At 48.7% G+C, this 144,179-nt stretch overlaps 1 long non-coding RNA gene across 1 annotated transcript; it reads right to left on the bottom strand.

Annotated features, from left to right (window-relative positions):
- Positions 1-41,979: 41,979 nt before the first annotated feature.
- On the bottom strand, positions 41,980-81,777 carry LOC137334453 (uncharacterized). Its single transcript, XR_010966157.1, has 5 exons — positions 81,641-81,777; positions 78,063-78,122; positions 72,776-72,846; positions 60,029-60,142; positions 41,980-42,059 (listed from the first exon to the last, which is right to left on the bottom strand). It is a non-coding gene; the product is annotated as an uncharacterized lncRNA (long non-coding RNA).
- Positions 81,778-144,179: the final 62,402 nt, after the last annotated feature.

Raw genomic sequence — 144,179 nt, forward strand, 5'->3', positions numbered from 1 at the left:
ATCAGGTCTTGAAAGGTGAGTACAGTTGCTGATTCACCCACATCCTGTGATGCACATTACCCCCTGACTCTGTCTTGTCAAGCCTAATCCATCACATCATTCCTCACACCCACTTAAGTTTCAAGAGCACCCATCATTCACCTTCTATGCATTTCCTCACCTCCACATTTATCCATCGACCACTGCGACTCACCTCAATCCTTATGCAATATGGGCATGTTGGAGGTGGGTTGGGGTCGGGATTCCCCCTCCCCCGCTAATCCTGGGGGGTTAAAATTAGCCCCAAAGAATCCTAACTAAAGAGCAAAGAGGGGCTTAAGTGTAAGGGAGATGGAAATGGTCCAAATGAATGGCTGACAAGATGTTTGAATCACATCTTCTTATCCTTAAGCTGAGATCCTTATGTTAATCCTCACCCACCCCCCACACCCCCTGCCACTCCTCCCCTCCTCCTCATCCCCACACTTCTCATGGATAATTAGAATACCGGAGCTGATGGTGGAATAAAATCAGAAAATGCTGGAAGTACACAGCAGGTCAGTCAACAGCAGAAGGGAAAAAAACAGGTTAACATTTCAGTTGGGACCCTTCATCAAGAATAAAATGTTAACTAATCTCTTCTCTTTCAGACGCTGACTGTCGGAAACATAGGACAACCATACAACTGTCCTCGGTACTTCCAGCGTTTTCTAATTTTAGTCCAGTCTCCAAGCATTCATGGTTTTTGCTTTTATTTCTATGATATGCTAACATGTCTCTTACATTTCTCATAGCATGTAGTATTGCTGGGTATAACAGTATTTAGCAGCAGGCGGCTGGTAGCATCTTTTTTTTTTACGCTTTCATGGGATGTGGGTGTCGCTGGCAAGGCCAGCATTTATTGCCCATCGCTAATTGCCCTTGAGAAGATGGTGGTGAGCTGCCTTCTTGAACCGCTGCAATCCGTGTGGTGAAGATTCTCCCACAGTGCTGTTAGGAAGGGAGTTCCAGGATTTTGACCCAGCGGCAATGAACGAATGGTGATATATTTCCAAGTCGGGATGGTGTGTGACTTGGAGGGGAACGTGCAGGTGGTGTTGTTCCCATGCGCCTGCTGCCCTTATCCTTCTAGTTAGTAGAGATCATGGGTTTGGGAGGTGCTGTCAAAGAAGCCTTGGCAAGTTACTGCAGTGCATCCTGTGGATGGTACACACTGCAGCCACTGTGCGCCGGTGGTGAAGGGAGTGAATGTTTAGGTTGGTGGATGGGGTGCCAATCAAACGGGCTGCTTTGTCCTGGATGGTGTTGAGCTTCTTGAGTGTTGTTGGAGCTGCACTCATAGAGTCATAGAGTCATAGAGTTATACAGCACGGATAGAGGCCCTTCGGCCCATCGTGTCCGCGCCGGCCATCAGCCCTGTCTACTCTAATCCCATATTCCAGCATTTGGTCCGTAGCCTTGTATGCTATGGCATTTCAAGTGCTCATCCAAATGCTTCTTGAATGTTGTGAGGGTTCCTGCCTTCACAACCCTTTCAGGCAGTGAGTTCCAGACTCCAACCACCCTCTGGGTGAAAAAGTTCTTTCTCAAATCCCCTCTAAACCTCCCGCCTTTTACCTTGAATCTATGTCCCCTTGTTATAGAACCCTCAACGAAGGGAAAAAGCTCCTTAGTATCCATCCTATCTGTGCCCCTCATAATTTTGTACACCACAATCATGTCCCCCCTCAGCCTCCTCTGCTCCAAGGAAAACAAACCCAATCTTCCCAGTCTCTCTTCATAGCTGAAGCGCTCCAGCCCTGGTAACATCCTGGTGAATCTCCTCTGCACCCTCTCCAAAGCGATCACATCCTTCCTGTAGTGTGGCGACCAGAACTGCACACAGTACTCCAGCTGTGGCCTAACCAGTGTTTTATACAGCTCCATCATAACCTCCTTGCTCTTATATTCTATGCCTCGACTAATAAAGGCAAGTATCCCATATGCCTTCTTTACCACCTTATCTACCTGTTCCGCCGCCTTCAGGGATCTGTGAACTTGCACACCAAGATCCCTCTGACCCTCTGTCTTGCCTAGGGTCCTCCCATTCATTGTGTATTCCTAAAAAACATTTCTTTTTTTTTGTAGGGACTAACAAGGCAAGTGGAGAGTATTCCATCATACTCCTGACTTGTGCCTTGTAGATGGTGGAAAGGCTTTGGGGAGTCAGGAGGTGAGTCACTCGCCACAGAATACCCAGCCTCTGACTTGCTCTTGTAGCCACAGTATTTATGTGGCTGGTCCAGTTAAGTTTCTGGTCAATGGTGACCCCCAGGATGTTGATGGTGGGGGATTCGGTGATGGTAATGCTGTTGAATGTCAAGGGGAGGTGGTTAGACTCTCTCTTGTTGGAGATGGTCATTGTCTGGCTCTTGTCTGGTGCGAATGTTACTTGCCACTTATGAGCCCAAGCCTGGATGTTGTCCAGGTCTTGCTGCATGCGGGCACGGACTGCTTCGTTATTTGAGGGGTTGTGAATGGAACTGAACACTGTGCAATCATCAGCGACCATCCCCATTTCTGACCTTATGATGGAGGGAAGGTCATTGATGAAGCAGCTGAAGATGATTGGGCCTAGGACACTGCCCTGAGGAACTCCTGCAGCAATGCCCTGGGACTGAGATGATTGGCCTCCAACAACCACTACCATCTTTCTTTGTGCTAGGTATGACTCCAGCCACTGGAGAGTGTCCCCACTGATTCCCATTGAATTCAATTTTAATAGGGCTCCTTGGTGCCACACTCGGTGAAATGCTGCCTTGATGTCAAGGGCAGTCACTCTCACCTCACCTCTGAAATTCAGCTCTTTTGTCCATGTTTGGACCAAGGCTGTAATGAGGTCTGGAGCCGAGTGGTCCTGGCGGAACCCAAACTGAGCATCGGTGAGCAGGTTATTGGTGAGTAAGTGCCACTTGATAGCACTGTCGACGACACCTTTCATCACTTTGCTGATGATTGAGAGTAGACTGATGGGGCGGTAATTGGCCGGATTGGATTTGTCCTGCTTTTTGTGGACAGGACATACCTGGGCAATTTTCCACATTGTCGGGTAGATGCCAGTGTTGTAACTGTACTGGAACAGCATGGCTAGAGGCGCAGCTAGTTCTGAAGAACAAGTCTTCAGCACTACAGCCGGGATGTTGTCGGGGCCCATAGCCTTTGCTGTATCCAGTGCACTCAGCCGTTTCTTGACATCACGTGGAGTGAATCGAATTGGCTGAAGACTGGCTTCTGTTAAGGATGGGGATATCGGGAGGAGGCCGAGATGGATCATCCACTCGACACTTCCGGCTGAAGATGGTTGCAAACGCTTCAGCCTTGTCTTTTGCACTCATGGTTGGTCTGGCCTGCCAGTGGGACAGGACATACCCAGGGATGGTAATGCAAGAATCAGGGACGTTGGCTGAAAGGTATGATTCTGTGTGTGTGGCTATGTCAGGCTGTTGCTTGACTAGTCTGTGGGACAGCTCTCCCAATTTTGGCACAAGCCCCCAGATGATAGTGAGGAGGACTTTGCAGGGTCGACTGGGCTTGGTTTGCTCTTGTCGTGTCCGGTGCCTAGTGGTCCATCCGGTTTTATTCTTATTATGACTTTTTGTAGTGAGATTACACAACTGAGTGGCTTGCTAGGCCATTACAGGGGGTGATTAAGAATCAACCACATTGCTGTGGGTCTGGAGTCACATATTGGCCAGACCGGGTAAGGACGGCAAGTTTCCTTCCCTAAAGGACATTAGTGAACCAGGTGGGTTTTTACAACAATCCAGTCGTTTCATGGCCACCATTACTGATGCTAGTTTTTTTTAAATTCCAGATTTTATTTAATTAATTGAATTTAAATTTCCCAGCTGCCGTGGCGGGATTTGAACTCATGATTCTGGATTATTAGTCCGGGCCTAACACAACCACTATGCTACCGTACCCTGATAATAACCCATCAGGTTTAAAATTGGCAGGGTAACATGAGTGTCACTCCATTTGTTTTGAGGCAAAGCATTTTTACTTCTGTTGTTTTTATTGGTGTAGGATAAATGTACAGCACCTGGAGTTGGAATAAATAAATTCACCTGATGTGTTTTCATTACACATTTTGGTGTCTGTATATGATAAACAATGGGGCAAAAATCACTCACAAAATAATGGTGAGCTCAACAGCGCTCTCCGTTATTAGTGGCGAAATGGAGGAGCAGGTTTGCACATGTGCAGTGAAACACGGAAATCCGGAACTTGCTCCTACTGATTCACCAGCGATAGGAAAGCTTTGAATTAAAGGGACATCGCACGCTCTAATGATTGCAACCATTGAAAAATCGCAAATTTGCTTATCTGCCCAGCTGGAAAGTAACTAATATTGCCATAAAACAGTACTGTCATACAACTAAAAATTAACTTTAAAAAATGTGGAGTCTCATTACTCCTTATTTTAATAGTTTTTGGTCATTAAAAAATTATTTTTAAATCTAAAAATTATTTTTTTTACTTTTCCCTTCTGCCTTTTTTTATTTATTTCAATTGTTTCTTACCCTCTCTTTTCTTCACTCTCTATAACTGTTTTTACCTTGAATTTATTGTTGTTCCTTTCACTTCCCGGTTTAAGGCTCCAAACCTGCAGAGACAGTGGGCCCGATTTTAGCACCCGCTACCGGGTGCGTTCTCGGCGGGGGGGCCCCGAAAATCCAGAAATCCCGGAGCGGGACCGGATCGCGCCTCGATCCCGCCCACGTCCGGGTTCCGCGCTGACGTGCGGGGGTGCGTGCGCAGCCCCCGCTGGTGGGAATCCCGCAGGCAATTAAAGCCAACGGGATGCCACTTGAGTGTATTTACTTTGGTAGCTCAGGTCATTAACTGACCTGATTAAGGGACTGTGTGTGATTTTGGATAAACATGGGACTGTTTCACACACTGGGGGAAACAGTCCCAGTTGAAATGGACGTGTTGCAGCCGTCAGCCTGTGGCAGCTGCAAAGGTCCATTTGACAGGTGGGGTGGAGGGAGACCCTCAGCCATTGCAGGCGGCCGCTCTGTCACTTGGGACAAAGTTTGGCCTCCACCTCCCTCCTCCTGATGGTTGAAGTCAACAACCTGCACACTTACGCCGGGGTCCGGAGACATGTACCTACCTTGCGGACCCCCTCAGATGTACATCTTGCGGATGGGGGCCGCCGTAGCTGCAGTCATGACCCCCTCGGAGGGCGAACAGCATCACCAGCCTCGCCATCCACGCCGTCCACCTCAGACACGTGGAGCTCCACAACAGAGTGCTGTGACACATCCACCTGTACAGCAGGAGGGAGGGCTACCGCAGAGAGAGACGCGTCGCAGAGGGCACTACCCTCGCCACAGGGTCCACAGACCGAGGCGCAGCTCCCCGGACCTCTCCGAGCAGCAGTGCACACGGAGGCGCAGATTCACTCGACATGTAGTCGTGGACATCTGCAGCCTCTTTCATGCCGAGCTGCTCCTGGCTGGCCCCAGCACCAACTGCTTCCCTGTCGCTGCCAAAGTCACCACTGCCCTCCACAACTTCTCCTCCGCATCCTTCCAGGGTGCAGCCGGGTACACCGCCGATGTCTCTCAGTCGTCTGCGCGGAAGAGCCCTGCAAATACACCTGCACCTACTCTGCAGTGGCACAATGGGTGGCATCAGTGGTGGGTCCTCATAGGGATACCCAGGAGCGGGCATTATTGCACAAAACAGACAGGATTCGCGGAGACGTGGCAGTGGTGGTGCCAATATAATGTGTGATGTGAGTTGTTCTGAGATTCAATATAGGTAACACCCATGACAAACCCTCAAACACCCTTGTGCATCCCCTTCATGCTCACGACACGTTTGCCTTACGCTGCCTACTGCACATATGTGATACATGCCCTGTGGCTGCAGCACAGGTGGTGGCAGGTTGAGTGAGGCTGGCCGTGAGAGAGATGCACGAGAGGGTGAGTATGGGATAGAGCCATGAGATTGTATGAGGATAGGGTTGCGTGGTAGTGGCGGGGTGAGTACTCGCGAGGTGAGTAGGTGCAGGTAAGTTGAGGATGAGGTTTGAGTGGGTATGAGGGGTCATGTGACAGAGTAGTGTTGGCAGTGCCGAAGGAGATGTGGGGTGGGGGCAGTGTTGTGGCAGGCGGAGTGTAGGGGAAAGACTACGTGTTCTCACTGTGGCTGACCTACTGCGGTCATTGCAGCGCCTCCTGCACTGTATGCAGGTGGGCGATATGTTGGTGGCGCAGGTGACCTCCTCTGCCACCTCGAGCCAGGCCTTCTTGGTGGCAGAGGCAGGCCGCTTCCTCCCGCCCGCCGGGGGGAAGATCTCTGTCCTCCCCCTCCTCCTCACCCCATCTAATGATACCTGGGGTGAGGCATCATTAAACTAGGAGCAGCCTTCCCCCTGGGCTGCTCCATGCTGTAATTTTTGCTGTTTGTGGCAGCATCTGTCAGTGGAGGACTGCCCCTTTAAATAGAGCGCCTCCAGCTGACAGATCTTACTGCGCATGCGCAGCCCGCCCGACGCGCAGATCAGCATCGGGGAACCCGGAGGAGCAGGTAAGTGGATCCAATTAGTGGATTGCCTGCTACGATCGCGCGGGCAACACACTAATTTCACCGGGCGCGTTGAAAACGCGCCCGCTGGCCTACCCGCCGAGAACCCGCACCCCTGGTAAAATCGGGCCCAGTGTGTCAAAAATGCTGCGATCTGATTGATCAAGGGGAGAGCTCGATTCGCTTGAACTAACGCTGGGCTCTTCTCTGGTTCCTATTCGAGGGAGTGGCTGACGAAAAGTCAGTGAGTTATATAAATCTATGGTACGGCGAGCTGTGTTGGTTCGCTGCTCCGAACAATTTCTGCCCCTTTTGGTTTAAAATGTCAAAAGAAACGAAAGGTTTGTGCATACACAAGATGTCCCAAAGTGCTTTGCAGCCAATGAATTACTTTTGAAGTGCAGTCAGTATTGTTATGTGGACAAATCGAGCATCCAGTTTGCACACAGAAAGATAGAAGAAGCAGCAATGAGATAAATGAACAGTTATGGTGGTGTTGGTTGAGGGATGAATGTTGGCCAGGACACTGGGAGAATTTACTGCTTTTCTTCAAATGGTGCCATGGGAGCTTTTACATTATCTGAACAAACAGAATTTGATGATATCCAACATCTTATTCAGTTTTAATTTTGTGGTGATGGTACACAAGGACACTATGGAGATCGTATTGGAGCTTTACATGTTAGGAATGAACAAATTTATTCTTTCCTTTTTAAATTTGAAAATCTGTTACCATTGGGGTGAAATCAAGCTGTGCAATATTAACATATGAATGCATTAACGCCTTCACATAAAATTTATCTTCCTGCTATTTTAACAAAGGCACTAACCTGTTTAAGATAAAGGGGTTAACTCCTTTGTTATAACAGTGTAAATTCACCCCATAAATATATTCCTTTGAACTAAATTGCTGTTTGCAACAATGTAAATGATTTGTTCATTTGTTTGTTGCTGCTTTGATAGTCTCATCATCCAATGCTTTACCATTGCATTTTAACTAAATATTTTAATAATATCAGAGATCAGTGGTTTACATCACAATTTAACGATTTTGCTGTGAAAAACATAAATTAAGATAGTCCTTTAACACTATTTAGTGTTTTCAGTTTTGCTGAGACCCAATAAAAATTAACATCTAAAGACATTTATTATATATCTTTATTTAATAATACATCTGTTGGTAGATTTCCTGGTAACCAACTGCAAATTCTTACCTCAGTAAACTTACAGTAGTTGTTCACACTCATTAATTATTTAGTGCGACCGTCACCATGCATCAACCAACGGAAGACATGGCATCTGTACTAACAACTACTCCTGCACAAAACAGGCCCCAAACTAATTAAACTCATGGCATTAGATTAGCTCTAATAAAAACACAGATATCCTGGAGGGATTTCAAGACACTAATTTAAAATCAAGGTTCAATGACAGTTCTAAACAGTTTGCATTTCTGTTCTCATGGATTATGACATTGTCTGAATGCTGAGAATTCAATTACTCCCTTGTATTCATTGCCAGGGAACTTTATTTTTGCCAATTGCCTCCACTTTCCTTTCTCTTTCGGAAGCTCTGAGGTTTGCTAGGGCTCGATGAACACACGCGACACTGGAGTACTTTGCCCAATTAGCCATTTTAGATGAGTGTCCGCTGGCTATTTTACCATGGAGGATCTCACAGCCAACCCCAATCCTGTCTGTGGCCAATGCCCACGCCTTCCAGCAGGTGTCACTGGAGAGTGGTGGGAGCCCTGGTTGATTTTTCCCCATTCTCGGCCAAGGGAGCTGAGACCAAGTGCCATTCAGGTTGAGATCAGATAACTCAACAAAGATTGGTGTGAGAAAAAATAAAGGATTTCTGTCTATTTTTGGCTTGGTATTGGCTCATTTAATTCAGTCATGGTACATAAGGGGTTAAGAACCAGCTGCGCTCAGAGAAATCATGTTCCAGGCTAACCCTGTGTAATGTTGCGAGAACTTATTCGCTGAGCACTTTACTTGAGGAGGGAGCCAAGCTGTACAATTCAAACACAAACATGCTGTGTGATCTATTCAGATGTGTGTATGATTGGTAACTCTTGAACTGAACAAGCAGTCGTGTAAGTTCTCCCAGGCTCCAGTTAATGTTTTATCAGTTTGTTTCTTTTCAAATCTTTGCATCAATCTAGGGCTTTTGTACAGGTTCAATGACACTTAGTAATCTTCAAAGTGAATCTACTTGAAACTTTCAAAGTGTTAGCTAACCAGATACTTCCATCGTTGGTGCGAATATAAAAAGAACAACTGTGCATATTAAAGTGAATTATGATATATAGCTTAATGTCAAGATTGTGACCCATTTATCATTTTCCTTATATGAGGAGTAGCATACTCTAATGACTGCTGTCTTCTTGAAGACATGTAGGATCCTGGAGGAATGAGGTAGAACCAGTACCTAAAGCAATCTAAAGAAAGGCTTTCTATTTGTTATCCTTGGTATATAATGACATTCACCTAGATATGAAGGCAAATATAAACACTCTTGAGAATGCAGGGAGCATGGGCTCACTAATGCAATAATCTGAAACACAGTTGCCAAAAATATATCTAGAGTAAAACAGGTACAAAGACCTAAAATGCAGCAACTGGGAAAACCAAGACCTCTGGCCCAAATAGCTCAGTGACACATTGTGCAATGTCACCTGCTGTGACATTGGTGGAGCTCACTCCTAGGTATATATTATGCTATCCATAAATTAAGTGCAAGGCAGCACATTACACTCTTTATCGGACTCGCGTCAGGTTTAAAACCAATATTAGAGCCTGAAGTAAACACGGAGAGAACACAAACTCTGATTGAAACTGAGAACACTGAAGCACTCATTGAGGATGCAATGGAAGACAATTAGGCCATGCTGTGAGAGTAAGCAATGGCATCAGCAAATGACAGTCCAAAAATGAGCAGTGAAATTGCAACCAACACAAAGCAGTATTTCCTCTGTAAAACAAGCAGAAGAGTAGTAGAGGAAGTCCCTATCACTAGCGTGTTTCATACCTGAAGAGTGGTAGGTAGCAAACTTCTTTACCTCAAAAGTGACAACTCAGGGTACTGGAGATTATTATAATCTAACTTGTAAAACTAATTAAGCTTGGATACTCTCTCAACAGCTCACATTGATACATACTCCTCACATAGAGTCATGTTTCAGATTGTTTTACAAGATCACAAAATAATTACAGATGAGAAACACCATTTGGCCCCTCTTTATCCATTCACTCAGAAAGATCCTAAGGCCCCTGATATTTCAGAATCCAACTGTTCCTTAAAATATTCCAGTGTTTTTGCCTCCAGTACTCTTCCCGAAAGCCGATTCTATATCTTGACTACTCTTTGTGTAAAGAATTTCCTGACGTTAATCCTACATTTAAGTTTTACTAGTTTGAATCTATGTGTCCTTGTTCTACTCTCACTATTTAGTTAAGGTGATATTCTAGGTTTATTTTTTCCATTCCCTTAACTATCTTATATACCTCTATAAGATCACCTCTCTGATGCTTCCTTTCCAGGCTGAAAATGTTCAAGTTTCTCCAGGCTTTTCCTCTTTACTCAGACTTTGGACCCAAGGGATCAGCCTTTTGGCTCTTTGCATTGACTCCAGCATTTGACTACTTCCTTTGTGTCTCGGCACCGGGGTGTGGCACTCAAGAGGGGGGAGATGGACACTGAGCAGCATGTGAGGAAAATTGAAGTCAGGAGACTGAAAATTACAATTAAATGAGACATGATTATAGGAGGCTTTTGAAATCAGAGAGATATACTTAGCAAGGTGAAGTGGGTTTGGGAGGAGGATTTCAGAGAACAACCATGTAGAGGCTGAAAAATGGTGAAGTGAAGGAATTCCATACATATTACAATAAGGAAATGGACTGTTATTCCCATCCAGTCCATGTTGGTGTTTATCCTACATACAAGCAGTAGTCCTAATCTCATGTGCCTGCTCTGTTCACATATCCCTTTATCCCCCGTTCCTTTAACCATCTTAACATTCTTAAATATTGACATGGTCTCTGCTTAACTCACTAATTCTGATTGTCCATTCCACAGCCTCACAACCCTCTGTGTAAAAAGGTTCCTCCTGCTCTCTGTCCTAAAGCTGTTACATTTAATTAAGATGTGGAGATGCCGGTGATGGACTGGGGTTGACAATTGTAAACAATTTTACAACACCAAGTTATAGTCCAACGATTTTATTTTAAATTCCACAAGCTTTCGGAGGCTTCCTCCTTCCTCCGAAGCCTCCTTCCTCCGGAAGCCTCCGAAAGCTTGTGGAATTTAAAATAAATTTGTTGGACTATAACTTGGTGTTGTAAAATTGTTTACAAACATTTAATTAAGTCTTTCTTCATATGTGAACCTGTGAACCTGTGCTGTACCCTCTCTATTGCCTCAACATCCATCCTATTGCGTGGAGCCCAAAACTGTAGTACTCCAACTGTGATCTTACTAAGGTTTTATATAGATTCATCATTACATCTCAACTTTTATGTTCTATATCTCTTGCCAGAAAATCCAATATTCCACCAGGTTTTTTACGGCCTTATCCACTTGAGGAACTGCCTTTAATGTTTTGTGAACCTAAAGCCTGAAATCCCTCTGCTATTCCATATCACCCAACCTGTATCCCATCCTTGAGGTTAGCTAACCTCAAATACTTTCCTTTTATTTATAATGACATCTCTCATCTCGCTTTTAACTAATTCAGGATTTACGTCCTCCCCGATATCCTTTCCTTAAGTAAACACTGGTGCAGAATACCTGTTAAGTATCTCCACTAAGTGAAGTAATCCAGAGTTGGCAGAATGAAGGGTGCAAGCTAGAACATGTGGCTGGAAGAAGATTTCCCAGAGAGAGGGGTACAAAGATGAGCAGGAATCTGAAAACCAGGATGAGGATCTTGAAATTGATTCACTGAGGTGCAGGGAGCCAATGAAGCTTGGCAAAGATGAAAAGGGTGATTGACTGCCCCCTCCGCGACACTCTGGTCCACTCTTCCATCACCCCCAAGACCAGCTCCCCTCCCCACGGCACCTTCTCGAGCGAGCACAGGAGATGCAACACCTGCCCCTTCACCTCCTCCCTTCCCACCGTCCAGGGTCCCAAACACTCCTTTCAGGTGAAACAGTGGTTTACTTGTACTTTTTTCAATTTAGTATACTGTATTCACTGCTCACAATACAGGTCTCCTCTACATTGAGGTCTCCTCTACATTGAGGAGACCAAACGCAGACTGGATGATCGCTTTGCTGAACACCTCCGCCCTGTCCGCAAGCGTGACCCTGACCTGCCAGTCGCTTTCCATTTTAATTCCCCTTCCCACTCCCACTCTGACCTCTCTGTCCTTGGTCTCCGACACTGTTCCAATGAAGCTCAACGTAAGCTCGAGAAACAGCATCTCATCTTTTGTTTAGGCACTTTACAACCTTCCGGACTCAACACTGATTTCAATAACTTCAGATCATAACCACTGCTCCCATTTTTTCAGTCAGCCACTGCTGGTAATGGTTCTGCTGCTGCCATTTACAGCTACTCCTGATCAATTTTTTGTTTCTTAACCTGTCCCATTATCACCTTCCTTGCCTTGCACCATCATCCCTTTTGTCATTTAATCACTCGTGCCCTCTACCCTATCAGAGACCTTCCCTTTAGTTCTTTCCTCCCTCCCCCCCCTTTCCCTGGCTCTGTACTTGCTCAAAAACTTTAACTCTTTTAACATCTTCCAGTTCTGATGAAAGGTCTTCGACCTGAAACATTAACTCTGTTTCTTTCTCCACAGAAGCTGCCTGACTTGCTGAGCTTCTCCAGCATTTTCTGTTTTTATTTCAGATTTCCAGCATCCGCAGTATTTTGCTTTTGACAGATATTTGTGATTTAGTATGGGAGATGTCAGGCTGCAGAGTTCTGGATTAAATCCCATTTAGGAAGGATGAAGGTGGGAAAGGCAATGAAATCAGCATTTCAAACATCAGTGCTGGAGGGGATGAAGGCGTGCATAAGGGTTTCAGCAGCAGTGGTGGGACTGAGAAAGGAAAGAAAGACGGTAGGATTTGCATTTATATAGCACCTCATCACTTCTCTCAGAAACACATTAATGTCCTTTCACATACGATTAATTAATTGGAGATGCAGTGATAGTTGCTGTTAGGCAAATACCAGGTGAGGTAGGGGGGTGAGCGAGCACTGTACTGGATGTGATGGACAAGGTGTGGGGTTTAAAAATCAGCTCAGGGCTGAACATCTCTCCAATGGCATTTGTAACTGTAAAACAAGAGCTGCACAAAAATAAATCCCACATAAATACAGGCCATCTGGAAATAAATATTTATGAGAATGGGAAAGGGCACCATTCATAAGAAAGTCTTGGAGAGAAACAGCAAAAATTAAACCTTGGAGAGTATCTAGAAACAAGATACCTGATGAAAAGTTCGCCTAATTTAAATGATGTGGAAGCCGTCTGTAAGCAATGTTTCTGAAGCCAATATTGACTTGAGGCACTAGCAGACAGCAGTGGTAAATGTCCACTGGCAGACCATTTGCAAACAGTCAGCAATCTCTGACGTCCTCACCTTCACTGTTACTCAATCCCTCAGAGGATAATGTATGAGATAAACTACAAGCTAATGATAGCTATGGTCCAGCCCCAACAATCTAGAGCCCTGCAAAGCTGTGAGGAGCTTGAGAAAACCTAAGGGAAAAGTTTCAACAGCGCCAAGGAGAGTGGTTTTGAAAAGTTAACAAAGCTTTTAATAACACTTGTCTGAGGTCATTGAATCATAGAAAGGTTACAGCATGGAAGGAGGCCATTCAGCCCATCGAGTCCACGCTGGTTCGATGCAAGAGCAATCCAGCTAGTCCCACTCCCCCGCCCTATCCCCGTAGCCCTGCAAATTTTCGATATTTTAGATAGTTTACTACAAAACATGAATGCCTCACAAAGTCTAAAATCCATGTCACACAGTTTGGTTGCATTAGAGCAGGTCGAGTTCCAAAATGGGGACCTCAATTCCTGACCAATTCTGCTAATACTGAACTAGGTAGATCAAAAACGTGAAGACAACAGGAAATATCCCCCTAGTGAAACAATTAAATAAAGAACTATAAGCTAGAGTTGAAAATGTACCTGGCAGCGGAACCAAAATGAGAAATCATTGATTACTAGAAGTAAACCATTACCAAACTAACATGTGGGTCACCCTATTCACTGTGAGGGGAAAATCAGCTGTCCCAGGTACAAGTAGTTAAACTAACTGTTCGAAGGAGCTTTAATAAAACTGAAACCCATTCTAACGCCAAATCAACAGTCTTGTTAAAATCTCCTGAACTAAGTATTTTATTGTCATTTGCAGTCATCATTGCAAATGATTTCAAAACAAGTTATTTGGCAAAAGAACCAGAGGCGTCATGAGGAACATTTTTTTTATGCAGCGAGTTGTTATGATCTGGAATGCACTGCCTGAAAGGGTGGTGGAAGCAGATTCAAGTAGTAACTTACAAAAGGGAATTGGATAAATACTTGAAGAGAACAAATTTACAGGGCTATGGGGAAAGAGCAAGGGAGTGGGACTAATTGTCTGTCAAAGAGCTAGCACAAAGCATCTTGGGCCGAATGGCCTCCTCCTGTGCTGTACCATACTATGATGCTAAGGTGCAGCATGAACTTTAGAACTTCTTTTCAGATAAGCTTTGACAGGAAAACCATTCACAAGATTTATTTGATCTTAGGCTGAGCTTCTTACCCCATATCCTTTCCACAACAAAGACCACCTACCTTTACCTCCATAACATCATCCATTTCTGCCCCTACTTGAGCCTATCTGCTGTTGAAATCCTCATCCATGCCTTTTTCACCTCCTATTCACCTGACTATTTCAATGCTCTCCTGGCTGGCCTCCCATCCTCCACCTTCCATAAACTTCAGCTCATCCAAATCTCTGCTGCCTGCATCCTATCCTGCTCACCTATCACCCCCGTCCTCACTGACCTACAATGGCTCCTAATCCTCCAACATTTCAAATTTTAAATGATCATCCTTTTCTTTAAACCCCTTCATGGCCTTATCCCTCCCTATCTCTGTAACCTCCTCCAGCCCTACAACCTGCAGCACCCCCCACCACTCATGCCCCTGCCACAAACAATCCATACCATTGACTTTAATTTCCTGTGCATCCTCTCCCTCTCCTTGCTCCACCACTGGTGGCTGTGCCTTCAGCCACCTAAGTCCCACACTCTGGAATTCCCTACCTAAACCCCTCTGTTATTTCTCATTCCTCTCCTCCTTTAAGAATCTCTTCAAAACCCAACTCTTTGACCAAGCTTTTAGTAGCCCTTCCTCATCTTTTCTTTCTTGGCTCGGGTTCTCTTTCTCCTCATACCTCTGTGAAGCGTCTTGGGACGCTTTTCTATGTTAAAGGTAAATATAAATTGTTGTTGTTGGTTTAATGTCTTATCTGAAGGTGTTTTCCAACAGTGCAGCATTCCCTCAATAATACACTAAAGTAACAGTCTAGATTGTGCGTTCGAGTCCTGGAGTGGGGCTTGAACCCACAACTTTCAAAACTCAAAGTGTATTATATACTTTGATCTTATTGTCTCCTCATTTACTTCACTTTGATTTTGAACTGTTGTAATTGTAGTTTCAAGTCACAGATAATTGAACCACTTGTGAGATTTCTTTTGGCTTTTCCATTGTTTTTCCATTGTGTTCAGACTTAATCTCATCTGGAGACCAGGCCAAAAGCTGGCTCTATAAATTATGCAGTTAATATGGAACAGCGAGCAAAATGGCTGAAGTGGAAAACAGGCAGTCTGCCAGCCTTGAATAATACCACACTTAACTAATGGTTCCTTCCTGCTTTTCTCGGCTCCTGAAATTTTTAATTGTATGCTTAAAGTTTATTACTTCAGTGTCGTTTCTAAATAATTAAAATACATAATTCATATTTAAACCCAGGCCCCGATGTTCTTACTTCCATGTTCTATATACAGTCCAGTTTATTTTTACCATATGACTTGAAGCCGATAGGGAAATTTGTGTGCATTGTTTCCATTTAAACAGTGCCAGAATACAATCTCACTATAAATGTCCCCAATGCTGGTATTATGCTGGGTCGTAAGGAAGGAATAGTCGCACACTACCTCACTGCTAAAAAGGGGCCAAATTCCCCCTCCCACTTATAACTGAAATAGTTTATTTTAATGCAGCGTTGTTAATAAGATGAATGTCATTTAGGACCTCTTGCCCCCATTTAAGGATTCCGTTCTTGTTTGTGTCTTGGTAGCCAAATAGAGCACTGTGCCTTTTTGTCACCTCAAGGATGCCATTATCAGCATGCAACGCTACACCAAAAGTATAATTGGAATAACTTGCCATGCCACTTTCCACCCCCAGTTTTGTCCCCTCCTCTCCTGAAGGCACTGATTCATGTTCGGGTAGAGTTGCGTGGATGTTAATAACCCTCCAATACATCACCCGCTTGGCCACTCTTCAAGTGTGGGCCAAGAGAGTGAGTGTTGACAGATTATTCGACTGTGGAGGGTACTAGAGCTGAGCCCAGTGTTATAAAACAATGCATACACACTTTCCAATGGACAATCAGGACTGGGAACCCTGGCTGATTCTTGTTCCCCCATCCCTAGCCCTGGGATGCTTAGACAAATTGAAGCACTCCTGCCATCACCCTGATTGATAACAGGCAAGTCGTCACAGACTAGGGATCAAACTGGGCTCGTTCCTGACCTGTACAGTTCAGTACAACACTGGGCAGTGCATTCACCCACTAAACTATCAGATGAAATGACTATGCTGTATTAGAGGGAGTTTACCTGTCCCTGCCTCTTCCACAGCAGTGAAGTATAAACATCAAGTGACAGTCACTAATGGCTAGGGGAATAAAATGCATCCCTGTTGCCATGTGGCACTGAATGATCCCAGCATTAAATGGCAGTATATCCGGAATAATTCTCCCCACTCTTGACCCTCTCTTGTGTGCTACTGAGCTGCATGGCTATTGCCTTACAGTTCTACTGGTCAATTATCTCACTGATGTTTATGGAAACTTGCTGTGCACAGCTTGATTGCCTTATATATCCATATAACAGCAGTAACTGTTCAATGTAATTCCTTCCATGTGAAATGCTTTGGGATGCTTCTGAGAGACATGTTGGTCACATGTCCTAATATCTCCTTATGTGGCTTGGTGTCAAATTTTGTTTGATAACGCTTCTGTGAAGTGCCTTGGGATGTCTTACTACGTTAATGGTGCTATATAAATGCAAGTTTTTTTAAAAATTCATTCATGGGATGTGGGCATCGCTGGCAAGGCCAGCATTTATTGCTCTTCCCTAATTGCCTTTGAGAAGGTGGTGATGAGCCGCCTTCTTGAACTGAGTGGTTTGCTAGGCCATTTCAGAGGGCAGTTAAGAATCAACCACATTGCTGTGGATCTGGAGTCATATACAGACCAGACCGGGTAAGGACGGCAGGTTTCCTTCCCTAAAGGACATTAGTGAACCAGATGGTCACCATTACTGGTACTAGCTTTTTATTCCAGATGTTATTTAATTAACTAAATTTCAATTCCCCAGCTGCCATGGCAGGATTTGAACTCTTGTCTCACGGATTATTAGTCTCGGGCTCATAGGATTACTAGTCCAGTAACATAACCACTGCGCTACAGTACCCTAAACCATTATTGCTATTGTTGAGAGACATGATACGGTACTGTATAGATAGAAGGTCTTACTTCCTGTACTGAACAGTTTTTATGAGGTAATACTGACTGTGTTAATAAGCATCTAAAATAACTGTCAGCAGACTGTTTACGGGATATGGATCTGATTGACATTGGCATTTATCTTCTGATATCACCATTTTCAGAAATCTATCCATCATGGTGGTGACAGTGGTGCTGGGAATCGCAGGTTGATGTTTTCCCCCAGAGATGCAATCACGTATAAAGAGTTGATACAGGGGCAATATTGGGAGTAATTCTGTGATTTGGGGGATGTAACCTAGAATCATAGAAAGGTTACAGCACGGAAGGAGGAACCTCTGTTAAAAAAATTGGGAATGGGGGAGGGGACACCTCCCCCTCATCCCTCCCCCCTTTCAGTGGTTGCACCTGTGCATGTCTCGGTCAACAACACGTGGAGGTAACCTATAGATTGGCAAAGGATATTTTGAACTGAAATGAAAATATAAAACTTACCCGAGGAAGGAAATGTTCATCGGGTCTGAGTCCGCGGTCAACAACACCGGCACTTTCCAAATAAAGAAAGTAATTTGGGCAGATTGACCAAAATCATTGCCATGAATTAGCGTCATGAATATAATTCCTATCAGTGTCAATGAGGTATGGATTTGATAAACAAGGAATGGGAGTTATAAATGCTCTGGAAAAATGATTTCTGAGAAGAGTTCACATTTTCAATATCACAAGTTTGGTTAAAATAGTATTAAGATAATCTGCTATTGGTTATTGGCTATTATGACCACAAGGTGGCAGCATTACACCAAGATGAGTATATCCAGTAAATGAAACACTCCTACAATGGAATCACTCAGAGGGAAGTGGTAGGTTAGGTGTGACACATCTGAAACAAAGCACAAGCACCAAGGGGCAGCGCCATGCAAACTCACGCTGCCAACCTTCACACGTAACACAATAGAGGAAATAAACGTTTTCTTTTTTTATTCATTCATAAGAAGTGGGCATTGCTAGCAAGGCTGGCATTCATTGCCCATCCCTAGTTATCCTTACACTAAGTGGCTTGTTACACCACTTCAGAAGCCAGTTAAAAGTCACAGGTTTGATTTGAACATTGTGTTGAATATTTATTGATCATTGGTTTCATCTGTTATTCAAAATGTGCCTTCAGCTGCTTAGGCCCTAAGCTCTGGAATTCCCTGCCTAAACCTCTTTGTCTCTCTACCTCTCTCTCTTCCTTTAAGATGCTCCTTAAAACCTACCTCATTGACCAAGCTTTTGGTCACCTGTCCTAATACCTCCTGCAGGTGCAGTGTATCATTATTTCCCCGACATTGAAATCTTCCTTTTTCCAGAGTTTGTGCTATTTTCTGAGTTGAGATTAACATGATTCCCCGAGGATAGATCAGCTGCTTCACAGATGGTGAGAATTGCACTGAATTTGTCAGAAATGAGCACTAACCGAGCATGGAGATTCTTCTCTCACCTTTGTTTCTATAGAAACTTAAAAACGTAACCTCATTTTACAGAATATTATATGGGGGGAAGAAAATCTAATTATCGAACAGCTCAATTTTTAGCTCCCATATTTTTCATCTGTAGTTCGGTAAACATATATTGTGCTGCAGCAGTTTGAATGTGACCCATGTTATAGCATCTCAGAATTAAATCAGAAAAAATACACTGTACACCAATAAGGTGCCTTCTGTCAATAAACCACCACCGTCCCATTCTAATTCACTTCCCCCTTCTGCCTTGTCATTGAGCATTCCCTGGAGATTATCACAGATAGATGGTTCCTTGTTTTTCCTCAGCAATATTCTCCCCTCCCTCCTCTCCTGAAAGTGTTCACTCCTCACTGAGGTCCCATTCCATAGACGCTAAGCAACCCTCCCTCTTGTATTTCATCTAAGTGGCCATTATTCATGCGATGGACTTGAAACTATGAGTGTCTGCAGGCCATTTGACTGAGAGGTGGGGAAGAGAGACTGGCAGGGAACATCCAGGGAAATATTAAAGGATTTTATAGACGTATAAAAGGTAAAAGAATAGTTAAAGGAAACAATCACCTCATGGAAGATGAAGGAACGTCAGAAATATTAAATGAGTATTTTGTCAGTTTTTACAAAAGAGATTGATAATTGGAATGAAATTATAACGAGAGAAGGAGGTGGAGCATCTTGATATAATTACTATCTGTAAGGAAGTAATAGTGAAACAGTTGATGGAACTCAAAGTGAAAAAGGCATCGGGCTTTGATGGCATGCATTCTGGAATGCTGAGGGAGGTCAGAGAGGAAATGCCACAATCTTTCAAAGATCCCTGGATATGGAAGTTGTGTCAGAGCTGTGGGTGGCTGCCAAAGTAATACCCAATTTACAAAGGCAGGAAGGGATAAGCTCGGTAACTATAGGTTAGTCAGCCTAACATCAGAAGTGGGTAAGTTTTTAGAGCCATAAGATAGGATGAAATGAATGCTCACTTAGAAAGACATGGGTTAATTAAGGACAGCCAACATGGGCTGTGAAACACAAGTCATATCAGGCATATTTAATAGAGTTCTTTAAGGAAATAACAGAATGTTTTGATAAAGGAAATACAGTGGATTTTGTATTTATGGATTTACAAAAGGCACTGGTTGATGCGGTTAAGGTGTAGCCCACTGTATTAAAAGGAATGTAACAGCATGGATTCAATTATATGGAGTGTGGTTAGCGGTGAAAACACCTGTAAGCAGCTCCAGGAGCACAGTACTAATATGTAAATGGCATAGACTTGGGTATATGGAGTACAATTTCAAAGTTTGCGGATGATACAAAACTTGGCAACGTAGTGAATAGTGAGCAGGATAGTAGCAGACTGCAGGAGGATATAGACAGACTGGTGAAATGGGCAGACACATGACAGATGCAGTTTAATGTGGATAAGTGTGAAGTGATGCACTTTGGGAGGAACAACATGGAGAGGCAGTATAATCTAAATGGTACTATTTTGAGGGGGGTGCAAGAGCAGAGGGACCTGGAGGTGCATATTCACAAATCTTTGAAGGTGGCACGGCAAGTTGATGAAGTGGTTAATAAAGTGTATGGGATAATGGCTTTGTAAATAGGAGCATTGAATACAAAAACAAGGAAGTCATGCTAAACCTTTACAAAACACAGGTTAGGCCTCAGCTGGAGTATTGTGTACAGTTCTGGGCACCATACTTTAGGAAGGATGTCAACATAAGAACATAAGAAATAGGAGCAGGACTAGGCCATATGGCCCCTCGAGCCTGCTCCACCATTCAATCAGATCATGGCTGATCTTAAACCGCAACTCCACTTTCCTGCCCAATCCCCATATCCTTTCATTCCTCTAGAGTTCAAAAATCTACCCATCTCAGCCTTGAATATATTCAATGACTCAGTATCCACAGCCCTCTGGAGTAGAGAATTCCAAAGATTCACAACCCTCTGAGTAAACAAATTCCTCCTCATCTCAGTTCCACATGGCCGTCCCCTCATCCTACGACTATGCCCCCTAGTTCTAGACTCTCCAGCCAGGGGAAGCAACCTCTCAGCATCTACCCTGTCAGGCCGTCTCAGAATCTTATATGTTTCAATGAGATCACCTCTCATTCTTCTAAACTCCAGAGAGTATAGGTTCATTCTGCTCAGTCTCTTCTCATTGGACAACCCTCTCATCCCAGGAATCAATCTAGTGAACCTTCGTTGCACCCACTCTAAGGCAAGTATATCCTTCCTTAGATAAGGAGACCAAAACTGTACACAGTACTCCAGGTGAGGTCTCACCAAAGCCCTGTACAATTGTAGTAAGTCTTCCTTACTCTTGTACTCGAATCCCCTTGCAATAAAGGCCAACATGCCATTTGCTTTCCTAATTGCTTGCTGTAACTGCACGCTAACTTTTTGTGTTCCTTGTACCACGACACCCAAATCTCCCTGAACATAAACATGTAACAGTTTCTCATCATTTAAAAAATATTCAGTTTTTTCCATTCTTCCTTCCAAAGTGAATAACCTCACATTTCCCCACATTATACTCCATCTGCCACCTTCTTGCCCACTCATTTAATCTGTCTATATCCCTTTGCAGACTCTTTGTGTCCTCCTCACAGCTTATTTTCCCACCTAGCTTCGTATTGTCAGTAAACTTGGATATATTACACTCGGTCCCTTCATCTAAGTCATTAATATAGATTGTAAATAGCTGAGGCCCAAGCACCAAGCATCAAGGCCTGGAGAAAGTACTGATGAGGTTTACCAGGATGATACCAGAGATGAGGGACTTCAGTTATGTGGAGAGATTGGAGAAGCTCGGATTTTTCTCCTTAGAGTGGAGAAGGTTAAGGGGAGATATTCAAAATTATGAGGGGTTTTGATAGAGCAAGTAGGGAGAAACTGTTTCCTCTGGCAAGTGGGTCAATAATCCGAGATCATAGATTTAAAATAATTCACAAACGAACTAGAGAGGAAATGAGGAGAATTTTTTCACACAGAGGGTTATTAAGATCTGGAATGCACTACCTGAAAGGGTGGTGGAATCAGATTCCATAGGAACTTTCAAAAGGCCACCTCCATAAAGGGTTTTGCGCGTTTGCACCTAACGACCACGTAGAGTAGGGGGATTATGACGTAAATCAGTGTGCAACGCTTTTGTAGGGGGTGGTGGTGGACAGGCTGCGCTGGTTCTAGTCATAGGTCTGTGTTGAGTGGGGCAGATGGGGTTAAAACACCAGTGGCGGTGGCTACCTTCCCTGGGTCATTTAATAAAGCTCGGATCGCAGCTACGACTGAGTCTAACGGGGAGAGGTCGGGGTTTCGGTTCTTGGGGCAGGAGCTGGGGAGTTCTTTCCTATGTTATCCTACCACAGATTCCCACAGTCCTTTCTCCAATGCCCATTCTTCCCGCACCCGAAGCAGTTACGCTTCGTGTCGGAAGTGCTACCCCCTTCCTGGTGTCACTCTTTCTTATTACTAGGTTTCACTTCATGCACTTTTCCTTTTGGTGGATGCTCTTCTGTCCCTTTACTGTTCCGGTAAGCCAGGGTCAGTTGTCTGACCACTGTCTCCTCGGTGACCCGGGGGTCTTTCGGGTCAAACCACAGCTCAGCCTTGGCTCTGATCTGTGGCAAGCTGTTTGCCACCAGGCTTCGGAGCCAGTGGGTCAACTCGTCCCGAGTCAGGTGAGCCCGGTCGAGAACCCCATTACACAGGCCACAGTCGGTCCGCGAAAGCCTGTGGGGTCTCCCCTGCTACCTGTGTTGTCCTCTCCACCCGGGAGAAGGGACTACCATCATTCATACCCATGGCCTCCAGAACTTCCTCCCGGGTGGCAGCGTATCCGCCCTGCCCTTTTTTACTCTCCGCAGAGAGGGACTGGTAGAGTTTGCTATCCAGGGAGAAAAGGAGCATTTTTGCCATCTCGGAGTCATCGCAGTCGTTTAATTTAGATAAATGTGAGGTGATGCATTTTGGTAGATCGAATCGGGCCAGGACCTACTCCGTTAATGGTAGGGCGTTGGGGAGAGTTATAGAACAAAGAGATCTAGGAGTACAGATTCATAGCTCCTTGAAAGTGGAGTCACAGGTGGATAGGGTGGTGAAGAAGGCATTCAGCATGCTTGGTTTCATTGGTCAGAACATTGAATGCAGGAGTTGGGATGTCTTGTTGAAGTTGTACAGGGCATTGGTGAGGCCACACTTGGAGTACTGTGTACAGTTCTGGTCACCCTATTATAGAAAGGATATTATTAAACTAGAAAGAGTGCAGAAAAGATTTACTAGGATGCTACCGGGACTTGATGGTTTGACTTACAGGGAGAGGTTAGACAGACTGGGACTTTATTCCCTGGAGAGTAGGAGGTTAAGGGGTGATCTTATAGAAGTCTATAAAATAATGAGGGGCATAGATAAGGTCGATAGTCAAAATCTTTTCCCAAAGGTAGGGGAGTCTATAACGAGGGGGCACAGATTTAAGGTGAGAGGGGAGAGATACAAAAGGATCCAGAGGGGCAATTTTTTCACTCAAAGGGTGGTGAGTGTCTGGAACGAGCTGCCAGAGGCAGTAGTAGAGGCGGGTACAATTTTGTCTTTTAAAAAGCATTTGGACAGTTACATGGGGAAGATGGGTATCGAGGGATATGGGCCAAGTGCAGGCAATTGGGACTAGCTTAGTGGTATAAACTGGGCGACATGGACATGTTGGGCCGAAGGGCCTGTTTCCATGTTGTAACTTCTATGATTCTATGATTCTATGATTCTATGCCTGTTCCACTTCCATGAAGTGGACCGAGGGGTCCCCTTTTTGGGTGAGCTTTCTCAGGTGGCTTATCATAGCCCTAAGCTGTTGGGTGCCACGGGGAGCCACGAATTGGCTTTCAAGGGCTCCTTGACCCCCACCACCGCCGGGCGGGCCAAACTTTTGCTGCCGGACCGGGCACATCGGCCCCGGCTCCGACCTTTCCTGCATTGGTTCACCCACCCCTCCCTGCTGCCAAACCGAGTTAAAACCCGGCGCCACGGGTGGTGGTGGTGTGCACTCCCTGCCGGCCTCACACATCGTCCGTCCCTCCTGCTGCCAAACCGGGTCGTATCTCGGTGCCACAGGTGGCGTCCGAACAGTTTCTCCTTTCTCTTCCAGGTCCACCTGGGCCACGCCCGGGCTTATTAGGCATACCGTGCCTTTTGCCCTGGACAGAACAAGGTTCAAACTCTCGATTTGTTTCTGGCAGGGGCCGTGATCTCCCGCCTCATACCCCCTAGTGCTTGCTATCTTGTAAGCTGCCTTGGCGTCTCTCAACCTCCTGCTCTCCTACTTGCTTGGCAAGGCGGGCGTTCTCTTCCCGCAACACCAGTTCACTGGTTTTAGCTTCGGTGACCTGACACCGAAAGTATTCCCCTCTGTTTCTATGTTTCTCTACTACTTGCATTTTTTCCTGAGTTTGGGCAGTTGGTTCTGCCAATAATCTTTCCCCTGCTATAGCCCTTGCGTGAGACAGTTGAGATGATCCCCGCAGCTCTTCTGCCAGTGCCTCAACGCGTTTGTCTAAAAGCTGGATCTGTCGCTGGGAGCATACCAACCAGATAGCTTTCTCCACAGATTTCTGTGGTCCTTGTTCTCAGTCCACTTGGCTGCAGCGTCCATGGGACGCTCAGCGCGCAACAGGCTGAGTACCCATTTCTTTGTTATATTTACTCTCCTGAACACAGAAGAGGAAATCCTCTCTTCCATCTTGGTTCTCTCCTCAAAAACAGTGTCCGCTGCATCACATTGCTTTTGCCAAGGTCCTGCCGTGGTCACCATTATGTTGGGGGTGGTGGCATGTGTCAGCTTCACCTCTGACTTCTGAGCGGTCCGAATCGCTCCCACTCCCTTGGTTCTAGACCTTGGACTTATTTGGGGGTTGTGACAAAAGTGCAGCAGACAACCGGTTTAGGTGCAAGAAACTTTGATCTTTATTCATGAGAAAAAATACAACACAACAATCTTAACACTCTAATAAAATGGGGAACACTTCGGTACACACGAGGGAAATTACAGTAGAAAGATACCACACCCCTCCCAATCCCACTTTACTAGCTAAGTTGGGCTCTAAAGGACCAGGGATAATGCTCACCAAACGAATCCTTGACAGTTGAGCTGGTTTGCGATTTCGGGGTTCGTTGTATGTGTTGGTTGGTGTCTGCCGTACCCCGGACGTGGTAGAGGACTTCAGCTGCTCAGTCTTCACGAGTCCGCTGATGCGGTAGGGTGTGTATTGGATCTGTCGGGTGAGTACCCACTTTTCTTCGTAAAGGGGTAGGATTTAGAGTCTTTTGAGTAGAAAACTTACCCAGGGGTAAGTCAGGAATAGATTGTAGAATGGAAACTTTGCGGATCTTCGGTTTTCTCCCGAGTTGGTTTTCTTTGGTCGCGGTGGCCCAATATTACCCGGTTGGTTGGTAGTAATATTCAGTTGGTTGTTTCGTAAGGCCCTTGTTGCCGCGAGGTGTCTGGTGGTCACTGAGGCTTTTGCTCTGGTTTCTTCTTGTGTGTCGGCTTGCTTCTAGAGCTGCTGACCTTCTCTGTTGAACTTCTTTCTGTTGCCCCCTCATTTTGTTGAACTGTCGTCTTCCGAGTTGTCGAACTCCTGGCTGAACTGCCTTTCTTGAGAAAACGGGCCTTCAATTATACTAATTGAAGCCTCCTTATCTGCGTGCCAAATCTGACCCGGTTTATTGTAAGATTTTGGCGGGCTCGTTAAGAGTAACTTGTTTATGAAATGTGTGAAGTGGTTTCGGGATGGTTTCATGAGTTGTTGAGCTCTTGCTTGATTTTAGTCGTTGTGCTCAGGTTTCGAGTTTCCTGACTGGGCCTGAAATTTCTATGGAGTGGGGTGATTGGTTTTGTTCATGCATGTTTTGGATGGGTCCTGTAATTTGGGTGGGGACTGCTTTTCCGTGGGTCTATTGTCTGAATGTAAATGTCTGATAGGGGCTGAGTGAGGTCACACAGTTCCCCAGACAGTTTGATTAACTCCAATATTCAAACTGTCTATTACAGAGGTTGATCCCAACTCCTGTTGTAGCCTTTTCCTTTACAGGCCCAAACATGCCTTTTTTTTAAAAATACCAAATCTTGGTTTTTGACCTTGAATCAGCCTCTGTTAGTCCCAATACATTTCATCACTCTGAAATGGTTGGAGAAGAGTCCAAAGTCCTTTTCTTTAGGTTTTCTCTCCGAGTTTTGGGGGATCTGTGAATTTTGAGAATCTTACACATTTGAAGAAGCCGGCGACATTTTGGAACTCCACGCTCCAGCCAACGCACTGTCCTAACCTGACGCAGCTGAACAGGACTTAAATGGCATGAAGGACCCCCCCCGCCCCACCAGCTATTTAAAGGGATCAGGCAGGAGTTACAGGTTAGTTGTTGGATTAGTTATTCTGGCTGCTGGTACAATTGTGGGTGTTTGTGGAAGTTTCCTATACTTGGAGAAAGTTGCAATATTATATAGAGAGTGGTCTGGGTGGTCGTTCAGTACTGTTAGTGGCATTTAAAATAGTGTGCTCAAAAAAGTTGCTTCCAGATATGGGTGGCCTGCTGGGGCTTCCTCTGGGGATTGAACATGACTGGGAGCATGCAGAGACGCCACGCAAAGCAGGACAAGCTGCTAGAAGAGGGAAGAAGAGGAGGAGGAGCAGGGCACTCAGCAGGAGGCCATATCCAAGGAGGGTCTTCAGGGGCCAATTCTCTTACCTCAACTTCAGCGACGATCAGTGCATCCGACGGCTGCAGTTCACTAAAGAGGTTTTGACTGAAATTTGACAATTGCTGCAGTCACAACTGCAGCCTCAGAGCAGGGCAAGGACAGCATTGCCCGTGGCTGTCAAGGTAACCGTGGCGCTTAATTTTTACAGTTCTGGCACCTTTCAGGATGCTGCTGGTGATATAAGCAGCACAAGAGGCAGAGGAAGAAGAGGAAAAGGCGGAGGAAGAGGAGAAAGAGACGGAGGAGGAAGTGGAGAAGGAGGAGGAGGAAGTGCAGCGGGAAGTGGAGGAAGAGGCAGGGAGGCTATAAGGTAGCCAGGCCCTGTCTGCCAGGGCTCTGTGTGATCAGATGATTAATGACCGATACCAGTAACCTCAACGACACCTCCCCATTCACCAACAGTCCCACACTCCTTACCTTTCCTCTCCCACATGAGAATCAAATCGTCCTCCTTGTGATTACACATTGCTTTCTCCCTCAGCTCATCGTACCAATAAATACCACCAACAAATGCCAATTCAAATCCACATTTATAAATTAATACATGAAATGATGCAAACAAAATGCAATCACCCTTCTGCTGAATTCTTGGGAACTCTGTACCCCAAAGGATGTTGAGTCATTGAACGTGTTCAAGGCTGAGATCGATAGATTTTTGAACTCTAGGGGAATCAAGGGATATGGGGATCGGGCAGGAAAGTGGAGTTGAGGTTGAAGATCAGCCATGATCTTATCGAATGGTGGAGCAGGCTCGAGGGGCCGTATGGCCTACTCCTGCTCCTATTTCTTATGTTCTTATGTGCATTCCCTCAGTGCCTGTCGATCGTGTGCCTTTTCCTTTCCTAGTGCTCCTATGAGGTGCGTCCCCAGTGGCTGGAGCATGAGTGGTGGAAGGCTGCTGACTGTCAATGGAGGAGAGTGTCGAAACTTAACACTATACCAATGCACTAACACACTCAGACCAGTGTCACAAAGGGAAAAGTTTTACTTTAATTGATTTGTATACAAGGGAAGCTATATTCTGAACAATGGTCAGAACAACCTCTTCACTGAACAAGGGAAACAGTTCACATTTATACAGTTTAATTAGCAATGTCCACCTGTCGTAGAATATGGGCGTACATGTACATTTTTTATTGGTTCAGGTAGTTGGTCAATCAAGTAGTGAGCCTGCTCCCTCTGGACGTCCATAGCTCATTCCTGTTTTGGCACGTAGGCCTCATAGGCCCGAGCACATTATCCTCCCTACATTCTAAAGCTCGTTATCAGTAGGGCTGAAGTCAGTCTCAAGGCCACATGGCCTCTCAAGAAACTGTATTCTCATTATATTTTATAGTCAATACCCTTATCTGCTTGGGGGGGGGGGGTGGGGGGGGGGTGGGTGGCAGACAGTACTAAGCACCTGCACAGCCAACTTAATTATCAACATACCAAGGCTTAAACGTAATTACACAATTGTGTCTTTCTGTGTGTGTGTGTGCTGTAGCTACCCCATTATGTGAGCCAAAGAGCTAACATGGTCAAATATCTATCATGCATTTCTTCTTTACTATGGTCAAGTAACTGTTCATGCATTTCTACATTAACATGGTCAAGTATCTGTTCATGCATTTCTACAAGAGTGCAAATGGCCTTGGAGGAAAACCTCGAGCAGCTCTGGGCAGTGAGGCCCCGGCTTCAGACTGCACCATCTCGGCCTAGGCTGCAGCAGTCTGGCCTGGCTGGCTGATAGGCAACAGCAAGGGCATTGGCGGCGTGGCAGGGTTGGGAGCAGAAATGCTGTCATCCTGAGAGAGGACAGCAGGCTTGTCTTCCATGGTGACACTGCCACTTTACTGGGGCGGAGCCTCAGCAGTCCTGGTGATCAGCTGGAGAACAGATTGCTGGACTGCTGTGATGCTCTGGAAGCCCCTTTCTACAGTGGTACCCAGAGCCACGATAGCAGCAGTCTGAGCCTGTATTGTAGCAGTCTGAGCTTCCAAGGCAGCAGTCTGAGCTCCAATGAAGCATGCAGATCTTGGCTGGCAGATATTTGTGCTGCAATGGAACCTGTGATATCGGTCATCAGACTACGAACATATAAATTAAGAGCAGGAGTAGGCCATTCGGCCCCTCGAGCCTGCTCTGCCATTTGATAAGATCATGGCTGATCAGATTGTGACCTCAACCCTACTTTCCTGTCTACCTACTATAACCTTTGACTCCCTTTTAATCAGGAATCTATCTAACTCAGCCTTAAAAATATTCAATGACCCTGCCTCCACCGCTTTCTGGGGAAGGGAGTTCCACAGACTCATGACCCTCTGAGAGAAAAAATTTCTCCACATCTCCGTCTTAAATGGGAGACCCCTTATTTTTAAACTGTGGCCCCTAGTTCTACTCTCTCCCTAAAAGGGGAAACATTTTCTCAGCATCTACCCCTTCTAGTCCCCTCAGGACCTTGTATGTTTCAATAAGGTCACCTCTCATTCTTCTAAATTCCTGTGTATACAGGCCCAACTTGTCCAACCTTTCCTCATAAGATAACCCCCCATCCCAGGAATCAGTCGAGTGAACCTTCTCTGAACCGCCTCTAAAGCAATTATATCCTTTCTTAAATAAAGAGACCAAAACTGCAAACAGTATTTTAGATGTGGTCTCACCAATGACCTGTACAACTGTAGCAAAACATCTCTACTTTTATATTCCATTCCCCTTGCAATAAATGACAACATTCCATTTGCCTTCCTATCACTTGCTGTACCTGCATCGTAACTTTTTGTGATTCATGTACTAGGACACTCAGATCCCTCTACCTCAGAGTTCTGCAATCTCTCTCCATTTAAATAATATACTGATTTTCTATTCCTCCTGCCTAAGTAGACAAGTTCACATTTTCCCACATTATACTCCATCTGTCAAATTTTTGCCCACTCACTTAACCTCTCTATATCCCTTTACAGACTCCTTATGTCCTCTTCACAACTTACTTTCCTACCTACCTTTGTGTCATCAGCAAATTTAGCAACCATACATTCGGTCCCTTCATCCAAATCATTGATATAGATTGTAAATAGTTGAGGCCCAAGCACTGACCCCTGTGGCACTCCACTCATTACATCTTGCCCACCTGAATATGACCCATTTATGCCTACTCTCTGTTTCCTGTTAGCTAACCAATCATTTATCCATGCTAATATGTTACCCCCTACATCATGAGCTCTTATTTTGTGTAGTAGCCTTTGATGTGGCACCTTGTCAAAAACCCTCTGGAAATCCAAGTACACCACATCCACAGGAGCCCCTTTATCCACGTTGCTTGTTATTTCCTCAAAGAACATTAATAAATTAGTCAAACATGATTTCCCTTTCACAAAGCCGTGTTGACTCTGCCTGATTTCATTGAAATTTTCTAAGTGCTCTGCTTCAACCTCCTAATAGATTCTAGCATTTTCCCTATCACAGATGTTAAGCTAACTGGCCTGTAGTTTCCTGCTTTCTGACTCCCTCCTTCCTTGAATAGAGGAGTTACATTCGCTATTTTCCAATCTTTGGGACCCTTCCAGAATCTAGGAAATTTTGGAAATTAATACCAATGCATCTATTATCTCTGCAGCCACTTCTTCTAAGTCCCTAGGATGAAGTCTGTCTGGACCTGGGGACTTGTCAGCTTTTAGTTCTAATATTTTTTTCAGAACCCTTTCCCTGGTGATTGTAAATGTTTTAAGTTCCTCCCTCCCTTTCGCCTCTTGATTCACAATTATTTCTGACATGTTATTCGTATCCTCTACAGTGAAGACGGATGCAAAATATCTGTTCAATTCATCCGCCATTTCCTTATTCTCCATTATTAATTCCCCAGACTCACTCTCTCTAGAGGACCAACGTTCACTTTACTTGCTCATTTCCGTTTTAAATACCCGTAGAAACTCGTACTATCTGTTTTTATATTTCTAGCTAGCTTTCTCTCGTACTCTAATTTCTCCCTCCTTATTATTCTTTTAGTCATTCTTTGCTGTGTTTTATATTCTGTCCAATCTTCTGACCGGCCACTAATCTTCACGTAATTGTATGCTTTTTCTTTCAATTTGATACTATGTTTAACTTCCTTAGTTAGCCACCGATAGTACGTCCTTCCTCTGGAGTCTTTCTTTCTCACTGGAATGTGTCTTTGCTGAGTGTTATGAAATATCTCATTAAATGTCTGCCACTGCATCTCTACTGACCTATCCCTTAACCGAAGTTCCCAGTTCACTTTAGCCAGCGCTGTCTTCATGCCCTCATAATTGCCCTTAATTAAGTTTAAAACACTAGTCTTAGACTTACTCTTCTCTCCCTCAAACTGAATGTGAAATTCAATCATATTGTGATCACTGATACCGAGAGGCTCCTTTACAATGAGGTCATTTATTAATCCTGTCTCATTACACATTACCAGATCTAGAATAGCCTGCTCTCTGGTTGGTTCTAGAACGCGCTGCTCCAAGAAACTGTCCCGAAAGCACTCTATGAACTCATCTTCCGTTACTTTGGCCAATCAGATTCTTCCAATCTATATGGAGATTAAAATCACCCATGATTACCGCTGTTCCTTTCTCACAAGCCCCCATTATTTCTTCCTGTATACCCTGTCCTACAGTGTGGTTATTGTTAGGGGGCCTATAAACTACTCCCACAAGTGCCTTCTTGCTTTTATTATTTCTCATCTCTACCTAAACTGATTCTATATCTTGGTCTTTAGAACTAAGGTCATTTCTCTCTATTATACTCAGGTCATCCTTAATTAACAGAGCTACCCCTCTACCTTTTCCTAGCTTCCTGTCCTTCCAAAATGCCAAGTACCCTTGAATATTCAGGTTCCAGCCTTTGTCATCTTGCAGCCATGTCTCTGTAATGGCGATCAGATCGTACATATTTATTTGTATTTGAGCTGTCAATTCATCCATTTTGTTACGCATGCAATGTGCATTCAGATCCAAAGCCTTTAGTGCTGTCTTTTTACTATTTTTGCAACATCTAGCCTTATCTGCTGGCGCACTCTTAAGTTTGTATGCTCTGTCCCTTCCTGCAACTCTCTGATTATCATTTCCCTTATTGCTACCTTGCTCTCTTGCCTTGTCTTCTTTCTTTAATTTATCACATCTTCCCTTGCTTGATCCCTCGCCCCCACTATTTAGTTTAAAGCCCTCTCTACCACCCTAGTTATACGGTTTGCCAGAACACTGGCCCCAGCATGGTTCAGATGAAGCCCGTCCCAACGGTACAGCTCCCACTTTCCCCAGTACTGGTGCCAGTGCCCCATGAATCGAAACCCATTTCTCCCACACCAATCTTTGAGCCACGAATTTAACTCTCTAATCTTATTTACCTGTGCCAATTTGCTCGTGGCTCAGGTAATAATCCAGAGATTATTACCTTTGAGGTTCTGATTTTTAATTTTTTTTTATTCGTTCATGGGATGTGGGCGTTGCTGGCGAGGCCAGCATTTATTGCCCACCCCTAATTGCCCTTGAGAAGGTGGTGTTGAGACTCCTTCTTGAACCGCTACAGTCCCTAGCTGCTCATACTCCCTAAGCAGAACCTTATTCCTCGACCTACCTATGTAGTTGGTACCTACATGGACCACAACAACTGGATCCTCCCCCTCCCACTGCAAGTTCCTCTCCAGCCCAGAGCAGATGTCCTGAACCCTGGCACCGGGCAGGCAACACAGCATTCTGGACTCTCGTTCTCGGCTGCAGAGAACTGTATCTATCCCTCTAATTATACTGTCCCCTACTACCACTACATTCTTACTAACTCCCCCTGCTTGAATGGCTTCCTGTACCATGGTGCCATGGTCAGTTTGCTCATCCACCCTGCAGCCTCTGCTTTCATCCATACATGTTGCATGCACCTCAAACCTGTTGGACAATTGCAAAGGCTGAGGCTCCTCCACTTCTACCTTCTTGATCCCCTCACTCGCAGTCACACCCTCCTGTCCCTGACCACTGACCAACTTAGACAGCCTTATCCTAAGGGGTGTGACCGCCTCCTGGAAGCGAATGTCCAGGTATTTCTCCCCCTCCCTGATGTTTTGCAGGGTCTGCAGCTCGGCCTCCAGCTCTGAGCCGAAGCTCCTCAAGCCTCAGACGCTTACTGCAGACGTGTTTACCCTGGATCACGCTGGTGTCCAGGAGCTCCCACATTCTGCAATTGCTACACATCACCTGCCCTGCCATCTTTATTATGCGTTAATTAATTTATTATTCTTCTTATTTAAATTTATAATCTATAATCCCTACTACTCCCAATAAGCTTTACAACTGCTAGTAAACTTTCTACTACTACTAAAACCTTACAATTACTAAGTTGGACTTGTTTTGAACGTTAAATGAGTCAATTACTCACCAAACAATCACCTACATGTTTCCCTGTGACGTCACACTTGGGTTTTTCTCAGACCATGGTGGATGGGTTCAGACTGGCAACGACTGAACTCCCGCTTTCTCTGCGCTGTTTATATCCCCGTTCTGCTCTCGATCTTTCTCACTGCTTGTGGACTGAACTCCCGTTTTCTCCGTGCTGCTTATATCCCCACTCTGCTCTCGATCTTTCCCACCGCTCACTGACTGAACTCTCGTTTTCTCCGTGTTGCTTATATCCCCACTCTGCTCTCGATCTTTCCCACCGCTCACTGACTGAACACCCACTTTCTCCGCGCTGTTTATATCCCCGTTCTGCTCTCGATCTTTCTCACTGCTTGTGGACTGAACTCCTGTTTAGTCCGCGCTGTTTATATCCCCGTTCTGCTCTCAATCTTTCTCACTGCTTGTGGACTGAACTCCTGTTTTCTCCGCGCTGTTTATATCCCCGCTCTGCTCTCGATCTTTCTCACTGCTTGTGGACTGAACTCCTGTTTTCTCCGCGCTGTTTATATCCCCGCTCTGCTCTCGATCTTTCCCACCGCTCGCTGACTGACGCTGTATCATGGTGGATTCCGCAGGTGTGCTGATGGAGGTGACCAGCCATTCCATGTGGGAAAAGATGGGCTCCAAGCTCTGGGCAAAGCCCTGTGTCAAGTTGGAGCTAGTCTCCTCCATGTCCCTTGACATTGTGCGCAGGCTTTCTGGAAGGCTTTCCAGTGCACCAAGTATTGGTTGTGTACGCCCATAAGCCTTTGTCTGTAGCCTGACCCATCAAAGTCATCGTCTGACTCCTCTGCAGCGGAACTAGTGAGTGACCTCGCCCTCTGGCTAGCTGGCACCTGTGGTATCAATTCCCCCCACCCTGGCTCCTGCGCACTTGTGCCTGGTATCTCACTACGTGCAGAACCCTCCTCTCTCCTAGCCTCTAAACTACGCGCAGTGTCAGTATCTGAGCTGATGGCTGCGAGTGTAAGATCGAGTGATGGTGTGTCTTCATCATCACTATCAGCTTCCTCTGCCTCCTCTGACTGGACAGATTCCAGTTGGGTTTCTGAAATGACAAAGGCACACAGGGTGAGTTGTAGTGCGAGGAGAGGAGACAGTAAGACGTGCGTGCTCATACCATCTGCAGCATGTGAGTCAGAAAAGATTGTGGGATGAGGGAGAAACTGAAGGAGGATTAGGTATGCAGAGACCCTCATCATCAATACCTCCAGCACCACCAGTGGCCACGACCTCAACGATGGTCCTTCCAATGATGGAACTGTCTCCTCCATGAGAGTTAGGACATGTAAAGCTTGTCCTCCTCCAGTTCTTTCTTGCTGCCTCCTGTTATGCACTACCTTCCTCCTGCAAGAAAGTGGGAAGTGTTGGTGAGTGTCCTGCAAGATGTTTGGGTGATGCAGCTGTCATGGTTGAATAGCTGCCAGTGTGTGTGACCTGTGAGTTGTGGGTGTGTGGGTTGCAACAGTGGCAATGTGTGAGGGTGAGAGGAAGCATCTGATTTGAAGAGTTGAGCACTGGTTGAAAGAGTTTATTGATAGATGGGTGATGGGGGGTGTAGTGTGTGGAGCACTGGATGCAGCTATTAGTGCAGTTGGTAGGAGATGCCACTTGACAGTTGACCTCACTCACCTTGACCACTCATGTCAAATCATTGAACTTCTACCTGCATTGCATCCCTGTTCTTGGCACTATGCTCCTGGCATTGACCTCATCCGATATGTCCTCCTATTGCCTCTTCAGCATTTGTCTGGAGGGCCTCCTGCCCCCTGCAGATATAGGATGCCCCTCCTTCTATCCACCTCTTCCACCTAGGCCTCTAGTGCATCATTCAAGTACCTTGGTGCACGCTCTCTCGCAGGCACAGCCATTTGTCAATATATGGCAGCACAGATTCACTTTACCATTGACTTCCACCACTTCCTGCAGCTACAGTGCACCTCCCCTTTAAGAGGTGCAGGCTGCCTTTAAGTAGTCCTAGCCGCTCCCGATATCGGGGCCCCCTGCTGATGTGTGCAGCCATTCAACAGTGCAGGTAGCACTGGCTGCACGCAGCAATCATTGAACTCATCAGGCAGCACCAAATGTTACGTGCTGCGTGCATCACAACGACCGGGCATGGGTTAATCGTGCACCATAATCCCAGCGCCCACTTTTGGGGGTTATCCAATATAACCCTCATAAACTTCTCTAGCAAGGTTCTACAGATAACAGTCAGAACTCTAGCCGATTTTGCTCTCTCTAACTCCCTCTACCGCCACCTGGGCTTGACTCAGTGCCATCTGGGGATCAAACCTGGTATCCTACTCATTTCTAAGGCTCAAATACTCCATAAATTCATCTTCCAGGTCTGATGAAAGGTCATCGACTTGAAACGTTAGCTCTGTTTCTCTCTCCACAGATGCTGCCTGACCTGCTGAGTGTTTTCCAGCAGTTTCTGTTTTTATATTCAATAAATAAACTTGCTGAGCCACACGGGAGCTCAGTAAGTTGTCTCTTAACTGTTTTTCTGTACATTTTTCCATTTGTGCATGAAGATACATGTGACACCTCCCCGGAGAGTACCAAGGTTCAATTAAGCCTTTACATTTCCTGGCTTCAGGGTGTTTACAATGCTGTACAGTCTTGTGTAAATAGAAGTTTTGAAGGAACATTAATGTCAGAAGAATCTATCAGGAGGACCAAGGGACTGAGTAACAGAAAATACATTGTACACAGTGCTGATTCATTGTTTCAGGGTGTATTTGGTTTATTTGGGAGGAAGCTGTTAAACTATATTGTACTGGATTTTGTTCACAAAAAGCTTACAGCTTAATGGATATTTTAAGTGCAGACAATGCCTTTGGTTGGATGCAAGGAAATGAAAGCAAAATCTTAGCGTTTGGCAAGTGGCAGCATTACGAACATACGAATATACGAATTATGAGCAGGAGTAAGCCATTCGGCCCCTCGAGCCTGCTCTGCCATTTGATAAGATCATGGCTGATCTGATTGTGACCTTAACCCTACTTTCCCGTCTACCTACTATTACCTTTGACTCCCTTCTAATCAGGAATCTATCTAACTCAGCCTTAACAATATTCAATGACCCTGCCTCCATCGCTCTCTGGGAAAGGGAGTTCCACAGACTCACGACCCTCAGAGAAAAAATTTCTCCTCATCTCCATCTTAAATGGGAGACCCCTTATTTTTAAACTGTGGCCCCTAGTTCTAGTCTCCCACAAGGGGAAACATCCTCTCAGCATCTACCCCTTCAAGTCCCCTCAGGATCTTATATGTTTCAATAAGATCACCTCTCATTCTTCTAAACTCCAGTGTATACAGGCCCAACTTGTCCAACCTTTCCTCATAAGATAACCCCCTCATCCCAGGAATCAGTCGAGTGAACCTTCTCTGAACCGCCTCTAAAGCAATTATGTCCTTTTAGACAACACAACAAAGGTTTATCATACAGGCTTGTCATGGAATTATAGGAGTCAAATATCTGTGATACAAGTCCTGATATAAGTGTTTCATGAAATATCGAAAAATAAATTCTGCATCTTCCAAAGCTGCAGGTTGCCAAATCATGACATTTTCTATTTTTTTTCTTCATATTTATATTTTTTATACCAATTACCCTGGTTTTCCCTCTCAGCTGTTCTTTATGTTACCTTTCTTGGCAGAGCCAATGAGTTAGAGGCCTGCTTCTAGGCCTCTGAATCTCTGCTGTCATTCAAATGCCCAGGCTGACACTGGAGGAATGGAGACTTGGGTGAGTTGCAAGCTCAGCATGAGTCACCGCCATCCAGAGAGGACCGGATGGAAGACAGTCAAAACCTCAGCCTTTCAGACCACATGCAGAGCTGCAGAATCGTTATTTATTGATTTGACCAAAAATAGCAATCGTATGGCGGGAATAGGTCTGGTACGACCAAATTATTTCATTAAATAGCACCTTTGGAAAGAGAGAGAGGGCAATAGCTGCAATATATCGACCAGATTTTCTCATAATTTTTCAAAACATTGACGAAAACAGCTATAACATTAAACAGTTACGGCCCCCAATTCATGAGCTGTGGTGAGTGGTGACATTTCTGGTGCAATCGGGGCATACGGGCCAGAATTTGGGGTGGGCCTGTTCCTGCTGGATCTCCACTCCTTTTATTTTGTGATGCCAAATTCTGCTGGAAGTGGGGACAGGCACTTCATGCATCATTGCCCCCCAGAACAGATGCCACTGAAAGAGGCGGGACTGATGGGATGATGTCATCACTGGGAATCCCGCCTGTTATCCTGACGCTAGGTACATCTGCGTGATGCGGGCCTACTAGCATGCCAGGATCACACCTTAGCAGAATGGAGCTTATAATTGTACTGGTTTCTCAATGGCAATCATTCGCAGCGTGATTGACCACATCGGTAAAGCGGCAACTTTCAATGATTGAAAAATGTTCACAGTTCCGGGCATCTCCACTCATGGCTGATCTGATTGTGACCTTAACCCTACTTTCCGGTTTTTCCCTACTCAAGAAGGGGAGTAGGGAAAAACCGGGGAACTACAGGCCAGTGAGCCTAACATCAGTGGTAGGAAAATTATTGGAAAAAATTCTGAAGGACAAAATTAGTCTCCACTTGGAGAAGCAAGGATTAATCAGGGATAGTCAACATGGCTTTGTCAAGGGAAGATCATGTCTGACTAATTTGATTGAATTTTTTGAGGGGGTGACTAGGCGTGTGGATGAGGGTAACGCAGTGGATGTGGTATACATGGATTTCAGTAAGGCCTTCGATAAAGTCCCCCACAGGAGACTGGTCAAGAAGGTACGAGCCCATGGAATCCAGGGTGCCTTGGCACTTTGGATACAAAACTGGCTTAGTGGCAGAAGGCAGAGGGTGATGGTCGAAGGTTGTTTTTGTGACTGGAAGCCTGTGGCCAGTGGGGTACCACAGGGATCAGTGCTGGGTCCCTTGCTGTTTGTGGTCTACATTAATGACTTGGATATGAATGTAAAAGGTATGATCAGTAAGTTCGCTGATGATACAAAAATTGGTAGGGTGGTAAATAGTGAGGAGGATAGCCTCAGTCTGCAGGACGATATAGATGGGTTGGTCAGATGGGCGGAACAGTGGCAAATGGAATTTAACCCGGAAAAGTGCGAGGTGATGCACTTTGGAGGGACTAACAAGGCAAGGGAATACACAATGAATGGGAGGACCCTAGGCAAGACAGAGGGTCAGAGGGATCTTGGTGTGCAAGTTCACAGATCCCTGAAGGCGGCGGAACAGGTAGATAAGGTGGTAAAGAAGGCATATGGGATACTTGCCTTTATTAGCCGAGGCATAGAATATAAGAGCAAGGAGGTTATGATGGAGCTGTATAAAACACTGGTTAGGCCACAGCTGGAGTACTGTGTGCAGTTCTGGTCGCCACACTACAGGAAGGATGTGATCGCTTTGGAGAGGGTGCAGAGGAGATTCACCAGGATGTTACCAGGGCTGGAGCGCTTCAGCTATGAAGAGAGACTGGGAAGATTGGGTTTGTTTTCCTTGGAGCAGAGGAGGCTGAGGGGGGACATGATTGAGGTGTACAAAATTATGAGGGGCACAGATAGGATGGATATTAAGGAGCTTTTTCCCTTCGTTGAGGGTTCTATAACAAGGGGACATAGATTCAAGGTAAAAGGCGGGAGGTTTAGAGGGGATTTGAGAAAGAACTTTTTCACCCAGAGGGTGGTTGGAGTCTGGAACTCACTGCCTGAAAGGGTTGTGGAGGCAGGAACCCTCACAACATTCAAGAAGCATTTGGATGAGCACTTGAAATGCCATAGCATACAAGGCTACGGACCAAATGCTGGAATATGGGATTAGAGTAGACAGGGCTGATGGCCGGCGCGGACACGATGGGCCGAAGGGCCTCTATCCGTGCTGTATAACTCTATGACTCTATGACTCTATGACTCTATCTTCTCATGTCAGCACAGTTGAGCCCTTAAACATTGCGACAAGTCGTTGCTCCAACATTGCTTCCCCCACCCATATGCAGAAGCCCCTGTGCCCGGGTTTTGGATGGAGTTAGGGCGCAGCAGACTGGCAGCCAGAAGTCGTGCCCCACAGCCAGTCCCCACGAATGTTGGGCTCTTCCTGGCTATTTTAAAAATAAGTTGTGACCATTTGGAGCAGGCCAAACTGTCTGAATGAGGCTGCTATAAGGATTAAACCAATGGAATGAAAGGATTAACTAACCATTGGACTGAAAGTGTTAACAATGAAGTAAAAGGTTTAACCAATGATGTGAAAGGTTCAATCAATGGAGTGAAAACATTAACATATGGAGGGAAATAATTAAATGATGGAGTGAAAGGATCGTGCTGTGTTAAGCATGATAGACAGTTTAATGCAGGCGTAGTGTATAATTATTTCTCAAAGTAAACTGCAATCTTCCACTTGACACGTTTTATTCTATTCCTGAAGTGATGTTAGTGTGACTCCCTAAGGTTAGATCAGCTACTTCACAGTACCTGATAATCACACCACATTTCTCGGAAATGAGCACTACACTTGGAATATGAAATGGGTATGAAGGTGAGGGCCATTGAATTCTACAAATATGAAATGAATGACTAAAACCAAATCGGATTAGCTCACCTCATGAATACCAAATAAAAATCTATCAATCTCAGTATTCCAAATTTCAGTTGACCCAACATCCATACCCTTTTGGTGGAGAGAGAGTTTTTTTAAAATCATCAGGGTTCCAGGCCATGACCCAGGATCCTTAATATGATGTTTTAGTTCACTTGCATGATTAAATTACAGTCTCCTTTCATGTTAAAGTTCTCACACTGCCTTTAATATTCCCTTTGAAAAACTGAAAGCTAATAACAAGGAAAAGGAAAGGTTTGGAGGCTATTTCAGATCACTTAAATTATTTCCTCTTCATACAAAATTTCTTGCAAGTCCAGGCCGCATCAGGCAACAGGTGGACAATTACCAGACAACAAGGTGTTAACACATAATGAGGAAGAGGCAATGGGGATCCTAAGGAGTAACTCCTCAAAAACAATAGGAGATGAAGAAGTTGGAAGCCATCCCCATTAGGTTTGTGTAGACCAGCTGATTGCTTGGGAATTAAAGAAACCTTCATAAGTACTATTCCTGTAGATATAATTGTGTGCGGCCCCTAATGAAGCAGAAAAGGAATTGCTAACACTCACCTCATATATCTAAAGATTTTTGTTATTATTTTTAACTCTATTAAGCAAGAATACAACATTGATAGGAAGATGGCCCAAAAGGAAAGATTCCAGGACCATCATCACTGGGAAGTGCCACTGGAAATTCCCTCCCTCCATCATTCACCTCATCACTAGCATTCACCAGCCCAGAAGCAGATACTCTGAATGAAATACATAATGTAGATCAAGAATGGTCACTGGGTGAGTCACGGAACAAAAGGAAGAGGATTTGGGAGTAGAAGAGGAACCTGATGTTCCTCAGTGGGGACAAAGGAAAAGTCAGTCCCTGCCTCTCCAGTGACTGGGTGATAATTTCAGGGGTCCTGCCATGAACAACATGGTGTTAACACATAATGAGGAAGATATATAAAGGGTATATATAAACTTGCATTTATATATACCCTTTAACATAGTAAGACATCCCAAGGCACTTCACAGGAGTGTTATCAAACAAAATTTGACGCCGAGCAACATAAGGCGGTATTAGGACAGGTGACAAAGAGGTAGGATTTTAGGAGTGTCTTAAAGGAGGAGAGAGAAGTAAAGAGGCGGAGAGGTTTAGGGAGGGAATTCCAGAACTAAGGCAGCTGAAGGCATGACCACCAAAGGCGGAGCGATGAAAATCGGGGATGTGCAAGAGGCCAGAATTGGAGGAGCGCAGAGATCTCAGAGGGTTGAAGAGAGGGATGATAGCAGAGCATCACTTATAGAGGCTTTGAGTACTTGCTCACATGATGTGCGGCAGATGGCTGTGACAGTGGCTATCCTCTGTGGTACCATCAAAGAGGGATAGTCATCGCTGCAGTTCATCCTGGACTGAGTGGCTGCTGCAGGAACATTTGCATACACCCCTCTCCCCAAACACGGGGGATTCCAGCCCACTGAGTGCCTACTACATGGAACCATTACTAATGGTCTACAGGCTTTGGGAAACCAAATGGAGAGATGAATGGCTGTTGATTCAGATTTCTTCAGAGCAGCAGCTCAGAGGACTTGGAAGACATTAGGTACACTCGCTCTCAGGGGTTTAGGCTTATTAGTGATTTGAATGAGGTCATGTTTCCTGCAGATCAGTGGTCCAGTATCCTGACCTCACATTCAGTGGGAGAGCAAGACAGTGCTTGGTGCAGCCTGCTCACCCTCATGACAGCAACACAGGAGCGCTTTCAGAACAGTCCCCTCGGATGCCTTCACAAGTGGGGGTTGGACTGCGTACCTGGGTTGCTGAGTATCCCAGTCCAGAGAAGCAGCTTACCGTGGGTCGGTTCCAAGACTTGGCGGCCCTGAGAGGAAGGTCACATCCACCCCAAGAGGCTCAATCTAAAATTCTTCAGGAGCCTTTCAAATCTCAGACCCCAGGCCGTCAAGTGGCACTGGAAGAGATATAAGAATAAAGCACAAGAGGTTATAAAAGCACAACGGTGATTCTTGGTTTATTGTTATGAAATTGCTTCAAGACCCATTAATTTCATCTGTTTGTATTTCTTCATTCCAATCTAAACTGGAACTAAAGTTCCAAAGATGGATTTATGGATTTTATTATTTCAGTGAATCCTAGGGGCTGATACACAGCAAAATATTCCATTTCCCCACTGTTAGTGTGCTCTCTAATCTTATTTTTGAGCTCTAGGCTACAGATTCTTACCCTAAAATAACAAGATGGTTTATCTCAAATAATAATCCACAAAAGAACTACAAATCAATTTTATTCATCTGTAGCGTTATCTTCTTATTCTGAAGGTAGACTCAACTACTCCATTCATTCCATCCCCGATCATTTAATTGCTCTTAATGGGGATGAAGTGGATCTTGATATTAAGCTACTTGTGCCACAAGGCCAACGTGATTACATCGGGTTTTGATGGTAATTCAAAGTAAAGGAATTCCAGGCAGAGACACTGTATAAATGAAACAAAGATGGTTGAAAAAAGAAGCCACAAATTAATGAGTAATCCGCACATGCCCTTGATTTGTTAGTGTGTTTTGTCAGAGGAAATTACTTCAGGTTAGCAGGAAATTATATTAGTACCGACTTGGCTTTGCCTTGGCTGCATTAAAGCAATCTTACTGGCAGTGAAATTCTAACTTTTATTTTGGAATAGGTTAATTTATTAAATGAAAACCATTTTGACTCATTGTTCCAGGAACTCTCTTTCTGCTAATGGAATGAAGTGCAGTGCTCACAAGTACCGTTCTGCTGCCTTATGCCCTGTTTAACAGTGCTTGAGGAACTGAAGAGAAATGAATGTCAACTGAACCAAGCTATAATGCTTGATAATGCACAACCAATTAAATAATTAACTATAATAAGGAAGCAAAAGATTCACATACATTACTTAATTCTTAACCAATCAAGCAATTTATATGGAGAAGCTGAAAGTCTGTAATGTACATCAGGATCAAGATGTTTTGGGCAATGATCACAAGATCACCAAAAACAACATTTTTCCTTGGAAAGATACTGAAGAGATACAGTGATTTGATCATTGCATTGTGAGAGACCTGGAGACTGTGACCATTGTGATCTGAATGAAGTTAATAAACACAGAGTGGAATCATCAGCAAAAGATTGAATGGGTTTTATAATTACATAGAATTTTACAGCACAGACACAGGCCATTTGGCCCAACAGGTCTATGCCGGTGTTTATACTCCACACAAGCCTCCTCCCACCATATTTCATCTCATCCTATCAACATATCATCCTATTCCTTTCTCCTTCATGCATTTATCTAGCTTCCCCTTAAATGCATCTATGCTATTCACCTCAATTACTCCATGTGATAGCAAGTTCCACATTCTCACCACTCTCTGAGTAAAGAAGTTTCTCCCAAATTCCTTATTAGACTGATTAGTGACTATCTTATAATTATGGCCCTTAATTTTGGACTCCCCCATAAGTGGAATCATCCTCTCTATATCTACCCTATCAAACCCCTTCCTAATTTTAAATTCCTGTATCAGGTCACCCCTCAGTCTTCCCTTTTTTAGAGAAAAGAGACCGGGCCTGTTCAGTTTTTCATGATATATAATGATTGGAGGAGGTTACTTGGTATGAATAAAGAGCAAAGTGGGAGAAAGGATAGCATTCAGGGGAACTCCTGAGTTAATGGAGAAAGTGTCAAGGGATGAGCCTTCAATTACATTTCAGCTAGGGGCATTGAAGAAGATGCCAGATAGCCATAGACTCAAGGTCACGTGATGGTAACTTCTTCACTGGGACATAGTGCCAGAACCTATCAAAGGCTTTGGAGATATCCAAGGGAATGACAGATGATCCACCAAATTGCTCCAGAACAGAATTTCATTGGCACCAAGATCACCAGTGGACCTGCCAAAGTAAAATCCATACTGACAAACATGGAATAGACCAGAACTTTCAAGATGATGAATAGTTTGAAAGCTAACTAGAAAATATTGATGTGAGAATTTAGAATGTCATCTAGAGATGAGTTATCTGATACAGTTGATCCGAGGCAGCAGAACCTTTGTACACCTTATGGCGTGGTGTTAGCTATTAAAACTTCTGGTGCAGTCAACACACCATGGGGGTAATTTTGACTTTGTGCGATAGTGTAAAACAGGTGATGGCAAATCAGCAGCCCATTTTACATTTCTCCTGACTTTTATCTCCAGTGACTTCAATGGAAATAAAAATCGGGACAGATGCATAAAACGGCTGCAGACCCATTTTACACTATCGCACAAAGTCAAAATTCCCCCCCTTGTGGCATAATCACTTTAAACTGATGGTGAGTACAAATTCAATGCAATCTAGCAAAAAGCTATTGCCATCATGCTGAGAGTCTGACCCTAATGACCAAGCAACCCTGTTTAGGGATGGACTTCTTGCCCCAATTTAGGGATGGCCCTAGAAAAGGTGGGCTAAAGTTCCTCTTGCTCTTTGATGGTTCATGTTTAATGCTGCTTCAGAAACAGTAGTTTCATATGTCAGAAGCAGGGAAAATAACTTTTATGTGGCCTTTATAGGTTTTACCAAGGCTGGTCAGTAGAAAAAGCCTTTTCCAACTGCTGGAGAGAGTTGGTTATCCCCCAATCCTTCTCAGTCTAATTCAATCCTCCTGTGATGGTATGAAACCTCCAATCCAGTACGATGTTAATCAATCTGACAGCTTTGAAATCCGCGGTGGTGTCAAACAGGCTTATGTTTTGGCACCAACACTCTTTTGGTATATTTTTCTCCCTGCTAGTGCTGAAGGTGTATTGCTCCATACAAGATCAGTATGGAAAACTCAATAATATTACACACCTAAGAGCAAAAAGCAATATCAAACACCTGTAGATAAGAGAACTACTTTTCGCCAATGATGCAGTGCTCGTCTCACACAGTGAAGTGGAATTTAAACAACTTTGTATTAGCTTTTCACTAGCTTGCGATGAATTTGGACCAACCATCAGTCCAAAGAAGAAGGTGATCACAGCACAAGGGGGGTAATATTGCCAAACAAAGTTGTTGCCAAAACACAAAAGACCAAGGAAGGTGTCTCCAATTTATGGCGAATCTCTACGAAACTATTTTCCACCGCCCCTGAATACTGATGCAGCATGCAACACACTCAGAACTAATATCCATCTATCTGCAACTTTAGCTTATGAATAAAAAGACTGTATAAGATACGGACTGGTTTGTATCATACTCTGAGGAAATGGTTTCAGTCACTGAAGCAAAATTCACTGCCTATCTCCACCACAGAATAAATCCCTCTCCTGAGACATGTACTAATCTCAGAGCGGCCAAGAGCAAATTGCAATGAACAGCAAGAAAATGCGCTCAATTATATTGGCAGATTTGTGTGAGAAGATACAAACCTTTGAAAATGGAGACATAAGAGAAATGTATGATGAAATAAAGAAAGCAATAGATCCTTCAGTCAAGAAGATTGCACCACTCAAATCGCTCATTGGAGACATCAACCCCAATATTAGCGGGGAGGTGGGATGAAAGCGGGGGGGGGGGGGGCGCGATTGGGCGCGTGGGTAACCCGCCCAATTGGATCAATTAGAGCCACTTAACGTAGCTTCCGGGTTTGGCGTTCGAAACCTGCATGGTGGGCGGACTGCGCACCCGCATCACAGGCTGTCAGCTGGAGGAGCTCTACTTAAAGGGGCAGTCCTTCAATGGCTGCTCCTGGAGCAAACACCCACACAGAACAATGGAGCAGCACAGGGGCAAGGCTGCTCCTAGATTCAATGATGCCTCACTCCAAGTGCTACTGGCCGGGGTGAGGAGGAGGAGGGATGTGTTCTACCCGGCGGACGGGAGGAAGTGGCCTACCTCTGCCACCAAGAAGGCCTGGCTCGAGGTGGCAGAGGGAGTCACCAGCAGCAGCAACATATCCCGCACCTGGATCCAGTGCAGGAAGCATTCCAATGACCTAACTAGGTCAGCAAAAGTGAGTACACTTACTGATTCTCCTACATTCTGTCTTCCACATCACCGCCCCCACTCCCCAACTCATTCTGCATTGCCAACACTGCTCTATCACATCACTCCTCACACCCACTCAAAGCTCACCCTCAACTTACCTGCGCTTCCTCACCTCCCCGTTATTCACCCCACCACTACCACTCAACCCAATCCTCATACAATGTCATGGCTCTGTCTCATACTCACCATCTGATGCATCTCTTTCACGGTCAGCCTCACCCAAACCAATGCATTCATCGGTTGGCCATGTCACCATCACTCACTCACGTGTCTGTACTTTCTCCCCTTATAGGAGAAGAGAGCCCAGAATGCACGGGAGAGGGCGAGGACCGGAGGGGGGCCGCAACAGATCGTCATGCTCACAGATGCGGAGCAGGAGGCGCTGGAGCTGAGCCGCACTCTCGAGTGCCTGTCCGTCGGGGACGTGAGACTGGCACCCGACAAACGTCTGGTGACAGAACTTTAACATTCAGCACACACAATATGAATTGATGTTACCGTGCCTTGCCATCTTCAGCACCTCATCATCTGTGATCATGCATAATATTGCTTTCTGTTCTCTTACAGGGCCTTCAGCGACCGCTGTGATGGTGGAGGGCGATTTCTCAGAGGACCTGCTGGCCTCTGAGGGTGCACCGTCACATCTGAGCGAGCCATCCACCAACGCAGATACACACACCTCGGTGGGTCCCAGTCCGCAGTTAATTGAGGTGAGCACGAGCAGACACTGGCGGCAGGGACAGCTGTGGAGAGTCCGCATCAGTGGGAGCACTCCTCTCCAGGCTCTGTTCAGCTGGACACAGATGCTGAACCATGGGGGCTATCCTTTAAAAGGAGAATGATCGAGGGGCAGCAGCAAATTTGCGAGATGCTGGAACAGGTGCCGCACGCACTCTCCACAATCGCGCAAAGGATGGAGGAGTCCAACTCCTGCATGAATGGAATGGTAGCACAGGTAAGGGAGGGAATCTCTGAGATACTGTCACAGGGATGTGTGGGCATCTCTGAGATACTGTCACAGGGATGTGACGGCATCACTGAGATAATGCCGCGAGTAAGTGCGGGAATGTCTGCGGTGGAGGGAAGGCTAGCCTCCATTGAGCTTCAAGTACAGCTCACAAATGAGTCCATTTAGGTCCTGACAACGGCTGTTCGGACTCAGGGTGAAAAACATTCTGCTACCTTAAACAGGTAGGCAGAAACACTAGCACTGGCCTTGCAAGCATTCACACTTGTCCTCCAAACTGTCGTCCAGCAGAGTGATAGGAGTGATGTGGGCCTGGCCCTGGAGAGGGATGATTACAAAAGGGGACGTGGAAGTGGGGACGCCACTCAAAGCGCCCCCGCATCTCACCCGTTGCCCCCTCTCAACCAGTACCCACAATGTTGCCTCCTCTCCAGGTGGCTGAGTCTGCCCCTGCACAGGTGCAGGTGGAGCAGTCTTTGGAGGGGCCCTCACGGGCACTGAAACCCAGAAGGGTAGGCCCAAAGCATCTAATCGGTCAGGGCATGAACATGAGCAACCTGCCACTACCTCTGCTGCAGCCACAGGGGATGCACCACGTAGAAGTAGTCGGAAGTGAATGGCGAAGGTTTTGTGAGCACAAAGGGGATGCACAAGGGTGTTTGACGGTTTGTCATGTTTTCGATTTATATTTGCTTTTTGTTAAACGCACATTAAATATTATTATTGTCACCACTACTGTCACGTCTTGGCCATGCTTGACTGGCTTCTGTAATAAGGCCCTTTCATGAGGTTCACTATGAATGCCCACATTTGATGCCACCCATTGGGTCACTCTACAGTGGTCGTATGTGTAATTGCAGGAATGTTTTGTGCAGGGAGGGGAGGTGCTGGTGTAGCCACTGCTCTTTCCAGGTGGTGAGGACTGGAATCTTCACACTGTCTGATGTTAGGAGAGCCATTCACATATCAGTGACTCCCTGGCCTCACGAGCAGCCAGGTGAGCTGCTGTTCTGCCCATGGGTTGCTCGTCCTCCTCTTCCTCCTCCTCCTCCTCAATGTGGATGGCAGATGTGGATGGGGCCTCCTCAAGCGGCACCCCTCTCTTTTGTGCCATGTTGTGCTGGGCACAACACACGACTATAATGCGTCCCTCTCTGTCTGATGCATGTTGAAGCGCTCCCCCAGAATGATCAAGGCACCTGGAACGCATCTTGAGCAGCCCTATAGCATGCTCAATTGTAGACCTGGTAGCGATGTGGCTGTCCTTATATCGATGCTGTTGCTCCATTGTTGGATTCTTCAGGGGTGTCATGAGCCACATGTGCAGGGGGTATCCCTTGTCCCCGAGGAGGCAGCCCTTAAGGGTGTTCGGTACGTGGAAGAGGGGCGCGATGTTGGATTCCTGGAGGATGAAGGAATCATGGCAGCTGCCAGGGTATCTGGCGCACACGTGAAGGAATCTCTTGCAGTTGTCACAAACGAGCTGAGTGTTGATGGAGTGATAGCCCTTCCTGTTGATGAATAGTCCTGGCTCGTGTGGAAGTGCTCATATTGCTATATAATCGATTACACCCTGCACCCATGGGAAGCCAGTCACAGAGTGGAATCCCACTGCCCTCTCCGTCTGGCTGAGGTCGTCCACGGGGAAGTTGACGTAGTGCGAGGCCCTGCGAAACAAGCCATCGGTGACCTGCCTTATGCACTTGTGTGCAGACAACTGAGAGACCCCGGCGATGTCCCTGGTGCCACCCTGGAATGATCTGGAGGCGAAGAAGTTGAGGGCAGTGGTGACTTTGACGGCGACAGGTAAGGAGATGCTGCTCGGCCCAGCCGGGAGCAGCTCGGCGTGAAGGAGGCTGCAGATGTCCGCGACTACCTGGCGACTGACTCTGAGCCTCCGTATGCACTGTTCCTCAGAGAGGTCCAGGAAGCTGAGCCTCGGTCTGTAGATCCTGTTGCGAGGGTAGTGCCTCCTGCGACGTTGTTCTCTCTGTTGTTGCCCTCCGTGCACTTGTGCAGGTGCCTGTGGCGCAACATTGTGTTGTGGAGCTCCACGGGGCGGAGGTGGACGGCGTGCCTGATGAGGCTGGTGATGTTGCTCGTCCTCAGATGTAGTGGTGAATGCAGCCATGACGCCCCCCCCCCATCCTGACGGTGTGAGTTTGAGGGGGTCCACAAAGTAGGTAAATATGTTTGCACAGTAGAGTTTTGGGTGGAAAGTAAGAATTTTGATTGGAAACACAAAGGTCTTTCAGCCAAAACTTTGTCTGAAGTGACGGAGTGCCCTGCTGCAATAAATGACGTTTTCTCCCCACCTGTCAAAGTAGCATTTGCATCTCCCACTGGCTGCTGACTGAAACACGTCTGCTCCAACAGGGAGTGTTTCCCACAGCACGGGAAACACGCTGAAAATGCTTCAAAATTGCACCCCTGCCAAAATGTCTATTCAATCAGATATCTCAAGTACTTTAACTATCTGGCAAAGTATGTAAGTGATCATCCCGCTGGCTTTAATTGCTGGTGGGACTCCCGCATTCGGGAGGCGCGCACCTGAACGCGTCACTGGGGATCATGGAAGTCAGCGGGTTGGAGCCGGGCTCCGAACCCGTTCCCGATTTCTACGATTTTAGAAGCCCCCCCGCCCCCAACGCACCCTCTCCGTCATCCGAAAATCGACCCCATCATCACTGACAGAGACAAGCAGATGTAACACTGGGTAGATTAAAATCCCAGACTATTATTCTATGATATATATATATATATATATATTCCTTCAAAAGATTGTGCTTTTCTAAAAAATACAAATTTTACACAAAAATATTGCAGAATATCGCTGGGCCCATATGAAAATGACTGACAGAAAAAGTCCAGGTGGTCCATCAAACCTGTCCGATACAGTCACGGTGTAACTCAGCATCATGATCCCCAATTTCCTCAATCACCAGCAGCCACATAATCTCCAGAAAACGTATCTCCGTAGAGATAAGAAGGAAAGAACTTACATTTCCTACATTACAACAGTGACTACACTTCAAAAAGTACTTCATTGGATGTAAATCGCTTTGGGACATCCTGAGGTCATGAAAGGCGCTTTATAAATGCAAGTCTTTCTTTCATTTATATAGTGTTTTTCACGTCTTCAGAACGTCTCAAAGTGCTTCGTAGCCAATGAAGTACTTTTGACGTGTAGTCACTGTTGTAATGTAAGGAAACGCCTCAGCAGAAACGTGACAGACAAAGCGGAAGGTATAACTGCAAGGAGTTTCGGCATATTCCAATCCAGGGATTTATTTTATCTTTCTTCTTTGTAACTTCCTGTTTCCTGTTTTTGTTCCTTTCAGTGGGAAACGACAGTGATTTTTATAAATTGAAAGCAGGTGTGAAAGGAGTTAGCGTTCAGTTTGAGCAATAGCTTCTTGTGGCACAATGTTTAGCAACAAGGTTATGGTGCTTGCACAGGTCGGAAACATGGAAATGATTGGTTAAAAGTAGGGTTGGGTAAAAATTCCGGCCAGCAAGAATTTGGGTGTTCCGAAATTCTCTGCCTCCTCACTCGTAACATGCACTGTGCAATATTACATACCTGGTTCTGTAAGAGCTTCACTAGTGATTGGAAATCCAGTAAATGAGGACATTGTGGTTCAGCTCAAATCCAGTAAATGAGGACATTATGTATCCTGCAGAGTTCCCAGCCTTTTTAAGTGGGCATTAAAGGCCAGTCACGTTCTCCCTGTCAGGAAGGCACCTCTTAATAGGGCACCATTTTTTTTCAACTTTAATTTTGGAATGAGATACGGGGTCTGCTTCTAAAGTCACTCATCATAGGCAATCATGCAAGAGGGTGGAGGTCAAAGAAAGCATGCAAGGGAGATCAGCAGGCACCAGAAATGGACAGCCCCTACCCTCCATTATACCTTACCTGCAGACTGAGGTATGGTATCTGGCAGTGACCAAGGGGAATTGCTATGTGTTGTAGCCAACCGCCATAGGGACAGTACTGCCAGTGGTATTCACGGTTATCTCCCCCTCAACTTTCCTGCCTCTGCTTTATTTTAGACCAGCATCGGAATCACCTGCAGGACAAGGCAATGTGCTGCCCACAGATGTATCAAAAACACTCATTCTCTTAATCAGTTAAAGATGCCTTACTTGTTGACTCAATAAAAATAGCATTTGCTTTTAATAGCCCATACATGCATGTTGAATTGCTTATTTATTAAAATGTTACGTTTCAGTGTAGTGCTGAGGGAGTGCTGCACTGTTGGAGGTGCCACCTTTTAGATGAGACCTTAAACCAGTGTCCTGTCCGACCTCTCCAGTAGACGTAAAAGATTCCATGGCACCTTTTGAAGAAGAGCAGGTGTGTTCTCCAAATGTATGACCAACATTTATCCCTCAACTAACATCACTAAAACAGGTTATCTGGTCAATAATCTCATCACAACAGTGACAGCATTTCAAAAGTACTTAATTGGCTGTAAAGGGCTTTGGGATGATTTGAGGCCATGAAAAGCGCTATATAGATGCAAATTCTTTCTCTCTTTCTTGAACTGCATACATTCAAAGAACTTTTGGCGCAGAAGGAGACCGTTGTGCCTATGCTAACAGCTCCACTAGAGCTATCTACTCTAACCTCATTTTCCTACTTATGCAAAAAATTAACAGCAAGCCCCAGATTAGAAGCAATCAATTCAATGAAAAAAGGTTGAGTAACGCTGCTTTTATGTTGCCCTTTAAATTTGGATTGCGTGCCTGATATCCGTGAGCTGGCTCTCGGTGTTTCTGCTGTTAAATTCCCAATGTCCGAAAGCAGGCTCACAGATCTTATTTCATCTGAGTTTAGAGTAAATGTCCCCCCCCCCCTTCTAGAATCTGAAGCTGAAGAATGTTACAAGTCAGGAGATTTGCAACAAGTATAAATGTTTGGAAGCGAATACAGTGAAAAATAATCTATCCTCCAAGACTGCTGTGTGCATGGACCAAATCAGAGGGTGTCGTCTGCAGGAGCATCTTTATCCTTATGTGAGTTGAATGAACCCTCGCAATGTAATGTAAGCGTCACCTTGGCTCAGATGATAGGACCCTTGCCTCGGAGTCAGAAAGGTTGTGGTTTCATACTTCACTCCAGGGCTTGAGTACATAATCGGTAGTGAGGGATGTTGCATTGTCAGTGGTGTTGTCTTTTGGATGATTTACTAAACCAAAGCCCCATCTGCTTGTTCAAGTAGATATAAAAGATCCCATGACACTACTAAAGGTGAGCAGAGAGTTTTCCTATTGTCCTGGCCAACATTCTTCCTTCAACTAACACTACTAAAAACAGACTCAATGGTCACTCATCTCATCGCAGTTTGTGGGACCTTGCATGTGCTAATTTGCTGCTGCATTTGCCTACATAACAACACTTCAAAAGGTATTCATTGTGAAGTGCTTTGGGACATCCTAAGAATGTGAAAGGTGCTATATGATAACAACTTCTTTCTTCTTTAAGTTTCGCTGCAGCTTAACATAACATTTGTATCCAAATATTCCTTACTAATAATCGAAATACTGCATTGGCTCTTGTAAGTCTGTTAACAAAGCACTGCTGACGATGTTACATGCTACTAACTTTAGGGATGGGCAATAAATGCCGGCCTTGCCAGCGACGCCCACATCCCGTGAACGAATAAAAAAAAAAATTAAGGAGGACACTTTATCACATGCATATAAATACGTCTTAGATAATAAAGTTAGTGATGACTCCTTTTTATTACTGATATGGGGGACAATGAGTCTCCCTATGATTGCTAGCATGTACCTGTGCCTGGCCATTAATCCAGCTTATGTGTAATTTATTGGTCTAATGTGCAATTCCCAGTAAAATTGTGAAACTGAAATACAAATTATATGAACCACTGGAGGAAGCTATTAAAATGCATGAATCTGGACAAACTCGAGATGTGTAAAACCAACCAACATCAGATTTTATGTCCAGTGCATTAGCAATCTGAATCCTGCATTCTGCTCAACGTTAGTATAAATGTTCAGTTCCTTAAAGCATCATTATTCTTTTTATGGTTAAGTTTTAGACGCACAAATCAAATTGCTTATTTCAACAAGTCATGTTGCATCCCGATTGAATACAATGTGTTATGTAACTGTCCCTGTGAACTATAGGGGTTATTCTTCATGGGTGAACCTAGACAGTGAGTGTGAGCAGAATATTCAACTATAGGTGATGCGCTCACCTGCTGTTCACACACACTCACTTTTCAGCGCAGGTCAGGAGTGGGAACCCTGGCTAATTTTTCCTCATTCTAGCCCAGGAACATTAGGGTCATCTGCAGTACATGTACTGAAGTAATCCCTGATATCAACTAATGAAGCACAGACTACAAATTGAATCTGGGACCTTTTGGCCTAATGGCTCAGTAACATCAGCATTGTTATTCTGTGGGGAGGTACCTACGTCATATAGGAGTGCACTTTGCAAACTACTAGCATAGAATTTCAAGGTGATTGGAATAGATATGACTAAGATTGCAGTTCTACCCAGTTGTGGATAAGAATGAGCAGTAAACAGTTTCATTCATTGTTGAATCATGATGAATAAATGAGGTCACCTTTTGCCTCATCGCACTGACTTTAAGACCTGTTCTGGCTGGAGTACGGCAGAAGTCAAGTCAACTGCAAGTGGTTTTAGGCTGTTCCCGCTGGCATCAGCGTCAGACTGTGCCTAATCCCTTCGCTAATGACATTCACTCTAATCACTGTAAGACTTCCCGAATAACAGGTCTGCGAGCCAATGCAATTTTCTGTCCTGGCACTTTCCAGAAGCCAATTTATATCCGTTGCTGATGATAGCATCTGAACTCAGAAGACATTCAGCTTGCAGTCCTTTAAACTGCACTCCGCAGCGAGGGGAGGTGGGGCAGCCCCAGAGCAAGCTGGAAAATAGACTGTACGCTCACTGCTTTGGTTCGCCCCAGGATGAGGAGGCCTTGTTAAATGAACGCTGCAATTTATTTTTAAGCTGCTGCACCATCTTGCAGATCATCGCCACAGTCCTGTTCTGTTCCACGATCATTCATTTAATAAATATCCACCGATATTTTAAATAGTAATAAACGGCAGAATGAGGCTGCACTGAGCAGATTTGCAAGGCACTCTTGCATGGTTCAATCTGTCTGTACGTCATTTAACTTCTAGTCATTGCATATTACAGACCATGCTTTGAACCTGTCCCGTTTCTGCTTGGTTGCCTTTTCTTCTGACAATGATCATGGTAACAGTACTGTTCTGATAATGTAATAAATCACACCCATAACATTGGCTAGCCATCCCTGAGTGCTGTAATGCACTAGCTGTGAAATATCACGTTCTAAAGAAAGAACTTGCATTTCTATAGCACTTTTCACAACCCAGGATGTCCCAAAGCATTTTACAGTCAATAAAGTACTTTGGAGTGTAGTCACTGTTGTAATGTGGGCAAATGCATCAGCCAATTTGCACACAGCAAGGTCCCACAAACAGCAATTAGATAAATGACCAGATAATAAGTTTTAGTGATGTTGGGTTGAGTGATAAATATTGGCCAGAGCACTGAAACAACTCCCCTGCTTTCTTTGAATAAGGCAATGGGATCTTTTATATCTACCTAAGTAGGCAGACAGGGCCTTGGTTTAACGTCTCATCCACAAGACAAAACCTCTGTCAATGCAGTACTCTTTCAGTATTGTACTGAAGTGTCAGCCTAGATTTTGTGATCAAGTCCTGGAGTGGGACTTGAATCCACAACCTCCTGTTGTAGGTTGTGTCATGCCTCAAAGTATTAAAATTATTAATAACAAAAATAAATTGCATTTATAGAGCACCTTCTCACATCTGTTAGAAATCTCCCAAAGTGCTACACAGAGGATAACTTATTAATCTTTGAAGAAGAGCAGAGAGTTGTACATGTGTGCTGGACAGCATTGCTCCCTCAAGCAACACCACAAAAAACAGATTAACTAGTCATTCATCACATTTACTGTTTGTAGGATCTTGCTGTGTGAAAAACAGCTGGCACATTTGCCTACAGTGAATTCATTTCAAAAGGGAATGAATTGGTTATGAAGCACTTTGGTAAGTCCCAAGAATGCAATAAGGCGTCCTATCAAACCCAAAAATGTTTTATAAATACATAAAGAGCAAGAGGATAACTAAGGAGCAAGTAGGGCCTATTAGGGACCAAAAAGGTAACCTATGTGTGGAGGCGGAAGATGTGGGTATGATTCTTAATGAATATTTTGCGTCTGTCTTCACAAAAGAGGGGGACAAGGCAGAGTTTGTAGTTAAGGAGGAGGAGTGTGAAATATTGAATGGGATAAATATAGTGAGAAAGGAAGTATTAAGGAGTTTAGTATCTTTGAAAGTGGATAAATCGCCAGGCCCGGATGAAATGTATCCCATACTGCTAAGAGAAGCCAGGGAGGAAATAGCGGAGGCTCTAACCATCATTTTCCAATCCTCCCTGACTACAGGCGTGGTGCCGGAGGATTGGAGGACTACTAAAGTTGTACCATTGTTTAAAAAGGGAGAAAGAGATAGACCGAGTAATTGTAGGCCAGTCAGTCTACCCTCGATGGTGGGCTAATTGTTGGAATCAATTCTGAGGGACATGATAAATCGTCATTTAGGAAGGCACGGGTTAATCAAGGACAGTCAGCATGGATTTGTTAAGGGAAGGTTGTGTCTGACTAACTTGATTGAGGTTGGGTGGCTGTTTGAAGGCGAGTAGTGGAGGCGTGGGGATGGCCTTAGCGAGGTGTTCGCCGTCATCGATGACATGTTGAAGGCTGCGGAGAACATGGCGTAGTTTCTCCGCTCCGGGGAAGTACTGGACGACGAAGGGTACTCTGTTGGTTGCGTCCCGTGTTTGTCTTCTGAGGAGGTCTATGCGATTCTTCGCTGTGGCCCGTCGGAACTGTCGATCGACAAGTCGAGCGTCATATCCCGTTCTTAGGAGGATATCCCCATCCCCATGCCTCCACTACTTGCCTTCAAACAGCCACCCAACCTCAAACAGACCATCGTTCGCAGCAAATTACCCAGCTTTCAGGAGAACAGTGTCCACGACACCACACAACCCTGCCACGGTTACCTCTGCAAGACATGCCAGATCATCGACACAGATACCACCATCACACGAGAGGACACCACCCACCAGGTACATGGTTCATACTCCTGCGACTCGGCCAACGTTGTCTACCTCATACGTTGCAGGAAAGGATGCCCCGGAGCATGGTACATTGGCGAGACCATACAGACACTGCGACAACAGATGAATGGACACCGCGCAACAATCACCAGACAGGAGGGTTCCCTCCCAGTCGGGGAACACTTTAGCAGTCAAGGACATTCAGCCACCGATCTTCGGGTAAGCATTCTCCAAGGCAGCCTTCGAGACACACGACAACGCAAAATCGTCGAGCAGAAATTGATAGCCAAGTTCCGCACCCATGAGGACGGCCTCAACCGGGATCTTGGGTTCATGTCACGCTACACGTAACCCCACTAGCAGGGAAAAAAAAGTTATCTGTTTTTAATACTACTGGACATTCTCTCTCTCTCTCTCTGCCTTTCGGGTCTCTTTCTCTCTTTGTCTGTGTAATCTGACCCATTGTGTATTCAGTATACTGGGACGTACTGTTTTCCGTGGCTAACCTGTCTGAACACCAACGACGCCTTTGGTGTGATCGTGTCCAGCCTAATATAAGATATGCGATTTGAGAACCTCTCATTCACTCACTCACCTGACGAAGGAGATAATCTCCGCAAGCTTGTGATTTTCAAATAAAACTGTTGGACTATAACCTAGTGTTGTAAGATTCCTTACATTTGTCCACCCCAGTCCATCACCAGCATCTCCACATCATAATTTGATTAGAAACATAGAAAATAGGAGCAGGAGTATTGATTGAATTTTTTGAGCAGGTAACAAGGAAGTTGATGAGGGTAACACATTTGATTTAGTGTACATAGATTTTAGTAAGGCTTTTGACAAGGTCCCACATGGAAGACTAGTCAAAAAAGTAAAAGCTCATGGGATCCAAGGGAAATGGCTATTTGGATCCAAAATTGGCTCAGTAGTAGGAAGCAAAGGGTAATGGTCGACAGGTGTTTTTGTGACTGGAAGGCTGTTTCCAGTCGGGTCCCGCAAGGCTCAGTACTAGGTCCCTTGCTTTTTGTGGTGTATATTAATAACTTGGACTTGAATGTGGGGGCTTGATCAAGAAGTTTGCAGATGATTTGAGTGGGCGGAGATTTGGCAGATGCAATATAATATTGGAAAATGTGAGGTTATGCACTTTGGCAGGAAAAATCAGAGAGCAAGTTATTTTCTTAATGGCGAGAGACTGGAAAGTACTGCAGTACAAAGGGATCTGGGGGTCCTAGTGCAAGAAAATCAAAAAGTTGGTATGCAGGTGCAGCAGGTGATCAAGAAAGCCAACGGAATGTTGGCTTTTATTGCTAGGGGGATAGAATATAAAAACAAGGAGGTATTGCTGCAGTTATATAAGGTATTGGTGAGACCGCACCTGGAATACTGCATACAGTTTTGGTCTCCATACTTAAGAAAAGACATACTTGCTCTCGAGGCAGTACAAAGAAGGTTCACTCGGTTAATCCCGGGGATGAGGGGGCGGACATATGAGGAGAGGTTGAGTAGATTGGGACTCTACTCATTGGAGTTCAGAAGAATGAGAGGCGATCTTATTGAAACATATAAGATTGTGAAGGGGCTTGATCGGGTGGATGCAGTAAGGATGTTCCCAAAGATGGGTGAAACTAGAACTAGGGGGCATAATCTTAGAATAAGGGGCTGCTCTTTCAAAACTGAGATGAGGAGAAACTTCTTCACTCAGAGGGTGGTAGGTCTGTGGAATTTGCTGCCCCAGGAAGCTGTGGAAGCTACATCATTAGATAAATTTAAAACAGAAATAGACAGTTTCCTAGAAGTAAAGGGAATTAGGGGTTATGGGGAGCGGGCAGGAAATTGGACATGAAGCTGAGTTCGGATCGGTCAATGCCCTGTGGGTGGCGGAGAGGACCCAGGGGCTATGTGGCCGGGTCCTGCTCCGACTTCTTGTGTTCTTTAGATTTGTGGTTGGGATCAGATCAGCCATGATCTTATTGAATGGCGGAGCAGGCTCGAGGGGCCGATTGGCCTACTCCTGCTCCAATTTCTTATGTTCTTATGTTCTTATGATACAAAAATTGGCCATGTGGTTAATAGTGAGGAGGAAAGCTGTAGACTGCAGGAAGATATCAATGGACTGGTCAGGTGGGCAGAAAAGTGGCAAATGGAATTCAATCCAGAGAAGTGTGAGGTAATGCATTTGGGGAGGGCAAACAAGGCAAGGGAGTACACAATAAATGGGAGGATACTGAGAGGTGTAGACGAACAAAGGGACCTTGGAATGCATGTCCACAGATCCCTGAAGGTAGCAGGGCAGGTAGATAAGGTGGTTAAAAGGCATACAAGATACTTTCCTTTATTAGCTAAGGCGTAGAATATAAGAGCAGGGAGGTTATGCTAGAACTGTATAAAACATTGGTTAGGCCACATTTTGAGTACTCTGTACAGTTCTGGTCACCACATTACAGGAAAGATGTGATTGTATTAGAGAGGGTACAGAGGAGATTTATGAGGATGTTGCCAGGGCTGGAGAATTTTAGCTATGAGAAGAGATTGGATAGGCTGGGGTTGTTTTCTTTGGAACAAAGGAGGCTGAGGGGAGATTTAATTGAGGTATATAAAATTATGACGGGACTAGATAGAGTGGATAGGGAGGATCTATTTCCCTTAGCAGAGGGCTCAGTGACCAGGGGCATAGATTTAAAATAATTGGTAGAAGGATTAGACAGGAGCTGAGGAGAAATTTTTTCACCCAGAGTGTGGTGGAGGTCTGGAACTCACTGCCTGAGAGGGTGGTAGAGGCAGAAACCCTCAACTCATTTAAAGACTACTTGGATGTGCAGTTGAAGTGCTGTAACCTACAGGTCGACAGACCAAGTGCTGGAAAGTGGGATTAAGCTGGATAGCTCCTTTTCAGCCGGCACGGACACAATGGGCTGAATGGCCTCCTTCTGTGCCGTAACTTTCTGTGATTCTATGATTTTATAATCAAGGCAACTTCTTTCTTTCAAGTGTAGTGCTTGATGTGATGTAGACACACAGAAAAATTACACAGACAGCAATAAGATGTATAACCACTGAATCAGGTTTTGGTTGAGGGAATAATGTTGGCCCCTAAGCCCGGAGAACTGCCTCCTCTTCTTTCATTCTTCTGCCATAGAGTCTTTAACATCCACCTGAAAAGGCCTCAGTTTAATATCTGATCCAAAGAACAGCCTCTCTAATACAGCAATATTCCTTCAGTACTGCATTAAAGTGTCAGCCTAGATTATGTTCTCAACTCCCGGAATGATGCTTGAACCTTCTGACTCAGAGGCCAGCTGAATCAAGCTGCTACTTGATTTTTTTTTTAAAAGGCAAAATTTGTATGGTTCTTAAAAACGTAATGTACGTTGTGATGAGACATGATAAACAAGATAGTTGCTTGGCAGCAATACTAACTTACCCCCTACTTGGGTTTACATTTCTGAACTTCCAAACTTATCCCACTTTTGAGGTAGATTTTGAACAAATACGAGATTAGAGTGTGCAGCGCAGTATTGTTGACATTGAAATCAATCCAGGACGAACCTGACAGTTCAAGTGGGATCCACTTGACCCAGTCCAGATATAGGTTTAAACTCTGCAGCGTCCATACAGCAGGCTTTAGTGGCGCATCTTTTAAACCAAATACCATGATTAAAGACTTGCATTTATATAGCGCCTTTCACGACCTCAGGATGTCCCAAAGTGCTTTACAGCCAATGAAGTACTTTTGAAGTGTTGTAAAATAGGGAGATGGTGCTGTGACCTCAAGTTAGTGCTGGTTATCTGGAGATGGAGGAATATTTTTGGAATTTTTTTTTGCTTTTTAAAAAAGGAAAGCACTCTCCTTCCTGGAGAGTGCTTTCCTGGTCTTTAATTTTTTAAAAATCTATAATCTGATTCATTCCTAATTTTGGTTCCTCCTATCAACTTTCAGTTTGTCTGAAGAGTCAAAAATGTCTGTCAGTGTACCAAGTGCTGTCTGGGAAATGGGTTCAGCTTACAGACAGATGGGAATGTGCCCAGTTTGAAATAACAGCTCTGGGGTGTACCTGGAGATACTCATCTCAAAATCAAGCTATTAACAAAATTCACCATTATTTCAATTGACAAATTGATGTTAATAGAATCACATTATTAGCCACTCAGTAGCTAACAAACTGCTCCATTGAAAGCAGATGTTATGCAGCATGTAAAAAAGCAGGAGAGCATGCAGCATCTGGTTTGATGGTTCTTAATTCTGCCACTAGGTGGAGCATCTCACCTGAGGCAGGAACCGTGGCTCCTCGTGGGAACATGCTTCTCATTCCAGCCGAGCCACAAAGGGACACAAATACCAGCCAAGAGGAAGCACTGTACAGCTGTTTGCCGCTGGAGGCTGTGAAGAAGGCGACAAGACCATAGATGGGGAGAAAAAAAAAGAGAAAAATTAAACAGAATGAAAAATGAATGTGCCAGTTATAAGAATGATGATGGCAAAACTTCTGATTGGCAGAGTTCATGTACTACATTCCAGTGTGTGTTATTTTTATGACAAGTTAATGTCTGTGTAAAAATAGCGTACTCAGGAATGTAGCAGGAACACATTAAATATTGGTAGTACAACTTGACTGATCGCAGGTTCTACTCTGTGTTGGTTAATATGGAATTTTTCACATTTTAGTTTAGAAATTCCTCTGTTTGCTGTTATTAATCCATTTATTTTATTTTAAATGGTTTAAATAGGAGTTTTATCCAAATACATTAACCAATGTGTTATCAGCATCACAGAATGCAATTTTGTGTTGAATCTCTGAACCCATTTATAATAATATCAAGAATTCTGTTGCAATTGAGTGGACATTACTGTGCTCCCCCATAGCTTAATGAGTAAATGTATATTATATTGTGGTACTGAGCCAGAGAAACCAGAGGGTTTCAGGTTCTATCATTGGTCTGTGTTGAATTAGTTGATGTCAACTCAGAGGGAGCAGTGCATATCGTTAAGGCACTAGGGCCTAGAAATTCGATGACACGTACCAGTTTTTTGGGCGCTAAATGGGCACCTAAGCCTCTAATACGGCGGCCAAGAAGCTCACGATCATTACGAGCAGGAAGTGCGCCACCCGCCATGTTGGTATAGGCAATAAAATAGGCGTCCAGGGCCCATGCCTGAAACATATGCAAATAAGGGGCATATTTCCTGTTTGAGGCTCCCTCTGCAATATTGCATTGCCCTGAACGCAGCCGGTCGCCACCAAAAAGGTAAGATTTTAAAGTATATTTACATGAATGTGGAGCTGGAAGGAGCAGGAGTGCTCCTCCCGACTCCACATTCAAACCACGTGGGCAGCTGCCACCCCCTCTCCCTGATGTGGAGATGCCGGTGATGGACTGGGGTGGACAAATGTAAGGAGTCTTACAACACCAGGTTATAGTCTGTTGGACTATAACCTGGTGTTGTAAGATTCCTTACATTTGTCCACCCCCTCTCCCGATAGCCTTTAAGAACTTACCTGAGGGTCACTGCCAGCAACACAGCGGCCCAATCTTCGAGGCCTCTTCTCCGGTGAGCTGCCTGAGGTTTCCCATTAGGTGTCCGCAGCTTGCCGGTTTGATGATGATGAGGCCAGAGGCCCAATATTAGGAATGCCTAGGGCCTATCCATTCAGGTTCAGGGAATGATCCCTGTGCACCCATTTTTGGGCGGAAACAAATGTTGCCCCCATCATATTTGAGGGAGTGTGGCAAAAAGAATAGGAAGTTGGTTAAAGGATAGAAAGCAGAGCGTATTGATTAATGGATATTTTTTCTGACTGGAAGGGATGTAAACAGTGGTGTTAGCATTAGGACCATTGTTCTGCTCAAAACATAGAAATGTCCTGGACTTGGGTATAGGAGGCACAATATCAATATTTGCAAACAACACAATAAGGAGCTTGGTTAACTGTGAAGAGGACTGTAAGTGACTGCAGAAGACCATAGACAGGTCAGTAAATTGGGCAGATTGATATGAGATGAAAGTTAATGAAGGGAAATATGAGGTAATACATTTTAGGAGGGAAAGTAAGGAGAGAAAATATACACTAAATGGTAAAACTTTAAAAGGAATAGAAGAGAAGAGTGACTTTGGGGTCCAGATACACGAAGCTGTAAAAGTGGGAGGACAACTTGATAATAAAGGAGTTACTGAAGTACATGGGATCCAAGGTTTATAAATTGGATCATAGAGTGGAAAAGCACCATATATATAATTAGTTAGGCTACAGTTACTGGTTTGGCCATAGTTAGAATGTCTAGTTTTGGGTGTTTTACTTTAGGAAAGTTGGCAAGGCCGTGAAGAGGGGACACTAAGATGATACCAGGGATGAGAAGCTTTAGTTATGGGGAGGGGGGAGGCTAGACTAAGTGGGGCTTGTTTAACTAGAACAGAGAATGCTAAGAAGAAATCAGATAGAGGCAATCTAAATGATAAGAGGTTTTGATAAGATAAATTGGGAAAAACAATTTCCAATGATCAGTGAGTCAGTAACTGGAGGGGATAAATTGAAGACCTTCACCAAAACAGCGAAGGAAGATATTAGAAGATTTTTAAAATATAGATATTAGGACATGGAATGCCATACCAGAATCAATGGAGGAACCAAAATCCATAATAGCTTTTGAAAGGAGAATGGATAAAATATTTGAAAGAGAAAAATTTAAAAAGGGAATGGCGATAGGTGGATAGCTCGTTCACAGGCATATTGAGCGAAACTGTGTCTTTTTGTGCTGTAAAACTCTATGATTATATGATTCTGTTTGGCCTCAGCCCACATTGTGTTATTGAGGGGAAAAGTCCCCTGGGAGACAAGCTGATTGCTATCCAGTGACCCATGCTGGAAAATGTGCATGTGTGGCCATTGAATCAGGACAGGACTGGGTGCAACTATTATGGACTCCATGTTCAAATAGGTCCGTTGGAACCATATCCCAGCAACAGTCAATGCCCAGAGGACAGCAGAGAACTGGAAAACTATGTTTCTTTTTTTAAAACTACCATCATTCTATAACCTACCTTGTGACATTGGACGAATTGGCAAATGATCTCAGCAGCACTTATTTGAATAGTGCTGGTCATTTGACTGAGCAGAGTGATATCACTTACCCTGCTTCGCTGCTCAAAGTGCAGGGCAAACAAACACTCCCTATGATTCATCCAGACACGTTGCACATCATTCCCGAGTGATTGACCAGCATCTCTCGTGGTTAAAGAATAAACAAATCAGCGGATGACTATAGTGTGAGTCATGCTGTGGTCCTATGATACTTGCAAGATCAACCTGTAATGCTCGTCAGTAAATTGGCCCAAAACTGCAGGATCTATTTAAGTTACAATCTACGGCCCTGGGCTAACTCAGGAACCCATGACAGACTGAGGGTGAGGTAATAATCAGGTCAGAAGTCACAGGAAGTGCCCCAAAGACAGATTGTATTGATGCTATTGGAATTCCAGCTATATACTGAATTCCAGATATATGAAGCAAAGCGAGTGGCAGCGGGCAGGCTCGGCCGATGTTAACGGTCAGGCCTTATTAGCATGCAGGTTTCCCGAGGAAGCGGCGGGAAGCAGCTGCCCGGCCGTTAAAATCAGGAGGCCGCAACTAGGGAGCCAGGGAGATGGTCCCTGGCACAAAGTAAATGGATTGGTGGGGACTCGGCAGGGGAATCGAGGTCCGGGGAGAAGAGGACAGGGGCGAGGTTGCAGGAAGCCTGGGGCAGGGAAGGCCTGAGGCTTTCTTGTGGGGCCCGGACTCATGCTCCTTCTGGCCCACAAGAAACCAAATCAAATTTTAAAAACTTACCTTGCTGGGCCTCTTCTGGCCCTGGCTGCTGTTCTTGCCAGGTTTGGCCTGGTGGGGAAGCCAGCACTGCTGCTCTCCCGCTCAGGCCTTAGGTTAAAATAACAGATCGGGGCTCAATCACGTCATCGAAGTCCGATATGCATATTTAAAGAGGACCCCGCTGGCTTGCAGTCAGACAGATCGGGACAGGAAAGGAGTGGGTAAGACCCCCACTCCATTTTAACAGGTCCCACCACCCCCCACCCCCTCTGATTTCCACCAGGCAGGGGGGCGGGGGTAGGGAGAGTTAAAATTCAGGCCAGTGTGTCAGCAGGCAACTCAATCACAGAGGTCAACACAGCTCAACCCAATCCTGCCCTCATGTGACAATTATCTGTAGATAACAGTTGACCTCAGCCTTCCTGGGCTAGGAAGGAGAAAAGCTCTAGAATAGGCTTCCATTCCTGGATCATTATCTCTATCTAAGCTCACATATGATAATAGGTCACTTGAGTAAGGCACTAGCGTCTGCAGCTTACTGATCTGATGTAAATGAGACCTGAGGCCCAATATCAGGTGGGCCTTGGGCTACCCGTTCCAATGCAAGGATTGTTCCCTGTGCCCAGTTCAGCAGGCCGGTGCGAATCAGTTTCTAGGCTGAAGTCTTTACTGGTCTACAATGCCCTTATCTTCATTTGTAGTAAAAGTAAAAAAATTGCTTTTCTAGGCACAAGTGACGCAATGAAAAACAAGTCAGCCTTGGCCCATTTCACCTCATCTCCAGTCAAATGTCTGAAATTTCAGATACGGGATGATTTCCTCAGTTCCTGTAAACAAATACAGGAAGATTTCCTCTGGTTCGTATTTCAGATGAATTCATAAATACATTTTTTAAAATCCTTTTTCTGCATCATATGCACACCAGCTCCTCTGTGACAGTAAACGTTTTGTTCCACATTCATATTCTGGGCAAATATTTTGGGTTAATATTTTGCACTGTGTTCTTATTTTGGGTACTTGTTATATGCTATTTACATGTTAATGCCCTTTAGGGAAAGAAACATGTCGCCCTTGCCTAGTCTAGGCCTATATGTGACTCCAGTCCCACACCGACGTGGTTGACTCTTAACTGCCCTCTGAAGTGACCTGGCAAGCCATTCAGTTGGATCAAACCTGCAGCGGTTCAAGAAGAAGCCCCACCACCGCCTTCTCAGGGCTCCTCAGGATGGGCAATAAATGCCAGTCTTGCCAGCGTTGCCCACACCCCGAGAATTAATTTTTTTAAATGGCCAATGTTGCTGCTTTGAGCGGCTCAGAATGGATACGAGTGTATTGCACTAATATGAGCCAACGTTTTGGCAAATGACTGCTGGGCAAAAGATGCACAGAAAATAAACTAAATCATGATCAATTGCTCGCACAGCATAGCCATCTGGTCCAACATCTGAAAATGCTGGAAACACACAGCAGGTCAGTCAAAATCAGTCAAGGGAAAAGTCGGGTTATGACGTTTCATCAGTTCAGATTTCCTGCATTTTCTTTTCAATTTAAAATCCACTCTTGAATTCCCCGGAGTGAGGCTTTGCCATTGGAGAAGTGAGGCTCTACCCCTGCCATTGGCTGCACTTGTTCTTATAAGGGACCTGACCTCTGTCATTCCAGTGGCAGTGAGGACCCCTTCTTTCCATGGGTCTTGTGAGCTGCCATCTGTTTAAAAGTAAAAATACGGAGCCGGATTCCTTTGCAATGGGAATAATCCGTCTTTAGCTTCCAATAGGTCTTCTTTAGGGGACGCTGCAGGAGATAAAATAAACAGGGGAGAGTGGTGCCCAGAACTGAGTCTCCGTATGAGATCCACTCCCCAGAACTCCTTAGCAAATAGAAAAACACTTTTGAGGGAATTTGATCCAGGACCGGGGTACTGATTTTGGATTTGGCTTTGTATTCCACGACAGAATGATTTTGATGATCTATACATCTTTAATGTGCTCTCACTTAACGAGTGAGAATGGATTGTTTAAACTAGTTTCTATTTGTTACGGCAATGCCTTGGGGTCGTTGCATTGACGTGTTACACCCGTTGCCTTTCATTACAATTGTACAAAGGGTGACTCGGGTCATCTTAAAAATCCCTTCGCATTTTAGAAGGAAAAGAAAAATGCTGCCCCTGTGTGCGTTTGGTTCTGGAGCAAATTCAAACTAAATATGGGAGTAGCAAACCTCACTTGAAAGAGCTGTCTTATCTTGCTGTCGTTTTGGAGTATTTGTGTGATCCCTGGTAAAGCCAAGTCTGTTGCCACTAATGACTTTGGGGCAGAAACTGCTTGCAAAAGAACGGTGAGCTCAACAGCGCTCCTACTGGTTCACCGGCGATATGGCAGCTTCGAATTAAAGGGACATCGCACGCTGCAATCAAGAAAACCATTGAAAAAGTGCAAACTTGCTAATCTGCCCAGCTGGAAAGTAACTAATTTTGCCACAAAACAGGTTACCTTAAAAATACCTCTGTATACAGGTCTAAGCTAAGTCTTAATCACTGCCAAACAACTAAAAGTTAACTTTTAAAAATGTAGAGTCTCATTACTCCTTATTTTAATAGCTTCTCACAGGATCCTAACTTCGCTTGAACTGATGTTGGGCTCTTCTCCGCTTCCTATTTGAGGAAGTGCCTGAAGAAAAGACAGGGGTAAGTTAATGGGTTACTAGAAATCCATGCAGCGGCGAGCAGTGTTGGCTCACTACTCCGAGCAATTTCTGCCCCTTTGTCTTATCAGGGCATAGATGCACAATCACTGTCTGTACCTACTGTTCACTGCCAGAAGCCTTGCTGCAGGGCAGTTAATGTTCATCCTCTTCATGGGGGAATATGGCCACCATTTTATCATTCCAATTTTCTCCCCTGTTCTGTTTCAGAAGCCAGTGACTCACCCTGGGCTGTGGTAACATGGCTGCTATCCTAGGCTCACCTGATATCCACACAGGCACCTTTTCCAGTAAGAATCACTGGATAGTAATCAGGAGTGGAATGTATGGCTGATTTTTCTCTCTGGTAGCCTAGTAACACCAATGTCAATTGTAGTTCCCTCGCCGCCCCCTCACTTCTCTTCCGGCTGATTGGCTAACTCAGTACGGAACCTTCCGGACCTGTATGGGTCACTATGTGGTGCACTTAACACATCAGCATTGCTTTAATAAACAGGTTCACAAAAACATTAACAACTTTTGCTGTCTTTTTCAACGCTGCTGGATTTCATTTCATTTAAACAAGAAGTGTTAATGACTTTTTTGGAGTTCTAGTTTACAGGAGTTAATGAGCTTGACAGCGGGAGGGAGCTGAACCAAGATGCAGCTTCATCGCCCTCTTTGGGCTCAGTGGGATAAAAATTGGTTGTAGCCCATCTCCGGGTCCATAACCAACGGCACAAACAGAGCACGTGCCCCAACCAGGAGGCCGAGGCTCACCCAAAATTGAGGCCTTCAGGCCTCATTTCAATAATTTGGACAAAATATCGTATCGGCAGAGACAGCTCACCCATTGCCAGCATTTCAATTTTGGGCCACTGCCTCACCGGCGGCAGCCCTCAGGTAAGTTCCGTGTGGGGGGAGGAGGTGAGGAGGACAACAGGAGGAGGACAGCAGCAGCCCTCTGCTCCTCCATGCTCTACAGGAACGTTTTTTTTTGTTGAAAAAAGATGAGTTTTCAGTGCCGTCTGCTGCTTAGGCCGCAGCGATCACTGAAGAATCATGAGAGGAGCAGGCCTGGAGCCTGTACAACTCATCCCTCACCAATTAAATGCAGGGGTCTTGAATCAGGCTTGCATATGTAAGAGGCCTAATACCTGCTCCAGGCGGGCACAACAAGCGCCTGGGCAGCTGCCTATGCCAATATGGTCTAAAGTTTTTTTTTCTTTGTTTAACCTCCCCAGTAGATTGCGTGGCTGGCTGGTGGAAGGGGACTGATAAGTTACACCATGACAATATGATGCGGAGATGCCGGTGATGGACTGGGGTGGACAAATGTAAGGAGTCTTACAACACCAGGTTATAGTCCAACAGTTTTATTTGAAATCGCAAGCTTTCGGAGGCTGACCTGACGAAGGAGGTAGCCTCCGAAAGCTTGTGATTTCAAATAAGACTGTTGGACTATAACCTGGTGTTGTAAGACTCCTTACATGACAATATGAGATAGGCTCGATGGACCAGCTGTGTGTTTTCTGCACATTGTTTTCGCATGTTCACACCTTCGTGTATAAAATAATTTGCAGACATAACAGCAGTGATTGTATTTCAATGTGCGAGAAGTGCTTTGAGACATTTCTGAGGGTCGTGATAAGGTGCTTTACGAGTGGAGGGATTCCTTTCTCTAAGGTGCTGATAAATACACTCTGTGAGGAACTGGAGCCCTCTCCCACTTTAGAAACAAAGTTGAACTGTATTTTGTCCATGATTTACAGTATCATTCTGACATAATTTTGAAGACGGTCTCTATAAAGCTAGATGATGACCCACAGAACATTTCTTTGTGAAATAAACTGAAAAAGATACATTGACCCCGATACTTACAGGGAGGACTCGGGGAGGGAGCGTGTCTGCGACCGGGAAACCCGGAACTGCCAAGAAGGCGGAGGTCCTGCTGAATTTAACGGCAGGACCGCATTAGAATTATTTGACTTTGTTTCCAGCCCGGCAGCCGGCCAGATTGGAAGGCTGGCCGGCTGCGGAGCGGGAAAGCCTGCAGTAGAAGGCCGCAGCCGGGGATCGCTGGGGGCGGACCCTGGCAATCGAGAAGATTGGGGGTCTGGTGGGGGTTGGGGGGGAGAACTTGGAGCACAGCAGTGAGGAGGGAGAGATCGCGGGGGGAGGAGAGATCGTGGAGGGGGGGGGGCAGAGATCGCGGGGTGGTGGGGGGGGTCAGCCAATCGCGGGGAGGGAGGCAGATCGCGGCAGAAGTTTTGTTTGACGGGCCGGAGGGAAGCACTCCTGCTCCTCCTGGCCCACAAGCCATGCTGGAAAACCACTTACCAGCCGGATCCGATAGTTCCTGCCTCCCCTCAGCTGCCTGGTTTCCCGAGCCCTGGGAAACCCGGCCGGCAGCCGTTAAATTCAAATGGCTGCCAAAATCTGAGGCACAGAGCCTCATTAAAATATTATAATCACTGACCCGCCTCTACAGAACGGGTTACACGGGCGCCCCTCAAATCCACCGCGGTTAAACCGGAAGTGTTCGCGAGGGGTCGGGGTCGGGTTTCACATTTTTAACGATTTAACCCCCTCCTGGGGGGAGGGGGTTAAAATTCCTCCAATTAATCTTGGGTTATATTTTCCTCCATTCACCGTTAGCAGAAAATCTGGTCAGTGCAAAGAAGGGAAATGGAAGAAGTTGTTACATTTCTGACTTTGGCATTGAACAATGAAGACAGCCTTCAAAGGGTTAAATATCCGACGCTTGGGCATTATGGGAGTACAACATCGATGTCAAAACTGTAATGCAGGATAATGGATGGGGATCATCGAGAGACAATAATCCCATTAAGGAGATCAGATGGCATAATTGCTCTTGCAGCTTATTGCCATCCAAACCCTCATATAAGATTATTTTCATTATGATCACGTTCATTCATTTTGTTTTTCATTCCTCTTTTCCTCTCCCCCTGCTGACCTACTGAACCTTCAGGAAATTGTCCACTATTTTTATATAACTAGTCAATCAGTGGGTATCGCACAAGAGGAGTCTAGGCCAAGTGTAATATTCAGGTCAAGCGGGGTTAGAAGGTGGGAGTGGCTTGCAGATAGATGGGGGGGAGGAAGAATGGGCAAAGGAAGGGAGAGGATGGCAGGGCAAGAGGAGGGAAGTATGAGAGGAGGGAATGGGAATGGGGAGAGGGGAGAGGAGAGGAGGGAGGAAATGACTGGGAAAGGAAGAGAGGGAGAGGGAGAAAAGATGGGAGAGGGAGAAGAGGGGAGGGTGGAGGGAATGGGAGAGGGGAGAAAAGGAGGATGGGGAAAGGGGAATGGGGGAGAGGGGAGGAGAGGGGGAAACAACCTCAGCGGGGTGAGAGAAACAGAATTTTCATCTAAGTTAGGGGTCAGGTTGAGTTGTCCTTGCCGATTTTCAGTGAGGGGAATGGTGGTGAACTAAACTTTCCCTCCAAACAAAGCTTAGTGTCAATGGAGGAGGGTGGGTTATGCTTTTGCTTTGGTCCCTTCAGAAAGGAAAATTCTTACCCTTAGGTGGGGAGGGGTATGGGGGCTAATGGTGCAAAACACTTTCTCTCTGCCAGGGCCCAACATTTTGAAATGAAATGTTGTGACCCACACAGCATTTTTAATATATAACAGATTTGCAGCGTTAGCTAATGCAAAATACTTGGAATTAAGGAGTGTTCTGTATATTTCTCTGAACCTGCTTTGAGTGCGTCAATAATTGAGGTGTAAAATGAAAGCCGGGAAGACCTTTTACTGCTGCAAGAGTTAAAGTCGAGTCCTCCACATTGCTCATTTTATCTGAAATTGTACCAAACGCTCCTGAAACTCTTTCAGCACTTTAAAGTGTTGCAGTTAATCAATGTCAAAAAAAGGGTCTACGAAATGTCAGCTTGTCCAAATTGTAGTTGGCCATTAACATTTTCATTAACCACTTTTTTCTTTTCAATGGGCCAAGTACAGAAAATGCTTCCACTTGGAAACTATTACACGGGCTCAGTTATTTCAGTGAAGTGCGTGCCAGTCATTTTACTGGATCTTCTGCTGCTCTTTTTAAAGAAGCATTTCACACTGATCATTTTAATTTATTGTCAGAGTCCTTGTCTGATCCCATTCACCATGTCATAAAGATTCTGTAATGAGGCCTCTGGTGCAACCAGGTGCTCCTTTAATTCTGGTACTGAAGAAAGAATGGCCCAGAGCTGATATTACTAAAGGGCCTCTTCCTTTAAAGAAATTCTATTTTAATTCATTTGCTAAAAGGATGGTTGTTCTTTAGGCCTCGTGTTTGATCAGGGAGTAATGGAGACCTCACATTGAAACAGTGGTATGACACTTGCACTAAAATGGGACAGATTTCCATGACCATAGGATATTTCACACTTCATTGACTCCAATTTCAGAATTGTTGTGTAAAGATTTATTGATATTGACCTTTAATTTGGACAGCTAGTCAGTGTATCGCTCTCACCTCAGTAGGAGTAGGGTACTTGAAGTTATATCCGGGCCAGGGCAGGCTTTGCCCAATGCCACTTACAGATCTGTATAAATTGAGCAGACTCTTAATTATTTCCCCACAGTCACGCCAGTTACTCTGGAATATCTCCTAACAACATTTTTATAGACTGGAACTGGCAAATGCAATTCTAGAAGTTAGTTTGGGTAATGATCCAGGGAACGTGAGTTCAAATCCCACCATGGCAGTTTGAGAATATTTGAATTCAGTTTAAAAAATCTGGAAATAAAAAGCTGGTATCAGTAAAAGTGACCGTGAAACTGTCAGATTGTCGTGAAAACCCAGCTGGTTCACTAATGTCCTTTAGGGAAGGAAACCTGCCGTCCTTATTTAATCTGGCCCATATATAACTCTACATCGAATTACACAGAATGTACAGCACAAAAACAGGCCATTCGGCCCAACTGGTCCATACCAGTGTTTATACTCCACACGACTCTAATGCCACACCAACATGGTTGACTCTTAACCATCCTTTGAACTGGCCTGACAAGCCATTCAGTGGACATACAATAAATGTCGGCCTTGCTAGCAAAGCCCACATCCCGAGACTGAAATGAAAAAAAAACTTAAGTTCAGTGGCTCCCGTTTGACGAGGAATAATTGGGAATGAACAGAAACCCAAAGATGATTAGTTGTGGAGGGAGTTTCTCTCATGGCTCATTGGGTAAAGATACTGGGGGTTAAATTGGTTAACCCCCGAATCTGGGCACGGGCATTGCGGTGTGTGATTAACCTGCGCCCAATCACGATGCAGGTAACATGTGAGATTCGTGCTGCCTCCTCACTTACCTGATTGTAGCGCAGCAGCCGGGCCTAGCTGCATTGTTCTAGCCAGCTTCGCATTTCTCACCAATAGGGGGGGCCCAAATATCGCGAGTGGCTCGCACCTCTTAAAGGCAGCCTGCAACTCTTAAAGGCAGCCTGCACCTCTTATGTGCAAAATATAAGGTACGGGTCCACACGGAGTCTGAACGGAGATCAGATATCGCACACGTAAAACACAGACGCAGGTCCCGTCCCTATGTTTACAAACTGATGAGTTATGTCAAAACATTGAATAGCAGTCACGCTAAATCAAACAGTCTACAATCTGCACGCCAGACCTCACCAATCTGCCGATCTGTGTTTGTACCAGGCCTGCGAGAGAGTGTGCACCAAGGTACTTGGATGATGCACTAGAGGCCTTGGTGCAAGAGGTGGACAGAAGGAGGGGCATCCTATATCCGCAGAGGGGGCAAGAGGCCCTCCAGACATATGTTCAAGAGGCACTGGGGAGCAGTAGGGGACGAAGTCAATGCCAGGCGCATAGCACCACAAACATGGATGTTCGTGGAAGTTCAATGCTTTGACACGAGTGGTCAAGGTGAGGGAGGTCAACTGTCAAGTGGCGTCTCCTACCAACTGCACCACTAGCCGCATCCACTGCTCCATGCACTACACCCCCATCACCCACATACCAACAAACTCTTTCAATCAGTACGCAACCATTCAAATCAGATGCTTACACACTGTTGCAAGCCGCACATCCACAACTCACAGGTCACACACACTGGCAGCTAATCAACCAAGACAATCGCTGACACACATCTCGCTTTCTTGCAGGGAAAGGTGATGCATAACAGGAGGCAGCAAGTGGCAGTGGCATTTAGCCCCTCGAACCAGTTCCGTCATTCAATAAGATCATGGCTGATCTATGACCTAACTCCATATGGGCCTTAGCCCCATAGCCCTTAATACCCTTGGTTAACAGAAATCTATCAATCTCAGATTTAGAATTAACAACTGAGCTAGCATCAACTGCCGTTTGCAGAAGAGCGTTCCAAACTTCTACCACCCTTTGCGTGTTGAAGCGTTTCCCAACTTCATTCCTGCACGTCCTAACTCTAAATGTAGGCTATGTCCCCTCGTCCTAGTATTCAAGAATAGGAGACCTCCAAAAACGGTTGCAAATGCATCAGCAGCCAGAAGCAATAAGCCAGCAACTAACCTGTAAATCCTGCATGGTCCCTTTAAATAGCGCTGCTGGGGGCTCCTCCAGGCTGTCCAAGACATGTTCGGCTGTGTGAGGTTAAGAAAGTGCATTGGCTGGAGCACTCTGTGCCAAAATGGTATCTATCCCCTTAAATCAGCGTTGCACACTGATCTAATGCATATTCTCCTTACTTTACAAGCTGCCGACGTTCGTTATTGGCGTCTGCGTGAACCCCTTTACCAAGATAGCTTCTGGCGCACATCACGCTAGAAACGTGCATGCGCATTCCAGATGCCATTTTGGGACCTCAGGTGGCTGCGTAGCGTCTGAAAAACGGACGCTACACGGCCGAATTTCTAGCCCACCATGTGGTATGCTAGTGAGCCATACACACTGAGAGGTTTCCAAATGTGATCGCTGGTCTGGGAATGAGTTAGATAATATCAGCCAGAGCGGCAGTGGGAGTAATATAATTAACCTGGGAGAGAAAAGAAACAGCCAATGCATCTATCTGCTGCTGGTTTTTATCCAGTGACCCCTGATGCAAAGTGTGTGCAAGTACATGTAATAAACTTGACCTCATCCAAATCTCTCCTGCCCGTATCCTAACTCGCTCCAAGTCCTTTTCACCCATCATCTCCGTGCTGACTGACCTAAAATGCCTCGATTTTAAAATTCTCATCCTTGTGTTCAAATCCCTCCGTGGCCTCGCCTCTTCCTATCTCTACAACCTCCTCAAGCCCGACAACCCTCCAAGATCTCTGCGCTCCTCCAATTCTTGCCTCTTGCTCATCCCCGATTTCCATCACTCCGCCACTGGCGGCCGTGCCTTCAGCTGCCTAGACCCTAAGCTCTGGAATTCCCTCCCTGAATCTCTCCGCCTCTCTACCTCTTTCTCTTCTTTTAAGATGCTCCTTAAAACCCTCCTCTTTGACCAACTTTCTGGTCACCTGTCCTAATATCTCTTCATATGGCTCGGTGTCAAATTTTGTCTGATTACGCTCCCATTAAGCACATTGGGACACTTTATTACATTAAAGGTGCTATATAAATGCAAGTTGTTATTGTTATTGTAGGTTGACTCAGGAAGTTGGGCAATTTGGAAGAACTAGAAGGTTTGGGGTTATGGCAGGGGTCAGGCAGTGGTCTGGGGCACAGGAAGAGCTGCAAGCATGGGAGGGGGGGGGACATTGGAGGGTAAGGGGGATGATGTGGGGTGGTTTGTGGAGGGTCGGTTGTGCAGTGGGTACAGAAGGGCTCTGAATGATCTTGGTGCTCAGGGCCCCGTGAATTCTTAATGCTGCACTGCTTGCATTTCATTTGTACATTCCCTATCTCTTCAGTTGTGTATTGCTTTTTGAATAGGCCCCTCTGTTTGAAGTGCGATGGGCAAAAGACCTGCCAGATACATTTTTATATATAGTATAGATTTTAAAAAAAATCAACTTCCAACACCAAGATGAATGACATTTGTGCTGTTTACAGGCTTATAAAAAAACCTATATTGCCATCTACTAACCAATATTAAGTGTCAGCAAAGGGACTGCAATATCATAATATCCGCACAATGTCTGATAAACTGTTTCAGCAGTAATAGTTCAGTTGTGTTTCACCATATGCCAAAGGCCCCAGATATTATTGCTGTACAGAGTCAATAAGGTCTGTTCTCGTTTCAATTTAAAATGCTTCCAACCTTCCAACATTGATTTAGTTAAAAAAAAATGAAATATTTACTCAGCTGAACTGTGGTGCAGTAATGTATATCCCTCAACGACTCACAGGAAATTGATAATGCTACTATATGCATTGGTAGTGCTGCGCGAAAGGATGTGTGTTACCATGGTTACTTATTTGAAAACTACAACTGGCTTAGTGAGCAGATTAAGGTGTTATAGCAACATTATCAGTGCATCTAAGATTGGACAATGTAACACGTCTTTATCTATTAAAGCCATGGGTTACCAGTACAAGGAATGGAAGAGTTTAGATATGTTTTCTTTAAGTCCTAATTTCAGAGAAAAGGGAAGTATTGTTGCTAAGGAAACATTTCCACGGCAGTTAAACATTGGGAACATCTTGGTAACTTGTTACTTTACAACTACTTACAAAATGGACACATCAATGCCTTAATATTTAGCTGGCCAGTATATTAGTGCTTAGAGGAGACGTCGTAATTTTTTCATTTGGTATCAGATCTTTGACCAACAGAAACAAAAGGTCTTGTAAGCCTGGCTATCGAATAGGTTTGCAGTTTCCTACTTTGTTCAAAGGAAATGAACTTTACCTCCTATGTCTCATGCCAGTGAGGATATCCTAGTGCAGGGTCTAAATTTAGGCCTGCCATGTGACTTACTAAAAATACACACGCTGCCATGAGACAGCTGATTTCTATTAGTGATGCAGAAATAGCTGGCTGGTGTGAGTTCTAAGAGCTGTGTGATATATGGAACTAAAACCTGTAACGCTTCTGTGGAGCAAATCAATTTTAGAGTGTGATGTAATTAAAAATCCTTGCCCCCTATCATTCATATTTACTGACACTGTAACTATTGTGGTGAGTTGTCAGGCAATTATGACCAAGGTACTTATCCAATCTGAAGTCATTTGGCTAACTAATTTAACATTTTAATAGGGCTCTATTTTCCTTCAGTTTCTTGTGTCATCCAAATGCAAATAGCTTGGAATCGTTACAAATATATTACTCAGTCTAGCGGCTGCACACCATTTAAGGAAGACGCACAACATTCGCAGTCAGTTAAACTGCTCCAAGTTAGACAAGAAAGGAAGGGGTGGGGAAACAAAAGAAAGACCATAATACAATTGCAATACTATTAATTAAATAGGTCTGGTAATTCACTGTGTTGAAATCATACAGTGTCCTACCCTTAACACCTTCTCTCCTGGGATCTTATAACTGGGACACTCCTTACATCCCTGACAGTCTAAAGGTTTTTAAAACCCAAGCTTATTCTCACCTACCGTCTATTTCTTGAATTATTTTATCTCCTCTTTTCAACCTTGGTGATGTTTGGACAATGGGCCTCGACCTTTCACCTGGGTTTATCAATGAAAAACAAACTTCTGTCTCTAAATAAGCTTAACTGGGCTGTATCCAACATGGTATCCGACCTCTTAGTTTGCTGTGATCTATACAATTCTGCTATTTATCAAAGATTTTAAACAGTGTGATCATTATCTAACAGCTTCTGTATGGATTTCTGCACTGTTTCAGCTCTTCAAAAAAAGCGTTGATAAGATTTTTGTCAGCTTGCAATGCAAAGGAACGAGCACTAAATCACCTCACGGGGCCATTCAGGATCAGACCACCCAAAAATTCAGATATGTCAAGTCTAAATACAATTTATCTTTAATGTTTTAAAAAAAGAAAGACTTGCATTTGTATGGGGTCTTTCATGACCTCAGGATGTCCCAAAGCGCCTCACAGCCAATTAAGTCCTTTTGAAGTGTAGTCACTGTTGTAATGTAGAAAATGTTGGTAGAGGGCTTTAAACCACCAAATTATCATACTTCCCCTGCAGCAACTATTTCCCCCCAATTTTTGTCCCCTCCTTTGTTCCATAGATGGCAGACGCCTTATAGCTCCTCACCCAATTTGCTGTCCTTCATGTGTGAGCAAAGACAGTGAGTGTCAGCAGGCCATTGAACCACAGAGGGCATCACAGTTGAGCTGAACCCTGTTCTCACCCGACATTCATGCACACGCACAGACTTTCCAGCAGGTGTCACTAGATATCAATCAGGAGCAGATCACTACTTTATTTCCACCCCCAGCCCTCTCCTCCCTAGCCCAGGGACACTGAAGCTATCACCCAGCTGAGATCAACTAGCTCAGCACAGACCAGAAATTGAACCTGGTGCTTCTGGCCTGTACCAGGTCGTGTCTTTACCCTCAAGGTAATTAGGGGAAGCACTTGAATAAGATGCATCCAGGAGCACCATTGTAGCATATGCTGATGGGCTAATGTACTGTGGCATTGAATGGCAGAGTGCCGAGTTTGTGCTTCTGATTCTAACTTACAAGTGTGTGGAGCTGCCTCCAGAGCAGCAAGTGGCACAGTACTTGGGAGCCACCTGATCGCCCTCTTGTCCAGACATGGTAGGGTATATTTTGCAATTGATTACATCTGACTAGCAGGCATAAAGTGGGCGTAACTGACTGGAAAATTGACCGAAGATTTCAACACATTTCCACCTAATGTTCTGGCTGTATTTTGTACTGGTGCCAGGAGCACCCATTAGTTTTCTAGCTAATTATGTTAAAATTAGGCCCCAATGATGCCATTTAGAACTACCACCAATTACCTGACATTTACGCTGGTGTAATGCTCAATTGTCAACCCACATATTTGAAATGATTGAAATAGTTACTCGTATGTGCTGTTTATGGAATTGCATTTAAAGAGCCCTATAAGATGATTTGCAACAGCAATTTGAAGCTGTTTCAAAACTCCTTTGTTTTTGTTACTTTCCTGTTTCCTATTAGTTGTGCCAAGTGTTTTTGTAGCGCCATTTTTTTGGTATATCCATGATATTGGGACAGTGGGTTTCCCAATAGGCATACCCCTTATTCATACTTGTGGGGGCAGAAGAGGAGGAGAAGTTGGTTAAGTGCAGGCAGACTGCGCCCAACAGTCAGTACCTTTTCATGTACACCAATAGGAAGAGTCACATCTATCGGGTGATGACCATGCGGAACTGGCTGCACAAGGTCAGCAGACAGGCTAAGTGTAGAACTGTGCCATCTGCTGCAAGGACACTTTCGGCTAACGTGCACCATAGGTCCAGCCCTGCCACTGGCAGTGTTGGCCAGCTGTGCCCTCAAGTTCTTTTCCTGCCATCTCCTTTCAAGCATTCCGCAATGCTGCCCTGTGGGGAGGAGCCACGTGCTCACACATCAAAGGCTTGCAACTTTGATTGACAGCTTGGTGAGCTGAACCCACACCCGCCCCTCATCCCGCAAACTTAGAATTCTGTCTCTCTCTTCCAGACACAGAATGAGCTGGAGTGCCAAGCAAGACCACCATGATGTGCTACCACCTCATTCTCCACCAAATCCACTTCACTGGCCATTAAATAGGGGGCTAGAGTGTTGTTCCTTTCCATTGCTTGGCCACAGACTCAGTTTCCTATCTCCTCATTTATTGTGTCAGCCACTGGATATGGCCAAGCATTTTTTTTATATACTGAAACAGCCTTTGCCAATCCTGAAATATGATTTAAAAATGTTAAGCAGCTGATGTAAAGTCAACTAATATTTATATTCCCATACGCCACCACTTACCTTTAATTGGCAGCATGCCTTGAAATCGACCAATCATCTCTTGTGAGCAGCCCTTAATTCCTGTGTTTGAAAGATGGGAAAGAAAAATATTAAGACGTAAATGTTTTACAGTGATGCAGATGGTTGGTGCAGAAAGTCTTTCAATTCATTTGGGAAAAAGACCTGTAATTAATTGGATTTTGCTGTGTTGCCTGAGCTGAATTTTTAACTTATAATATTTGTGTAAGAATAAATGCAGCATTGTTTTTTCAACAATAAACCAGCAGCCTGAAACCATTCTGATTATCACAGTGATGTGGAGTGTTAGTTCGTAAAAAAAGGTAGGGTCAATATGAATTAATTCCAAGCATTTCCGACCATTGTTTTTTAAAATTAATTCTCGGGATACGGGTGTTGCTAGCAAGGCCAGCATTTATTGCCCATCCCTAATTGCCCTTGAGAAGGTGGTGGTGAACCTTCTTGAACCGCTGCAGTCCGTGTGGTGAAGGTTCTCCCACGGTGCTGTTAGGTAGGGAGTTCCTGGATTTTGACCCAGTGACGATGAATGTATGGCGATATAATTCTAAGCCGGGATGGTGTGTAACTTGGGGGGGAGCTTGGAGCTGATGGTGTTCTCATGCACCCGCTGCCTTTGTCCTTCCAGGTATTGGAGGTCGCAGGTTTTAGAGGTGCTGTCGGAGAAGCCTTGGCGAGTTGCTGCAGTGCATCTTGTAAATGGTACACACTGCAGCCACAGTGCACTGGTGGTGGAGGGAGTGGATGTTTAAGGTGGTGGATGGGGTGCCAATCAACCGGGCTGTTTTGTCCTGGATGGTGTTGAGCTTCTTGAATGTTGCTTGAGCTGCACTCATCCAGGCAAGTGGAGAGTATTCCATTGTGAGAAGATGGCTCCTTTGAAACACCCGAGGGATTAGATGTCACTCCGTTCCATTCGCAAAACAGGAAATTAGCTAAAGCAGATGCCGAGGAGCCTCATGATCACACATCAATGGGTAGTAACTTTGATTGACAGTTTGGTTGGCTGAAACCCTCCCACCTCCACCCCCCCCCCCCCCCCCGCCCACCCACCCTCATCTCACAGAGGGAACAGAGAAATCTTTCTCTCTCTTTCAGACATAGAGTGTGCTGGTTCTAGCAGGTAGCAACAGAAGGTTCCCTGTATTTTAAAAAAGTCTGAGCCAATTAGCATTGAATAGCTTAGCTAGAGAAAAAGAAATACTTGCATTTATATAGCGCCTTTCACGACCTCAGAATGTCTCAAAGCCAATTAAGTACTTTTGAAGTGTAGTCACTGTTGTTATGTAGGAAACGCGACAGCCAATTTGCGCACAGCAAGGTCCCACTAACAGGAATGTGATAATGACCAGATTATCAGTTTTAATGATGTTGGTTGAGGGATAAATATTGGCCAGGACACCGGGGAGAACTCCCCTGCTCTTCTTCGAAATAATGCCATGGTACATTTTACGTCCACCTGAGAGGGAAGACGGGGCCTCGGTTTAACGTCTCATCCGAAAGATGGCACCTCCGACAATGCAGCACTCTCTTAGTCCTGCACTGCAGCGTCAGCCTGGATTATGAGTTCAAGTCTCTAGCCTGGGGCTTGATCCTACAACCTTCTACCTCAGAGGTGAGAGTGCTACTGCTGAGCCATAGCTGACACCAGAGAAGTGATTCTTGAGGCTCAATTTTAACTCATGGGCTGGAACGCGGCAAAACAAATGGACGGCTCATCTGGGAGCAGCAGCAGGCTGGCTCAGCCGATTTTAACAGCCGGGCTTCATTGACGTGCTGCTTGTTGACCTCCCGACCAAAAGGGCCAGAAAGCCAACTGGAAGTGGTTGCCCAGCTAAAATCGAGCCGCAGGAGGGCACCACCAGTGACCCGCAGAAACAATCCCCGGCACCAAGTAAGTGTTCCAGGAGCAGAATGCTGGTCAGGGGGAGAGAAGCCCGGAGCAGGGGAGGCCCGAGGTTTCCTTGTGGGGCCCAAAGATGTAGACTCCCTAAGCTGGGAAGTGACATGGAGGTCTGAAGAAAAGTGCATTATCTCTTTGAAAAACAATTCTTGATTGCCCCCCCCCCCTCCTTACACAGTGGCCTGAAGGGGGACAAGACTGGGGCAGGGAGAGCCTGGACAACATCTCTTCCCCACCCACCCCTCCAAAGGGAGACAGGCACTGGATTTTGTTTGGTTGCAGGCACCAAAGATGTACCCAAAGTAGCACCTGTGCTGGCCTACCCATTGCAAATTAGGCACCCTCCCAGCGATCCCACAAATTCTGGTGGGGTTGATGCTGGAGGGCAGCAGTGTAACTGCTGGGATCACATCCCAAAGACTTTCAAGCTTAGAAAATCTAGCATAACAGTCCCAAAATTGTGAGGTTCACCACTGCCTCATCCACACGGGAAACAGGTGTTGCTTTACATCCTTGGCTTGCCTTGGCTGTATGTATCACATGATCTTGTTAACTTAGTACACGACACAAAGAAGTAAAAGCTCCTTCCCCTCAATACTTGGGAAATTGACGTACAGACCCACTAGAAATGGAAGTTACATATGCCTCTTCACTCTTGTCGATTGACCAGGTTACTTGATAAAACACATGAACGCAAAGTCAAACCAACAATAAAGAGAAAAAAAAAGGAATCAATTGTCTTGCTTTTATTGCTTTCCAGAACTTCTACAGCAAGAGCATAAAAGGTTTAGCACAATACTTACCAAATGACTCATGCCTGTATAGAAGGGATGTAAAACATCAAATTGATTCACTGTAGATACAAACTGCCATTTTCTTAAAGGGTGCAGTGGCCTGGATTTTAACTTGGAGCTGGGAAGAGAAGGGGGTGGAGGGGGCAAGGAAGTTTATCAGACATGAAACTTAGAAGTGAACTTGGCGGGTTGGAATCTGCGATCGCAATTTAATTGAAGGATAAAAATGTTACTTCCAGGTTTCGCGGCTGGCAGTCAGCCCGATTGATAGGCACGGTCGGGGAGAGATCAGAGTCTTCAGGGTTTGTGTGGTGGGTGTCGGGGAGAGATCGGGATCCTTGGTGGTTGATGGAGGGGGGCAACCGTGGGGTGGGGGAGGTGAGAAGTCGGCCATCGGAGGTGACTCGGTCATCGGGGGGATCTCGTCCATCGGCTGGGGGGGGGGGTGGGGTGGCCGATCGTTGGGGTCCAACTGCGGCAGGTAAGCTTGTTGGGCCTGGAGGAAACACTCCTGCTCCTCCTGGCCTTCAAGCAATAAAATAAAGGCACTTACCACATGATCCAGCCCTTCTAGCCTCCTTTTCACTGGCGAGATTCACGAGCCCCAGGAAACCCATGCTGGAGGCGTTAAATTTAAAGCTGAGTCAAATTCAATTTAAAAAGAGCTGCTTAACGTCTCACAAGGACGTTAATTAATGCTGTAAATACCCGCCCACCTGAACTAATTAAGATCCAGACTGGTGTGTAGGTTACACACACACATCCAAACCCGCCTGGGTTAAACCCGGAAGTGGGCGCGTTGGAGCCAGTTTGCAGCTGCGCTCCAAAAATCAAATATTTTACCTACCCACCTGCCCCCAACTCACCCGTCCTTGGCGGTTAAAATTCCTCCCAGTGCATCCAAATCTCATCAAAATTCACTGTGTCAAAATAAATTGTGAATATGCCCAAATGGAGTGATTCACATATATAAAGTTCGTTTTGAAACCATCTCTACCAGTCTCTCGTGATGTCCTTAAACGTTTTAATAAGTGCCAGATGTGACTCACATCATGAAGGTTTCTACTGGTGCAAGTTGTGGTCATCAATATCCTTGAGACAATTATCACTTTTGAATGAGTTACTGCAGCCTTATTTACATCGAGCAACCAGGGTGAATTCCAATCAGCATCATTAAAATCTACTTTCACCACCTCAGCTTTGTGTTGCATTTAAAGTGAGTGAACAAGGTCAGAAGCTTGATTCCTGCAGCGTGCGCAAACTTCTTGTGTCACATTTACAATGTTATCACATATGTCAGTTCAAGCAGTCTCAGCAGCAGCATATGCAATACGCTGCAGGGCTTCATCTGGATCACCCCATTAGTATTGGGTAGGAATGAGCCAAGGGCATAGCTCTGCATGGCGACGGGGTGTCTTTAATTGAGGTTGACTGCAGACTGAGTCTATACACAGTTTTATTCAGATTAGCTGTTAATTTGCAGAGTTGCCAGTAATATTGTGATTCTACCTCCAAGAATCTGTAAATTAAAAACATATAGAGGTAGAAATTGGACCTTGTCGGGCCCATAATGAGTGCAACAAGGGTAAATTTTTTGGGAACCAACATCCCGCCTGAAGGACGTCTAAAAGACATCCGACCCGATATTGGGTCGGGCCATATTTCAGGCGTCCTTGGCAGCCACCTAAAACAGGCGCTAGGCCCCTTATATATATACATGAGGGGCCTAACTCCTGTTTTAGGCCCCCTCTGGGACATGGGATAGCACAGAGGCTGCTCTGCTCTGGATTCATCAGCAGCAGCTGCGGCCCAAGCAAAGTCCCAAAAATAGCAAATGAGATGAATGACCAGATAATCTGGGTTTTTTTTGGTAATGTTGGTTGGGAGAGGAATGTTGGTCAAGACACTTGGAGAACTCCCTGCTCTTCTTTGCACAGTGTCATAGGATCTTTTGTCTTCACCTGATCAGGCAGATGCAACCTCAGTTTTACATCTCGTCCAAAAGACTGCACCACCATAACGTAGCACTCCCTGAGTTTTGCACTGAAGTGTCAGCCAGGAATAGTTACAAAAAACTCTGCTGATATCATGACCCTTTGGTCGCAGGGTAGGTTTGTACTGCTAGACTATAAACTTTTTTCCCTCATTTTTTTTAACTTTTCTGCAGCATCTTCCTGAAAAAGTGTTTGGAAAACCATTTTCAAGTACAGGTACATTGTACAATGATTTAAATCAACAACAACAGCTTGCATTTATATAGCACCTTTAATGCAGGAGAATGTCACAGAAGAAGAGGAAGAGGAAGGATTGGATGGTAGCCTTTGTGGGGGATCTGAGAAGTGATTGAGGCTTGGTCAAAGAGATGGGTTTATCAGGAGGCTTTTAAAAGTGGAGAGAGAAGTAGGGACACAGAGGACGTGAGGGTGAGATTTCTAGAGAGCGTGGTCAAAGAAGCTGAATGCTCTGCTACCGATGATGGAGTGGCACAGAAGGCTAGAGTCAGAGGAGCAGAAGGAACAGGAGGGGGCTTAAGGATGCAGTGGTAGGGTCAGAAAATGCTATAGTAAATAAGGACACGGATTTTAAATTTGATCAGTTAAGGAGCAGTGAGCAATTGTAGGCTAGTAAAGATGGGGGCAATGGATAAGCAGGGCTTAATGCATGACTGAATATGGGTGGCTGAGTTTTGAAATGTGTTTGGAGCTAATGAAGTAAATAAAATAGGAGTTATGGATGGGAGAATATGGAGAAATTGTGTCTGGAGTTGACAGTGATGCAGATAAGGGTTTTGCAGCTGAGGTGTGGGTGAAAATGGCAAGGCGGGGGGAGGCAATGTTGCAATTTTAATGATTGATAGGATGTGGGATTAGAAACTCACCCCTGGATGAACAAAATATTGAGATCCCACATGGTCAGGCTCAGCCTGAGCAAGCAGCCATGGAGGTGAATGCAGTCAATGCTAATGCCAATGTCAAAGCTAATGAAGGTGGTAGACAATGCTGAACAGGATAAGCTACAGGAGGATATAAATATACTTGGGAATTGGGCAGATGAAATTCAATGTAGAGAAATGCAAAATGCTTCACATGGGGACAAAACATCTAGGATGGGTCTCTTATTTAGTTGGAAAGACGTCTTTTATTTTTTTTTGTTGGTTTGCCGTCTGACCGGCCGGCCTGATTGACAGGCTGGTCTCAGTCGGACAGGAGCAGAGCAAGGAAGAGGATGTGAAAAGGTAAGTCTTCAGGTAAGTCTTTCATTGTATGGATGGAGGGGTGGGCATGGGGGGCATGAGGGGCATGGTTGGGTACATGGGCATGGGTAAGCATGAGAGCACCAATGGGCATGGGGGTCACGGGGGGGGAGTCAGTCATCGGAGGAGTCAGTCATAGGGGGAGGGAGTCAGGGGTCAGTCACAGTGAGGGGGGGGAATTGGGGGTCATCGCTGTGGTCCACGATCATTGTGGGGGGGATCGGGGGTCATCATGGGAGTCCACGATCGTTGAGGGGGGTGGGTATCTGCAATCGTTGGAGGGTCACTGCAGGTAGGCTTGTTGGGCCTGAGGGAAGCATTCCTACTCCTCCAGGCCCACAAGCAGTGCCTGAAAAGCAACTAATCTGCAATTTCAGGCTTTCTTGCCTCCTTTCGCGTGGCGTGAAGGAGAAGGCCAAGGAATCCCGGCCCCCAGGGGTTGAAATCGAAAAACCTTTGAAAATGAAGGCCTGCAGCCTCCTTGAAAGGTTTTAGTAACCAACCCGCCTCCTCGGAGCCATTTTTCAATGTTAAAATTCTGCCCAATGTATATGGAAAATGAAAGAGATCTGGGGGTCCTGATTGACAATAAATTGAAGCTATCACAACAATGCTCGGTGGCAGTGAGTAAAGCAAATCTGATATTGGTATGTATTAAGTGGTCAATATTGAGCCAAAATAGTGAGTTAATCCTGCAACTTTATATATCAATGGTGTGATCACACTTACAATACTGTGTAGAGTTCTGGTCGCCGCAGTACAAAAAGATTATTGCAGCTATTGAAAGGTTACAGAAGAGGGCAACCTGAATGATTGAGGCAATGGTGGGATTGCATTATGATGAGCTATTACATAAATTAGGCATGTTCTCACTGGAAAAGAAAAGGTTGAGAGGTGATATGACTGTTGGTTTTAGGATTCTAAAGGGACTAGATAATGTAACCCATGACAAGCTGTTTCACCTTGTCCAGAACTGTAGAACCAGAGGACATGACCTGCCTTTGAAGGAGGATAAATTCAAAATTAATCCGTGGAAACATTATTTCAATGAACGAGTGATAAATCTACGGAACAAGCACTCTACGGAGTCAATGGAAGCCGATAGTGTTGATTCATTCAATGCAAATTGGATAGATTTCTTTCAGAAAATAATATTTTGGGACACAGTATACGAGTAATTTGAGACAGGACATGTGGTAAGTATAGGGTGAGGAACAGGTGATTTTGGACCTATGGTTCCCAAAGTTTTCAACTACTGGGGGTTTTCCTCGCTCCATTTCTGAGTCTGTTGTGGACTAATTGATAGAGATTGATTACCATCATTATTCAGCAATATTGTTGTTGTATCATGTGACTACCAGGATGGTAGAAGGCGAACTGGATGAACCTTGGATTTTTTTTATGTAGCAATTCCTATGTTCCTATGGCAAGGGGTGGAATTTTGATAGGAACTGAAACGCTGGCTTTGGTCTTTGCAATGCTCTGGCACGTCCACAACTTTGACGATCTCCAACTGTTGTCCTGGCTGAGACATTTAACTTGGCACAAAGAGGCAATCAAACCCAAGGCCTTCTAGTCTGCTTGACCGGATATTACACTTGGTCGTACTTTTTGGTCTGATTCTTACCCGAATGCGCTTTGGATAAGTTTTGGGAAGGACCGTAGGTCTTACAGTCAGTGAGGAATGTTAAATGTCTCTACTGCTGTTACTTTCCCAATATCTGCAGACTGGGATCAATTTAAATTCTTAAATTTGCCACACAGACCAGAAGGCCTCAAGTTTAATTGCTGTGTTTAGGACAGGACCTTGCTGTGTGCAAGTCTGCTGCTGCTGCTATTGGCTTTGTAATCGTGACCACAATTGAAAAGTAATTAATTGGTGATGAACTACTTTGGAATGTCCTGAGGTTGTTAGAAGGCCGTATATAAGTTCAAATTCTATCTTTCTTTCATGGAGACATTAAGGGGTAAATTTCCGCAGGTTGTTCTCCCATTCGTCTGTAGCAACTTTGGTGGAAGAGCTGGAGAACGTTTTCCTGGGTTTCTACCACCCTTCTGCCAAAGTTAAGGCAGACAAAGAGGAGAGCCACCTGCAGAAATTCACCTCCGTCTTCAGAAACCTTAGGGATGATGATACCAGTGTATTGTTTATGCCGGGTACTGCAGTGAGAGCCCCGCCTTTTCCTAAATGTGTCATTGTATTTTCATCCCATCATTTCCCCTCCAGTTTTCCCCTTTTGGTCTTCTTTTGCTGAAGGTGGTGATTCAGACTCAGTAGCAGACTCGAAGATGCAGGCAGCCCTCTGGCACTCACACTAGCAGCCACTGCGTGCATGAGCCTTGGTAGTTTTTTTTTAAATTCATTCATGGGATGTGGGCGTCGCTGGCAAGGCCAGCATTTATTACTCATCCCTAATTGTCCTTGAGAAGGTGTTGGTGAGCTGCCTTCTTGAACCGCTGCAATCCATGTGCTGGTGAATACTAGCAGACTATTTGAGCACTGTGAGTGGGGAAATGTCAGCCAAACTTTAATCCTGCCCTTACCCAATGTTCTGGCAGATATATTTCCAGCAAGACTAAAGAAATAGCAATCAGAAATAGAAACATGGGATAAATTCCACCCCCCTTCCTAGGCAACACTGAGGTCAATTATAGCATCCCCACCATTGCCCTAACTGAGACCAGCTAATTCAGCACAGACTAAGGATCGAACCTGGCACTTTCCTGGTCTGTATGGCTCAGTGCTGTACAATTCCCCACCTTTTAGTATTGAGGGTAACATCTCTGATGCAATCAGCCATTTAGCAATTAGGGCCTTGATTCTATACTTATGGCAGCCTGGTTACCTGAATTACCATGAAGATTGCTTACAGATATGAAGGAGTAAATAACTCCAAACTTCATTTTCTTTTTGTGTGGAAAATTCAGTCCTTATTTTCTGCTACTTGAAAGAAGCTTTATTTGTATTTTGCTTGCCATCGTTATTTTCCCATTTCCTCATTTGTAGACGGCCTATAGATTTGTTCCCTTAGTTAACAGCTGACAGCTAGAAATCTGCCTCTGTATATCTTGGCTTTTCCTTTTATTTCCCCCTCTGCTCTTAGTTCCATGAACGTTGTCCTCTGATTGCAAATGCTATTGCAGAGGCCTGCTCGCAATTAAGTGACTCTGCAGGAAGTTTTGGCCAAATCCTTAAAATAAAGGAGCAAATAAAGAAAGGATCAAACAAACAAAGTGAAACAATGAAAAAAACGTTTCTTTTTGTGGTAAGGTCTAAAAGGAAACAATTTCATAATTCAAGTGCTTTTTCACCCTGACATCAGTCTACATCTGCTGTGTTCCACTGGTTACGCCCTTTGCATCAAGATATTTTAAAATAGGAGTTAGCTCAGGAGGTAGTTTATTTTCTGTAATATAACATATTTGTTCTTAAAATAGGTGGGTGTTTGTGTCTTGCTTACAAGTCAATTGAATATAGGACTTGGACTATGGACTATGATCATAATAGAAGAAAAGAGAAAGTAAACAGATGAAAAATAGGGGATTTGAAAGACTTTATTTAGGACAAATGCTTGCCCATGGTAACTAGAGCCAGTACAAAAATAACTAAGCATGCTTTGGGCTTGCTACATATACTGGAAGTTCTACATGTCAGCTGAGAATCCAAGTTTCCAGTTTCTATTTACTGGTAGTATCTAAAACTTGTCTCTTACTAGTTCAAAATAATTAATCATTGTCCCTCCCTCAATGGGTACTCTGGTATTCATACTAATAGTCACTAGCCACCTGTCTTCACCCACCTCATTGGCCTCCAGTGAATGGTTGTTGGAAAGACCCAGCTCGAGATACTGGAAATGATTCATTCTTCTTTATAAAGCATACAAAAATAATTCCTAAAACATGACCTCTCTCTCTCTCTCTCTCTTCCCAGTTACACCCACTCAAATCTATGCTGGATATCTGCCCATGTACTTCCCATTGGTACATAAGGTTCTGTGATGAGAAACTGAGTACAGCTGTTACTGATTATGTGCCCGCATCGAAGCTGATGGAAATGCCTGTTAAAGACAAAGCTGTATGAGAAGATTTTCATCATCACACCGTGTCAGCTAAAACTGACTGTTGGAAACTGCTATTGTTAACTCTTTGCAGTCTAATACTACGTTCAGATACATCAGAATTTTTAGGATAGGAAAGGCCACTAGGCCCAACAATTCTGTCTCTTTTTGATATATCAACCCGACCTGCTGACCTCCTCACCAACCCTTCTCTCTTCAGGAATTCATGTACTTTCGTAGTATCATAGTAGGTACATTACAGGAGGAGGCCATTCGATCCATCATGCTGGCTCTTTGAAAGAGCTAGCCAATTAGTCCCATTCCCCTGCTCTTTCCCCAAAGCCCTGTCATTTTTTTTCCTTTAAGTATTTATCTAATTCTCTTTTGAAGGTTACTATCGAACCTGCTTCCACCACCCTTTCAGGCATTGCATTCCAGATCATTACAACTTGCTGCATAAAAAAATGTTCCCTGATGTCGCCTCTGGATCTTTTGCCGAACACCTTGGGGGTGATTTTAACCCCCAAGGACGGGCGGGTTGGGGGCGGGTGGGAGTTGAAAATAGTTGTTTTTTGGGTCGCGACCGCAACCTGTCTTCACTTCCGGGTTTAACGTGGGCGATAAAAGTCCAGGCTTCCCACTGGAAATGCAAAGTCCGAAAACTTTGCGCTTGTGACCCTGAAAAGCAACTATTTTCAACTCCTACCAGCCCCCAACCCACCCATTCTTGGGGGTTAAAATTACCCCCCTTAAATCAGTGACACAGAAAGCACGGAAGGAGGCCATTCGGCCCATCGAGTCCGTGCCGGCTCTACGTAAGAGCAATCCAGCTAATCCCATTCCCCCGCCCTATCCTCGTAGCCCTGCAAAAGTTTCCCTTTCAAGTACTTATCCAGTTCCCTTTTGAAGGCCATGATTGAATTCACCTCCACCACCCTCTCTGGCAGTGCATTCCAGATCCTAAACACTCGCTGTGTAAAAAAGTTTTTCCTCATGTCACCTTTGGTTCTTTTGCCAATCACCTTAAATCTATGCCCTCTGGTTCTTGACCCTTCTGCCAATGGGAACAGTTTTGTTCTATCTACTCTGCCTAGACCCTTCATGATTTTGAATACCTCTATCAAATCTCCTCTCAACCTTCTCTGTTCCAAGTCCCTCATCCCTGGAATCATTCTAGTAAATCTCTTCTGCACCCCCTCTAAGGCCTTCACATCTTTCCTAAAGTGCGGTGCCCAGAACTGGACACAACACTCCAGCTGTAGCCGAACCAATGTTTTATAAAGGTTCATCATGACTTCCTTGCTTATGTACTCTATGCCTCTATTTATAAAGCCTAGGATCCTGTATGCCTTTTTAACTGCTTTCTCAACCGGCCCTGCCACCATCAACGATTTGTGTACATATACCCCCAGATCTCTCTGTTCCTGTACCCCTTTTAGAATTGTGCCCTCTAGTTTATATTGCCTCTTCTCATTTTTCCTATCAAAATGTATCACCTTGCATTTTTCTGCGTTAAATTTCATCTGCCACATGTCCGCCCATGCCAGCAGCCTGTCTATATACTCTTGAAGTGTATCACTATCCTCCTCACTGTTCGCTACACTTCCAAGTTTTGTGTCATCTGCAAATTTTGAAATTGTGCCCTGTCCACCCAAGTCCAAGTCGCCAAAAAAATCAAGAAAAGCAGTGGTCCTAGTACCGTCCCCTCGGGAACACCACTGTACACCTCCCTCCAGTCCAAAAAACAACCGTTCACCACTACTCTCTGTTTCCTGTTACTTAGCCAATTCTGTATCCATGCTGCTACTGCCCATTTTATCCCATGGGCTTCAATCTTGATGACAAGCCTATTATGTGGCACTTTATCAAACGCCTTTGGTTACCGACCCGTCTGCCATTGGAAACAGTTTCTTCTTATTTACTCTATTAAAACCGTTCATGATTTTGAACACCTCTATCAAATCTCCCCTTAACCTTCTTAGTTCTAAGGAGAACAAACGAGCTTCTCCAGTCCCTCCACATAACTGAAGTCCTTCATCCTTGGTACCATTCTAGTAAATCTCTTCTGCACCTTCTCTAAGGCCTTGACATCCTTCCTGAAGTGTGGTGCCCAGAATTGAACACAATGCTCCAGCTGAGGCCTAACCAGTATTTTAGAAAGGTTTAGCATAAACTCTCTGCTTTTGTACTCTATGCCTCTATTAATAAAGCCGAGGATCCTATATGATTTTTTAACAGCCTTCTCAACTTGTCCTGCTACCTTCAAAGATTTGTGTATGTGCATCCCCAGGTCTCTGTTCCTGCACCCCCTTTAAAATTGTGCCATTTAGTTTATATTGCCTCTCCTCATTCTTCCTAACAAAATGTATCACTTCACACTTCTCTGTATTAAATTTCATCTGCCATGTGTCTGTCTATTTCACCAGTATGTCTATGTCCTCCTGAATTCTATTGCTATCCTCCACATTGTTTACCTAATTTCCAAGTTTTGTGTCATCTACAAATTTTGAAATATACCCCCTATACCCAAGTCATTAATATATATCAAAAACTGCAGTGGTCCTAATGCTGACCCCTGGGGAACAGCACTATATACTTCCTTCCAGTCCGAAAAACAACCATTCACTACTACTCTGTGCTTTTCCCCAAGCCAATTTTATATCCATGTGCCATTCTCCCTTTAATCCCATGGGCTTCAATTTTTCTAACAAGTCTATTATGTGGTACTTTATCAAATGCCTTTTGAAAGTCCAAATACACATCAACCACACTACCCTCATCAACCCTCTCCATTACTTCATCGAAGAGCTCAGTCAACTTAGTCAAACACGATTTTCCTTGAACAAATCTGTGCTGACTTTCATTTATTAGCCTGTACTTTTCCAAGTGCTAATTCATTTTGTCCTGGATTATTATTTCCAGAAGTATCCCCACCACCGACGTTAGGCGGTAATTGCCGGGTTTATCCCGCTCCCTCTTTTTGTACAGAGGTGTAATATTAGCACTCCTCCAGAGCCCATTTGTACTGCCTGCTTCAATGGCTTTCTCTGGTTACTTATTTCGCAAGTCTATTGCCCCTTTTGGTGAAAATGTTCTGCTTGACATGTTCTAACTTCTCCATTTTAACTTGTATTTGAACCTTTCCTCCTTTCCTTCATAGTGAAGTATTTGCTAGGATCAATATTTTTCAATCCTCATCCTGATCTTTAAAATGTCAATGAGTTCAACTCAAAGGACACAGGTTATGTTGACATGCATCTTATGCTGATTAACCTTTACCACATGAAACAAATGTAAACATTTTGATGTACTACAGACATCAACTAAACTGTCTGCACACTAATATGTACCAGTACCTACTTCTATCAGTTGGCGTCTCATCAATTTGAAGTGGGCCATAAACAGGTTTGATGTGCAATAAAGATTTGTTTACATCAAAGTAGTCTTGACATATTTTGTCCATGTAAACAAAGGACGTGACCTCATTTTTACCAAAATTATAGCATAATAGATGCCTTTCTTTTTTGGTTCATTTAGAAATATTGAATAGAGGAATTCAGCTCAGTGTATTTCTTCAAAGGTGCTGCATCATAGTGCAAACTAATCTTCAACGAGGTATCAGCTGTGGCTCAGTTGGTATCACTCTCACCCCTGAGTCAGGGTTCAAGTCCCACTCTAGATACAATCTAAACAATTTTACAACACCAAGTTATAGTCCAGCAATTTTATTTTAAATTCACAAGCTTTCGGAGGCTTCCCCCTTCGTCAGGTGAACGATGTGAACATCGTTCACCTGACGAAGGGGGAAGCCTCCGAAAGCTTGTGAATTTAAAATAAAATTGCTGGACTATAACTTGGTGTTGTAAAATTGTTTACAATTGTCAACCCCAGTCCATCACCGGCATCTCCACATCATAGATACAATCTAGGCTGACATTTCAGTGCTGTGCTAAGTGTGTTCTGCACTGTTGGATGTGCCATCTCTCAGATAGATGTAAAATATCCCATTGTACTATTCGAGGAAGAGCGGGGGAGTTCTCCTCTGTGTCCTGACCAATGTTTATCTCTCAACCAACATCACTAAAATAGATTATTTGATCATTATCTCACTATCTCATTACTGTTTGTAGGAACTTATTTTTGCAAATTGGCTGCCACATTTCCCTACATTACAACAGTGATTATATTTCAAAAGTGCTTCATTGGCTATAAAGCGCTTTGGAACATCCTGAGGCTATGAAAGGTGCTGTACAAATGCAAGCTCTTTCTTTTTTTTTCAAAACAGAAGCATCTTTTCAGAGGGGAATATGACTGGAGTCAGAAAGGCTGCCAGAATGTTTATAAAACAAATGAATGCACGGAGTCCTATCCAAACTACTGCCATGTTGGATAATTCTGATTCAACATTAAGAGATGAAGTTGGGACCAATACCTGTCCAATGTCAAGTCGACATTTAAATAAAGTTATAATATATTCAAAATTAGACTATAGTTCCTCAGCAACCCAAGAGAGCAACTAATCAATGAAGATGTTTTTGACAGTGAGGTACAAAATGTTGCTATGTTCTGGTACTTTTTCATCTTTACATTGGTCTGCTTCCAGTGGTATTTAATTGGCTATACCCTTTCATCGCTCCTCTTGTTTGATCCTTTTTCCTTTCCTCCTCTTTCATGAGAAAACAAAGTGAAATCTAACAGAGACTGGGATTCGGATAGCAATGGCTAAATATTAAGGCCAGGATTTGGATCATTCTCTTTTATTCTGATTAAAGAAAGAAGGAATTTGCATTCATATAGAGCCTTTCATGTCCTCAGCATGTCACAGTGTACTTCACAGCCAATCAATTACTTTTGAAGTGTAGTCACTGTTGTTATATGGGCAAAGCACCAGCTAATTTACACACAAGATCTCACAAACAGACTTGCTCATCTGTTCTGGTGATGTTGGTTGGGGGATGCATGTTGCCGAGGACTTCCTGGTTTTCTTCAAAAAAGTGCCATGGGATCTTCTATGTCCACCTGAACAGGTAAATAGGGCCTAGGTTTAGCACTGCTTCCAAAGGACAGCACCTCTGACAAAACAGCACTCTCTCAGTACTGCACTTAAGTGTCAATCTAGATTTTCTGCTTAAGTGGGGTTAAACCTTTTTACTCAGAGACACAAGTACTACCACTGAGATAAGATGATTATATTTTCATTGTTTCTAATTTCTCCCTCCTCATTTCATGAAAGTGCTGAGTCTTTCTGGAATACCATTGCATGGGTGTTACAGTTGCTATGATACCTCACCCAAGTTGCCGTTTCTTCATGGTGACTAGCTAGTGAGAGTCAACAGGCTAATCAAATGCCCAATCCTGTCCTCTCCCAAAAACAATGTATGCACAGTTTCCACAAGAGTCGCTGGACAGTAATCAGGCATTGAAACTCTTGCTGATTTTTCCTTTCCCCAGCACAAGGATTTGGAGACCTCTTGTCATGCCCCAGCTCTTCCCTGGCTGAAATTTGCTCACCCAGCACAGATCAGATTGAACCTTATATGGCATAGTCTTGGCTGAGTTGGTAGCCCTCTTGCATCTGGGTCAAAAAGTTGTTTGTTTGCAATCAAATCAAATGAAATGTAACAATCCCACAGAACTAGTTGAAGATTGGAGAGTTCACCTGGTGTTCTGCCCAGCATTCCTCTCTAAGCAGATCTGTATTTGTCTACATAACAACAATCACTGCACTTTACGAGTAATTCATTGTGTGAAGTGCATTTTGATTTATCTTGAGGTGATGATATACTTTTTAAACACAAAGTATTATTGTTATTTACTGAATTATTACATTGGGGAAGGGAGCTTTCTTCTGTGAGCTGCATGTAGCAAAATTGTAAACACATTCTTTATAAATGCATTTAAGATTTTGCTACACATGGCACACCAAGGAGAAGTTAGCCAATATCTAGCCATGAGGTATTGCAGTGACCATAACTACAACTCTGGCTGTGCAAATACAGTATAGAGTGTGACAAACAGTTAATTTGCAATGATGAGAATAAGTGAAGAACAAAGCTCTGCACTTGGAAGAAAATTGCCTTTAGCTTTCCACATTTAACAAAGCATTTAAGATTTTGCCACACGTAGCACACCAATAACAATAATGTATTTACTCCATGTAAATAACTTATACGACTTAACCATCAATTCCCTCCACCATTGGCATAGCATGGCTGTAGTGTGTATTATCTATAGGATGCCCTACAGCAACTTACCAATGCCTCTTCAGCAACATCTCCTGAACCTGCAACCTCTACCACCTAGACGGACAAGGGCAGCAGGTGCATGGGAACACCTTCACCTCCAAATTCCCCTCCAAGTCACACACCATCTCAACTTGGACATATATTGCCGTTCCTTCATCGTCGCTGGGTCAAAATCCTGGAAATCCCTACCTAACAGCATTGTGGGAATTCCTTCACCACACGGACTGCAGCGTTTCAAGATGAAGGCCCACCACCAACTTCTCAAGGGCAACTTGGAATGGGCAATAAATGCTGGTCTTGCCAATGATGCCCACGTCCTGAGAATGAATTTTTAAAAAATGAATAGGGGAACATTTTAGTGTTGGCTTGTTGATCTAAGCATGGACCAGGCGTGAAATGGGCAGGGCAAATTATACACTGGATTAGACGAGAGATGACCCCACTGGAACTTCTGGGGTCAGCCTTGTTATCACAATGGCAGTGAGCTCCCAATATGAAACATGCCTGCTTTGGGAGCTTGGTGTGTGTAGCCTGGAAAATGTAGACTGCTGCAGGATTATAACGTCCACAGCTACAGCTTAAAGGTGAGCTGTTTTTGTTAGCAAAATTACAAATATATTAAATTTAAATTGCAGAACGATGATAGGGAGAAGTATCACAAAGGGGCTGGATTACATACCCACTGATAGATTATTTCAGTTTGACAGTTTGGGGAGGACCAGGGGTCAGGCTACGCAAGAGTAGGAATAGGTTAGATGTTAGGGCAGTTCTTCTTTTCCCAGAGAGTAGTGGACCTTTGGAATAAGTTGCCAGTTCACGCAGTGAGTGCTGACTCTGTGCACGGTTCAAAAAGGAGCTGGACCGATTCTTGGTTGGGGCAGAGATCATATCCTATAAAAGGTAAGTGATTTACCAGTTAACATAAGCAAGGTCAACATGGTCCCATTGAATGGTTTTGATCACTTCAGAGGAATTTTCCAGATTTTTTTCCATTTTCGGCCCTGGGTTTTTGTTCTTTTTTTTTGCCTCTCCCAGGAGATTACATGGCTACTGGGGGAGGGGGGGGGGGATGTGTCTATTCATGATGCTCCAGGCATCATGAATGTGGGGCAGGCTTGATGGACCAGCTGGTCTTTTCCTGCCCGTTACTTTCGTATGTTCGTGTGTACTACAGCACCCCAAGACCCAAGATTAGTGATGCTTGTGTTCACATGCTGCTGAACCAGGCACAGCAGAAAACTGTTTGGCAACCTGGAGCACCATCTGGACAAGCAAGCAACACAGAGTACTTGGAAGGAGTTGGCCATACACATAAAGGCATAGTGCAACAGTCAGAATAGCTGGCACCAAGCTAGGAAGAAGTTTGCAGCCTTCATCGGGCCAGCCAAGTTAGAATTACCCGCCATCACCTTATATTAATTAGCTGTCTAAAGTATAACTGGCACATAAGGGTTTTTTTTCCAACTTTACACAGCCAGCGGGGAGCCTTGCCTGCTGGAAGTGTGTATTGGAAATTCAGGCTCCATGCTGTGCATCACTTTCTGATCATTAAACTCAGACGGTTCCTCGATTTCCGATATGTGCTGCCGATGGGCAAAGTTGGAAAATGATCCCTACAGTGCTTCCTTCCCCCCTCACTCTACCGACAGTACTTTGAACGATTACCATGTGCGTATGGCCATTGTGCAGCAGGATACACATGGCGCCAGTAATGTACACCTGTGTGGCAGGCTCCCTTCCCTGAAAGATGTTGGTAAACCAATTGGGTTTCTATCAACAATCCTGCAGCTTTAATGGGTGCCAGCCCATCAATTACCAGAATTATTGAATTTAATTTCACAATTTACCGTAGTGTGGTTATGAACTCACAACCTCGACGTTACTAGTCCAGTACCACGTCCACTATGCTACCGTACCTGAAATTCTTTTTGGTCCTTTTGCTCCAAATAATATAAATAAAAAGGTATTCCCATAGGGTTATACATGATCCAAATTTAAACTGTACCAGCTGAAAATGATAGTGCCAAACTCTTTACAATATGCTCCCACTCTGCCACTGTAACATTGCCGTAAGTGAAATGGAAACTCAGTTATGGTTTCCGATGCATGTCCGGTGAAGTTATAGCAGTGGAGCGGGAGCAGCTCCGAGGAATTTCCCGGCCCATGGAAATAAAATGGGGAGAAATAAAACAACCAAAGAACGTCACACCTAAAATATCGTTCTTCTGCAGACTCCCAAAATCCAAGTGAAAAAAGGTCAACTCCTATTTAAGTACTGAATTCTAGTCAGTAGACAGCCAAACAACCTTCAGCACTTGTTATATATCAACGGCATGAGTGCACATTGCATTCCTGGTGTGAATCACAGGAAACATTGTGTGCACTCATTTGAATGGATTTTTATTAGTTATAATATTCATTATTCTAAGTTTCAATGACAGCTTCCTGCCCTCAAGTCCCAACTGATCAGAAATTGTTGGGCAGCAAGATATGGGCAGAGTACGTTCTCTGTCCTTATTTCTGACTCTCCGCCCCCCACTGAATTTACACTGCCACTGAGAGCGCAAACTATTGGACACATTACAGTGGGCCAAATCTTGCTGGAAAAATAACAGTGTGTTAACGACGCACCCCGTTATTAATGCGCAAATTGGCTAGCAAGTTCAGGGGATTAATAAGGCAGCATTACACGGTGCCCAGGAGCAACATGGGCATTGCTGTGCATTTAGAAAAATGAAAAGTTGGTAAGGTGTAGTGCACCAAGCTTAGAGTGAAGTGCAATTCCGATTCAATGTAAAGATTGTAAAATCTAACCATAGCTATCATATATCTTCCTCACCTGCTCCCAGGTTACAGGCCACAGGTGAGGCAACATTCACACACTCTGTCCCTCCATCCATGCTGCTCTTTTTTTCAGGGTGAACCTCTCCTTTATAAAGACCTACAAAATGGGGCATTTCTCATCCCTTGTCTGCCTCCAGACATTTTTACTTCTAATTACAGTACATCTTTAAGGGTCATGACACCAGATAATATGAGCTCCTGACACAATGTTGCTGGGTGGTGGGAATACTGAATATTTAATATAATGAGCTGACCTCGTGTGATAGTGCTAGGTCAGCACAAACGTGCACAGGCATGTGTTAGGACAACCTCTGTGCCGGGACCGCATTAACCGCCCATACGTGTGCACATTGAGGTGAAAAATGCTGGGTGCTGGGGTGCAGGTTTTCTCTGGAAGGGTGGGAAATGTCAGCAGCCAGAGACTGTTTTTTTTTCCCTTCTACTTGGGCCCAAAAAGTTGCCTAGCATCTAAATAGAATAGCTTTTACAATTGGGATTAACATGAATTTAAGCCAACATACCATTTAAATAATAAACAGGACGTTAGCGTGTACCCATAGGCCGCACATTTAATTGATCATTTATTTTCCTGTCTTTTCTCCTGAAGACACTGACTACTCCTGGGTTACAGATTCATGGTTGAAGTAGCCCTCACCCATCACAATTGAGCCTGATCCTGTTCTCACCCGACACCCACACACATATTTTCCATCAGTGGTCACTGGATAATGATCAAGACCAGGAATTCTGCCTTATTATAACATAATACAGTAAGACAAGAGGATTTTGCTTTCCACTGAAAGCCTTCCAGTCGTTTGATGCGGGTCTCACTCCAGTGTAATTTTGTCCCTTCTACCCTGTTGATCCAGTTCAGCTTGCCTCTCATCCACATATTTCAGCAGACCTTTATTTTTTTTGAAAAATAAACTGTAACTTCCACATCCTGAGCTCGGGCAGCTGTCAAATCCCCTGGTTTCTTGTCTCATTCTTCCACGGTTACAGTTTCCACTGGAACATTTTTTTACATTCTTAGTGCGTCTTGTGTGTGGTTCACTAATCCCTCGGCTGAAGGCCACAATGATGTCATTTAATATAAACTTTGGCCAATGCCTCTTCCTCATACATTCTTTTAAATTGACATGCAGATGAAGACATAACTGGTTGCCTTATAACCTGCAAATAGCCACAAAAAAAAGCCCAATGTGCATATCAGAACATCAGATTTACTTTGAAGTCATTATCTGATGTTACCGCCACGTTTAGGAAGTTCAGTAAAATCTGGGATGAAACCGATATTGTTGCCGGGGAAACCAGGTTTGTGAACATGAGCGGTTGGATTACCCCCTTGTGCCTTGCACCATCATCCCTTTTGTCATTTAATCACTCCTGCCCTCCACCCTAACACAAACCTTTCCCTTTGTTCTTTCCCCCACACCCCGACCCCTGCAGCCGTTTCCCTGGCTCTGTACTTGCTTATAAACTGTTAAATCTCTAACTTCTTCCCGTTCTGATGCAAGGTCATCGACCTGAAACATTTCTCTCTCCACAGACGCTGCCTGACCTGCCGAGTATTTCTAACATTTTCTGCTTTTATTTCAGATTTCCAGCATCCGCGGTATTTTGCTTTCGTTGTAAACAAGAGGAATGTGCGATGGCGTGAGATTACACTATCAATTGCATGTGCTGCCAAACATTATGGGAAGCTAGTAAATAATGTAAGCACATTACAGCAGATACAGGATGTACTGCAGCAGGAATTTACCCAAAAAGGGGAGTTGAAGCAAAATGTTTGAAGTTGGTTGTTCCAACAATATGCCCTCCTGTGAAAATCCACAAAAGCTTCTTTAATTTGGCATCTGTGAACTACATTCTGAAATGGATCCATCGTCATACAGATCCCAAAACAATTAATTTTAGCTGATAACTATGGTTATTTTGGTTTATAATCTAAGAGTGTGATAATGCCTGATGTGTGGGGAGGGGGGAGGATAACCTATGACAAGTCTACTTGCACAAAAAAAATCTGTATTTTCCCTGCCCGTGGCAGTACAGAAGTTGTTAAAAGAAAAGAAAGAACCTGCATTTATATAGAGCCTTTCATGACGGCCCAAAACACTTCACAGCCAATGAAGTACTTTTGAAGTGTAGTCATTGTTTCTTTTTTATTTGTTCATGGGATGTGGGCATCACTGGCAAGGCCACCATTTATTGCCCATCCCTAGTTGCCCTTGAGAAGGTGGTGGTGATCTGCCTTCTTGAACCGCTGCAGTCCATGTGGTGAAGGTTCTCCCACAGTGCTGTTAGGAAGGGAGTTCCAGGATTTTGACCCAGCGGTGATGAAGGAACGACGATATATTTCCAAGTCGGGATGGTGCAGGTGGTGTTGTTCCCATGTATCTGCTGCTCTTGTCCTTCTAGGTGGTAGAGGTCGTGGGTTTGGGAGGTGCTGTCGAAGAAGCCTTGGCGAGTTGCTGCAGTGCATCCTGTGGATGGTACACACTGCAGCCACAGTGCACCCGTGGTGGAGGGAGTGAATGTTTAGGGTGGTGGATGGGGTGCCAATCAATCGGGCTGCTTTGTCCTGGATGGTGTCGAGCTTCTTGAGTGTTGTTGGAGCTGCACTCATCCAGGTAAGTGGAGAGTATTCCATCACACCCCTGACTTGTGCCTTGTAGATGGTGGAAAGGCTTTGGGGAGTCCGAAGGTGAGTCACTTGCCACAGAATACCCAGCCTCTGACCTGCTCTTGTAGCCACAGTATTTATATGGCCGGTCCAGTTAAGTTTCTGGTCAATGGTGACCCCCAGGATGTTGATGGTGGGGGATTCGGCGATGGTAATGCCGTTGAATGTCAAGGGGAGGTGGTTAGACTCTCTCTTGTTGGAGATGGTCATTGCCTGGCACTTGTCTGGTGCGAATGTTACTTACCACTTATCAGCCCAAGCCTAGATGTTGTCCAGGTCTTGCTGCATGCGGGCTCAGACTGCTTCATTATTTGAGGGGTTGCAAATGGAACTGAAGAATGTGCAATCATCAGCGAACATCCCCATTTCTGACCTTATGATGGAGGGAAGGTCATTGATGAAGCACTGTTGTAATGTAGGGAAACACAGCAGCCACATTTTACCCAGCAAGATCTGACAAATAGCAATGTGATAAATGACCAGATAATCTGTTTTAGTGTTAGATGTTGGTCAGGACACCTGCCCTGGCCTTCTTTGAATAGTGCATGAGAGGGCAGACAGAGCCTTAGCTTATCATCTCACCTAAAAGATGGCACCTATGACAGTGCAAACTCCCTCAGTAATGTGCTGAAGTATTAGCCTAGGGTATGCACTCAAGTCTCTGGAGTACAGCTTAGAGCCCACAACCCAGAGTATAAATCAGGAAATTAGAGGAGCATGTAACAAGGGTAATGCAATAATCGTGGGGGACGTTAATCTTCATATAGACTGGGCAAGCCAAATTGGCAAAAGTAGTTTGGTGACGAGTTCATAGAATGCATTCGAGACAGTTTTCCAGAACAATATGTCGAGGAACCAACTAGGGAACAGGCTATTTTAGATCTAGTATTGTGTAATGAGACAGGGTTAATTAATAATCTTATAGTTAAGGATCCTCTGGGTTAGAGCGATAATATGATAGAATTTCATATTGAGTTTGAGAGTGATGTAGTTAAGTCCGAAATTAGAGTCTTAAATTTAAACAAAGCCAATTACGTAGGTATGAGGGGCGAGTTGGCTAAGGTAGATTGGGAAATTAGATTAAAAGATATGACTGTAAATAAGCAATGGTAAACACTTGAAGAAATAATTCATAATTCGTAAAGAATATACATTCCTTTGAAGAATAAAATCTCTACAGGAAAAAATGATCCAACGGTGGCTAACTAGAGAAGTTAAGGATAGTATTAGTTTAAAAGAAGAGGCTTACAATGTTATCAAAAAGAGTAGTAAGCCTGAGGATTGGGAGAGTTTTAGAAATCAGCAAAAGATGACCAAGAAATTGATCAAGAGGGAGAAAATTGAATAAGAGAGTAAACTAGCAAGCAATACAAAAACAAATTGTAAGAGCTTCTACAAGTATATAAAAATGAAGAGATTAGTGAAATTAAATGTGGGTCCCTTAGAGGCTGACACAGGAGAAATTATAATGGGGAATAAGGAAATGGCAGAGATGTTAAACAAATATTTTGGGTGCTAAATTCGATAACCCCCGAATCTGGGTGTGGGGATTGCGGTGCGTAGGCAGCACGTGAAATTCATACTGCCTGGTCATTTACCTGATATCTGCGAGCAGCCAGGCTTAGCTGCACAGTTGAGTGGCTGCTTAATAGCAGGGGGGCCACAATATCGCTTGAGTGGCTAGCATCATGTAAAGGCAGCCTGCACCTCTTAATGGCAACCTGCACCTCCTAATTGCAAAATATAAGATACAGGTCTGCATGGAGTCTGAATGGAGTCTTTAAAATGTAAAACCCAGATGCAAGTCCCACCCCTATGTTTACAAACTGCTGAGTTATGTTAAAACGTTGAATAAAGGTTGCTGACTACTAAATCCCATATCCTCTAATCTGCACACCAGACCTCACCAATCTGCCGATCTGAGTTTGTACCAGACCTATGAGAGAGCATGCACCAAGGTTCTCTGATGATGCACTAGAGGCCTTGGTGCAAGAGGTGGACAGAAGGAGAGGCATCCTTTATCTGCAGGGGGGCAAGAAGCTCTCCAGACATATGCTCAAGAGGCAGTGGAAGGCAGTAGGGGATGAAGTCAATGGCAGGCACGTAGCACCACGAACATGGATGCAGTGCAGGAAGAAGTTGAATGTTTTGACATGAGTGGTCAAGGTGAGTAAGAACAACTGTCAAGTGGCATGTCCTACTAACTGCACCACTAACCGTATCCACTGCTCAACGCACTACACCCCCATCACCCACATAGAGAAAGAAAGACTTGCATTTATATAGCCCTTTTCATGACTTCAGGACGTCCCAAAGTGCTTTACAGCCAATGAAGTATTTTTGAAGTGTAATCAATGCAGGAAATGCGGTAGCCAATTTGCACACAGCAAGGTCCCACAAACAGAAATTTGATAATGGCCAGATAATCTGTTTTAGTGATGTTTCTTGAGAGATAAATATTGGATAAACACTGGGGATAACTCCCCTGCTCTTCTTCGAAATAGTGCAGTGGGATCTTTTACGTCCACCTAAGAGGGCAGACGGGGCCTCGGTTTAACATATTACCCAAAAGACAGCACCGTCCAAAAATGCAGCACTCCCTCAGTACTGTACTGTCAGCCTAGATTTTGTGCTTAAATATCTGGAATGGGACATGAACCCATGACCTTCTGACTCAGAGGCAGGAGTGTTACCAACTGAGCCACAGCTGACACAAACTAACAAACTCTTTCAATCAGTACACAACTTTTCCAGTCAGATGCCTCCTCTCACCCTCACACATTACTTTCGTCACAAGCTGCACACCGACAACTCACAGGTCACGCACACTGGCAGCTATTCAACCATGACAGGAACATCACCTAAATATCTTGCAGGACACTCACCGACACACGCCCCACTTTCTTGCTGGAGAAGGTGGTGCATAACAGGAGGCAGCAAGTGGCAGTGGCTCCATGGAACATGAACTTTTGTCCTCTCTCAGGATGACAGCATTCCTGTCCCACCCCTGCCACTCTGCCAGTGCTCATGCAGTTGCCTGTCAGCTAGCCAGCCCACTCACTGTAGAATATTGAAACTTTATTATAGGAACATAGGAAGATAGGAACAGGAGTAGGCCATTTAGCCCCTCTAGCCTGTTCCGCCATTCATTGAGATTATGGTTGATCTGTGACCTGACTCCATATACCCGCCTTAGCCCCATATCCCTCAGTACCTTTAGTTAACAAAAATCTATCAATCTCAGATTTAAAATTAACAATTGAGCTAGAATCAACTGCCATTTGCAGACGAGAGTTCCAAACTTCTACCACCCTTCGCGTGTAGAAGTGTTTCCTAACTTCACTCCTGTAAGTCCTGGCTCTAATTTTTAGGCCGTGTCCCCTAGTCCTTGTATTCAAGTATAGGAGACCTCCAGAAACAGAAACAAATGCATCAGCAGCCAAAAGCAATAATCCAGCAACTAACCTGTAAATCCTGCAAGGTCCCTTTATATAGTGCTGGTGGGAGGGTCCTCCATACTGTTTACGACCTGTTCTGCTGTGCGAAGTTAAGACAGTGCATTGGCTGGAGCGTTGAGTTCCAAAATTATATCTGTCCCTTTCAATTATCATTGCACACTGATCTACCACATATTCTCCTTACTTTATATGCTGCCAGAGTTCGGTATTTGCACCTGCACAAACGACTTTATCAAGATGGCGTCCGGCGCACGCCACGCTAGAAGCATGTGCACGCATTCTGGACACCATTTTGGGTCCTTAGTAGCGCCTACAAAATGGGTGCAACTCAGTCCGATTTATAGCCATTAGTATCTGTCTTCATAGAAAACATATCAGAAATACTGGGGAATCAAGGGGCTAATGAGAGTGAGGAACTTAAAGCAATTAAGATTAGTAAAAAAAAGCCGACAAATCCCCTAGACCTGCTGGCTACATCCTAGGGTTGTAAAAGAAGTGACTGTCGAGATAGTGGATGCATTGGTTTCCATCTCCCAGAATTCCCTAGATTCCAGAACGGTCCCAGTGGATTGGAAGGTAGCAAATGTAACCCCGCTATTCAAGAAAGGAGGAAGAGAGAAAACAGGGAACTATAGGCCAGTTAGTCTGACATCAGTAGTAGGGAAAATGCTAGAATATATTATTAAGGACGAAGTAACAGGGCACTTAGAAAATCATAATATGTTTAGGCAGAGTCAACATGGTTTTAAGAAAGGGAAATCGTGTTTGACAAATCTATTAGAGTTTTTTGAGGGTGTAACTAGCTGGGTAGATAAAGGGGAATCAGTGGATGTTTTCAAAAGGCATTCGATAAGGTGCCACACAAGAGGTTGTTACACAAGATTAGGGCTCATGGGATTGGGGGTAATATATTAGCATGGATTGAGGATTGGTTAATAGACAGAAAACAGAGAGTAGGAATAAACGGGTATTTTCGGAGTTGGCAGGTTGTAACTAGTGGGGTGCTGCACGGATCAGTGCTTGGCCCTCAGCAGTTTACAATTTATATCAATGCCTTAGATGAGGGGACTGAGTGTAATGTATCCAAGTTTGTAGGCGATACAAAGCTAGGTGGGAAAGTAAGCTGTGAGGAGGACACAAAGAGGCTACAAAGGGATATAGACAGGTTAAGTGAGTGAGCGAGAAGGTGGCAGATGGAATATAATTGGACTTGGGTGTATAGGGCACAATTTCAAATTTTGCAGATGACACAAAATTTGGAAGGGTAGTAAACAGTGAGGAGGATAGTGATAAACTCCAAGAGGATATAGATAGGCTGGTGGCATTGGCAGACACATGGCAGATGTAATTTAACGCAGATAAATGCAAAGTGATACATTTCGGTTGGAAGAACGAGGAGAGGCAATATAAACTAGAGGGCACAATTCTAAAAGGGGTACAGAAACAGAGAGATCTGGAGGTATATGTGCACAAATCATTGAAGGTGGCAGGACAGGATGAGAAAGCAGTTAAAAAAAAAAGTATTAGGGATCCTGGGCTTTATAAATAGAGGCATAGAGTACAAAAGTAAGAAAGTTATGTTGAATCTTTATAAAACACTGGTTCGGCAACAACTGGAGTATTGTGTCCAGTTCTGGGCACCGCACTTTAGGAAAGATGTGAAGGCCTTAGAGAGAGTGCAGAAGAGATTTACTAGAATGATTCCAGGGATGAGGGACTTCAGTTATGTGGATAGACTGGAGAAGCTGGGGTTGTTCTCCTTGGAACAGAGATGGTTGTGAGGATAGAAGTATTCAAAATCATGAAGGGTCCAGACAGAGTTGATAGAGAGAAACTGTTCCCATTAGTGGAAGGGTCAAGAACCAGAGGGCATAGATTTAAGGTGATTGGCAAAAGAACCAAAGTGACATGCGGAGAAACTTTTTTACACAGCGAGTGGTTAGGATCTGGAATGCACTGCCCGAGGGGGTGGTGGAGGCAGATTCAATCATGGCCTTTAAAAGGGAATTGGATAAGTACTTGAAAGGAAAAAATTGCAGGACTATGCAGATAGTGCGGGAGAGTGGGACTAGCTGGATTGCTCTTACATAGAGCCCCGTGGACTCGATGGGCCGAATGGCCTCCTTCCGTGCTGTAACCTTTCTATGATTCTATGATTCTAGGAGAGGAAAAATTTCTTCACTCAGAGGGTTGTGAGTCTTTGGAATTCTCTACTCCAGAGGGCTGTGGATGCTGAGTCATTCAGTATATTCAAGACTGAGATTGATGGATATTTGGACTCTAAGGGAATCAAGGGATATGGGGATAGAGCGGGAAAGTGGAGTTGAGGTTGAAGATCAGCCATAATCTTATTGAATGGCAGAGCAGGCTCGAGGGGCCGTCTGGCTCCTATTTCTTATGTTCTGATGTTCTCTGACCTTCTGACTCAGAGCCAAAGGTGCTACCACTGATCCAAGGCCAACACCTAATGAGGTAACTTATTGCAGTACCTTGGAGAACTCATCGGCAGTACCACAGATTGGTGGGTCACAAGTTTGATCCCGAATCAGATGAGGTCCCAATCTCAGCTGCACTATTATAGGGTAGCATCAAATAGAGGCCAAGCTTTTCCTCAACATGAAGAAGAGAAAAAGCAAGCACAATTTTCTTCTATTCATTCTTGGGTGCAAGCATTGTTGGCAAGGCTGGCATTTATTGCCCATCCCCATAACTGAGCTGGCTTGCTCGGCCACTTCAGAATCAGCCACGTTGGTGTGGTATTGGAGTCACATATAGGCTGCACATGGTAAGGATGGCAACTTTCCTTCCCTAAAGGACATTAATGAACTAGTTGGGTTTTTACAACAATCCGGCAACTTTATAGTCACTTTTATTTCCAGATTTTTTAAACTGAATTCAAATTCTCAAACTGCCATAGTGAGATTTGAACTCACATTCTCAGGATTATTAGTACAATCCTCTGAATTACTAATCTAGTGACATAACCAGCACACTACCGCACCCCTGACATAGTGTTGTCTTCAGGCCACTGTTACCTATCTTAACAGCTAGCATCAGTGGCATTGGTAAAGTTCCAGGTACAGGGTGTAAATGGCCACAATAAAGGGTGTGAATGGCCCAGGGAATATTGGGAAAGAAATGACCTGTGAGTATATCGTGAGTACTTTTACCGTGGCCAGTCACGTAACTGTGCTGGGGTCAAGATTAGGAGACCCAAGTGTGACTCCCAGTCTTGATGGATATTCTCACTTAGGGATAAGAAGTGAGTTTCCTGGCCTTACTCGGATTATCTGGAGAAAATGCAGCTGCTCAGGATGGATTGCCCTGCCTGGGGTGATGAAACGTTTACCCTGCCTCATTGTTCAAAAAATGGTATCTATGAATCGTCATGACTGTGTATGATGGGGGGGCTGGGGCGAGGAAAGGGAAGAAGTTATAGGGATGAAAATGTGTGGCTAGAAGCTCCTGATAAAATATCCATAATGATTATTGTAAGATAAAATTCCTCAGTTTTCAGTATTTTACGTTTTGAAAAAAAATCATAATATGTCTACTGAGTATGCTAATGACCAGATTTAGGAGGCTGTTCCTGCATTAGTTCCTGTAGTACTTAATGAAAAGATGATACATTAGTACTTTGTCTCAGATCTAGCTGGTCTGCTATTCTATTTCACTCTGTCAAATAAAAGCAGATCAGCAAACTGGATAGCAAGGTTCTCTCATCACTTCTCTAATTGCTACTGTTTCTCCTCTTTGATTTTCATCTAGATGTGGTTGCAGCTCTATCAGATTGTAGCATGAGGTGATTAAGCTGTGGCTGGATACCACATTGTTGAATGAGCCATTCCCTGTCTAGTATCTGGAATTGGTCCCATGTAGCGCCTCAGTTTTTATTTCTGCTATTTCTATATCAAAGAAAAAGCAACAAAGGCTCTTGTGGCTTTAATTTAGAAAGTGGGGCATTTTATAAATTAGATTTCATGAGCTTTTGACTCTTTAAATGCATTATGGCAGTAACATATCCAAATGAATGCTGAGGCTGGGGATTATGAAAATTACATATCAGTTCTGTCTGATCTAGCTAAATGAGATCAGTTGAAATGATGTCTTTGGTAAAAGAAAGAACTTGCATTTATATGGTGTCTAATCACGACCACAGGACATCAAAAAGCATTTCACGTCCAATAAATTACATTTGAAGTGCAGTCGCTGTTGTTTTATAGGTAAATGTAGCAGCCAATTTGCATGCAAAAATGTCCTACAAACAGAAAATTAGATAAATAACTAGTAAATCTCTTTTTTGGGTGATGGAGGTTGCAGGGGGAATGTTGGCTAGTATGCCAGTTGAAGTCCCTGCTCTTCTTTAAATAATGGTGTGAAATCTTTTAAATCCACTTTAATGAGACAGGGGCCTTGGTTAAATGTCTCATCCAAAAGTCAGCACTTCTGACAATGTAGCACTCCTTCAGTACTGCACTAGAGTGTCATCCTGGATTATGTACTCAAGACCTGGAGTGGGCCTTAATACCCACAGCCCTACCACTGAACCAAGCAGGTAGAAAATGTTATTATAAAACCCAGATATCCTTATGCTTTCCAATGCTTAGTCTTCTCTTGTGTTAAACTACATCCACAAAATAATAATAAAACTGACAATGACTGGCACAGAACCTAAGGAAAAAAAATACCTTGCTGTGAAGCAGCCAACCAGCTAGTGATTTAGTAATGGTGATGAGCAGAAAGGGAAATCATTCGGGGAGAATCGGCTTTTGGTCTGTAGGGATAGTTGGAATGTATGATCATTTTGATTCGTTCCTCTTGAAAGAAATATGAATTAGATTAGAAAAAATTCAAGTAGAGAGTTGAGGAAAGGTATTGTGGAAACATAATTGATCTCTGACTGTTACCTCTACTACGATCAGAAGAATTGGCAACCTGAGACCAGGGGCTTAGCTCTTGGCTGTAGCTCATTGGCTCTGGTATCGGCACCATTAACACCACTAATGAAATTGATTAATCACCTTGACTACATAGAATCATAGAATGTTTACAGCATAGAAGGAGGCCATTCAGTCCATCGAGCCCGTGCTGGTTCTCTGCAAGAGCAATCCAGTTAGTCCCGCTCTCTCACCCTTTCCCCATAGCCCTGCAGATTTTTGCCCTTCAGGTACTTATCCAATTCCCCTTTGAATGATTCAATCTGCCTCCACCACCCTTTCAGGAAGTGCATTCCAAATCATAATCACTTGCTGCGTAAAAAATTTTTTCCTCATGTCGCCTTTAGTTCTTTTGACAATGACAATGGGAATTCGCTGCTTTAAAAAATTCTACTCATCTCCCCTCTGGTTCTTTTGCCAATTACCTTAAATCTGTGTCCTCTGGTTTCTAACCCTCTCACCAGGGGAAACAGTTTCTCCCTATTTACTCTATCAAAACTCCTAATAATTTTGAACATCTCTATTAAATCGCCCCTTAACCTTCTTTGCTCTAAGGAGATCAATCCCAGCTTCTCTCGTCTTTCTACATAACTCATGTCCCTCATCCCTGGTACCATTCTAGTAAATCTCCTCTGCGCCCTCTCCAAGGCCTTGACATCCTTCCTAAAGTGTGGTGCCCAGAATTGGACACAATATTCCAGCTGGGGCCTAACCAGTGTTTTATCAAGGTTTAGCATAACTTCCTTGCTTTTGTATATTATGCCTCTGTTTATAAAGCCCAGGATCCCATATGCTTTTTTAACAGCCTTTTCAACTTGTCCTGCCACCTACAAAGACTTGTGTACGTACACCCCCAGGTCTCTCTGTCCCAGCACCCACTTTAAAATTGTACCATTTAATATATATTGCCTCTCCTCATTCTTCCTTTCAAAATGCATCACTTCACACAAGGATAATGAGATACCCTTCCGTTGACCCCACAAGCTCCAATAGGATCAGCACTGGAGGTGGTCATTGGCCATGATCCTGTGGATTTTTGGCTCCACTATTTAGATCTTCTGGTTATCTGGTTACTAACCCTCCTGCCATGGTTCATGCCATGTATCTGTGCCATACGATGAAGCTGAAGAAATGTTAAACCCATGCTACAGCCTGAGAATAATCACTGTTTCACTGAAAGTTTGATCCGCTCTTGCTCCTCCTGCAAATCTTCTTAAAGTATGCTTTCACTAATGGTCCCGGTACAATGAGCCACAACCAAGAGCTAAGCCCCAGGTCTCAGGTTACCCCATCTGAGTGTGAGTCTATCTCTAACTCTATGGCCCTGATATTAATGGGGAGGCGCGGATGTTGCAGGGCAAAACTCAGTAAGGCCAGGGACGTGGAGGCCCTGCCAATCTTAATGACGGGGTCTCATTTAAATAACATGCTGCAGTCTCCCGCCCAACAGCCAGCCAATTTGAAAGCCTGGCGCGTGTCCTGCTCCCCCAGGTCCCTTTCAACTTCTGTCTTGGCAAGCTCGATTCCACTCATCGAGCACGCAGGCTTCCTATTTTTGCTTCCAATAGGAAGTGCCTTGCATTTGTCAGTATGAGACTTCATTTGTCACTGATAAGGTCAGGTGCAAACACTTCTGACCCCTCATTGCATGCTCTTGACTGCCTCCTCTGAGTGCACTGTCTTCCCATCCTCAGTTTGGGCGGCAATTTTAACTGGGGGCCAGTTTTAGGCGGGTGAGTTTTGGAGCATGATTTTAACTTGGAGCCGGGATTTCAGCGGGTGGGTGGATTTGCGCTTGGGGTACCCGAAAGTCAAGTGTGCACATTTAAATCTGCGATCGCAACTCGATTGCAGGCAATTATCTTTGCTTCCAGGTTTCGCAACCCCAAGCTGCGCAGCGGGCATACTGCACAGCCGAATGATGGGATTTAAAGCCCACTATTTAAAGGGCCGGTCCAAGAATGGATTTTGAAGGAGAAAGGAGAAATGGAGTCTGCAAAGGCAGTGCCTAGATTTACTGATGCCTCCCTAGATGTACTACTGGCTACAGTGAGAAGCAGGAGGGAGGTAATTTATCCCAGTGATAGGAGGAAGTAGCCTGGTTCTGTCACCAAGAAGACATGGCTGGAGGTGCTAGAAGAGGTGAGCAGCAGAAGCATGGTGCCCAGGTCTTAGGTTCAGTGCAGGAAGTGGTTTAATGGCCTAACCAGGTCAGGAAAAGTGAGTATATTTGCTGATTCACCCACATCCTGTGAAATGCAACACCCCCCTCTCACTCTGTCTTGCGAAGCCTACTCCATCACATCACTCCTCACGCCCACTTAAGTTTCAGCATCAAGTAACCGTCACTTTCTATGGACTCCCACACCTCACCATTTATGAACCCACCACTCCCACTCACCCCAATCCTGATGCAATGTGATCAATCTGTCTGATAGTCAGCATCTGATGCATCTGTTTCATTGTCAGCCTTACCCAAAGCAATGCATCCATCGGGTGACCACGTCACCTTCAGTCTCTCACAGGTCTTTTCTTTCTCTCCTTGTAGAAGAGAGCGCAAAATGCACGGGAGAGGGCGAGGACTGGAGGTGGCCCTCCACAAACAGTCCAGCTGACAGATGCAGAGGAGTAGGCCATGGAGATCAGTCGTATCATTGCATACCTATCTGTCGGAGATGGAGAGACTGGCAACCCGCAGATGTTAAAGACAGAACTTTAGCATCTTTCACACACATGATGAATTGATTTTATCAATGATTGAACTGTTTCAGATCTCAGTATGGTCAGTGGGTAGATTGTCAATTTTCCGAAGAATAATTAATATCGGCTTCTGTTTACTTCCACGGCCTCCACTCCTTCAAGAGGAAAGAGCCGAGATGGAAGAAAGCGATTCCTCAGAGGATCTCATTCCGCAAAGGAAAAAAATTTGCAGGGCTACGGGGAAAGGGCGGGGGAGTGGGACCAGCTGGATTGCTCTTGCATAGAGCCGGCGCGGACTTGATGGGCCGAATGGCCTCCTTCCGTGCTTTAACCTTTCTATGATTCTGAGGGGGCACTGTCACATGACATACAGCCATGCACCAGCGCTGATACTGGCACTTCGGTGGGTCCTGTTAGGCAGATAGTTGGGTTGTCACATGGTGATTCACCACTCACAAGTGAACACGATCAGAGACTGGTGGCAGGAGCAGCTGTGGACAGTCCGCATAGGTACTCCTTTCCAAGCTCTGTTCAGCTGGACGCAGATGCTGAACCCCGGAAGTCATCACTCAGAATGAGAATGATAGAGGTATAGCTCCACCTTCGCGAGGTAATGGAAAATGTGCCACGCACACTCTCCACAATAGCGGAGAGGATGGAGAAGTCCAACTCCATTGTTAGTGGATTGGTGGCGCAGGTAAGTGAGGGAATGTCTGCAATGGAGAGAAGGCTAGCCTCTATTAAGTTTCAAGCACGGCTCACAAATGAGTCCATTCAGACAATGACAACGGCCGTGCGGACTCAGTATGCCAACTTTTCCGCCGCCTTAAACAGGCAGACAGATACTTTAGCCGTGATCTTACAACGCTTCACAGATCTGCTCCAAGCTGCTGTTCATCAGAATGGTGGGAGTGATGTGGCCCTGGCCCAGGAGAGGGAGGATGGCAAAAAGGGGACATGGAAGTGGGGACTCCACTCAAAGCGATCCCACGTCTCACCCATTGCCCCCACCCCCACTCAACCAATACCCACAATGGGAGGAGCGGCGGGGAGACCAGACCAGGGAGAACAAGAGGAGCGGCAGGGGGGAGTGGACTAGGGAGAATGAGAGGAGCGGCAGGGAGGAGTGGACTGGGGAGAATGAGAGGAGCGGCAGGGAGGAGTGGACTAGGGAGAATGAGAGGAGCGGCAGGGAGGAGTGGACTAGGGAGAATGAGAGGAGCGGCAGGGAGGAGTGGACTGGGGAGAATGAGAGGAGCAGAGGGGAGGAGTGGACCGGGGAGAATGAGAGGAGCGGTGGGGAGGAGTGGACTGGGGAGAATGAGAGGAGCGGCAGGGAGGAGTGGACTGGGGAGAACAAGAGGAGCGGCAGGGAGGAGTGGACTGGGGAGAATGAGAGGAGCAGAGGGGAGGAGTGGACCGGGGAGAATGAGAGGAGCGGTGGGGAGGAGTGGACGAGGGAGAATGAGAGGAGCGGTGGGGAGGAGTGGACTGGGGAGAATGAGAGGAGCGGTGGGGAGGAGTGGACGAGGGAGAATGAGAGGAGCGGTGGGGAGGAGTGGACCGGGGAGAATGAGAGGAGCAGAGGGGAGGAGTGGACTGGGGAGAATGAGAGGAGCGGTGGGGAGGAGTGGACTGGGGAGAATGAGAGGAGCGGTGGGGAGGAGTGGACTGGGGAGAATGAGAGGAGCGGTGGGGAGGAGTGGACTGGGGAGAATGAGAGGAGCGGTGGGAAGGAGTGGACTAGGGAGAATGAGAGGAGCGGTGGGGGGGAGTGGACTGGGGATAATGAGAGGAGCGGTGGGAAGGAGTGGACTGGGGATAATGAGAGGAGCGGTGGGGGGGAGTGGATTAGGGAGAATGAGAGGAGCGGTGGGGAGGAGTGGACTGGGGAGAATGAGAGGAGCGGTGGGGAGGAGTGGACTGGGGAGAATGAGAGGAGCGGTGGGGAGGAGTGGATTAGGGAGAATGAGAGGAGCGGTGGGGAGGAGTGGACTGGGGAGAATGAGAGGAGCGGTGGGGAGGAGTGGACTGGGGAGAATGAGAGGAGCGGTGGGGAGGAGTGGATTAGGGAGAATGAGAGGAGCGGTGGGGAGGAGTGGACTGGGGAGAATGAGAGGAGCGGTGGGGAGGAGTGGACTGGGGAGAATGAGAGGAGCAGAGGGGGGGAGTGGATTAGGGAGAATGAGAGGAGCGGTGGGGAGGAGTGGACTGGGGAGAATGAGAGGAGCGGTGGGGAGGAGTGGACTGGGGAGAATGAGAGGAGCGGTGGGGAGGAGTGGACGAGGGAGAATGAGAGGAGCGGTGGGGAGGAGTGGACGAGGGAGAATGAGAGGAGCGGTGGGGAGGAGTGGACGAGGGAGAATGAGAGGAGCGGTGGGGAGGAGTGGACTGGGGAGAATGAGAGGAGCGGTGGGGAGGAGTGGACTGGGGAGAATGAGAGGAGCAGAGGGGAGGAGTGGACGAGGGAGAATGAGAGGAGCAGAGGGGAGGAGTGGACTGGGGAGAATGAGAGGAGCGGTGGGGAGGAGTGGACTGGGGAGAATGAGAGGAGCAGAGGGGAGGAGTGGACTGGGGAGAATGAGAGGAGCGGTGGGGAGGAGTGGACTGGGGAGAATGAGAGGAGCAGAGGGGAGGAGTGGACCGGGGAGAATGAGAGGAGCAGAGGGGAGGAGTGGACCGGGGATAATGAGAGGAGCGGTGGGGAGGAGTGGACGAGGGAGAATGAGAGGAGCGGTGGGGAGGAGTGGACTGGGGAGAATGAGAGGAGCAGAGGGGAGGAGTGGACGAGGGAGAATGAGAGGAGCGGTGGGGAGGAGTGGACTGGGGAGAATGAGAGGAGCGGTGGGGAGGAGTGGACTGGGGAGAATGAGAGGAGCGGTGGGGAGGAGTGGACTGGGGAGAATGAGAGGAGCGGTGGGGAGGAGTGGACTGGGGAGAATGAGAGGAGCGGTGGGGAGGAGTGGACTGGGGAGAATGAGAGGAGCGGTGGGGAGGGGGGACCGGGGAGAATGAGAGGAGCAGAGGGGAGGAGTGGACTGGGGAGAATGAGAGGAGCGGTGGGGAGGGGGGACCGGGGAGAATGAGAGGAGCAGAGGGGAGGAGTGGACTGGGGAGAATGAGAGGAGCAGTGGGGAGGAGTGGACTGGGGAGAATGAGAGGAGCGGTGGGGAGGGGGGACCGGGGAGAATGAGAGGAGCAGAGGGGAGGAGTGGACTGGGGAGAATGAGAGGAGTGGTGGGGAGGAGTGGACTGGGGAGAATGAGAGGAGCGGTGGGGAGGAGTGGACCGGGGAGAATGAGAGGAGCGGTGGGGAGGAGTGGACTGGGGAGAATGAGAGGAGCAGAGGGGAGGAGTGGACCGGGGAGAATGAGAGGAGCGGTGGGGAGGAGTGGACTGGGGAGAATGAGAGGAGCGGTGGGGAGGGGGGACCGGGGAGAATGAGAGGAGCAGAGGGGAGGAGTGGACTGGGGAGAATGAGAGGAGCGGTGGGGAGGGGGGACCGGGGAGAATGAGAGGAGCAGAGGGGAGGAGTGGACTGGGGAGAATGAGAGGAGTGGTGGGGAGGAGTGGACTGGGGAGAATGAGAGGAGCGGTGGGGAGGAGTGGACCGGGGAGAATGAGAGGAGCGGTGGGGAGGAGTGGACCAGGGAGAATGAGAGGAGCGGTGGGGAGGAGTGGACTGGGGAGAATGAGAGGAGCGGTGGGGAGGAGTGGACTGGGGAGAATGAGAGGAGCAGAGGGGAGGAGTGGACCGGGGAGAATGAGAGGAGCGGTGGGGAGGAGTGGACTGGGGAGAATGAGAGGAGCAGAGGGGAGGAGTGGACTGGGGAGAATGAGAGGAGCGGCAGGGAGGAGTGGACTGGGGAGAATGAGAGGAGCAGAGGGGAGGAGTGGACTGGGGAGAATGAGAGGAGCGGTCGGGAGGAGTGGACCGGGGAGAATGAGAGGAGCGGTGGGGAGGAGTGGACTGGGGAGAATGAGAGGAGCGGTGGGGAGGAGTGGACTGGGGAGAATGAGAGGAGCGGCAGGGAGGAGTGGACTGGGGAGAATGAGAGGAGCAGAGGGGAGGAGTGGACTGGGGAGAATGAGAGGAGCGGTGGGGAGGAGTGGACTGGGGAGAATGAGAGGAGCGGTGGGGAGGAGTGGACTGGGGAGAATGAGAGGAGCAGAGGGGAGGAGTGGACCGGGGAGAATGAGAGGAGCGGTGGGGAGGAGTGGACTGGGGAGAATGAGAGGAGCAGAGGGGAGGAGTGGACTGGGGAGAATGAGAGGAGCGGCAGGGAGGAGTGGACTGGGGAGAATGAGAGGAGCAGAGGGGAGGAGTGGACTGGGGAGAATGAGAGGAGCGGTCGGGAGGAGTGGACCGGGGAGAATGAGAGGAGCGGTGGGGAGGAGTGGACTGGGGAGAATGAGAGGAGCGGTGGGGAGGAGTGGACTGGGGAGAATGAGAGGAGCGGCAGGGAGGAGTGGACTGGGGAGAATGAGAGGAGCAGAGGGGAGGAGTGGACTGGGGAGAATGAGAGGAGCGGTGGGGAGGAGTGGACTGGGGAGAATGAGAGGAGCAGAGGGGAGGAGTGGACTGGGGAGAATGAGAGGAGCGGAGGGGAGGAGTGGACCGGGGATAATGAGAGGAGCGGAGGGGAGGAGTGGACTGGGGAGAATGAGAGGAGCGGTGGGGAGGAGTGGACTGGGGAGAATGAGAGGAGCGGAGGGGAGGAGTGGACTGGGGAGAATGAGAGGAGCGGTGGGGAGGAGTGGACGAGGGAGAATGAGAGGAGCAGAGGGGAGGAGTGGACTGGGGAGAATGAGAGGAGCGGTGGGGAGGAGTGGACTGGGGAGAATGAGGGGAGCGGTGGGGAGGAGTGGACTGGGGAGAATGAGAGGAGCGGTGGGGAGGAGTGGACTGGGGAGAATGAGAGGAGCGGTGGGGAGGAGTGGACGAGGGAGAATGAGAGGAGCGGTGGGGAGGAGTGGACCGGGGAGAATGAGAGGAGCAGTGGGGAGGAGTGGACTGGGGAGAATGAGAGGAGCGGTGGGGAGGAGTGGACCGGGGAGAATGAGAGGAGCGGAGGGGAGGAGTGGACTGGGGAGAATGAGAGGAGCGGTGGGGAGGAGTGGACTGGGGAGAATGAGAGGAGCGGTGGGGAGGAGTGGACGAGGGAGAATGAGAGGAGCGGTGGGGAGGAGTGGACCGGGGAGAATGAGAGGAGCAGTGGGGAGGAGTGGACTGGGGAGAATGAGAGGAGCGGTGGGGAGGAGTGGACCGGGGAGAATGAGAGGAGCAGAGGGGAGGAGTGGACTGGGGAGAATGAGAGGAGCAGAGGGGAGGAGTGGACTGGGGAGAATGAGAGGAGCGGTGGGGAGGAGTGGACCGGGGAGAATGAGAGGAGCAGAGGGGAGGAGTGGACTGGGGAGAATGAGAGGAGCGGTGGGGAGGAGTGGACTGGGGAGAATGAGAGGAGCAGAGGGGAGGAGTGGACTGGGGAGAATGAGAGGAGCGGTGGGGAGGAGTGGACTGGGGAGAATGAGAGGAGCGGTGGGGGGGAGTGGACTGGGGAGAATGAGAGGAGCGGTGGGGAGGAGTGGACTGGGGAGAATGAGAGGAGCAGAGGGGAGGAGTGGACTGGGGAGAATGAGAGGAGCAGAGGGGAGGAGTGGACTGGGGAGAATGAGAGGAGCGGTGGGGAGGAGTGGACGAGGGAGAATGAGAGGAGCGGTGGGGAGGAGTGGACCGGGGAGAATGAGAGGAGTGGTGGGGAGGAGTGGACTGGGGAGAATGAGAGGAGCGGTGGGGAGGAGTGGACCGGGGAGAATGAGAGGAGCGGAGGGGAGGAGTGGACTGGGGATAATGAGAGGAGCAGAGGGGAGGAGTGGACCGGGGAGAATGAGAGGAGTGGTGGGGAGGAGTGGACTGGGGAGAATGAGAGGAGCGGTGGGGAGGAGTGGACTGGGGAGAATGAGAGGAGCGGTGGGGAGGAGTGGACTGGGGAGAATGAGAGGAGCGGAGGGGAGGAGTGGACTGGGGAGAATGAGAGGAGCGGTGGGGAGGAGTGGACTGGGGAGAATGAGAGGAGCGGTGGGGAGGAGTGGACTGGGGAGAATGAGAGGAGCGGTGGGGAGGAGTGGACGAGGGAGAATGAGAGGAGCGGTGGGGAGGAGTGGACGAGGGAGAATGAGAGGAGCAGAGGGGAGGAGTGGACCAGGGAGAATGAGAGGAGCGGTGGGGAGGAGTGGACTGGGGAGAATGAGAGGAGCGGAGGGGAGGAGTGGACGAGGGAGAATGAGAGGAGCAGAGGGGAGGAGTGGACCGGGGAGAATGAGAGGAGCGGTGGGGAGGAGTGGACTGGGGAGAATGAGAGGAGCGGAGGGGAGGAGTGGACGAGGGAGAATGAGAGGAGCAGAGGGGAGGAGTGGACCGGGGAGAATGAGAGGAGCGGTGGGGAGGAGTGGACTGGGGAGAATGAGAGGAGCGGTGGGGAGGAGTGGACCGGGGAGAATGAGAGGAGCGGTGGGGAGGAGTGGACCGGGGAGAATGAGAGGAGCGGTGGGGAGGAGTGGACCGGGGAGAATGAGAGGAGTGGTGGGGAGGAGTGGACTGGGGAGAATGAGAGGAGCAGAGGGGAGGAGTGGACTGGGGAGAATGAGAGGAGCGGAGGGGAGGAGTGGACGAGGGAGAATGAGAGGAGTGGTGGGGAGGAGTGGACTGGGGAGAATGAGAGGAGCGGAGGGGAGGAGTGGACCGGGGAGAATGAGAGGAGCGGTGGGGAGGAGTGGACTGGGGAGAATGAGAGGAGTGGAGGGGAGGAGTGGACGAGGGAGAATGAGAGGAGCGGAGGGGAGGAGTGGACGAGGGAGAATGAGAGGAGTGGAGGGGAGGAGTGGACGAGGGAGAATGAGAGGAGCGGAGGGGAGGAGTGGACGAGGGAGAATGAGAGGAGCGGTGGGGAGGAGTGGACTGGGGAGAATGAGAGGAGCGGAGGGGAGGAGTGGACTGGGGAGAATGAGAGGAGCGGTGGGGAGGAGTGGACTGGGGAGAATGAGAGGAGCAGTGGGGAGGAGTGGACTGGGGAGAATGAGAGGAGCAGAGGGGAGGAGTGGACGAGGGAGAATGAGAGGAGCGGTGGGGAGGAGTGGACTGGGGAGAATGAGAGGAGCGGTGGGGAGGAGTGGACTGGGGAGAATGAGAGGAGCAGAGGGGAGGAGTGGACGAGGGAGAATGAGAGGAGCGGAGGGGAGGAGTGGACCGGGGAGAATGAGAGGAGCGGTGGGGAGGAGTGGACGAGGGAGAATGAGAGGAGCGGTGGGGAGGAGTGGACTGGGGAGAATGAGAGGAGCGGCAGGGAGGAGTGGACTGGGGAGAATGAGAGGAGCGGTGGGGAGGAGTGGACTGGGGAGAATGAGAGGAGCGGTGGGGAGGAGTGGACGTGGGAGAATGAGAGGAGCGGTGGGGAGGAGTGGACTGGGGAGAATGAGAGGAGCGGTGGGGAGGAGTGGACTGGGGAGAATGAGAGGAGCGGCAGGGAGGAGTGGACTGGGGAGAATGAGAGGAGCGGTGGGGAGGAGTGGACGAGGGAGAATGAGAGGAGTGGTGGGGAGGAGTGGACTGGGGAGAATGAGAGGAGCGGTGGGGAGGAGTGGACCGGGGAGAATGAGAGGAGCGGTGGGGAGGAGTGGACTGGGGAGAATGAGAGGAGCGGTCGGGAGGAGTGGACCGGGGAGAATGAGAGGAGCGGTGGGGAGGAGTGGACTGGGGAGAATGAGAGGAGCGGTGGGGAGGAGTGGACTGGGGAGAATGAGAGGAGCGGCAGGGAGGAGTGGACTGGGGAGAATGAGAGGAGCAGAGGGGAGGAGTGGACTGGGGAGAATGAGAGGAGCGGTGGGGAGGAGTGGACTGGGGAGAATGAGAGGAGCAGAGGGGAGGAGTGGACTGGGGAGAATGAGAGGAGCGGAGGGGAGGAGTGGACCGGGGATAATGAGAGGAGCGGAGGGGAGGAGTGGACTGGGGAGAATGAGAGGAGCGGTGGGGAGGAGTGGACTGGGGAGAATGAGAGGAGCGGAGGGGAGGAGTGGACTGGGGAGAATGAGAGGAGCGGTGGGGAGGAGTGGACGAGGGAGAATGAGAGGAGCAGAGGGGAGGAGTGGACTGGGGAGAATGAGAGGAGCGGTGGGGAGGAGTGGACTGGGGAGAATGAGGGGAGCGGTGGGGAGGAGTGGACTGGGGAGAATGAGAGGAGCGGTGGGGAGGAGTGGACTGGGGAGAATGAGAGGAGCGGTGGGGAGGAGTGGACGAGGGAGAATGAGAGGAGCGGTGGGGAGGAGTGGACCGGGGAGAATGAGAGGAGCAGTGGGGAGGAGTGGACTGGGGAGAATGAGAGGAGCGGTGGGGAGGAGTGGACCGGGGAGAATGAGAGGAGCGGAGGGGAGGAGTGGACTGGGGAGAATGAGAGGAGCGGTGGGGAGGAGTGGACTGGGGAGAATGAGAGGAGCGGTGGGGAGGAGTGGACGAGGGAGAATGAGAGGAGCGGTGGGGAGGAGTGGACCGGGGAGAATGAGAGGAGCAGTGGGGAGGAGTGGACTGGGGAGAATGAGAGGAGCGGTGGGGAGGAGTGGACCGGGGAGAATGAGAGGAGCAGAGGGGAGGAGTGGACTGGGGAGAATGAGAGGAGCAGAGGGGAGGAGTGGACTGGGGAGAATGAGAGGAGCGGTGGGGAGGAGTGGACCGGGGAGAATGAGAGGAGCAGAGGGGAGGAGTGGACTGGGGAGAATGAGAGGAGCGGTGGGGAGGAGTGGACTGGGGAGAATGAGAGGAGCAGAGGGGAGGAGTGGACTGGGGAGAATGAGAGGAGCGGTGGGGAGGAGTGGACTGGGGAGAATGAGAGGAGCGGTGGGGGGGAGTGGACTGGGGAGAATGAGAGGAGCGGTGGGGAGGAGTGGACTGGGGAGAATGAGAGGAGCAGAGGGGAGGAGTGGACTGGGGAGAATGAGAGGAGCAGAGGGGAGGAGTGGACTGGGGAGAATGAGAGGAGCGGTGGGGAGGAGTGGACGAGGGAGAATGAGAGGAGCGGTGGGGAGGAGTGGACCGGGGAGAATGAGAGGAGCGGTGGGGAGGAGTGGACTGGGGAGAATGAGAGGAGCGGTGGGGAGGAGTGGACTGGGGAGAATGAGAGGAGCGGTGGGGAGGAGTGGACCGGGGAGAATGAGAGGAGCGGAGGGGAGGAGTGGACTGGGGATAATGAGAGGAGCAGAGGGGAGGAGTGGACCGGGGAGAATGAGAGGAGTGGTGGGGAGGAGTGGACTGGGGAGAATGAGAGGAGCGGTGGGGAGGAGTGGACTGGGGAGAATGAGAGGAGCGGTGGGGAGGAGTGGACTGGGGAGAATGAGAGGAGCGGAGGGGAGGAGTGGACTGGGGAGAATGAGAGGAGCGGTGGGGAGGAGTGGACTGGGGAGAATGAGAGGAGCGGTGGGGAGGAGTGGACTGGGGAGAATGAGAGGAGCGGTGGGGAGGAGTGGACGAGGGAGAATGAGAGGAGCGGTGGGGAGGAGTGGACGAGGGAGAATGAGAGGAGCAGAGGGGAGGAGTGGACCAGGGAGAATGAGAGGAGCGGTGGGGAGGAGTGGACTGGGGAGAATGAGAGGAGCGGAGGGGAGGAGTGGACGAGGGAGAATGAGAGGAGCAGAGGGGAGGAGTGGACCGGGGAGAATGAGAGGAGCGGTGGGGAGGAGTGGACTGGGGAGAATGAGAGGAGCGGAGGGGAGGAGTGGACGAGGGAGAATGAGAGGAGCAGAGGGGAGGAGTGGACCGGGGAGAATGAGAGGAGCGGTGGGGAGGAGTGGACTGGGGAGAATGAGAGGAGCGGTGGGGAGGAGTGGACCGGGGAGAATGAGAGGAGCGGTGGGGAGGAGTGGACCGGGGAGAATGAGAGGAGCGGTGGGGAGGAGTGGACTGGGGAGAATGAGAGGAGCAGAGGGGAGGAGTGGACTGGGGAGAATGAGAGGAGCGGAGGGGAGGAGTGGACGAGGGAGAATGAGAGGAGTGGTGGGGAGGAGTGGACTGGGGAGAATGAGAGGAGCGGAGGGGAGGAGTGGACCGGGGAGAATGAGAGGAGCGGTGGGGAGGAGTGGACTGGGGAGAATGAGAGGAGTGGAGGGGAGGAGTGGACGAGGGAGAATGAGAGGAGCGGAGGGGAGGAGTGGACGAGGGAGAATGAGAGGAGTGGAGGGGAGGAGTGGACGAGGGAGAATGAGAGGAGCGGAGGGGAGGAGTGGACGAGGGAGAATGAGAGGAGCGGTGGGGAGGAGTGGACTGGGGAGAATGAGAGGAGCGGAGGGGAGGAGTGGACTGGGGAGAATGAGAGGAGCGGTGGGGAGGAGTGGACTGGGGAGAATGAGAGGAGCAGTGGGGAGGAGTGGACTGGGGAGAATGAGAGGAGCAGAGGGGAGGAGTGGACGAGGGAGAATGAGAGGAGCGGTGGGGAGGAGTGGACTGGGGAGAATGAGAGGAGCGGTGGGGAGGAGTGGACTGGGGAGAATGAGAGGAGCAGAGGGGAGGAGTGGACGAGGGAGAATGAGAGGAGCGGAGGGGAGGAGTGGACCGGGGAGAATGAGAGGAGCGGTGGGGAGGAGTGGACGAGGGAGAATGAGAGGAGCGGTGGGGAGGAGTGGACTGGGGAGAATGAGAGGAGCGGCAGGGAGGAGTGGACTGGGGAGAATGAGAGGAGCGGTGGGGAGGAGTGGACTGGGGAGAATGAGAGGAGCGGTGGGGAGGAGTGGACGTGGGAGAATGAGAGGAGCGGTGGGGAGGAGTGGACTGGGGAGAATGAGAGGAGCGGTGGGGAGGAGTGGACTGGGGAGAATGAGAGGAGCGGCAGGGAGGAGTGGACTGGGGAGAATGAGAGGAGCGGTGGGGAGGAGTGGACGAGGGAGAATGAGAGGAGTGGTGGGGAGGAGTGGACTGGGGAGAATGAGAGGAGCGGTGGGGAGGAGTGGACTGGGGAGAATGAGAGGAGCGGTGGGGAGGAGTGGACTGGGGAGAATGAGAGGAGCGGTGGGGAGGAGTGGACTGGGGAGAATGAGAGGAGCAGAGGGGAGGAGTGGACTGGGGAGAATGAGAGGAGCGGTGGGGAGGAGTGGACGAGGGAGAATGAGAGGAGTGGTGGGGAGGAGTGGACTGGGGAGAATGAGAGGAGCGGTGGGGAGGAGTGGACTGGGGAGAATGAGAGGAGCGGTGGGGAGGAGTGGACTGGGGAGAATGAGAGGAGCGGTGGGGAGGAGTGGACTGGGGAGAATGAGAGGAGCGGTGGGGAGGAGTGGACGAGGGAGAATGAGAGGAGCAGAGGGGAGGAGTGGACCGGGGAGAATGAGAGGAGCGGTGGGGAGGAGTGGACTGGGGAGAATGAGAGGAGCGGTGGGGAGGAGTGGACTGGGGAGAATGAGAGGAGCGGAGGGGAGGAGTGGACGAGGGAGAATGAGAGGAGCGGTGGGGAGGAGTGGACCGGGGAGAATGAGAGGAGCGGTGGGGAGGAGTGGACTGGGGAGAATGAGAGGAGCAGAGGGGAGGAGTGGACTGGGGAGAATGAGAGGAGCAGAGGGGAGGAGTGGACTGGGGAGAATGAGAGGAGCGGTGGGGAGGAGTGGACTGGGGAGAATGAGAGGAGCGGTGGGGAGGAGTGGACTGGGGAGAATGAGAGGAGCAGAGGGGAGGAGTGGACTGGGGAGAATGAGAGGAGCGGTGGGGAGGAGTGGACTGGGGAGAATGAGAGGAGCGGTGGGGAGGAGTGGACTGGGGAGAATGAGAGGAGCGGTGGGGAGGAGTGGACTGGGGAGAATGAGAGGAGCGGAGGGGAGGAGTGGACTGGGGAGAATGAGAGGAGCGGAGGGGAGGAGTGGACTGGGGAGAATGAGAGGAGCGGTGGGGAGGAGTGGACGAGGGAGAATGAGAGGAGTGGAGGGGAGGAGTGGACGAGGGAGAATGAGAGGAGCGGAGGGGAGGAGTGGACGAGGGAGAATGAGAGGAGCGGTGGGGAGGAGTGGACGAGGGAGAATGAGAGGAGTGGAGGGGAGGAGTGGACGAGGGAGAATGAGAGGAGCGGAGGGGAGGAGTGGACGAGGGAGAATGAGAGGAGCGGTGGGGAGGAGTGGACTGGGGAGAATGAGAGGAGCGGAGGGGAGGAGTGGACTGGGGAGAATGAGAGGAGCGGTGGGGAGGAGTGGACCAGGGAGAATGAGAGGAGCAGAGGGGAGGAGTGGACTGGGGAGAATGAGAGGAGCGGTGGGGAGGAGTGGACTGGGGAGAATGAGAGGAGCAGAGGGGAGGAGTGGACTGGGGAGAATGAGAGGAGCGGTGGGGAGGAGTGGACGAGGGAGAATGAGAGGAGCAGAGGGGAGGAGTGGACTGGGGAGAATGAGAGGAGCGGTGGGGAGGAGTGGACTGGGGAGAATGAGAGGAGCGGTGGGGAGGAGTGGACTGGGGAGAATGAGAGGAGCGGTGGGGAGGAGTGGACTGGGGAGAATGAGAGGAGCAGAGGGGAGGAGTGGACCGGGGAGAATGAGAGGAGCGGTGGGGAGGAGTGGACCAGGGAGAATGAGAGGAGCGGTGGGGAGGAGTGGACTGGGGAGAATGAGAGGAGCGGTGGGGAGGAGTGGACCGGGGAGAATGAGAGGAGCGGTGGGGAGGAGTGGACCGGGGAGAATGAGAGGAGCGGTGGGGAGGAGTGGTGGGGAGAATGAGAGGAGCGGTGGGGAGGAGTGGACCGGGGAGAATGAGAGGAGCGGTGGGGAGGAGTGGACCGGGGAGAATGAGAGGAGCGGAGGGGAGGAGTGGACTGGGGAGAATGAGAGGAGTGGTGGGGAGGGGGGACCGGGGAGAATGAGAGGAGTGGTGGGGAGGAGTGGACTGGGGAGAATGAGAGGAGCGGTGGGGAGGAGTGGACTGGGGAGAATGAGAGGAGCGGTGGGGAGGAGTGGTGGGGAGAATGAGAGGAGCGGTGGGGAGGAGTGGACCGGGGAGAATGAGAGGAGCGGTGGGGAGGAGTGGACTGGGGAGAATGAGAGGAGCGGTGGGGAGGAGTGGACTGGGGAGAATGAGAGGAGCGGTGGGGAGGAGTGGACTGGGGAGAATGAGAGGAGCGGTGGGGAGGAGTGGACTGGGGAGAATGAGAGGAGCGGTGGGGAGGAGTGGACTGGGGAGAATGAGAGGAGCGGTGGGGAGGAGTGGACAGGGGAGATTGAGAGGAGCGGTGGGGAGGAGTGGACCGGGGAGAATGAGAGGAGCGGTGGGGAGGAGTGGACAGGGGAGATTGAGAGGAGCGGTGGGGAGGAGTGGACTGGGGAGAATGAGAGGAGCAGAGGGGAGGAGTGGACCGGGGAGAATGAGAGGAGCGGTGGGGAGGAGTGGACAGGGGAGAATGAGAGGAGCAGAGGGGAGGAGTGGACGAGGGAGAATGAGAGGAGCGGTGGGGAGGAGTGGACTGGGGAGAATGAGAGGAGCGGTGGGGAGGAGTGGACTGGGGAGAATGAGAGGAGCAGAGGGGAGGAGTGGACGAGGGAGAATGAGAGGAGCGGTGGGGAGGAGTGGACTGGGGAGAATGAGAGGAGCAGAGGGGAGGAGTGGACTGGGGAGAATGAGAGGAGTGGTGGGGAGGAGTGGACTGGGGAGAATGAGAGGAGCAGAGGGGAGGAGTGGACTGGGGAGAATGAGAGGAGCGGAGGGGAGGAGTGGACTGGGGAGAATGAGAGGAGCGGTGGGGAGGAGTGGACCGGGGAGAATGAGAGGAGCAGAGGGGAGGAGTGGACAGGGGAGATTGAGAGGAGCGGTGGGGAGGAGTGGACTGGGGAGAATGAGAGGAGCGGTGGGGAGGAGTGGACTGGGGAGAATGAGAGGAGCGGTGGGGAGGAGTGGACTGGGGAGAATGAGAGGAGTGGTGGGGAGGAGTGGACTGGGGAGAATGAGAGGAGCAGAGGGGAGGAGTGGACTGGGGAGAATGAGAGGAGCGGCAGGGAGGAGTGGACGAGGGAGAATGAGAGGAGCGGCAGGGAGGAGTGGACTGGGGAGAATGAGAGGAGCGGTGGGGAGGAGTGGACTGGGGAGAATGAGAGGAGCGGTGGGGAGGAGTGGACTGGGGAGAATAAGAGGAGCGGTGGGGAGGAGTGGACTGGGGAGAATGAGAGGAGTGGTGGGGAGGAGTGGACTGGGGAGAATGAGAGGAGCAGAGGGGAGGAGTGGACTGGGGAGAATGAGAGGAGCGGCAGGGAGGAGTGGACGAGGGAGAATGAGAGGAGCGGCAGGGAGGAGTGGACGAGGGAGAATGAGAGGAGCGGTGGGGAGGAATGGACTGGGGAGAATGAGAGGAGCGGCAGGGAGGAGTGGACTGGGGAGAATGAGAGGAGCGGTGGGGAGGAGTGGACTGGGGAGAATGAGAGGAGCGGTGGGGAGGAGTGGACTGGGGAGAATGAGAGGAGCAGAGGGGAGGAGTGGACTGGGGAGAATGAGAGGAGCGGTGGGGAGGAGTGGACTGGGGAGAATGAGAGGAGCGGTGGGGAGGAGTGGACCGGGGAGAATGAGAGGAGCAGTGGGGAGGAGTGGACCAGGGAGAATGAGAGGAGCGGTGGGGAGGAGTGGACTGGGGAGAATGAGAGGAGCGGTGGGGAGGAGTGGACTGGGGAGAATGAGAGGAGCGGTGGGGAGGAGTGGACTGGGGAGAATGAGAGGAGAGGTGGGGAGGAGTGGACGAGGGAGAATGAGAGGAGCGGTGGGGAGGAGTGGACCGGGGAGAATGAGAGGAGCGGTGGGGAGGAGTGGACTGGGTAGAATGAGAGGAGCAGAGGGGAGGAGTGGACTGGGGAGAATGAGAGGAGCGGTGGGGAGGAGTGGACCGGGGAGAATGAGAGGAGCGGTGGGGAGGGGGGACCGGGGAGAATGAGAGGAGCGGTGGGGAGGAGTGGACGAGGGAGAATGAGAGGAGCGGTGGGGAGGGGGGACTGGGGAGAATGAGAGGAGCGGTGGGGAGGAGTGGACCGGGGAGAATGAGAGGAGCGGTGGGGAGGAGTGGACGAGGGAGAATGAGAGGAGCGGTGGGGAGGAGTGGACTAGGGAGAATGAGAGGAGCAGAGGGGAGGAGTGGACGAGGGAGAATGAGAGGAGCAGAGGGGAGGAGTGGACCGGGGAGAATGAGAGGAGCGGTGGGGAGGAGTGGACTGGGGAGAATGAGAGGAGCGGTGGGGAGGAGTGGACTGGGGAGAATGAGAGGAGCGGTGGGGAGGAGTGGACTAGGGAGAATGAGAGGAGCGGTGGGGAGGAGTGGACCAGGGAGAATGAGAGGAGCGGTGGGGAGGAGTGGACCGGGGAGAATGAGAGGAGCGGTGGGGGGGAGTGGACTGGGGAGAATGAGAGGAGCGGTGGGGGGGAGTGGACTGGGGAGAATGAGAGGAGCGGTGGGGAGGAGTGGACTGGGGAGAATGAGAGGAGCGGTGGGGAGGAGTGGACTGGGGAGAATGAGAGGAGCGGTGGGGAGGAGTGGACTGGGGAGAATGAGAGGAGCGGTGGGGAGGAGTGGACCGGGGAGAATGAGAGGAGCAGTGGGGAGGAGTGGACCAGGGAGAATGAGAGGAGCGGTGGGGAGGAGTGGACTGGGGAGAATGAGAGGAGCAGAGGGGAGGAGTGGACTGGGGAGAATGAGAGGAGCGGTGGGGAGGAGTGGACTGGGGAGAATGAGAGGAGCAGAGGGGAGGAGTGGACTGGGGAGAATGAGAGGAGCAGAGGGGAGGAGTGGACTGGGGAGAATGAGAGGAGCGGTGGGGAGGAGTGGACTGGGGAGAATGAGAGGAGCGGTGGGGAGGAGTGGACTGGGGAGAATGAGAGGAGCGGTGGGGAGGAGTGGACTGGGGAGAATGAGAGGAGCGGTGGGGAGGAGTGGACTGGGGAGAATGAGAGGAGCGGTGGGGAGGAGTGGACTGGAGATGGAGAGGTGGGAGGAGTGGACTGGGGAGGAGAGGAGTGGGGAGACGTGGACGGGAGAATGAGAGGAGCAGAGGGGAGGAGTGGACAGGGGAGAATGAGAGGAGCAGAGGGTGGGAGTGGACGGGGAGAATGAGAGGTGCGAGGGAGGAGTGGACCTGGGGAGAATGAGAGGAGCAGAGGGAGGAGTGGACTGGGAGAATGAGAGGAGCAGAGGGGAGGAGTGGACTGGGGAGAATGAGAGGAGCGGTGGGGAGGAGTGGACGAGGGAGAATGAGAGGAGCGGTGGGGAGGAGTGGACGAGGGAGAATGAGAGGAGCAGAGGGGAGGAGTGGACCAGGGAGAATGAGAGGAGCGGTGGGGAGGAGTGGACCGGGGAGAATGAGAGGAGCGGAGGGGAGGAGTGGACGAGGGAGAATGAGAGGAGCGGTGGGGAGGAGTGGACTGGGGAGAATGAGAGGAGCGGAGGGGAGGAGTGGACGAGGGAGAATGAGAGGAGCAGAGGGGAGGAGTGGACCGGGGAGAATGAGAGGAGCGGTGGGGAGGAGTGGACTGGGGAGAATGAGAGGAGCGGTGGGGAGGAGTGGACCGGGGAGAATGAGAGGAGCGGTGGGGAGGAGTGGACCGGGGAGAATGAGAGGAGCGGTGGGGAGGAGTGGACGAGGGAGAATGAGAGGAGCAGAGTGGAGGAGTGGACCGGGGAGAATGAGAGGAGCGGTGGGGAGGAGTGGACTGGGGAGAATGAGAGGAGCAGAGGGGAGGAGTGGACGAGGGAGAATGAGAGGAGCGGTGGGGAGGAGTGGACTGGGGAGAATGAGAGGAGCGGAGGGGAGGAGTGGACGAGGGAGAATGAGAGGAGTGGAGGGGAGGAGTGGACGAGGGAGAATGAGAGGAGCGGAGGGGAGGAGTGGACGAGGGAGAATGAGAGGAGCGGTGGGGAGGAGTGGACTGGGGAGAATGAGAGGAGCGGAGGGGAGGAGTGGACTGGGGAGAATGAGAGGAGCGGTGGGGAGGAGTGGACTGGGGAGAATGAGAGGAGCAGTGGGGAGGAGTGGACTGGGGAGAATGAGAGGAGCAGAGGGGAGGAGTGGACGAGGGAGAATGAGAGGAGCGGTGGGGAGGAGTGGACTGGGGAGAATGAGAGGAGCGGTGGGGAGGAGTGGACTGGGGAGAATGAGAGGAGCAGAGGGGAGGAGTGGACGAGGGAGAATGAGAGGAGCGGAGGGGAGGAGTGGACCGGGGAGAATGAGAGGAGCGGTGGGGAGGAGTGGACGAGGGAGAATGAGAGGAGCGGTGGGGAGGAGTGGACTGGGGAGAATGAGAGGAGCGGCAGGGAGGAGTGGACTGGGGAGAATGAGAGGAGCGGTGGGGAGGAGTGGACTGGGGAGAATGAGAGGAGCGGTGGGGAGGAGTGGACTGGGGAGAATGAGAGGAGCGGTGGGGAGGAGTGGACGTGGGAGAATGAGAGGAGCGGTGGGGAGGAGTGGACTGGGGAGAATGAGAGGAGCGGTGGGGAGGAGTGGACTGGGGAGAATGAGAGGAGCGGCAGGGAGGAGTGGACTGGGGAGAATGAGAGGAGCGGTGGGGAGGAGTGGACTGGGGAGAATGAGAGGAGCAGAGGGGAGGAGTGGACTGGGGAGAATGAGAGGAGCGGTGGGGAGGAGTGGACGAGGGAGAATGAGAGGAGTGGTGGGGAGGAGTGGACTGGGGAGAATGAGAGGAGCGGTGGGGAGGAGTGGACCGGGGAGAATGAGAGGAGTGGCGGGGAGGAGTGGACCGGGGAGAATGAGAGGAGCGGTGGGGAGGAGTGGACTGGGGAGAATGAGAGGAGCGGTGGGGAGGAGTGGACTGGGGAGAATGAGAGGAGCGGTGGGGAGGAGTGGACGAGGGAGAATGAGAGGAGCAGAGGGGAGGAGTGGACCGGGGAGAATGAGAGGAGCGGTGGGGAGGAGTGGACTGGGGAGAATGAGAGGAGCGGTGGGGAGGAGTGGACTGGGGAGAATGAGAGGAGCGGTGGGGAGGAGTGGACGAGGGAGAATGAGAGGAGCAGAGGGGAGGAGTGGACCGGGGAGAATGAGAGGAGCGGTGGGGAGGAGTGGACTGGGGAGAATGAGAGGAGCGGTGGGGAGGAGTGGACTGGGGAGAATGAGAGGAGCGGAGGGGAGGAGTGGACGAGGGAGAATGAGAGGAGCGGTGGGGAGGAGTGGACCGGGGAGAATGAGAGGAGCGGTGGGGAGGAGTGGACTGGGGAGAATGAGAGGAGCAGAGGGGAGGAGTGGACTGGGGAGAATGAGAGGAGCAGAGGGGAGGAGTGGACTGGGGAGAATGAGAGGAGCGGTGGGGAGGAGTGGACTGGGGAGAATGAGAGGAGCGGTGGGGAGGAGTGGACTGGGGAGAATGAGAGGAGCAGAGGGGAGGAGTGGACTGGGGAGAATGAGAGGAGCGGTGGGGAGGAGTGGACTGGGGAGAATGAGAGGAGCGGTGGGGAGGAGTGGACTGGGGAGAATGAGAGGAGCGGTGGGGAGGAGTGGACTGGGGAGAATGAGAGGAGCGGTGGGGAGGAGTGGACTGGGGAGAATGAGAGGAGCGGAGGGGAGGAGTGGACTGGGGAGAATGAGAGGAGCGGAGGGGAGGAGTGGACTGGGGAGAATGAGAGGAGCGGTGGGGAGGAGTGGACGAGGGAGAATGAGAGGAGTGGAGGGGAGGAGTGGACGAGGGAGAATGAGAGGAGCGGAGGGGAGGAGTGGACGAGGGAGAATGAGAGGAGCGGTGGGGAGGAGTGGACGAGGGAGAATGAGAGGAGTGGAGGGGAGGAGTGGACGAGGGAGAATGAGAGGAGCGGAGGGGAGGAGTGGACGAGGGAGAATGAGAGGAGCGGTGGGGAGGAGTGGACTGGGGAGAATGAGAGGAGCGGAGGGGAGGAGTGGACTGGGGAGAATGAGAGGAGCGGTGGGGAGGAGTGGACCGGGGAGAATGAGAGGAGCAGAGGGGAGGAGTGGACCGGGGAGAATGAGAGGAGCGGTGGGGAGGAGTGGACTGGGGAGAATGAGAGGAGCGGTGGGGAGGAGTGGACTGGGGAGAATGAGAGGAGCAGAGGGGAGGAGTGGACTGGGGAGAATGAGAGGAGCGGAGGGGAGGAGTGGACCGGGGAGAATGAGAGGAGCGGTGGGGAGGAGTGGACCAGGGAGAATGAGAGGAGCGGTGGGGAGGAGTGGACTGGGGAGAATGAGAGGAGCGGTGGGGAGGAGTGGACCGGGGAGAATGAGAGGAGCGGTGGGGAGGAGTGGACCGGGGAGAATGAGAGGAGCGGTGGGGAGGAGTGGTGGGGAGAATGAGAGGAGCGGTGGGGAGGAGTGGACTGGGGAGAATGAGAGGAGCGGTGGGGAGGAGTGGACCGGGGAGAATGAGAGGAGCGGAGGGGAGGAGTGGACTGGGGAGAATGAGAGGAGCGGTGGGGAGGAGTGGACCGGGGAGAATGAGAGGAGCGGTGGGGAGGAGTGGACCGGGGAGAATGAGAGGAGCGGAGGGGAGGAGTGGACTGGGGAGAATGAGAGGAGTGGTGGGGAGGGGGGACCGGGGAGAATGAGAGGAGTGGTGGGGAGGAGTGGACTGGGGAGAATGAGAGGAGCGGTGGGGAGGAGTGGACTGGGGAGAATGAGAGGAGCGGTGGGGAGGAGTGGTGGGGAGAATGAGAGGAGCGGTGGGGAGGAGTGGACGAGGGAGAATGAGAGGAGCGGTGGGGAGGAGTGGTGGGGAGAATGAGAGGAGCAGAGGGGAGGAGTGGACGAGGGAGAATGAGAGGAGCGGTGGGGAGGAGTGGACTGGGGAGAATGAGAGGAGCGGAGGGGAGGAGTGGACGAGGGAGAATGAGAGGAGTGGAGGGGAGGAGTGGACGAGGGAGAATGAGAGGAGCGGAGGGGAGGAGTGGACGAGGGAGAATGAGAGGAGCGGTGGGGAGGAGTGGACTGGGGAGAATGAGAGGAGCGGAGGGGAGGAGTGGACTGGGGAGAATGAGAGGAGCGGTGGGGAGGAGTGGACTGGGGAGAATGAGAGGAGCAGTGGGGAGGAGTGGACTGGGGAGAATGAGAGGAGCAGAGGGGAGGAGTGGACGAGGGAGAATGAGAGGAGCGGTGGGGAGGAGTGGACTGGGGAGAATGAGAGGAGCGGTGGGGAGGAGTGGACTGGGGAGAATGAGAGGAGCAGAGGGGAGGAGTGGACGAGGGAGAATGAGAGGAGCGGAGGGGAGGAGTGGACCGGGGAGAATGAGAGGAGCGGTGGGGAGGAGTGGACGAGGGAGAATGAGAGGAGCGGTGGGGAGGAGTGGACTGGGGAGAATGAGAGGAGCGGCAGGGAGGAGTGGACTGGGGAGAATGAGAGGAGCGGTGGGGAGGAGTGGACTGGGGAGAATGAGAGGAGCGGTGGGGAGGAGTGGACGTGGGAGAATGAGAGGAGCGGTGGGGAGGAGTGGACTGGGGAGAATGAGAGGAGCGGTGGGGAGGAGTGGACTGGGGAGAATGAGAGGAGCGGCAGGGAGGAGTGGACTGGGGAGAATGAGAGGAGCAGAGGGGAGGAGTGGACTGGGGAGAATGAGAGGAGCGGTGGGGAGGAGTGGACGAGGGAGAATGAGAGGAGTGGTGGGGAGGAGTGGACTGGGGAGAATGAGAGGAGCGGTGGGGAGGAGTGGACTGGGGAGAATGAGAGGAGCGGTGGGGAGGAGTGGACTGGGGAGAATGAGAGAGGAGCGGTGGGGAGGAGTGGACTGGGGAGAATGAGAGGAGCAGAGGGGAGGAGTGGACTGGGGAGAATGAGAGGAGCGGTGGGGAGGAGTGGACGAGGGAGAATGAGAGGAGTGGTGGGGAGGAGTGGACTGGGGAGAATGAGAGGAGCGGTGGGGAGGAGTGGACTGGGGAGAATGAGAGGAGCGGTGGGGAGGAGTGGACTGGGGAGAATGAGAGGAGCGGTGGGGAGGAGTGGACTGGGGAGAATGAGAGGAGCGGTGGGGAGGAGTGGACGAGGGAGAATGAGAGGAGCAGAGGGGAGGAGTGGACCGGGGAGAATGAGAGGAGCGGTGGGGAGGAGTGGACTGGGGAGAATGAGAGGAGCGGTGGGGAGGAGTGGACTGGGGAGAATGAGAGGAGCGGAGGGGAGGAGTGGACGAGGGAGAATGAGAGGAGCGGTGGGGAGGAGTGGACCGGGGAGAATGAGAGGAGCGGTGGGGAGGAGTGGACTGGGGAGAATGAGAGGAGCAGAGGGGAGGAGTGGACTGGGGAGAATGAGAGGAGCAGAGGGGAGGAGTGGACTGGGGAGAATGAGAGGAGCGGTGGGGAGGAGTGGACTGGGGAGAATGAGAGGAGCGGTGGGGAGGAGTGGACTGGGGAGAATGAGAGGAGCAGAGGGGAGGAGTGGACTGGGGAGAATGAGAGGAGCGGTGGGGAGGAGTGGACTGGGGAGAATGAGAGGAGCGGTGGGGAGGAGTGGACTGGGGAGAATGAGAGGAGCGGTGGGGAGGAGTGGACTGGGGAGAATGAGAGGAGCGGAGGGGAGGAGTGGACTGGGGAGAATGAGAGGAGCGGAGGGGAGGAGTGGACTGGGGAGAATGAGAGGAGCGGTGGGGGAGGAGTGGACGAGGGAGAATGAGAGGAGTGGAGGGGAGGAGTGGACGAGGGAGAATGAGAGGAGCGGAGGGGAGGAGTGGACGAGGGAGAATGAGAGGAGCGGTGGGGAGGAGTGGACGAGGGAGAATGAGAGGGAGTGGAGGGGAGGAGTGGACGAGGGAGAAATGAGAGGAGCGGAGGGGAGGAGTGGACGAGGGAGAATGAGAGGAGCGGTGGGGAGGAGTGGACTGGGGAGAATGAGAGGAGCGGAGGGGAGGAGTGGACTGGGGAGAATGAGAGGAGCGGTGGGGAGGAGTGGACCAGGGAGAATGAGAGGAGCAGAGGGGAGGAGTGGACTGGGGAGAATGAGAGGAGCGGTGGGGAGGAGTGGACTGGGGAGAATGAGAGGAGCAGAGGGGAGGAGTGGACTGGGGAGAATGAGAGGAGCGGTGGGGAGGAGTGGACGAGGGAGAATGAGAGGAGCAGAGGGGAGGAGTGGACTGGGGAGAATGAGAGGAGCGGTGGGGAGGAGTGGACTGGGGAGAATGAGAGGAGCGGTGGGGAGGAGTGGACTGGGGAGAATGAGAGGAGCGGTGGGGAGGAGTGGACTGGGGAGAATGAGAGGAGCGGTGGGGAGGAGTGGACCGGGGAGAATGAGAGGAGCGGTGGGGAGGAGTGGACTGGGAGAATGAGAGGAGCGGTGGGGAGGAGTGGACCGGGGAGAATGAGAGGAGCGGTGGGGAGGAGTGGACCGGGGAGAATGAGAGGAGCGGTGGGGAGGAGTGGACCGGGGAGAATGAGAGGAGCGGAGGGGAGGAGTGGACTGGGGAGAATGAGAGGAGTGGTGGGGAGGGGGGACCGGGGGAGAATGAGAGGAGTGGTGGGGAGGAGTGGACTGGGGAGAATGAGAGGAGCGGTGGGGAGGAGTGGACTGGGGAGAATGAGAGGAGCGGTGGGGAGGAGTGGTGGGGAGAATGAGAGGAGCGGTGGGGAGGAGTGGACCGGGGAGAATGAGAGGAGCGGTGGGGAGGAGTGGACTGGGGAGAATGAGAGGAGCCGGTGGGGAGGGAGTGGACCGGGGAGAATGAGAGGAGCGGTGGGGAGGAGTGGACCGGGGAGAATGAGAGGAGCGAGGGAGGAGGACCTGGGGAGAATGAGAGGCAGCGGTGGGAGGAGTGGACTGGGAGAATGAGAGGAGCGGTGGGGAGGAGTGGACCGGGGAGAATGAGAGGAGCGGTGGGGAGGAGTGGACTGGGGAGAATGAGAGGAGCGGTGGGGAGGAGTGGACCGGGGAGAATGAGAGGAGCGGTGGGGAGGAGTGGACTGGGGAGAATGAGAGGAGCGGTGGGGAGGAGTGGACTGGGGAGAATGAGAGGAGCGGTGGGGAGGAGTGGACAGGGGAGATTGAGAGGAGCGGTGGGGAGGAGTGGACCGGGGAGAATGAGAGGAGCGGTGGGGAGGAGTGGACAGGGGAGATTGAGAGGAGCGGTGGGAGGAGAGTGGACTGGGGAGAATGAGAGGAGCGGTGGGGAGGAGTGGACTGGGGAGAATGAGAGGAGCAGGAGGGGAGGAGTGGACCGGGGAGAATGAGAGGAGCGGTGGGGAGGAGTGGACAGGGGAGAATGAGAGGAGCAGAGGGGAGGAGTGGACGAGGGAGAATGAGAGTAGCGGTGGGGAGGAGTGGACTGGGGAGAATGAGAGGAGCAGAGGGGAGGAGTGGACCAGGGAGAATGAGAGGAGCGGTGGGGAGGAGTGGACTGGGGAGAATGAGAGGAGCGGTGGGGAGGAGTGGACTGGGGAGAATGAGAGGAGCAGAGGGGAGGAGTGGACGAGGGAGAATGAGAGGAGCGGTGGGGAGGAGTGGACTGGGGAGAATGAGAGGAGCAGAGGGGAGGAGTGGACTGGGGAGAATGAGAGAGGAGTGGTGGGGAGGAGTGGACTGGGGAGAATGAGAGGAGCAGAGGGGAGGAGTGGACTGGGGAGAATGAGAGGAGCGGAGGGGAGGAGTGGACTGGGGAGAATGAGAGGAGCGGTGGGGAGGAGTGGACCGGGGAGAATGAGAGGAGCAGAGGGGAGGAGTGGACAGGGGAGATTGAGAGGAGCGGTGGGAGGAGTGGACTGGGGAGAATGAGAGGAGCGGTGGGGAGGAGTGGACTGGGGAGAATGAGAGGAGTGGTGGGGAGGAGTGGACTGGGGAGAATGAGAGGAGCAGAGGGGAGGAGTGGACTGGGGAGAATGAGAGGAGCGGCAGGGAGGAGTGGACGAGGGAGAATGAGAGGAGCGGCAGGGAGGAGTGGACTGGGGAGAATGAGAGGAGCGGTGGGGAGGAGTGGACTGGGGAGAATAAGAGGAGCGGTGGGGAGGAGTGGACTGGGGAGAATGAGAGGAGTGGTGGGGAGGAGTGGACTGGGGAGAATGAGAGGAGCAGAGGGGAGGAGTGGACTGGGGAGAATGAGAGGAGCGGCAGGGAGGAGTGGACGAGGGAGAATGAGAGGAGCGGTGGGGAGGAGTGGACTGGGGAGAATGAGAGGAGCGGCAGGGAGGAGTGGACTGGGGAGAATGAGAGGAGCGGTGGGGAGGAGTGGACTGGGGAGAATGAGAGGAGCGGTGGGGAGGAGTGGACTGGGGAGAATGAGAGGAGCGGTGGGGAGGAGTGGACTGGGGAGAATGAGAGGAGCGGTGGGGAGGAGTGGACTGGGGAGAATGAGAGGAGCGGTGGGGAGGAGTGGACCGGGGAGAATGAGAGGAGCAGTGGGGAGGAGTGGACCAGGGAGAATGAGAGGAGCGGTGGGGAGGAGTGGACTGGGGAGAATGAGAGGAGCGGTGGGGAGGAGTGGACTGGGGAGAATGAGAGGAGCGGTGGGGAGGAGTGGACTGGGGAGAATGAGAGGAGAGGTGGGGAGGAGTGGACGAGGGAGAATGAGAGGAGCGGTGGGGAGGAGTGGACTGGGGAGAATGAGAGGAGCAGAGGGGAGGAGTGGACTGGGGAGAATGAGAGGAGCGGTGGGGAGGAGTGGACCGGGGAGAATGAGAGGAGCGGTGGGGAGGGGGGACCGGGGAGAATGAGAGGAGCGGTGGGGAGGAGTGGACGAGGGAGAATGAGAGGAGCGGTGGGGAGGGGGGACTGGGGAGAATGAGAGGAGCGGTGGGGAGGAGTGGACCGGGGAGAATGAGAGGAGCGGTGGGGAGGAGTGGACGAGGGAGAATGAGAGGAGCGGTGGGGAGGAGTGGACTAGGGAGAATGAGAGGAGCAGAGGGGAGGAGTGGACGAGGGAGAATGAGAGGAGCAGAGGGGAGGAGTGGACCGGGGAGAATGAGAGGAGCGGTGGGGAGGAGTGGACTGGGGAGAATGAGAGGAGCGGTGGGGAGGAGTGGACTGGGGAGAATGAGAGGAGCGGTGGGGAGGAGTGGACTGGGGAGAATGAGAGGAGCGGTGGGGGGGAGTGGACTGGGGAGAATGAGAGGAGCGGTGGGGAGGAGTGGACTGGGGAGAATGAGAGGAGCGGTGGGGAGGAGTGGACTGGGGAGAATGAGAGGAGCGGTGGGGAGGAGTGGACCGGGGAGAATGAGAGGAGCGGTGGGGAGGAGTGGACCGGGGAGAATGAGAGGAGCGGTGGGGAGGAGTGGACTGGGGAGAATGAGAGGAGCGGTGGGGAGGAGTGGACTGGGGAGAATGAGAGGAGCAGAGGGGAGGAGTGGACTGGGGAGAATGAGAGGAGCAGAGGGGAGGAGTGGACTGGGGAGAATGAGAGGAGCGGTGGGGAGGAGTGGACTGGGGAGAATGAGAGGAGCGGTGGGGAGGAGTGGACTGGGGAGAATGAGAGGAGCGGTGGGGAGGAGTGGACTGGGGAGAATGAGAGGAGCGGTGGGGAGGAGTGGACGAGGGAGAATGAGAGGAGCAGAGGGGAGGAGTGGACCGGGGAGAATGAGAGGAGCGGTGGGGAGGAGTGGACTGGGGAGAATGAGAGGAGCGGTGGGGAGGAGTGGACTGGGGAGAATGAGAGGAGCAGAGGGGAGGAGTGGACTGGGGAGAATGAGAGGAGCAGAGGGGAGGAGTGGACTGGGGAGAATGAGAGGAGCGGTGGGGAGGAGTGGACGAGGGAGAATGAGAGGAGCGGTGGGGAGGAGTGGACGAGGGAGAATGAGAGGAGCAGAGGGGAGGAGTGGACCAGGGAGAATGAGAGGAGCGGTGGGGAGGAGTGGACCGGGGAGAATGAGAGGAGCGGAGGGGAGGAGTGGACGAGGGAGAATGAGAGGAGCGGTGGGGAGGAGTGGACTGGGGAGAATGAGAGGAGCGGAGGGGAGGAGTGGACGAGGGAGAATGAGAGGAGCAGAGGGGAGGAGTGGACCGGGGAGAATGAGAGGAGCGGTGGGGAGGAGTGGACTGGGGAGAATGAGAGGAGCGGTGGGGAGGAGTGGACCGGGGAGAATGAGAGGAGCGGTGGGGAGGAGTGGACCGGGGAGAATGAGAGGAGCGGTGGGGAGGAGTGGACGAGGGAGAATGAGAGGAGCAGAGGGGAGGAGTGGACCGGGGAGAATGAGAGGAGCGGTGGGGAGGAGTGGACCGGGGAGAATGAGAGGAGCAGAGGGGAGGAGTGGACCGGGGAGAATGAGAGGAGCGGTGGGGAGGAGTGGACTGGGGAGAATGAGAGGAGCAGAGGGGAGGAGTGGACGAGGGAGAATGAGAGGAGCGGTGGGGAGGAGTGGACTGGGGAGAATGAGAGGAGCGGAGGGGAGGAGTGGACGAGGGAGAATGAGAGGAGTGGAGGGGAGGAGTGGACGAGGGAGAATGAGAGGAGCGGAGGGGAGGAGTGGACGAGGGAGAATGAGAGGAGCGGTGGGGAGGAGTGGACCGGGGAGAATGAGAGGAGCGGTGGGGAGGAGTGGACGAGGGAGAATGAGAGGAGCAGAGGGGAGGAGTGGACCGGGGAGAATGAGAGGAGCGGTGGGGAGGAGTGGACTGGGGAGAATGAGAGGAGCAGAGGGGAGGAGTGGACGAGGGAGAATGAGAGGAGCGGTGGGGAGGAGTGGACTGGGGAGAATGAGAGGAGCGGAGGGGAGGAGTGGACGAGGGAGAATGAGAGGAGTGGAGGGGAGGAGTGGACGAGGGAGAATGAGAGGAGCGGAGGGGAGGAGTGGACGAGGGAGAATGAGAGGAGCGGTGGGGAGGAGTGGACTGGGGAGAATGAGAGGAGCGGAGGGGAGGAGTGGACTGGGGAGAATGAGAGGAGCGGTGGGGAGGAGTGGACTGGGGAGAATGAGAGGAGCAGTGGGGAGGAGTGGACTGGGGAGAATGAGAGGAGCAGAGGGGAGGAGTGGACGAGGGAGAATGAGAGGAGCGGTGGGGAGGAGTGGACTGGGGAGAATGAGAGGAGCGGTGGGGAGGAGTGGACTGGGGAGAATGAGAGGAGCAGAGGGGAGGAGTGGACGAGGGAGAATGAGAGGAGCGGAGGGGAGGAGTGGACCGGGGAGAATGAGAGGAGCGGTGGGGAGGAGTGGACGAGGGAGAATGAGAGGAGCGGTGGGGAGGAGTGGACTGGGGAGAATGAGAGGAGCGGCAGGGAGGAGTGGACTGGGGAGAATGAGAGGAGCGGTGGGGAGGAGTGGACTGGGGAGAATGAGAGGAGCGGTGGGGAGGAGTGGACTGGGGAGAATGAGAGGAGCGGTGGGGAGGAGTGGACGAGGGAGAATGAGAGGAGCGGTGGGGAGGAGTGGACGTGGGAGAATGAGAGGAGCGGTGGGGAGGAGTGGACTGGGGAGAATGAGAGGAGCGGTGGGGAGGAGTGGACTGGGGAGAATGAGAGGAGCGGCAGGGAGGAGTGGACTGGGGAGAATGAGAGGAGCGGTGGGGAGGAGTGGACTGGGGAGAATGAGAGGAGCAGAGGGGAGGAGTGGACTGGGGAGAATGAGAGGAGCGGTGGGGAGGAGTGGACGAGGGAGAATGAGAGGAGTGGTGGGGAGGAGTGGACTGGGGAGAATGAGAGGAGCGGTGGGGAGGAGTGGACTGGGGAGAATGAGAGGAGCGGTGGGGAGGAGTGGACTGGGGAGAATGAGAGGAGCGGTGGGGAGGAGTGGACTGGGGAGAATGAGAGGAGCGGTGGGGAGGAGTGGACGAGGGAGAATGAGAGGAGCAGAGGGGAGGAGTGGACCGGGGAGAATGAGAGGAGCGGTGGGGAGGAGTGGACTGGGGAGAATGAGAGGAGCGGTGGGGAGGAGTGGACTGGGGAGAATGAGAGGAGCGGAGGGGAGGAGTGGACGAGGGAGAATGAGAGGAGCGGTGGGGAGGAGTGGACCGGGGAGAATGAGAGGAGCGGTGGGGAGGAGTGGACTGGGGAGAATGAGAGGAGCAGAGGGGAGGAGTGGACTGGGGAGAATGAGAGGAGCAGAGGGGAGGAGTGGACTGGGGAGAATGAGAGGAGTGGAGGGGAGGAGTGGACGAGGGAGAATGAGAGGAGCGGAGGGGAGGAGTGGACGAGGGAGAATGAGAGGAGCGGTGGGGAGGAGTGGACGAGGGAGAATGAGAGGAGTGGAGGGGAGGAGTGGACGAGGGAGAATGAGAGGAGCGGAGGGGAGGAGTGGACGAGGGAGAATGAGAGGAGCGGTGGGGAGGAGTGGACTGGGGAGAATGAGAGGAGCGGAGGGGAGGAGTGGACTGGGGAGAATGAGAGGAGCGGTGGGGAGGAGTGGACCGGGGAGAATGAGAGGAGCTGAGGGGAGGAGTGGACCGGGGAGAATGAGAGGAGCGGTGGGGAGGAGTGGACTGGGGAGAATGAGAGGAGCGGTGGGGAGGAGTGGACTGGGGAGAATGAGAGGAGCGGTGGGGAGGAGTGGACTGGGGAGAATGAGAGGAGCGGTGGGGAGGAGTGGACTGGGGAGAATGAGAGGAGCAGAGGGGAGGAGTGGACTGGGGAGAATGAGAGGAGCGGAGGGGAGGAGTGGACCGGGGAGAATGAGAGGAGCGGTGGGGAGGAGTGGACTGGGGAGAATGAGAGGAGCGGTGGGGAGGAGTGGACTGGGGAGAATGAGAGGAGCGGTGGGGAGGAGTGGACCGGGGAGAATGAGAGGAGCGGTGGGGAGGAGTGGTGGGGAGAATGAGAGGAGCAGAGGGGAGGAGTGGACCGGGGAGAATGAGAGGAGCAGAGGGGAGGAGTGGACTGGGGAGAATGAGAGGAGCGGTGGGGAGGAGTGGACTGGGGAGAATGAGAGGAGCGGTGGGGAGGAGTGGACCGGGGAGAATGAGAGGAGCGGTGGGGAGGAGTGGACTGGGGAGAATGAGAGGAGCGGTGGGGAGGAGTGGACTGGGGAGAATGAGAGGAGCGGTGGGGAGGAGTGGACTGGGGAGAATGAGAGGAGCGGTGGGGAGGAGTGGACAGGGGAGATTGAGAGGAGCGGTGGGGAGGAGTGGACCGGGGAGAATGAGAGGAGCGGTGGGGAGGAGTGGACAGGGGAGATTGAGAGGAGCGGTGGGGAGGAGTGGACTGGGGAGAATGAGAGGAGCGGTGGGGAGGAGTGGACTGGGGAGAATGAGAGGAGCAGAGGGGAGGAGTGGACCGGGGAGAATGAGAGGAGCGGTGGGGAGGAGTGCACAGGGGAGAATGAGAGGAGCAGAGGGGAGGAGTGGACGAGGGAGAATGAGAGGAGCGGTGGGGAGGAGTGGACTGGGGAGAATGAGAGGAGCGGTGGGGAGGAGTGGACTGGGGAGAATGAGAGGAGCAGAGGGGAGGAGTGGACGAGGGAGAATGAGAGGAGCGGTGGGGAGGAGTGGACTGGGGAGAATGAGAGGAGCAGAGGGGAGGAGTGGACTGGGGAGAATGAGAGGAGCGGAGGGGAGGAGTGGACTGGGGAGAATGAGAGGAGCGGTGGGGAGGAGTGGACCGGGGAGAATGAGAGGAGCAGAGGGGAGGAGTGGACAGGGGAGATTGAGAGGAGCGGTGGGGAGGAGTGGACTGGGGAGAATGAGAGGAGCGGTGGGGAGGAGTGGACTGGGGAGAATGAGAGGAGTGGTGGGGAGGAGTGGACTGGGGAGAATGAGAGGAGCAGAGGGGAGGAGTGGACTGGGGAGAATGAGAAGAGCAGCAGGGAGGAGTGGACGAGGGAGAATGAGAGGAGCGGCAGGGAGGAGTGGACTGGGGAGAATGAGAGGAGCGGTGGGGAGGAGTGGACTGGGGAGAATGAGAGGAGCGGTGGGGAGGAGTGGACTGGGGAGAATGAGAGGAGCAGAGGGGAGGAGTGGACTGGGGAGAATGAGAGGAGCGGTGGGGAGGAGTGGACCGGGGAGAATGAGAGGAGCAGAGGGGAGGAGTGGACTGGGGAGAATGAGAGGAGCAGAGGGGAGGAGTGGACTGGGGAGAATGAGAGGAGCGGTGGGGAGGAGTGGACTGGGGAGAATGAGAGGAGCGGTGGGGAGGAGTGGACTGGGGAGAATGAGAGGAGCGGTGGGGAGGAGTGGACCGGGGAGAATGAGAGGAGCAGTGGGGAGGAGTGGACCAGGGAGAATGAGAGGAGCGGTGGGGAGGAGTGGACTGGGGAGAATGAGAGGAGTGGTGGGGAGGAGTGGACTGGGGAGAATGAGAGGAGCGGTGGGGAGGAGTGGACTGGGGAGAATGAGAGGAGAGGTGGGGAGGAGTGGACGAGGGAGAATGAGAGGAGCGGTGGGGAGGAGTGGACCGGGGAGAATGAGAGGAGCGGTGGGGAGGAGTGGACTGGGGAGAATGAGAGGAGCAGAGGGGAGGAGTGGACTGGGGAGAATGAGAGGAGCGGTGGGGAGGAGTGGACCGGGGAGAATGAGAGGAGCGGTGGGGAGGGGGGACCGGGGAGAATGAGAGGAGCGGTGGGGAGGAGTGGACGAGGGAGAATGAGAGGAGCGGTGGGGAGGGGGGACTGGGGAGAATGAGAGGAGCGGTGGGGAGGAGTGGACTGGGGAGAATGAGAGGAGCGGTGGGGAGGAGTGGACGAGGGAGAATGAGAGGAGCGGTGGGGAGGAGTGGACTAGGGAGAATGAGAGGAGCAGAGGGGAGGAGTGGACGAGGGAGAATGAGAGGAGCAGAGGGGAGGAGTGGACCGGGGAGAATGAGAGGAGCGGTGGGGAGGAGTGGACTGGGGAGAATGAGAGGAGCGGTGGGGAGGAGTGGACTGGGGAGAATGAGAGGAGCGGTGGGGAGGAGTGGACTAGGGAGAATGAGAGGAGCGGTGGGGAGGAGTGGACCGGGGAGAATGAGAGGAGCGGTGGGGGGGAGTGGACTGGGGAGAATGAGAGGAGCGGTGGGGGGGAGTGGACTGGGGAGAATGAGAGGAGCAGAGGGGAGGAGTGGACTGGGGAGAATGAGAGGAGCGGTGGGGAGGAGTGGACTGGGGAGAATGAGAGGAGCGGTGGGGAGGAGTGGACTGGGGAGAATGAGAGGAGCGGTGGGGAGGAGTGGACTGGGGAGAATGAGAGGAGCGGTGGGGAGGAGTGGACTGGGGAGAATGAGAGGAGCGGTGGGGAGGAGTGGACTGGGGAGAATGAGAGGAGCGGTGGGGAGGAGTGGACTGGGGAGAATGAGAGGAGCGGTGGGGAGGAGTGGACTGGGGAGAATGAGAGGAGCGGTGGGGAGGAGTGGACTGGGGAGAATGAGAGGAGCAGAGGGGAGGAGTGGACTGGGGAGAATGAGAGGAGCAGAGGGGAGGAGTGGACTGGGGAGAATGAGAGGAGCGGTGGGGAGGAGTGGACTGGGGAGAATGAGAGGAGCGGTGGGGAGGAGTGGACCGGGGAGAATGAGAGGAGCAGAGGGGAGGAGTGGACTGGGGAGAATGAGAGGAGCGGTGGGGAGGAGTGGACCGGGGAGAATGAGAGGAGCAGAGGGGAGGAGTGGACTGGGGAGAATGAGAGGAGCAGTGGGGAGGAGTGGACTGGGGAGAATGAGAGGAGCAGTGGGGAGGAGTGGACTGGGGAGAATGAGAGGAGCGGTGGGGAGGAGTGGACTGGGGAGAATGAGAGGAGCGGTGGGGAGGAGTGGACCGGGGAGAATGAGAGGAGCAGTGGGGAGGAGTGGACCAGGGAGAATGAGAGGAGCGGTGGGGAGGAGTGGACTGGGGAGAATGAGAGGAGCGGTGGGGAGGAGTGGACTGGGGAGAATGAGAGGAGCGGTGGGGAGGAGTGGACTGGGGAGAATGAGAGGAGCGGTGGGGAGGAGTGGACTGGGGAGAATGAGAGGAGCGGTGGGGAGGAGTGGACGAGGGAGAATGAGAGGAGCGGTGGGGAGGAGTGGACCGGGGAGAATAGAATCATAGAATCATCGAAAATTTACGGCACAGAAGGAGGCCATTCAGCCCATCGTGTCCGCGCCGCTCGAAAATGAGCCACCCAGTCTAATCCCTCTTTCCAGCTCTTGGCCCATAGCCTTGTCGGTTACGGTACTTTAAGTACATAGCCAAGTACTTTTTAAATGCGATGAGGGTTTCTGCCTCTACCACCCTTTCAGGCAGTGAATTCCAGACCCCCACCACCCTCTGGGTGAAAACATTTCTCCTCAATTCCCCTCCAATCCTTCTACCAATCACTTTAAATCTATGCCCCCTGCTTATTGACCTCTCCACTAAGGGAAATAGGTCCTTCCGATCCACTCTATCTCGGCTCCTCATAATTTTGTACACCTCAATTAAATCTCCCCGCAGCTTCCTCTGTTCCAAAGAGAATAACCCCAGCCTATCTGATCTTTCCTCATCGCTAAAATTCTCCAATCCTGGCAACACCCTCTTAAATCTCCTCTGTACCCTCTCTAGTGCAATTACATCCTTCCTGTAATGTGGTGATCAGAACTATACGCAGTACGCAAGCTATGGCCTAACCAGTGTTTTATACAGTTCCAGGATAACCTCCCTGCTCTTATATTCTCTGCCTCAGCTAAAAAAGGAAAATTTTCCGTAAGCCTTCTTAACCATCTTATCTATCGATCCTGCTACCTTCAGGGATCTGTGGACATGCACTCCAAGGTCCCTCTCTTCCTCCACATGCTCAGTATCCTCCCATTTATTGTGTGCTCCCTGTCCTTGTTTGCCCTCCCAAAATGCATTACCTCTCACTTCTCCAGATTGAATTCCATTTGCCACTTTTCTGCCCACCTGACCAGTCCATTGATATCTTCCTGCAGTCTACAGCTTTCCTCCTCACTATCAACCACACGGCCAATATTTTTATCATCTGCAAACTTTTGAATCGTGTCCCCTACATTTAAGTACGGTAGCAGAGTGGTTATGTTACTGGGCGAGTAATCCAGAGGCCTGGACTAAATCCAGAGTCTTGAGTTCAAATGCCGCCACGGCAGCTGGCAAATTTAAATTCAATTAATTAATTAAATTCAATTAATTAAAATAAAAATCTGGAATTAAAATACTAGTATCAGTAATGATGGCCATAAAACTACCGGATTGTCGTAAAAACCCATCTGGTTCACTAATGTCCTTTAGGGAAGGAAACCTGCCGCCCTTACCCGGTCTGGCCTATATGTGACTCCAGACCCACAGCAATGTGGTTGATTCTTAATTGCCCTCTGAAATGGCCGAGCAAGCCACTCAGTTGCAAAATCTCGCTACGAAAAGTCATAATAAGAATAAAACCGGACGGACCACCCGGCATCGGACCACTAGGCACCGGACACGACAACGGCAAAACACCAAGCCCAGTCGACCCTGCAAGGTCC

This window comes from Heptranchias perlo, chromosome 2 (genome assembly GCF_035084215.1).
Source record: "Heptranchias perlo isolate sHepPer1 chromosome 2, sHepPer1.hap1, whole genome shotgun sequence".
Taxonomy (NCBI): Eukaryota; Metazoa; Chordata; class Chondrichthyes; order Hexanchiformes; family Hexanchidae; genus Heptranchias; species Heptranchias perlo.